General features: G+C 43.0%; 3 protein-coding genes, 1 long non-coding RNA gene and 3 other non-coding genes across 15 annotated transcripts in view; 1 reads left to right on the top strand and 6 right to left on the bottom strand.

Moving 5' to 3' along the window:
* slc4a7 (solute carrier family 4 member 7) overlaps positions 1 to 27,022 on the bottom strand; it is a 64,049-nt gene extending 37,027 nt beyond the window's left edge. For 4 of the 6 annotated variants that reach the window (XR_006034541.1, XM_042106479.1, XM_042106475.1 and 1 more), the window contains exons 1-3: positions 13,749 to 13,861; positions 6,691 to 6,772; positions 439 to 582 (exon numbers count right to left, since the gene is read on the bottom strand). Coding sequence is in view for 5 of the 6 variants with exons in the window: in XM_042106479.1 (XP_041962413.1) it covers positions 439 to 582; positions 6,691 to 6,772; positions 13,749 to 13,811 (289 nt within the window). In the remaining variant the exon portion in view is untranslated. Of the gene's footprint in view, positions 1 to 438; positions 583 to 6,690; positions 6,773 to 13,748; positions 13,862 to 19,667; positions 20,099 to 26,845 lie in introns of those variants that run through there. The other 2 variants (XM_042106476.1, XM_042106477.1) reach the window with 2 other exon arrangements.
* A 5,417-nt stretch (positions 27,023 to 32,439) lies between these two features.
* Positions 32,440 to 32,511, bottom strand: trnap-ugg. Its single transcript has one exon. It is a non-coding gene; the product is annotated as a tRNA-Pro (tRNA).
* A 358-nt stretch (positions 32,512 to 32,869) lies between these two features.
* trnap-agg lies at positions 32,870 to 32,941 on the bottom strand. The gene has a single exon. It is a non-coding gene; the product is annotated as a tRNA-Pro (tRNA).
* A 513-nt stretch (positions 32,942 to 33,454) lies between these two features.
* Positions 33,455 to 33,526, bottom strand: trnap-agg. Its single transcript has one exon. It is a non-coding gene; the product is annotated as a tRNA-Pro (tRNA).
* Positions 33,527 to 33,748: 222 nt separating this feature from the next.
* On the bottom strand, positions 33,749 to 44,638 carry nt5c3a (5'-nucleotidase, cytosolic IIIA). Of its 4 annotated transcripts, none has more exons than XM_042106709.1 (9): positions 44,494 to 44,638; positions 38,029 to 38,127; positions 37,621 to 37,690; positions 37,437 to 37,483; positions 37,192 to 37,277; positions 36,832 to 36,921; positions 36,006 to 36,168; positions 35,406 to 35,606; positions 33,749 to 34,919 (listed from the first exon to the last, which is right to left on the bottom strand). In XM_042106709.1, exons 2-9 carry the CDS (start codon positions 38,125 to 38,127, stop codon positions 34,818 to 34,820), a joined length of 858 nt encoding a protein of 285 aa, XP_041962643.1. In that variant the 5' UTR covers positions 44,494 to 44,638; the 3' UTR covers positions 33,749 to 34,817. The 4 variants fall into 4 exon arrangements, with proteins under 4 accessions (XP_041962643.1, XP_041962639.1, XP_041962641.1 ...); XM_042106705.1 differs by lacking the exon at positions 44,494 to 44,638 and adding an exon at positions 44,055 to 44,260; XM_042106707.1 differs by lacking the exon at positions 44,494 to 44,638 and adding an exon at positions 43,108 to 43,981.
* Positions 44,639 to 49,460: 4,822 nt separating this feature from the next.
* On the top strand, positions 49,461 to 108,696 carry bckdhb (branched chain keto acid dehydrogenase E1 subunit beta). Its single transcript, XM_042106704.1, has 11 exons — positions 49,461 to 49,678; positions 51,875 to 51,952; positions 53,233 to 53,301; positions 55,346 to 55,479; positions 57,002 to 57,157; positions 58,425 to 58,533; positions 65,132 to 65,229; positions 67,043 to 67,153; positions 99,162 to 99,248; positions 107,016 to 107,204; positions 108,238 to 108,696. Exons 1-10 carry the CDS (start codon positions 49,483 to 49,485, stop codon positions 107,154 to 107,156), a joined length of 1,179 nt encoding a protein of 392 aa, XP_041962638.1. The 5' UTR covers positions 49,461 to 49,482; the 3' UTR covers positions 107,157 to 107,204; positions 108,238 to 108,696.
* A 24,644-nt stretch (positions 108,697 to 133,340) lies between these two features.
* Positions 133,341 to 136,740, bottom strand: LOC121721524. The gene is made up of 4 exons (XR_006034860.1): positions 136,407 to 136,740; positions 134,614 to 134,815; positions 134,004 to 134,094; positions 133,341 to 133,825 (listed from the first exon to the last, which is right to left on the bottom strand). It is a non-coding gene; the product is annotated as an uncharacterized LOC121721524 (long non-coding RNA).
* Between the last annotated feature and the right edge of the window lie 7,439 nt (positions 136,741 to 144,179).

The raw sequence follows: 144,179 nt of genomic DNA, 5'->3' as shown, positions 1-144,179 counted from the left end.
GCTGTCTGGTGTTTGTGTGTTTGTGTGTGTGTGTGTGTGTGCGTGTGCGTCATCATGAAGATTTGATTTGAAGTGATTATCAACTCATATCCTCATCAATTAAATTAAAGTCACATCCTCTCAAAAATCTCACTCTCTTAAATCTCATCACCTTCCTCCCCATAAAACATACACTCACACACACACACACACACACACACACACACACACACTAGGAATAAGAATAGCCATTTGCAGGACATGGAATGCATGGACTTTCATGGTCCCTCCCTTGACAGTAACAAACCCAACAATGGCAGTGCTGTTGGGGGCTTGACATCCGGCCCCTGAAATGAGACAAGCCTTATAGCGGTGTTTAGGGGGTCGGGAGACCACGAGCTGGCACAAGTGAAGTGAAATATCACTCTCCACAGGATGCAGGAGCCATGGAAACCGTACCGTAAGTGGGCGATTCGCGTCCATCCTCCCGTTCGCTTTCCCGCTCCCTCCGTTTGCGGTGGTGTTTGTGGCCCCGATGACGATGCCGTCGCCGACTCTGTCTGCCCAGGGGGAAGTGAACGCCTACATACACCGCCCTGTGACCTGCAGGGGCAAGAGACACGCAGCAGAGTGAGTGGAAGAACTCATGACTGATGGTCACTGGATGGATGGATGCTGGAATGAATGGATAGATGACCAGATGGATAAATGGATGTGTGGTCAGATGGACAGAGACAGATTGACAGGTCAGCAGAGGTGGAAAGGTCAAAAAAAGGTGAAAGGCAAACAGACAGATATAGCCTAGACAACAGACAGATATAGGCTAAACAACCAACAGTGGAATTTGTAGGCAGATATTCTGACTGCGTGACAGACACAGATAACTGGATGGCAGGAGACCCACAGATCAATATAAACTCAATGAATGTATAGAGGAATGACTGAACAAACAGATGGACTGACACAGATCCTATAAACAGCCAACACGTCAGATCAACAACAGATATACAGTATGTTTATAATGAGGACAGACAGACAGACAGAACCCCCCCCCAAAAAAAAAAAAAAAAAAAAACTCTCCTGACACAGGATACAATTCAATAAAAAGGTGAACAGAATCATCAACACATGCTTCAGTGATGAAGGGAATGTGTCCACATAGGGAACAGCACTCGCTGAGTAACACTCTTCCCAGACAAATTCAGCATATCAGTCATTGTTCAGTTCAGTAGAGGACACTGAGCACAGACAATGAGGGTCTGCAACGCGTGTTAATTGTGCATGTGAGAGATAGAGAGAGGGGGGGGGCACATTCTCTCTCAGTCACACACACAAAGGTGAGTGTGTATTTGGTGGTTCAGATAGACATAAATAATTCAAATACTCTGACCTACATTTAGTAAAAAACTATTCTGACACACACACACAATCCTCATGTATTTATAATTAGATGAGCTGTATGATGATGTATGTGGCAGACACTATAGCTGCTTTCAGACACGTCCTCCGCAGTATATGCGGATCTTTGTCAAACGGAGGTCCGACCCTTCGGGTGATTCAGATATGATATGGACATGCGGACATTATGTGTGAACGACACCGACACAAATGAACAGAATCTCCGCGTGGCTGAACAGGTTAAACATGGTGGAACACGCACATGAACAGAAACAGCATGTTCTTTGCTTCATTCAGACAAGCTCATTTGTATAATGTCCGTCGGAAATACTATCTAATACTTATAGATCACTATAACTAGACTATGAGTCAACACACAGGGAATACATTGATGAAAGAATGGGAGTATGACCAGTTCAGACTTGCCCCTGTGATACCAAGAAAACAGACCTCCTGTGCCGAGAGATGTGGGGGTCATATCAGGCCAAGATAAAAAGTAAAGCCTTATCCTTTACCCCATTTACTCCTAACATGCCTGCTAAAAACGCCTATAGAATCCTATGGCATTCGAGACTAAACAACCTTATTTCCTGAGGGTTTTCTGAAAAAATACTAAGAATTGTCAACGTCTACCAAAACCTTAATTTCTAAGCCTCTGTACACCTACGCTACGCAGCAACCAGCGGGAGAGTCAATGCTGCGCTATGCAGCAACAGGCGGGAGATGGAATGTTGCGTCGTACAGCATCCAGCACGAATGGGTTAATCACGGAGAGTCTACCGCAAATGAGGAAAAGCCCAACACCAACCTGTGGAAACCGTGTCTGGACTCCTTGTTTGTGTATAAACACCAGTGTGTTTTAAGCACCTCTCTATATAAACCCACAGAAGAGGGGGCCCCTGTGTGTGTGGGGGGGGGTTGTGCTTGTTCAGTCAGTGAGGCTCTGGGTCGGAGAGGTCAACAGTACAGTGATTCTGCACAGGCCTCTCTCAAAGACAAGAGTGTGTGTGTGTGTGTGTGTGTGTGTGTGTGTGTGTGTGTGTGTGTGTGTGTTGGGGGGGTGGGGTGTGTGTTACACTGCTTACATGGCAGTCACACGGACACTTGTCTCTCCCTCTTTCCCTCCCTCTCTCAGTAGATTTGTAGCAAACAGTATAGTTATGTTTGGTGGAACAGCGATACGCTATAATTTACTACAAGCCTGCTGTCTAGGTGTGCGGTTTGCCTGAGGCGACTGATCTACTACCCTGGCATCCTGTTAGTCTTGTTGGAGTTCACGTGGCAGGAAAGCACTTTAGAGACTCTGGTAGTGGAACGTGGAGAAGTCCATACAAGCCTCCCCTTTCCCCGTCTGTTAATAACGTCAACACCGCATTTCACACAAACAGGAAACTGAATCACCATACCACCACTGAGTTGCTCTTCACAAGCACTGGACTGGTTTAGACATTTTCCAATTCACTAAACCACTTAATGGTTTTCTTACATGTGTAAGCCAAATTCCCCCGTGGTTGATTCCATGTGGACAGTATAATGTACAACGTATAGCAGCAGAACATAGGTGTGGTCCCAGAGGTTCCCTTCATCACTAAGTGCAGTCATCCGTAGACCCTGTCCATGAATCTCTCTTTTTCTCTCTCGGTGTGGGATCCACTCACTCACACACACTCATTCTTACACACTTTTTCCCTCTCTCTCTCTCTTTCTCTCTCTCTCTCTCTCACTACCTGTTTGGCCTCAGCTTGGCCCCAGGCTGATGTGAGCTGGTGGATTTGAGTGTGAAAAGACTGGGCTAATCCCCCTCAGAGGGGCGGCCAGTGCTGCACCGCCAGGCTCAGACTACCACAGATACCCCACATGACTGCGACACTCCCTGGCAACAAAGGGGGCAGGGGACGTCATGACACACACACACACACACACACACACACACACACACACACAGAGACAGAGACAGACACAGAGAGAGAGAGAGAGAGAGAGAGAGAGAGAGACTGATAAGAGTGAATGAAAAGGGTAAAGTGATGATACATGTGGAACTTTTTTTAGCAATGTTGCTGGGCAGTCACATTCCGATTTCAGACCGGTTCCTAGTACTCTGTTTGATTGACCGTGATATGCAGCCCATTGTTGACTGAAGACCAAAGTATATCGTCTGTGTGGATTAATGGATGAACTGGCAATTTCATGGTAGTAGGATCAGCCAATCCACATAATTTGTGACCATTCATAAAGTCGCACCTAATTGGCTTGTGTGTGGAAGTAAGCACATGTTGGACGCCATTAAAGATGTCAGCAGCCCACTGAGTATATTTGTGGCTGAATAAGCTAGCATGGCATTGGCCATTGAAGTGAATGGGTGCGCTACTCCCTCACATTCTCAAGTTCTATATGAAGAGTTTGGTTCCAAAATGCTAGTCCATTTTAATGAATTGAACTGTAATTGGGTATTGTTATTTGGCTATTGTTACACAACTGCAATTTCATTGATAAAACCTGAAATACACAATTAAATAATATAGACATTTGAATGTTTTTAAAAATGTAGATATAGCGTTTTGGAACCAAACTCTTCATATAATGCCTCAATGGATCCAACAATGTCAAGTCTTTTCAGATTTAGACTCAATGTTCCAATGATTCTTCAGTCGGTGCTCCATACAATGGCATTCTGGGTAACAGAGACAGAAACAGTGGATTGACAGAGCAAGCTTACTGGAGCACAAACTAACCCAGCAGGCTAGCTGTTGAATAACATAATAATATAATCAGCAAACCCCTGGAGTGTGTGAGGAACAACAAAAAGCTCAGAGCTCCGCAGTCTGTGGCTCTCTGCTCAATCAAACTAAAACCTCACCAGGACATGGCAAAAGCCATCCACCAGGGCACGGAGAATCGCTGATGGTGGTCTATAAAGCCACACACTCTAACTAAACTGCCTGCTGGCCCTCTTGAAGGCGGAGCATGTTCTTCTGAGCAGTGTGGTTGCCAGTATCTCACAGGAATACCACTCTTGTTTGTACTTGCCAGGGACTTCACAGGAACCAAGTGCACTCCCCCAGCCTCCCTCTTCATCAGAGGGCTCAACGTTACCCAACTCACAAGGCTGCTAACGTACAGATGCTATGAGTCATGTCCTCACCTTTACAGTTGGTGAAGACACACAAACACAAGAATCACTCATTCAAACAAACAGACACTTATGTACACACACACACACAGTCTCTTACTTACACAGACAGACAGTCAGACAGACACACACACAGACACACCTCTTGTATAGACACACATGGAGATGTGGGAGTGTATGCATAGACACTGAATCATCTCACGCTGCACGACTACATACATAGACTCCAGCAAGCCTCTGTAGAGGCCATGATTAACTTGTGAGGGTGAACAGGCAACATAAAGAACGGAGGAGGAAGAGAGAGAGAGAGAGAGAGAGAGAGAGAGAGAGAAAAAAAAAAACACAGAACAAAACATGGGAAACTAATTTGCATTGAAAGAGACGCATACACTCTAGGGTGAAGAGGAAGTCACGGAGAAAGGGAAAGAGAAAGAGAAAGAGAGAGGGAGTGTGAGAAAGAGAGAGGGAGTGAGAGAATGGATGACAGACAGATAGAAACAGAGAAGAGCGGGTTAGTGACGGCGTCAAAGCTAGAGAAGTCTGACACACTTGTGTGTGTGTGAGACTGTGAGACTGTGAGTGTGAGTGTGAGCGAGAGCGAGAGAGAAAGACACAAGTCTCAGGCTGGATGTAATGACTAACAGAGGGTGGGTTCCTAATCCAAACACTGTTACTGGGGGGAGTGGGGAAAAGGGGAGGGGCACACACTCAATCATATCCAGCCAGTACGCAGACATCTCACAATCCATCTTATCTGGAGCACAGGGAAGTATTGCGGGTTACTTGCTGTATGTAAAGTGTGTGTGTGTGTGTGTGTGTGTGTGTGTGTGTGTGTGTGTGTGTGTGTGTGTGTGTGTGTGTGTGTGTGTGTGTGTGCGCGTATGCAAATGCAAAAACAAAAGTACTACGAGCTGTGTGTAAGTTATGAGTGTGTGATGGATTGGCAATGTATACTGGAGCAGGTGCACTGCGTGGCCTCTCCTCGACTCCACCACATGGAACCAATGTGAAGTTCCAACATCAGGAATGATTCCATTCCCAAACAGAAGCCAATGCAGGAATGTAGGTCAGGCGTTTTCAGGACATTCCCCAACACTGTGTGTGTGTGTGTGTGTGTGTGTGTGTGTGTGTGTGTGTGTGTGTGTGTGTGTGTGTGTGTGTGTGTGTTCGTCCGTGTGTGTGTGTGTATCTTTCTAAGCATTTTAACGTGTTTACATGCGTGTGGCACAGGACATCCCTTTCCTCACAACACAGCTGAGCCTGAAAAACTCCATTCACGCCATGATCTTATGTTCGTGCACAAGTGTGTTGGTGGGCGTGTGTAGGAGTGTGTGCGTGTGTAGGGGTGTATGAGTGTGTGAGTGTGTGTGTTGTGTGTGTGTGTGTGTGCACGCACTAGAGGCTTTGCTAGCCTATAAAATGCAGATGGGCAGTGCTGTGACTTGGTGAAAGCTGGCCATGTGCTGGAATCACCTAGGAGGGGCCGTGAGTCATTCACCAAAAGCAGTTCCCTCCAGGGTTGTGGGGAAGTCTGAGAGAGGTGTGTGTGTGTGTGTCTGTCTGTCTGTCTGTGTGTGTGTGTGTGTGTGACAGCATGTCTAAGTGAGTGTGGTGTTTGCAAGTGTAGTCTGCATTCTTGTGTGTCTGTGTGTGTGTGTGTCTGTATGCATGTGTGTGACAGCATGTCTAAGTGAGTGAGTGGTGTTTGCAAGTGTAGTCTGCATTCTTGTGTGTCTGTGTGTGTGTGTGTGTGTGTGTGTGTGTGTGTGTGTGTGTGTGTGTGTGTGTGTAACGGGCAGTATTTCCAGGGCTGTGGGGAAGTCTGAGGTGTGGGTGGGTGTGCATATGCATGGGTGTAAGTGGAAGGGGTAGCATTTGTAGGGCTATTTGGGTGTTGAAGATTGTCTGGAGGTATTTCTGTGCATGAATGCACGTTGGGAAGTCCACTGGTATGTGCAGCAGTGTGTGAGCAATAGAGAAAAGGGAATGGCTTTAATTAGTGTGTCCTCTCAGAATGCAGTCGGAAACAAAACAAGACCAGATGGTAGAAGAAGGTGAGAGGGAGAGAGGGGGTGGGAAAAAGAGGAAGAGAGAAACGGTAGAGTGAGAGAAAAGAAACGATGAAAGTGAAGAGGTGGATAAGAAGTGTGATGCGCTTGGAGGAGGCAGAAAGACAGACTCACTCTCCAGCTCCTCTTTCTCAAAGTTTGTGTGGATGGTGGAGTTGGTTTTCCCCTGGTCAACCACAGCCTCATCATCGTTCCCCTGCAAAAAGAGAACACACACTTAGGACACGGACTTCACAGGAGAAACTTGGGCTAACACTGTCAAACGCAATCAAAATCAGATCCTCCTGATGGGCTGTTCACATTAAATATGACAAGTCGTCCGATCCCATCAGTGTCGCAATTCTCACTTCTGCTCTTTGGTTGCAAAAGAAACCAAACTAGCGTATAGCGTGGCATATACGTGACTTTTACATTACCTCAAATTCACAGACGAAAGGGAAAAAAAACAACACTTGGAATCTCATCAAAAGGCCAAACACAGACTAACTTGCTAGAATATGACTTGAGTAGTACAATAAACAAGCTATGGTTTGGAACTGATTTGTGACTGACAGCCTCAGAGACTGACTTCACAGACCACAGACACAGCTCCTCAAAATGGTACAACAGGTAAAGGTGAGATTAATCCAGGCCTCTGACCGGGTATCATACATAAATGAGCCAAATGAATATGGAACAGCCAGGAGACATCTGTCTGAAGTGAGGTGGGTGAGTGTTCGCGTTGGAGCAGAGCCAGCTGCGAAGGCAAAGAAGTGGTGATGCAACCTTGATGTGAACGAGGAGCTCCCTCATGCGCTGCCTTACTTTCTGCTCCACACACCCTTCCAGTCTGCCTGCAGAGCTGGCCGCAGTGTCTGCTGCAGATGGAACCACACGCGCGGTCCTACAAATTGGCATGGAGACTGTGAGTGAGTGTATTTGCGTATGCGTGTGAGAGAGTGTGAGTGTGTGTGTGTGTGTGTGTGAGAGAGTGTGAGTGTGTGTCAGAGAAAGAGAGTAAACCTTGGCATGGTATCCAGGTGGAGATGTACAGCCAAAAGATGCCACTAAGCATGGGTTGGTTTACACTCATCACATGAATCCCCCGCCCACCACCAAGGGGCTGGACAGTGACCGTCTGCCGAGATACTCTCTACTAGGTGACAGCTAGGAATGCCTTCCTGTCAAAGTGTGGACATGCGCAACAGGATTCCTCTCAAGGCAAAACGCTAAGGTCTCTGGCTTTCTGCTGTCATGGGCAGAACTGTATGCTGTAAGTCTATCTCTGGCTTAACCTCGTTGCCAATGTCACGTCTTTAAGGTGACCCCTGAGAAACCTCGCGGCTGACTCGTGATGAAATGTCTGAATGAGCTGCATGGCGATCCATTGTGAAGCATAATACTACAAGACTACCCATTATGTGTCTGAATGCATATATTTCAACAATTCCAAAATTCAGTCCTTATCGTGAGTTTGTTATTTTAACCTTCAGTCAAACAGGCATATTAAGGGGTTAACACCAAAACAGGATGTCCTCTTCTGAACTATAAATATTTTCCAAATCAAATAAAGCAAAGTCAGATAATAAAATTGGTCTTTTACAACCCTTAGGCTTGTGTGATGTTTTATGGCAATGACACCAATACTGTAGGATGGTAAATTTTATCATCGTTTTCCCATTGGCTTCCAGTGGGCCAATGGTCCAACAGGTTTTTACATTCCTACCATGCAAACATGCAGTCATAAGAAATAAACATACAAGTTCCAGAAACACCATGACCTTGCTAACCCGCAATTAGCACTGCTAACAGGCTAACAGTTGATCGACATGAGCCTTCTGCGTTCATGGCAACAGCCATTCTTCAAGTTTGAAGGGAGGGCTTGGATCACAGAAGGAGTCACGCACTGCAGTCACAGGGTCTGTGTATGCCTCCCGGAGTACCAGTCCTCTAAGGACCTACGTTCCTTCCCTTCCGTTAAGCTGCTTGTTTGCATAAAACCCCCAGACAATACTCCAATTCCCATAATCCCTCACATAGCAAGGAGTGAGAAAGCCTGACCCACGTATGTGAACAATCCTAAGGGAGCACTTGCAAGTGAAAAATTCCCATGGTCAGGTTTTATCCCTCAGTGTCCATTGTTTCACACATTTCAGGCTTATAACAGCAGGGTTTCCCGCAGCACTTTGCAGTCAAGGCGGCCGCCTTGGCAAAACAAGCCTGCCGCCTTAACTACGTCGTCAAAAAAAAAAAATGTATTACTTTGTCCTGTTTTCTCCAACGCCAATCTCCCTTCTCCGCAGAACGCATTAAAAAATAAGAAGAAACGTGTCACGAATCGAAAAATAATCAGATTTTATCATCTTTACATGTGTGATATGCCTCCGAATCAGAGCTAGTGAGCGGAGCTGAGCGGTGCAAATATATCGCTCCTTGGTTCTCAAGAATCAGTCAAATCGCGAACAGCCACAACTCCGTTTAATTGTCAGGTGTGATGAAATGCGTTCATATTCCACTTTTTATGTCATAAACGTTGCAGGCCTATGGAAAGGTTTAGTGGTAGGGTTGTCCACTGATCAAGTTGTTGCTTCAATTTGTGTTTTAATTTATGCGACGCACCGATGCTTGGTTCATCCGTTTGGCGCAAGTTTAAAATATTTAGCCGACTGCGTGATTTGTCATTTTCGTTCTTTTGGCAATTAATCCCGACTGATCCCTTTAGTTAACGTTGCCAAGCTTGTTTGTTGTTGCACCAGTGTTGCATCAGTGTTGCATTCTTTTAAAATACATGTTCTGAGTGAAATATATTGCCGTTGCTATTAGTTCTTTGGGACAGGGGAGCTAAATTGACCTGACGCGAATTTAACCTGAGAAGCAACCGAGTAAACAGACACCTGCTCTCAGCACAGTGTTGACTTACGCACAAGACTGACAATAGACGGGCCTAGGCCCATCCGTGCCTACGCGTATGCCTTCTAAATTATTTAGCTAACTCCATCCCCATCAACGAACTTAGGCTATATGGCCAATATCTTTGAAATGTAACGGTCTTGGTTTTATTAGTGGGCATGCCTCAGACTCGTGGTGTGAGCGGTATGGGAGCGGAACAGAGCGGCCACTCCGGCCTCTAAATTAAAAAGCGCTCCGCGCTCAAATTCCATCCCAATTACACAAAACTATAAAATGATCTAAACTTCATTCACTCTCGGTGTATAGATCAGGACAGACTTGCGGAACAGGCTGCAGGTCAACAGTCTGACAGCCTGCAAGAAGATAAGCATTAATGGTCCAATAGTAAAACAGTGCAATTACCAAAGGGCCCTTGAAATGATCTTTTTAAAGCCAAGGAGGATGGCTTGTAACAATGCTAGTTGTCAGCTCTGCCATAAGTAGTGACTGATCACATTTGCACATTTTGTTGTTTTGCACTTTCTTTTGCACTTGTTCTATAGTTTGTAATAGTCTTTGTTAAAATTGCACAAATATTTTGAAATATTTGTATACTGTTGCATAGTTTGTTTGGTGTTGTTACTTTGTTCTTTGTTAACTGTTATTTTGAGAAGCTGGTTATTTATCAATAACCCCATCATCTACTTCCTGAATTTTTGGTCAACGATACCCGGGACACCGAAACACCGGTGCACATGAAATTTGGTGGGTATGTAGCCCCACTAGATTTTTACGGAAAATTTTTGTTTCGTCCCCGGGGGCCACTCCCCCCCGTGCTGGGCCCCCCGAACCGCAAAAAAAGCAGTTTTTCCTAAATAACTACCTGAACCGTGGCACTGAGGATGAAGAATCTTTTATGGTAGGTTGGTCTCAAGGGCCCACATCAACCTGGCCCATAATCACTCATTTGTGATTGGCACCCCCCCGGTAAAAAATGAAAATGCATTATCATTCTGCTTTAATCGCCCCTATCTTCAGTTAAGATGTTCAGAACTGCACCAAATTGTATGTGTATGATTGACCTGGCATTCTCTGGGGGTATGGCAAGTTTCGTAGAATTTCATTCATGGGGGGGGGGGGGGGTCTAAAACAATGGACGCTTCCTACAAGGACTGTAGTTTACCGCAGAGAACGTCTAATAAGGATAGGACGATGTTCACATGTTCTTCTTGAAGCCGAAATAAATCTGAGAATGTTTATCGGACATGCTTGGTTTTTACTGCAGGTACGTTAATCTTATAATATCAATAAGGACCTAGGTACAATAATGTTACACCGGTCTGATACAGTTTTGCCTATACATGCATGAGACTGAGACACCTGTTTATTTGTTTTAAGTGCGTGCAGGGTGTGAGAGGGGAATCGATGTGCTTTGATTCCAGCTTGGTAGTTGTAGTCTGTGAGATTAAAAAGCACGTGTTTGTGAAGTATCCAAACAATGACACCTTCATTTCATTATGGCTGCTTTAGCAACACACCTTAAGCTACTGTGTAGTGGGTCCCATTTAGAAGTGGCTACTTCATTCACGCTTTCCTTGACTCATGGAGCTGCGTGAATTTTATTACAACTTTTCACCACGATATGGCAGTTTAAGTCCGCTTGATACTGTAAGGCGTAAGCCACTGGTTTCCAAAGGAGATTTTATTTGTGTCGCCAGCATAGCCTATTGACAATTTATGTTGTATATAGGCCTACCTTATAGGCCTACCTGTAGCTTAGGAAAGTTAACAGCTTTCTATTAGGATCTAGTTTGTTAGTTACAGTTTTGTCATAAGTCCCTGATGCATTTTTGCATTTAGAATAGCCAGAGCGTGGATATCTCAATCGGAAAATTAAACAATATCGGCCGCCTATGGACTAGGCTGGGTGAACCCAGCCTGATCTGCCCGCTATTTATTTTTTGATTTCTTGGCTTGGTCTGGTGAAAGCCAGACAAGCCATGGACCTCAGTTACACAATGCAAGGGAACATGAATCAGCCTATATTTGCACGAACAATAACGGACAACAGCTCTTCAACTTTGGCCCGTTAAAATGTGTATGAACAGTCTAGCGACGCATTTCATCAAGGCCCATTTGGACATGTCAGTTATTTGCACCACTGGTTAGATGTAAAACAGCATTTCGTTTCAGACTACTGTTACTTAATTTGTGCATTGACAATAAAGTATCACATGAACTAAAGATGACTAAAATCTTATGTAGAAGAAGAAACATTCACAAAAAATCCATCCATCCAAAAATTACCTTTGTTTTTGATAGCTGTTGAAAACAGCATGGAACTGACAGAGATGTTTTTGTTTATTAATAAATAAATAAATAAAAATATAAAATTATGCTGATACCTTTTGCTTTTCCCAAATACAATGTAGCCTACAGGTGTAAGTGACCTTTCACCAATCCAGTTGCAATGGATGAACTGTGATGAACTGCCCTACTTGTGATTGTTTAGAGATTTTAAAGGTTTTATAACAATGCAACTTCTTTGGCTATTCTACAATCTATTCACCTTTTCAGCGCCAGTAGGCTACTTTCTGTGCAGCCGCACACACACACACACACACACACAGGCATGCCAAACAAGCATACACAAAAGTTTCAAGAGTGGGGGATGGAGTAAAAGATGGAGACAAATTGATTAGTGTGATTTATTTCCACGGAACGGATGTACAGGACTGAGCGGCGGTCATATTTTGTACCGCTATGCGGTACATCTAGTTTATAATGTAGTGTTTAATAAATAATTGTTAAATATACAGAGTCTGTAGTGTATCGCACAAACAAGACGCCAACACTCACACCCCCTCACCGACGGCAACCGATACAAGAACACCCCCCCCCCCACCCCGCTCGGATGGCACCCGATACCAGACAAGAATGGGTTGCCCTACCTAAATGGCCTATTTAGAGTTTCCCAGAAGTAGAAAAACTGTGAGACAGTTTGGCTAACTGACTAAAGTCATGTGGTGTCAAATAAACAGTGACATCATTCGTGTAAGTCTGGACTTGAGCTGATCACAGGGGTGGGCAGGTCTTAAATTTAGACATTTTTCCAACAGCATCCCAAAGAATGACTACTCCTCAGTTCAAAGCTGTTTACATGTGGCTGATCTTTGCCACGTTGACATGGTTATACAGCAGAGGATAACCATCTATCTTGCTGTTTTCATTGACCTCTTTGGCATAACAGTAAGATTTAGTGGGACTCCAGATCATCAGCCACAAATCTGAGATTATTTGTGAGGTCAACAGTCTCAGACGTCTAAAAATAAACTTCTTGCTTTTTTCCTGAAGAGTAGTGGTGGGTTGTTGGCTCTAGGGTTATTACAGAGCAGCAATGTAATCTAAGTCCAAGAACTTACATTTTTGTCATGGTTTTATAAAAATATCCTGCTTACGTAACTCATTACAAAATCAGCCCCCCCCCTCCCCTATTTTCAACCAAATCAAACAACATTCTTTAACTATCCAGAGTTTGCTGCTCACTTCACCCTGGTGAATGGCTGAAGGGCCTCAAACACAAATGTCAACATTTAGTGAAAGGCCTACATTAAGCCAAGGACTTCAAAAGAATTCAGTAATTATACTCAAGTGAGAACCTTTTTTGTGAGGCACTATATAAAACAGAGGCTACTTAAGAGAGAGAGAGAGAGAGAGAGAGAGAGAGAGAGAGAGAGAGAGAGAGAGAGAGAGAGAGAGAGAGAGAGAGAGAGAGAAAAGAGAGCGAGAAAAAAAAAAAGAGAGCACATGAGGGCAGGAACACCAGCTTTCCTGCTGGCCATGTTCCCAAAATTCCTGAGCATCGTGGGATTCATCCCAGAAGGAGGCACACTATCTAAAGCATTTTCCCCAGCAGCTATTGGAATTGAAAGGCGAATAATGTGAATGGCGATCAGTGGCTGAGGTCTACCACTCTGGTGCCACACCCCCAGCATAGGAGGCGCACTCTGGAGGCCCCCAAGCACGACCATCTAAATCCTGAGCTAAATCAATCTTCTTGGGTCACAGAGTACGGACATCAAAAGGCCAAGATGTCTACAACTGAGTAACTGAGTCGGTTAGAGAGTTTTGAAACGAGATACTTGAAGTGAGGGCAGGCCAAGATGTACACGAAGATGCTGAACGCTAGAATCGATATCAAAATGTCAACTATAAGCATGCGACGTCATAAACACTGTCATGCAGAGAGCAAACCTGCAAAAACACAGGCGCAAACACACACAAACACAAACATACACACATACTGCTGCATATTGGGCTGCCCGGACGTTGCGCTGATTAACTATATCCCTCCAGAAGTCCTGCATTGCTCCACAAGCCTGTTGAGGAAATGTCCTTTGGCAGTCCCTTACAAGGAGCTCACCCAAAGCAGGCGGTCCAAAAAGAACTCCCAAATCCACAACACGAACAGAGTTCAGCAAAGTTCAACCAACATTTTTTTTTTTTTTTTTTTTTAAATGGACAAACAGTGTGTAAGAGTAGTGTGGGGGAAGTCTCGGGGGGGAACCCTTAATGTTGCTGAGGACTAAATCCAGAGCCTCAGGGCAAAAATTGCGATATCACTCCTCCAGTGAAAAAGAACGACAACGACAATTCCAGGGCAGACCCAGAGGCTGCCCCCGCCTCTGAGGAGCACAAGGCTCCCACTCTCTCGCTGCAGAGGGGCGAGGGTCACGGTCCGAACGCTGGCAGGATCAACGGATCGCTGGTTGTGTGGTCAGTCAAGCAGTGGAATGGTCAGAAACAAAGTCCAGTCTGTAAGGTGCACAGAGAGAGTTGCTGAGAGAGTTTGTCTGCGTGTTTCCCGCCCTCACAGCGATCTTGCACTAACAGGAGAGAGACAGGACACCGGAATATGAGGTCTTATTTATAGCTCTCTATCAGACTAGCGTGTACGTGTGTGCGTGTTTGAAGAGGGTGAAGTGGGGAGGGGGATGAAACGCCAACATAAAAGGAACATCACGTGGGGTAAACACTCGCAGGCACGGCTCAACGTGCCACATGCTTGTGGCATTACATCTGTCAGAGCCATCAGGACCTGCTGGACAGTGAGTTTCTGTTGTTTTATGACACCATGAATGACACACATTAAAACTGTCCAGTTGAGATTTGTGAAAACATCCTGGCTAATTACAAAAAAATGAAATGTTTGTTTGGGTTGGGTAAGAAGGGTTACTACGCCGTTCCCCCACCTCAGAAAGTCCAAAGCAAAAGCCTTGCAGTGTTATTATGGGACAATTTCCTGAGCGACAGTACCTGTTACCCATGGCAACAGGACAACCATCTGTTATACGAGAGAAGCAAGGTCTGCCGGCTCACGAGCGAATAGGTAACCCACAGGTGTAAAGCACAGATGTGCAAAACTAAGTCAACCTAAGCTCTGAAGCGCACTGTTCCAAGCAAGCCAAGATCTTCTCTTAGAACCGCAGGTTCCGTTGGAACTGATCTGCCGAGGAGCTACCAAGTACCCCCACCTCTTTGCATTAATGAAATTAAGTTGTCCAAGTTTGTGAACCTCACACTAGATGATCCCAAATTGATATAATGTTTACTGCAGTATCTAGTGCGCCGACATTTTTTTCCCCATTTGTCCAACTGTGAAATGACTCGTTTCATGACGGCAGAGAAGACTACGCAGAATCGGGCCGTGAGGAAGAGGAGCTGTTCAGATTTCACAGAATGTGGTCTTGGCCAAGCCTCCCAGGTTGTGGCTGTAATGGGAGCCGGGTCTTCAACAGGCCTGCCTTAATGAAATGGCCCCCGTGTGAAGCACACACACACAACAAAAGACCAGCCAGCAACCCGGTCACTTTGACGTAACCATGACCACAGGGGCTGAGTCAGGGGTTAAACCTACAGACAGACAACACAGTGGTGATGTGAATAAATAATAAAAAAAATGGTAGGCGGATGCTGCCTATGGACTCTCCTTCAACTGGAAGCAAAGCTAAACAGACTAGCGGAGACTGAAGTCTAAAAAAGAATGAATTGGGGGGTAAAAATCATAGTTGACCCCAAGTGACCCATTTGATTACTGTATGCCCTCAATGATCAGGGCAAGAAAACATAGTAAATAATGGACACCAGCAGTAAAGACTCAGATCTGAAACATAACCCTAGAGTAAATAAGGGCATACATAGCAGGGTTTCCCGCAGCACTTTGCAGTCAAGCCTGCCGCCTTAACTACGTCGTCAAAAAAAAAAAAAACGTGTTACTTTGTCCTGTTTTCTCCCTTTCATTCCAAACCGTGACCAACGCCAATCTCCCTCCGCAGAACGCATTAAAAAATAAGAAGAAACGTGTCATGAATCGAAAAATAATCAGATTTTATAATCTTTACATATGTGATATGCCTCCGAATCAGAGCTAGTGAGCGGAGCTGGGCGGTGCAAATATATCGCTCCTCGTTCTCAAGAATCAGTCAAAACGCGAACAGCCACAACTCCGTTTAATTGTTAGGTGTGATGAAATGCGTTCATATTCCACTTTTTATGTCATAAACGTTGCAGGCCTATGGAAAGGTTTAGTGGTAGGGTTGTCCAATGATCAAGTTGTTGCTTCAATTTGTGTTTCAATTTATGCGAGGCACCGATGCTGGGTTCATCCGTTTGGCGCAAGTTTAAAATATTTAGCCGACTGCGTGATTTGTCATTTTCGTTCTTTTGGCAATTAATCCCGACTGATCCCTTTAGTTAACGTTGCCAAGCTTGTTTGTTGTTGCACTATCAGTGTTGCATTCTTTTAAAATAAATGTTCTGAGTGAAATATATTGCCGTTGCTCTTAGTTCTTTGGGACCGGGGAGCTAAATTGACCTGACGCGAATTTGACCTGAGAAGCGGCCGAGTAAACAGACACTTGCTCTCAGCACAGTGTTGACTTGCGCGTCAAATCGGACGCGCAAGACTGACAATAGACGGGCCTAGGCCCGTCCAGGCCCATCCGTGCCTACGCGTATGCTTTCTAAATTATTTAGCTAACTCCATCCCCATCAACGAACTTAGGCTATATGGCCAATATCTTTGAAATTTAACGGTCTTGGTTTTATTAGTGGGCATGCCTGAGACTCGTGGTGTGAGCGGTATGGGAGCGGAACGGAGCGGAACAGAGCGGCCACTCCGGCCTCTAAATTAAAAAGCGCTCCGCGCTCAAATTCCATCCATATTACACAAAACTATAAAATGATCTAAACTTCATTCACTCTCGGTGTATAGATCAGGACAGACTTGCGGAACAGGCTGCAGGTCAACAGTCTGACAGCCTGCATCAAGATAAGCATTAAAGATCCAATAGTAAAACAGTGCAATTACCAAAGGGCCCTTGAAATGATCTTTTTAAGGAGGATGGCTTGTAACCATGCTAGTTGTCAGCTCTGCCATAAGTAGTGACTGATCACATTTGCACATTTTGTTGTTTTGCACTTTCTTTTGCACTTGTTCTATAGTTTGTAATAGTCTTTGTTAAAATTGCACAAATTTGCAAAAATATTTTGAAATATTTGTATACTGTTGTATAGTTTGTTTGGTGTTGTTACTTTGTTCTTTGTTAACTGTTATTTTGAGAAGCTGGTTATTTATTTGTAATGTAGTGTTTAATAAATAATTGTTAAATATACAGAGTCTGTAGTGTATCGCACAAACAAGACGCCAACACCCACACCCCCCCACCGACGGCAACCGATACAAGAACACCCCCCCCACTCGGATGGCAACCGATACCAGAGCCCCCCCGGGACCAACGACCTACCACCTTGACTAACACATTTCCTGCGGGAAACCCTGCATAGAGACCAGAGGGAAAGCCAGCTGTACTCAAGCAAAATTAGGCGGACACAATAAAAAAAAAAGCAAGCAAGTACCTAATAACTAAGTAACAAGACATCTTCTTTAACTTCGAAGCGATGGAGGATGAGATGAGATGGTCGAGATACACTACTCACAAAAAGTCAGGGATATTCGGCTTTTGGATGAAATTTCAGGATGAACCTAAAATCCACTATAACCTTTACAGGAGAACTTAAGGTGACCGTCGCTAAAATTTTTAATGTGTATGTTCAACAGTTCAATGTTTCAGTACTTTCTGTACTAAAACATTACATTTCACCTGAAAGCCAGATAGCCAACTTTTTGTGAGTAGTGTAACATAAGAAATGGGTGATGGGTAGACAATAAAATGGCAAAATTGTTTAATTGCCCAACGACAAAATCAAGCAATCATACACAGAACCCAGGGATGGTAATCTTAAGGACAAACACTTTCAACATGAACCCTGACCTAGGTGTGACCTCGCTGATTTAATAAGCTCAAACTGTGTCTTTTATTGTAGGAAAATAACAGGAGGTCTGAGGGAAATATGTCTGATGGGCACTTTGGGTTGAATTAGCTTCCCTTTCTTTAATCTTGTTGTAATCCCCAAAGCCGGGAGAAGCACTCCATTTGGAGAGAGTAGTGGAAATAGAACCAATGGGAGGAAGCAGCTCATTCTCTATGGGCATAATGATTGGAAACGTGACAAGTCTGATACACACAAACTCATTAAAAATCACCACAATAGTCCTCCATGCCAATATTGACTCATTCTCTCATTCCTCTTCACACACACACCCCCTCTTACACCTACACACACACACACACATACACACCTACGAAGGCAAGAGAGGAGAATTACCCCACCCAAAGACTCAGCCTTTTCTATCTGAGCCATACTTAAAAGAATTACAGAGGATAAGAACCTGAGACTGCAACCCAGTACTCAAAAAGAAACACAGAGCAAGGTGGACAGCATCACCACACCATCTCTGGTCGTGGCTGTGGTCAAGGTACCTGTGGAATGAATGTTTTGCTTGCATAGATGCTGTGTCAAATAGTTCAGATAAGACTACTCCTAGGCCTTGGAGCAAGATGGCCTGTCCTTTTGTCAACAAGTTTAAACGAGCAAAGAGGTTGTGTTCATTTGCTTACTAGAGTGGACCACTCCAAATAGCTTGCATGGGTTTGAGGGTGCATGTTTCTCTCTTATGTGACCAGTCTATGATTCATGTAATCTGACACACAGAAGAGGTGGACACACACCCAATCACATACACACAGACTTCCTGAGACTAAGACAGTCTTTGTTTCTGGGTGACCATTCGGCCTTCTGTCACCACCCTTATATCCTGCTCCGTTCCCTTCAGTTGGCAAGATAATAACGCTGCTGTTAGAGGATCTCCAGAGGTGACCTCCTCATTACATCAGACCTATTTATCACAACAAGGTTACAGGCCCTGTCCATCAAATCAGTCTTAAAGAATGGACAATGGACAAACAGTGAGTAGCTTTTATCTTTAATTAAGCTTTAATCAATCAACAGCTTGACTGAAATGCTCACATCTTTATGGTAAAATTGCCAGCATTGCAGGTCATAATTAAAATACAAAATGGTCATAACGCAATATGGAATACCAATTATGAACTAGTATAGACAAGCTAGCGGAGCGGTCAAAAGGCCTATTCCTCCTGTGCATGACAAGAAACGGACTACGCTACTGAACTCTGTGAACCCTTAACCCCACTCTCACGAACACACACACACACACACACACACGCACACACACACCATCCCTGATTATAGCTACTTTGATCGGTGTAGAAACAAAGATTCCAATCTGCCCCATAAGACATGCATGCACGCCCGTCGCACGCACACGTTTGCTGTGCTAATCTCCCTCATCAACCCCTTCCAGAGAGACACTCGGTGATCTCTCCAATTGGCGAGATGGGATCAGAGTAAAAGAACAGGACCGTGCCCAGTGCCCAATGCCCAGGCCTGCACACTACACTCGCCTCACCAGCACGCACATCCTGCTGCCATGTGGGGGGTCGTGCTTGGCTCCATTTCCCAACTCTTCACTTTACTTCCTGCTATCCCCCTTCATGCCATGCCAGTTATTTCCCATAATGGGCATCCAGACAAACAGTGACATCAAAAGCAAAAAAAAAAAGACAGCAAAGGGAAAAAAACAAGGGAGAAATGCAAAAGTAGCAGAAACAGAATATTTCGATTTGTCCAGTTGATGACAAGTATGAGGACCGTCAACCAATCCTTTCTCTTTCTCCACCATCCTTACGTTCTCTCTCTCTCTCTTCCTTTCTTTCAATATGAGAAGAGCACAGAGAACCTACCGTCTGCAGTACGCGGCCACAGTCACTCCTCTCCATAGTGGTGTCTGAGGGAGAGTGAAATGCCCAGATCTTTCTGCGGATTCCTTCGGACTCCTTCTGCTGATACTCTTGGCAGACTCACCGCCGTCTTCTTCCAGAAAGTGCTAGAGTGTGTGTGTATGAGCATGTGTGTGCGTTTTCTAGAGAACACTGCGTTCATGCTGCCTGCCCTGCGCGGCGTGTTGTGATTAGTCGTACCACTCCACGAGATTAACTCCTCCTCAGAAAAAAACATAGGCAACCCATCGGAGAGAGAGAGAGGGAGAGAAAAAAAGACAGAGAAAGAGAGGGGTTGAGCAAGGAAGAGAAAAAGGGAGAAAGAGACTGCAAGAAACGATAAAAAGAGCGCTTTTAAAAACAGCTGAGCAGAGCTTGTTGCTTTTTCATTTCGAAAAGGGAAGAAGGAACTTCTCCAATAACAGAACTGACTCCCATCAGCCAATCAAGCACAAAAAAAAATATTTCAACCTAACCAATCAGATCCTGTTACTCCAACACCACCACCACCACCCTCTCTCTCTCTCTCTATCTCTATGTGAAGAGTGTACATGCATTCCTTGTGACAGTGAGTGAGTGAGAGAGTAAGAGAGAGTGAGTGTGTGAGTGTTGTTTAACATCTCCAGTGACCAAGACAACAACCCATAATCCAACCATTCCATTGACCAATGTCCAATGCTAGCATATTATGTGTGCAGGATTTTAGAACATTGTACTCCTCAGGCAGAAGAAGAGGAGTAAACAAAAATGTCTCTGATATTTGTTGTGACAGAACACATGAATGAGCCTGGGCAAACCCAGACGAACCTGCTAGCGGATTTGAATTTGCTCTGCAGGTTGGTCTGGAAAGGAGCCCATTGCCCATTTCCGAATGGTGTCAATGGGCAAATGGGCTCCTGTCCAGACTAATAGCACCGTTTTAATTACAATTTGTATCACTGAGTTCCTAGCTAAATTCCGTGAACTTCACAGCCTGAGCAAGGCCAGGCATGGGCCAACATTTGATTTAACATGACATGATTTAAAAAAATAGTCAGGAAGTCAGTGACACATTTCATGTCATGACAGCTTGGAATTGTATGGTAACGCCTCTCTCTGCACCTCAGAAGGTTTGTTTTGCGCTGCTCCATAGGCTACTCCATGTTCTTTCCAGTGTTCGATGGCCAATTCATCTCGCTTCATGTTCTCCTCAGCATGTCTGTGATACAGGTTATTCAATCAGTTAATCAGACCGATTGTTTAGCTTGGAACACTAGGTAAGGGACCAAAGTCCCTCGTATCGGTCTCTTTGCATAGCGACATTTATACTGTTTTGGCATGGCTGCTGTGTGAATTTGAGCTAACAGAAACCAACTCCTTAGTAGCCAAACTAATGAATAGGGTTATTCTGCGTCAAATCACATTGAATTCAGGAAAATGGTTGCTGCACCATCACAGATCTTGCTCAAAGTTTGTCTACATAATGGTTAGGTCCCCAAACAAAGACAGGTAAAATATGTTCTGATATTTTCTTTGCCCTTGGATGTTTACACTCCATAAATCCTCCATGCACACTAAATTTACATATGGTCTTAGATTGGGAACAAATTGTAAAAAAGCATTATTAACTAATTTTTGTACCTACATGGCATCAATCAGTACTTTGTCTGCAAATGCAACACTTCATCACCAATGCCAATATTTAAAGTATCCACACACAGTATAAGGACATAGAGAAAGTAAGGATAAGACTAGGATTAGGTGTAAATGCATTTTTTTGGTAATTTTCATATAGGGAAAAATGGCATGAGTGGTAGCTACTGGAACCTGAAAATCTATGGGAATAGTTCAATGTTTAATTTAAGATAATGATTGTTAGACCACTGCCTCTTCATTCTTGCGTCTGAGGAACTCTACCTAATTATCTGTGGTACAACATTGACACTTTGTACACTAAATGTCAACACATGCAGGTATTTCCACACAGATTAATCTCAAGTTCCTACTAACTACCCCACAAACCATTTTAATCGTGAAAAAACACAACCTTCCCTTGTTTTATCCTTAATACTGTATCTCATACCCATTACATGTAGAGAACACAAATATTGGCACAACATGAATAAAATATTGTATTCAAATAAACAATATGATTGATACCAAATGCGTACAAAAATGTGTTTTTATTTATTATATAATGGCCTTAATGCCACTCTTTTTGCACTTTTTTTTTTCAAATATAGGGCCTTGTATAAAATAAATGAGCCTTCATATCCATCTGCTTCCACACATTTCTTGGACATCATACAATCAAGACCAGAGGGAGGTGTCTTCACTTTGGCAACATTCTGCTAAGAAAGCAGTCTTGGTTAATGTGTGTTACTAATGGATCTTGGGGCAGCCGTGGCCTACTGGTTAGCACTTCAGACCTGTAACCGGAGGGTTGCCGGTTCAAACCCCGACCAGTAGGCACGGCTGAAGTGCCCTTGAGCAAGACACCTAACCCCTCACTGCTCCCCGAGCGCCGCTGTTGATGCAGGCAGCTCACTGCGCCGGGATTAGTGTGTGTACACTGTGTGCTGTGTGTGTTTCACTAATTCACGGATTGGGATAAATGCAGAGACCAAATTTCCCTCACGGGATCAAAAGAGTATATATACTTATCTTAGACTGACCATGCATTAAGTTATCAGTTAGTGATCTCATTTACATGCTTGCATCATGTTGTTTTAAGTTATCGGTTAATGACCTCACTTACACAGCTTTAACCTAATTTAAATGGGGCGTATGCACTTTTAGAAACAGCTTTTAGAAAGAAAAAGGTTTGCAGATGTCATAATCAGCTGGTCTGACAGACAGTAAGCATAAATCACAAACCTTTTATGTAAACTCCCTTAGATGTTTGTTGTGTTTCTGAGCAAAACACAGGTAATCAGGTAGTCAGCCTGACTCTGTGAGCATGTAAAGTACAGGAACTGATGGAGGTGCAGAGCAAGTTGAGTGCAGAGGAACCTCTGTGAGTTAACAGCTTTACATCCACTATATTTCCACTGGCCTAATACACTAGGCTAATTACATAGTGATAACAAAACCCTAGTCCACGATCAATCGTGTGATGTGTTAACTAATCATGTATAACAGCGTGCACCCTGAACCAGCTATGCATGAGGGGTGATTTTTGAATATGTTATACATGAGCAGCCATGGTGTACCACCCATGCACCACCGCAATGAGGGCTGTTAAGTGCTTGCGCGTACCTATGTACTGTGGCACACACAGGCCTGCATCACATGCAACTTTGACCCAGATTCCAGCAAATAATAACACCACCACAAACTTTTGTTTTCCATTCATATCTGTTGTTAACCATAACCTCGATTTGCCATTTCCTTTCTCATTTGCCTGATCAGTCACTACAACAAGAATCACAATTGAGCAAAGCCTTGTTAGATTTGAAAACCTAGAGCCACCATCCATCAACACAGACACACACACACACACACGACAAAGATGGTCACTCGTCTCTTCTTGCATGTGACGTGGGTCTGAGGCAGCAGCACACAAACAAACACACACACACAAACACACACACACCTCAAAGATGGTCACTCATCTCTTCCTGCATATGACGTGGGTCTGAGGCAGCAGCAAGACAAGCGTATCACTAATGAGGCTGTACACATTACAATTCATTCCACTCTCCCTGCCCTTTACAGCAGACTGGGGAAATCGGGTGTGTGGTCTGCTGCTACTGTAGTATTTACTGCCGGGTTTCATTTATCTGCAATAGAATACGTAGGGCTGATGTGAACCTGAGATTTTGTCATCACCGTCATCAGCAGCAAAATGTTGCAGGAGGTTGATTTCATGGTTATTAAAAAGGGGGTCACTCCTCATCAAAGCTCCATGCCATGAAGCCTTTATCTAACCTCGCTACTGAGGCTGGGGGATGAAATAACAGGTGGGATCAACCAGATCAACATCTATATCGTTCTTTAAAACTGTCTTGCCAATATCATGATGAGCTTTGTCAGACTATTGGCAATAGTATAGATCCTACATCCTCTCCAAACCATAGGCACTATGTCATTGGCGGTAATGTGTGTGTGTGTGTGGGGGGGGGGGGTTATCGGATCAGACTACTGAGGACCTGCTGAGCTCACGGTCGCGGCTGCGCTGCCGCTGGCTAGTGGACATTGTCTGCGCTGCTGCGACCACGCCAGAGACCTGCTGAGTCTCCCAACGGAGAACAATGACACACTTCCTGGTATCTAATGTTCCATCCCAACAGCAGGGGGGCACGGGGACCCAGTCAGCACGTAAAAGTGCACTCTCACTGGCCCACTAAATCTGTAGGCTATTCACCGTCACACCAGCAGGGAGTTAGTCATATGCAGACAGTATGCGGTGGGAGCTGTGCGCTGATTCAGAGCCATTTCTAAAACACGTGCTGTGCTCAGATCTCTTGTTGTAAAGCTTCTGATGCTGCTAAGCATATTTTGGAAACCCAGCATGTCATGTGATGAGGCTGGTGAGAAGAGGCCTAGCCTATGTGATTGAGCCACAATCACAATTTTGACCACAGACAGCAGACACACTTTACACTCGTCATGTGCTCCTTTTTCAGAGATTGTGACCACACTGAACATGGTCAGGAATAAAGAGAGGGCATTTGGGGGGGGGGGGGGGGGGGGGGGCACATCTGTTGCTCCAAAACTGTGGGGGTGCAGAGGTCACAACAATCAAGCTGCCTTTTGAAATGATTTAGCACCTAATAATTAGATCAATTATGTTAAATAAGTCATGTATGACTGCGATGCAACAGACCCTGAAACGAGCGTCCAATTGCGGCTTGACGGTTACTGAAAACTGTGTGACTGATTCAAATCAGACATACACACACGCACACACAAAGAAGGCAGAGCAAGGTCTACTTGAGAGGAGAGAAAAGAGAAGAGAAAAGAGAGGAGAAAGAGGTGAGAGAAGAGAGGAAGAAAGAGATGACTGAAAGATGAAAGGGCCATACTCGCGAGTCCTCCCAGCAAATCTTAAGGACCAGGGTGACATTTCCTTTCCAGGAACCACTGTGGGACATCTCCATCTTCCCACAGGAGCCCATAAAGACCTATTGATAAGCGCATTCAGAATATATGCAGCCGCTGCCTGTCACAGCTGCTGTTTGTTTACAGAGTGTATGCATTATGTAGGCTAAAGAAGAAAAATCTATTGTGCTTAGGCTAATACTTGAAGTAGTCACGTAAGTACGCACTTGAAATTGATCTACAGTAGTTGTATGTGTGCTTCGAATAAACACATTTATCTGTTTTCAGATAAAGGAAGAGAGGGGGGGGGGGGGGGGGGCAAGAGAGTCTACCTACAGCATGTGGACAGTGTAACATTAACAACCACCTCGCTCATTACTGCCTATTACACTGCCTGGAAACACAAACGTTAACCAAACCATGTTGCTACTCGGATAAATGTTAAACTCCTGCTGCAATGGGGCTGCAATGATTAGCCTACTGAAGGGAGTTCAACGTCCCAGTGATACACGCATCACTCCAGATAAACAGAGGTGAAAGTAAACAAGGGGCAGGAGGACAGGAGTTTTTTTTTTTTATCTTTCTACAGAAAGAAAGAAAAGAAAAGAATGAAAGAAAGAAAAAGGGTTTTGTCACTCAGAATACTGGAAACAGCACAGATCATCATAACATCAGCAGAGACGTAGTAGCCTACTGAGGTAAATGGGACAAATGGCACAGAGTTGCACATCCGTCGGCCTGTACGGGGGGTCATCATCACTCCCCATAATCACCGATGGGGTTCACAGATTTACAGACACCACCCCGGTCTCCAGCTGGTGTCTCTGGGTTGCTATGGTTACCACAGGGGAGTAGGAGGCTGTGCCTAGCAAACATGATGAATGTGACCCTACGCCACAGAGAAAATCAGATTGAGTGAGGGGAGGTGATGTCTGATTGAGCTTTGGCCTGTGAAAACTACTATGCTGTACCTTTTCTGTCAAACTGTAAAGAGATTGCAGACATCATTGTAGCCTATACATCACTGCAGTGCATTATTTCATAATGCATGACAATAACTCTGTTTCATTTTACACAAAATGTAGGTTACTCAGCAAATTGTCCTACAAACTAGTTGCTTTAGTTAGTTAAGCTTCTAAAATCCTGCCTTCAGTAGGCCTATTGACTGAGATCACGCTTAGCCAATAGCTATGGTGATTTCGTGAATATGACGGGTAAAAAAACTTAGCAAGCCTGACCTTAACTTCTTCGAGGAATGTAGGTCTATGGATTATTAGAGAACAATAGCAGGCGGTGCTGATGCAAAAACCAACGGCTTCATAGGCTATCTGATGATTGACTTTGTTTCCGTATGTCTACAACTATTTACGTAAGTGACCAAATTAGCCTACTTTAATATTTTTTGTTGTTTACAAGCGTAAACTGACAACATGGACAAAAACAATCGCGTTCGAATCGCGTTGTCACATTAATATTATTTAGGCTAGCCCACGATGACAGCATTGACCCTAGTATCATCGGGCTTTAAAACCGACTTGATAATGGATCAGACACACTGGGCTGTGTTACTTCCGAGTGTAGCCAGTTTAAAGTGATGAAACCAGGGAGATGCAAAACAACCGCGCTTGGTGAACACTTTAAACGAAAGCAATATATTCACGACCAAAACAAAACAGATACCATCACCGCGGTTCTACAACATCCACAATGTTAATTATTGATTAACTAACAACTTATTTCAACAGGCACTTTTCACCGTTAGAGTGACGTAGTCGCTAGCACCCTCGTAGGCTACGATACTTCCTGGGGCACACATGGTCCCCAACAACAATGAAAGACACGATGATGATGAAGCCTACTTGATTTTTATTTAGTTCCGAGTTACACTGTACAGCATCGGAAAACTACTACTACTGAAATTACTACTTATTGTTCAAATAACATGTCGAAAGAAGAAAAAAATGGGAACAAAACATCATTATCCTATATCCCCCACCCCATATCACATCTTCCTCCTTCCTCATCTCAAAGAGAGCCCTGAAAAATATTGTGATTGAAAACAGTTTGCGTGTCTAAGTTCAGAATTAGAGTAAAAAATCATCTGCGTCTAAGTTACTCACTGTTGTCAAGAGTGGTCTCATCTGTTCGCCACTTTCTTCTTCCATTTGTCCCGATCGTAGCGAGTTGTTCCGTTCCCTCTCCTCCGGCAAATTTGAATATACTATCGAATTGCCACTTTTACGTGTCACAGCCGCTAACACGACAGACCGGCAATTTTACTTACGCTAACACGCATTAATCCCACCCATTTCAGATAGACAGGTCGCATACGCCACAAAATTTACAACGAACCGTATTTGGTAACCAATAGTCTCACGGGAAATTACAAGGGGCGGGTATGTCACGCCCACACAGGAGTGGCTTGTTCTTCTTGACAAAGAGCCAGGCATCGTTGATGGTGTGTATCTAGGCATAGCCTATCCATGGAATCGGCATGCGATTTCTTATAGCCTATTAGTTATAGTTAGCTGTAAGCCTACACAGCACAATTTTATCAAAATCCTACAGCATAGCTATTGGCTACATTAGCTAGGCCTATATGGACCGCTCCAAAGAAAATACGCACACTTCCAAATGATCACCATCCTTGGTTAGTCAGTGATTGTTTAACAATGCAATGCAACAAAATAATGCCGTTTAAAGTGCTTCAAATACAATGGAAAATAAAAGTATGTGGAATTATTAATGGATGTGGCATGTAGGCTATAATCTGCTAAACATTATTTTTTCAATGTGTGCCTTTGTGTGTGTGTGTGTGTGTGTGTGTGTGTGTGTGCTTGTGTGTATCTCTCTCTCTCTCCCTCCCTCCCTCCCTCCCTCTCTCTCTCTCTCTCTCACACAGTGTGTGTGTGTGTGTACAAACGTGTGTGCACTGATTCACTAAGCCAAGTCTGCACATCACTTTGGTGACATGCCATGCATGCATACATGCAAGTGCTGCCATTATGCAGCGTTATTTATTTTGGTGATACTTCTGCCATTATGCAGAGGTCACTATGGACCACTATTCTGTATGTTTATATTTTAGTGTGTATTCTATGTTACAGTGTGTATCGCGTGTGTGTGTGTGTGTGTGTGTGTGTGTGTGTGTGTGTGTGAATGTTAAAAAAGCCACACAGATCAAGGCATAACTTAATCCTTAGAGTCTTAGAGCTAAACAAAAATATAAGTGAGACAGATGGAAGCATTGGTTACAGATATTGCCACAGGCCCGGTGCCGCAGGTTATCACAGCCATGGCGGTAGCTATATCTACCAACGCCACAATCACAAGTGCCATATTATACAACAATTCCACCAACTGATGGAATTTAAAGACATCAAATTGCGTTTTCAATCCTTTTTTTTATTATTATTTTTGTTCGTCCTCTGCCCCCAAAAATAATTTCAACCTTAATCTCAGTGTCTCCCATTTCTAAGCAACACATCACTTGAGAGTCAAGTTCAGTAAAAGAGGCTATGTGCTTGTGCACATAATTTGTAATTGTATTTGCTTGCTTGTCTACGTCATATGCTAAATTGAAATTTCACTCTACTCCATTTGCTCCATGTTTTCACTATACTGTCAAATGTGGCATTAAGAAATCTCTGACCTATCACTATTAATGAATGGAATGTACATGTCTAATAATTCAATGCAAAATACAGAGGGATCACTATAATATTCAGAGTGGGGATGTCCTGAGAAATAAATAGTCTCCAATCAGAAATTAATAATAGTTTGATTGGACCTAACTATTGTATAAAATGCACACATGCACACATTCAGAAGCTGTTGATGATTCCGAGGGTCATTATTATTGGAGGGGCAGGGGGAGGTATTATATCATATTCTTTTAGGCCCCAAAAATTCTAGTTGATCCCCTGCTGGAGATATCATGCTGAGAGGTATAACCTAGTAGGTCAAGCAAACCGGCAAGGTTGCAAATTTGTAAAGTAGAATGTGAAACATCAGAATCTCCTGACAGTTGAAAATGCATACAAAATACCTTGGTATATTTCTTGATAAAAATTTCCCAAGCCTCCCAAAATATATTGAATAGTTTAATGCTGATTGGAGAAAACATGAACGTCTGTAAGTTTTGATGAACATTTTGTGTTTTCATATGACACACATGAGAGTGAATGTTGATTTAAGGAAGGCTGACTTTATATATACAAAATGACCTTTTAAGACTGACAAGCACTCTTATTAAATTTCTCAGACTGGCAGTGATGCATGCTGCCTAATAATGTTAGTCTTTTTTGAGTGGTGAGCTGTCAAAGTAGCACCTTTGTGCTCCTAAGGAGCTTTATTAATTAGCTTACTTGTGGCATACGACTTTTGGCAATGGTATTTGTGTTCGCTCTCTTTGATCTTAAGGGACTTTCTCAAAACGTCATGCACCCCTTTGTTTCCAAATAACTGGGAGCATGAGTCCACCTACTAGAAGTTTAAAATGAAGTTGTATGACAACCTCAAGGAATAGTAAAAGTTTTTTAATATATTTCAAAATGATTATGTCTCCATTCTCCATGGCCCAATCCATGCTGTAGAATTCAATGACAGAGAGACATTTTAACACAATTTTGGCAATTAGTCATTTCACCCTGACCATGTCAATTATTGAATCTTAAACTGAACTGAATCTGAAAAGTAAACTTTTCTTTTAAGATGACATTGCAGAGAGTGATAAAATAGTAACCTACAAACCAATATGGTGGAGTCTGAGTTTAATTTAAATGATTAGCAACACTTTCTGTTGACCTCAGGTTTTTTAATAATACCAACTGCATTGGTTTAGGCTGGCATGGTAGCATTTTTAACTTTATCTCAGGCAAACTTTTCCTCTGTTCTGTTTTGATAGTTGATTTTGCAGGTCACACATTGAGAGAGAGAGAGAGAGAGATGAATATACTCATTAGCTGACAGATAATAGCCTACTCCATCTACATAATTAGCTGACATTATCTTGTGTCTTATAGGCTACAGTTAAATAGTTCATAACTCCTGTAAGTGGCCAGGGCTGTACATGGGCTACTGTGTCTACTCTAGACTGTAGGCCTATAGGCCTACTTATACTTCTCCCTATAGTGCTGAAAATTGTACCTGTGAGTAATGACAAACTTTACAGGGAAATTGGTTTTATAAAGGTGAAGTTGGTGTTCATTTCTATATCAATTTTGAGCTGTTCAGAATGTTGTGAACTGCCAGTATAGCCTATATTTTGTAGGTACAAATGTAAACAAGCCTAAATACAAATTCACTGATTTACAGCATCTTGTGAGTATTGTCATTAATCTAAAATACATAGGCATATTTAGTGTGTATCATTTTTTTATGTGTAGTATTGGCAAAGCAGGGCTCGCCCGGAATTTGAACCCATGACCTTTCACCCTTAACATAGCCTACCCCTAGACCAACAATCTCTACAATAGTCTATGTCTAAACATTTGGGGAGGTTAGGCTACTCTTCTTCTGAATTTATAGCCATCATTTCAAAACTTGGTTAAGCACTTTTGGAGAATGAAACATTAAAGGCCATGGCAATCTAGTGGACCACTGTACAGAATTATAAAACTCTGCGCTGCAAAGCATCCTAAACATCTAGGTAAGATAACTAACCAATGGTTCGTTACCTTGATAACTAATCAAGGAAATGTAATTACACTTTTTTATTATTTGTATAGCAAGACATGACATTTTTGCACTTGGTGTTTTTGACCTTGTTATAAGTGAAAATATTTTTGTTCTTTTGGCAAATCTTGCAAGTGAAATTGAATAGAAATTGAATTGAAACAAAAATGGAAATTAGGCCTACTAAATAAGCGAAACTGTCTTGCAAAATTAAATAGAACAAGAACATGTTCACTTTTAAAAGAGTAAACAATCATAGGCCATATAAATTCCTAGCCTATTTCCTTGATTTAAGGTTATTGATGTTAGGTCTACATTTTGAATTGTAGGAGTTTTTGCAGTGGTAGGCTTAATGGCATGGAAGGTAGGCTAAACGATGCCACGTCAAACCTTTACCTCATTTAGGCTTTTTTCATAGTGCTATCTTCTTAAGGACTTGACTGCCTTCTAGTGGTAATTCTACAGCGGTGCCGTTGTCAATCATACGTATAAGTATAAGTATATATACTTTTTTGATCCCGTGAGGGAAATTTGGTCTCTGCATTTAACCCAATCCGTGAATTAGTGAAACACACACAGCACACAGTGAACAGTGAGGTGAAGCACACAGTAATCCCGGCACTGTGAGCTGCCTAAAAAATATACTTTAACCTGATTAAATCCACTTAGGATATCTCACTGCGATCTTCAGTGATTTCCAATTCTTCTTTATAGTATTTAAAATAATAAACCCAAATCAGAAAAAGTTGGGACGTTGTAAAATGCAAATAAAAACAGAATGTGATAATATACAAATCTCGTAACCCCATATTTAGCAGCAAAAATGACATAGACAACAAATGTTGAAAATTAAAATTTGGACTATTTCATGGAAAATATATGTTCATTTTGAATTTGATGCCAGCAACACCTTTCAAAAAAAGTTGGGACAGGGAATGTTTACCACTGTGCTGCTTCACCCCTTCATTTAACATTCTGTAAATGTTTAGGAACTGAGGAGACCAGTTGCTAGAGTTTTGAGAATTCCTGGCCGATATAGGATTGCAGTTGCTCAACTGTATGGGGTATTCTTAATCATGCTGTTTTTTATTCCATGATAATTTGACAGGTCTGGACTGCAGACAGGCCATTTTAGCACCTGGACTCTTCCTCTATGGAGAAATAGGCCTACTGTTTAAATATGTGCAGAATTAATTTTGCCATTGTTTTCCTGAAATATGCAAGATCGTCCCTGGAAAAGACATTGCCTGGATGTCCGTATATGTTGCTCAAAACCTGTACATCATTCAGAATTGATTGTGCCTTGCCAGATGTGCAAGATGCCCATGCTAATGCACATCCACATCGTCAAAGATGTTGGGTTTCAAACTGGGCACTAAAAGTTGGATAGGTTGGATACTTGACGAGTCCATGATTTCCATGAATTGCACATTTTGATTGTTCTAACCACAGGACCATTTTCTACTGATAAGACAGTGGTATTTTCTGTATGTCTAAATACAATTCAGACTGTTGCATGGTAAAGTTTACACTAGCATTTCTTAATCGAGTATCAAACTGTGCACATGGACAATTGTTATCAGAGGCTTTAGAGGCTACGGACTGAACCATATTAGAAAAATAAAAGCAAATCACTTTAGGTTTCTTTGTAGAGATACAGAATCGGCTACATTCCGCTTAGGCCATAAGCCTTTCATAGACTTTGGGAACACTCGCACACTGCGCAAGTAGCGCGACATACAGTAGTCGATCTCACTTGAACAGTTTACGACGCATGACGCAATCTGTGCGCGGTCGGTGAACTCCGAAATGGTCAAGATAGACTAGACTTTTTATTACTTTGCCAATGCCAACCTGTCAGGTCTCAGTTTATCGAAACACTGCCTGTAGTGTATAGGCTTTTCCGTCATGTCAGATTCCATTGCTTTAAGATACGACTGACTCAGGGAATTTGACGTGTACTGTGGAGCAGTGTTATTGTCAAAGTAGGCGTACTTCCTAGTGTCATATTTCATTTCACCTCATACGGTTAAAACTCGGGCTCGTCCGGGATTTGAACCCGGGACCTCTCGCACCCAAAGCGAGAATCATACCCCTAGACCAACGAGCCGATATGGGGTGTATAACCAAATGTGAATTAGGCACTTATAGGCTACTGTAGTTTTTTTCGAATAGGCCTACAGCGCAGTTAATACCAGAGTGTTGAAAGCGGCTTGGTTACAGCCTACAGCAGTTGTTCTCAAGGGATGAACTAACTTGACAGAGACTTTTTGGTATCCCAGACCCCACACTTTCCAAAGATCGATAGTTCACAATGAATGCGGACCTATTAATAAGTCCTCAATAAGTTTTACAGGCCTACATTGTCAAAAAATTCCATTTATAAACACCCCCATTATAACTGAAATGGTAAGAACTCTTGATTTATCCTGTAAGGTCTGTGTCATGCATAACAATGCGTAAAAGACGGGCTCGTCCGGGATTTGAACCCGGGACCTCTCGCACCCTAAGCGAGAATCATACCCCTAGACCAACGAGCCTATAGATAGAGCTAAAAATCATACATATGCAGTAACTCAAACGTATCAAATCTGATTCAGTCTTTCATGAGGACATACAATACAATTATGGAAATTGGTACAAAAAGCCTGGAGCTAAATAATTTCTAATGGGGGTTAAACACGCCTAGTATTTTATAAAATGGGATAGGAATAGCCTAGTTAATGGAACAAGTTGTATGCCTATGTGGTTTTAATATCAGTGCCACTGTGCCATTTTCGTTTTAGCTGAGCTCTACTATCCGGTGTACATTTCAGCGGCGGCGACCTGTCTATGCGTAAACACGACACTCCCATTGTGTAGGCTAGATCTATTCTAGATGAACCAATAATTATTGCTGAAGGAACTTGCAATACTACATTTGACATACCGGTACACAAATAATTGCATAGTTCATTCATTGCTTGTAGGTCATTCATACACATACCCCACACTTGCTGGGTGTTTAGTTTCGCAGACGCACGATAAACACAAATCTAAATAGTTTAAAATTAGGGCTCGTCCGGGATTTGAACCCGGGACCTCTCGCACCCTAAGCGAGAATCATACCCCTAGACCAACGAGCCAATATGATACCACATATTGGTATCATATTTCCAATATATGTGCCACGTCAAAACTTTTGGGACTCCTGCTTTTCCGAGTTCCTTCTTCCTTTCCTTCCAAGGACTTCGCTGCCATCTACAGGTGATTCAAGGTACTTACGATCTCTCCGTCAGCTACATGGCAATTCTGTGATGAGCAACACAATTTCAAAGGTTTTCCAAATACAGCACTGACAGTCAGTGTCTCCTATATATTTTTTTTATTGACAATTGAAACTTCTCACATGATATGCATTTAAGAAAGGCAACATGCAATTGGTAGCAGCATACACTAATGCTTAATTCAAAAAGGGACTTTACAATGAGTGCAAATCAAAAACAAAGTTACACTGTTCCACCCCAAAGGTGAACATCTTGGAGGTAGTGTGCATTCTAAGTATCAGACATACACCGATAAAATGCATCAGGTGAAAGAAAGAAAGCCAAAAAAAAGAGAGAATGAATCTCTTGAGCATGAATTGAAAATGAACAATGCCAACATTTTGCCTGTTTGTCAAACATTCAAGGGAATCTGTAACATACATTCTCTGATACTATCCTGGAGTGCATATTGTCCATCACAGGACACGTCAACATCCATGAGAACATAGATCAGAAAGCATGTGGCGGTGCACCTGACCATTTCTTATTCAATGACATGTTGTTTAAATGCACATCTTCTCCTCTCCTGCATTATTAGAAGATTCTAGTGGTAAAACACATGCAGGATCTGTCTGTGATATTTCCCTACACCTTAAACAACCCTTAATATACTGCATATCTACTCCCATAATAACATTACAATATAAAAATAAAACCAATGATAATAGCAATAGTAATAATAATGTGCAAATTGAACAAAGTTGATTGACAGACATGTTTTGGTTTTTGTTTGGCTGCTGTGTTGTGTTGTGTTGATCAACTATTGTGTACTCAGTCCAGTAATGACAACAAGAGAGACACAAACAGACCAGCAACTTATGGATGTTGAGCACTTTAAGAAAACAGTTCATGTAGTTGTCTTTAAAAAGAAAGCAAAGGAGAAAGGTGGGAGAAAGAGTGGACATAACAGAGGTCTTGACAAGATGGAGGATGGTGAGCCGGGGTGTGGTCAGATGGGGTTGCCGGGGGTAGAGGACTTCATCAAGGTGTTAGCTGATGTCCCAGAGCAATGGAAACATGCCAAAGAGTTCAGAAGATCGGACTGATAAGGGTTCATTTAAAAAAAAAAAAAAAAAAAAAAACTTGACCACCCGGATGCATGGCTGACCGTTCACAGAATCCTCTGGAGGATGGAATTGGGCACTTCTAGAGACTCATCCTTCACCAGGACAATATCATAAGAGTCCATGTACTTCTCCAAACGCTCCTCCACCTGCAACGGCAACAAAAGGTTTATGTGAGCAAACACAGACAGACAGACAGACAGACAGACAGACACACAGACAGACAGACACACAGACAGACAGACACTGTGCTCCCGGTCAATGAAAATACAATGTAGAGTTAGTTTGAGATTGGCGCCTAGGACTTATGCGCTTGTTAAGGTTTGTGCATGCCCGGTGTTTTGCCTGGGGTGAAGAATCCGGAAACAGGCCAAGTAGGTAGGTGGAAAAAGGAAACCGCACTCAAAAGCTGATGCTTAAATAGTGTTGTATTAAAATAAGACAAAACAGTGTACAAGGCCTTAGATGGACAGAACTAAGGTACAGATGTTTGGGCTTCGCCCATCTTCAATGTGCCAAGTTAGAAAATACAGTACAATTCAACTAATACAGCCACAAGCTCTCAATAGGTGGGTTTACATGCGTACATTGTGGTCAAGCTATTATGATAGATTAGTTATTAGTTGTGAGGTTACCTTGTCATTGAGGAAGCCAATCTTGAGGATGTTCTCCACACTGGGCACACCATCGGCCATGTTCAGGTCACCAAGGGAGTCGCCCATCAAAATGATATTGCAGTTGTCCTTCAGCTGCTTGAAGTACTCAGTGTTCCGGAGTGCCCCGTCATGTTTGTTGTACACATGGATGAGCTCGCCTTTGAAGCCTTTGATGACTCCCTGTCACACACACACACACACACACACACACAAAGCGTTTTACTACAGGACACATGCATAACTGAACAAGCCGAGACACAATCGGCTACAACCAATTATGTGAAAAATTAAGCTTGGTGAAATGGCCGCTGTTAAACACAGCGGTAGACAGGTAAGCATGGGTGTGTTTAGTCAATGCTAACACCCCGGGTCGATCAATCAAAGTCATCACAGTGTTGACTCATTGGCTATAAATGAGTAAACCCTAGTCTGTGGTTTTTGAATGGTTGTATGCTTAGTGATAGAATTGTCAATGTACCTAGTAGATTTTAATTTGCTCTTATTATTACCCCTACATTCTTACTATGGAAAAGCCCTTATTTATACAGTCTATGGTGTCTAGAATGTTAATGTCCTTACATTCTCATCAAAATCCATGAAGTTGGAGACCACTTTGACGTTGGCGTGGTAGACCCCAGCCTGGCGAATGATCTCCTCCAGCACATCGCCCAGGCCAGCCGAGAAGATGAACACGGGCACGTTGTGCTGCAGCAGCCGATCAAAGAACTGCTCATAGCCCTCCCTGCATGGAGGAACAGGACACTTAACCTAGCGCCAATCAAAGAACTGCTCATAGCCCTCACTGCATGGAGGAACAGGACACTTAACCAAGCGCCAATCAAAGAACTGCTCATAGCCCTCACTGCATGGAGGAACAGGACACTTAACCTAGCGCCAATCAAAGAACTGCTCATAGCCCTCACTGCATGGAGGAACAGGACACTTAACCAAGCACTCTGTGATTCGGTTCACAGTTGAGCTCAATTGACAATAAAAGTGCACTCTCCCTTCCATGCTCCAGAATCAACGTTTTGATTGGCTGGAATAGAGTGTAGGGCTTTGTTGATTGGCTGGAATACAATGTAGGGTTTTGTACGAGGCACATTGTTTCTTTCCCGTTTACTGAGCAAGTCACTGAATTTCACAAAAAGTGTCCTAGGTGAGAGTCCCCAACTGCACTTTTAAACGTGCCTGTCCACCTACCAATAAACATCACTTTGATATTCAAAATGACACAGTACAAGAAAATACACAACAATCTGCATGTGTTCGGACTCAGCAATAAAAGTTCAGGCCTCTTCTATCTATATCAAGCTAGGTCATAATATCTGATATATGTACCATGAGCACTGTTGTACATTTGCTTTGTAGGATTAAATCTCTCAGACACTGAGTACGATCTTACCTGAGAGATGCATCGGACTCTCTCACCACCTCTGGGAGTTTGTCCTTCTGAAGCCTCTGCTCCACTAATAACGTGTGGGATTTAAAATACCTGCAAGCACAGCAACAGCAGGCATAGTTGACAAGCGCTTATGTTCAGGTGTTTGTATATAGAAAGGGGGCAAAAGAGTTGAAATGTCTGTTTGTTTATGAGTACATCTACATCTACAACAGACAAAAATAGTGTGTGTGTGTGTGTGCGTGTGTGTGTGTGTGAGAGTGTGACTACCAATATACGAATTGCCTATGTGGAGGTCCTAACTTAGGGTAAGTTTGAGTGTATGCAAGCAGTACACTGTGCATATTTTTTGTGCAACCTCACCATTCGACCATGAATGGAAACTTCTCCTCAATAGTGAGGTGGGGGTCTATCTCAATGGGATAGTAGGTTTCTTTCAGCTGCAGCAACTACAAACAAAAGAAACAAATACCATATGTCAAAATTATTGTATAGCTAAGAGTTTTAAGTCCTTTTTGTTGAGTGAATGCTTAACAACATGCAACAACATTATATCTTTAGTTCAAAGTTCAGTTCAGGAAAAGCAAAAAATCGGAATGAAATCAAACCTTTTTGCGGCAATCCTCTGTGACAAGTTTGCAGTTATCGATAATATCTATGACAAAAAAAAACTATTTTATGACAAATGTATCATTGTTTCACAGATCATATTTGAAATCATCAGGGGAAAAATGCTGTTATGCTATAACATTCAAATACTGTAAAATTAAACTTTGGGCTAGGTTAACTTACTATGACAAGTTGGGCAGCGTTTTCCATTGACTGCGAATTTACTTAACGTCATATCAAAATCTGTGATAATCTGAAAAAGATAGAAAATATTGATTTTTGTTTTGTAAAACAGCAAAAAGATACTACCATACCCAGGGTATCAGGGTAAACCAAAATATTGCAGTCCTACATATATACGCTATATATATATATGCCCATATACAGCCAAAAACAAACCAGCAGATGCCAGTGATTCATGCTACAATACAACACACTACATTTACATAGCACTACATTATCAGGATTGGAACAAAACAATGGCAATGAGCCTATGAGTTAATGCTCCAGTGAGAGCACAGCATATATCCATAGGCAAGCAAATGTGCGTGAGATTTGGCTGTATTAGGACGTGTTAACTACCATCCATACCTGCAGCTTAGGGGCTCCACCCTTGATCAAGTCGCAGATCACCTGCTCAACCCGCTCCGGGTCCTTTATGTGGACGGTGCTCTTCTCAAACTCCGGCATCTGAGAGAGAGAGAGAGAGAGAGAGAGAGAGAGAGAGAGAGAGAGAGAGAGAGAGAGAGAGAGAGAGAGAGAGAGAGAGAGAGAGAGAGAGAGAGAGAGGGAGAGAGAGAGAGAGAGAGAGAGATTTAGAGACATCCCCTCCACAACCCAAAACACTGTCAACAAGTGATATAAAAATGACTCATAGATCACAAGGATTTGACTTGGATGCCATGTTTGGCTTCATCTGAAATTCAAGTCACATTTTTAATGCTACACCAACATTCTATGGCAACCCCATTTTGCAACGTTGTTCCCCTGGTGTGGCCCACCTATTTCAATCCATTTTTTTGAGCCCTTGTTGATGCTTTTACCACTTAAGTTATTTTATAACTTCTTCCTTATTTCAATACAGCAAAAAGAAACACTGAATTGTGACAGGAGATGTGTTGCAGACAGGCAGGCAAAACCCAAACCAGATGACCGAGACAACTTGCCAGCTGAGTCCCTTACGCACACAAACAACTTATTTTTGAAGCTGAAGAGGGGCAACAGCTGTGTGTACATGTCTAGCTGCCTTCTTATATAACAGTGACCCAAACAAGCTCCCCACCACGTCTCACCCACCAGCAGCCATAGGCTACAGAGAGACTTGAAGTGGAAAAGTGGCCGTGCAGTATCACTGTCAAAGTCTGCTCTTTACCCTGAAGACAGGAGTCCGACGCTTCTGCACATCAAAAGAGCAGCAACGTGACTGCAGCCCAGTAAAGGTAGAGTACTGTTCTCATTCTAGAATTAAGCTATAGGACACAAGAGATAGTGGGGATTGTAATGGAGGTCCCTATGGTTGTGATTCCACCTTTGACACAACACAATTGGAAACATGTTATCTTTTTAACTTACTGTGATTGATTAATCAATGACTTGAGCATTTCTTTGAGCTTTAAGAGTGTAGGTCTTTGATGTGGCAATGCTTGATCAAGGCTAACTTACACAATCCTTTGTATACAGTATACAAAGATGTGGAATGTTGACCCGTCAAAAAACTTTCAGTTTTACATTACAGGTGGTTGCTATGGACTCTACTTTTTAAGAGGCGACGTGAAAGAGCAAGCTTGGCCTCATTTTGCCAACCGTGGCAGAAGTTGTGGCAGAATCGCAACGACTGATAAGAAAGGACATCCCTGCTGAGTGACCACAGAGACCTGACTTAAAAATACCAAACCTACCCAGTACGGTCCCCAACATACCACCCCGTAAGAAGATCAGGCATATTTTTAAGGCTGCTAATGCAAGCACAACCAGTGTGTGTGTTTCTTTTGGGTGGTGACGGGTGGCGGTGGTATTTAAACCCCTGATAAACAGACAATTCATGGCAGAAATCCACAGCGTCATGGTTTCTGGTTCCCACAGCGAAAACCTGTCTAGTTGAAATTTATAACCATAAGGCACTAATGTTGGGCTGCTCCAACATAAAAAAAATGGCCAGAAAACATCATAAAATAGTCAATGCAATCCCTGAGCAAGGTCAGATCTGGTGCTGAGATGGGTGGAATGAGACCTGGGGAGGGGGTGGGGGGGGGGGGGGGGTGTCTCCCTGGCTTGATCCACTTTCCCACCCCCTTTTTTATGTAACACATCTTTAAGTTGCATAACTGGTTTTGATCTACACATGAAAATAAAAAATTAAAAAAAACACACACACACACACACATTTTTGATCCCAACACGAATCCATATCCACACACATACACACACACACACACACACACACAATAAGAAACTGACACATTGAAACACCCTGACTAATACTCAGCCCATTATGTCTACAACTACTAATCTACAACTAAGAAATAATATGACCGATCTTTGAGGCATTATCAGCTGTGTGATAACACTGAATGGATCCTAAAGTCATCCCATACTGCATATATTTAGCCTTTAGCCTATAACAGACAAACCAAGAGAAAACACATATAAGCATGAACAAGTTCACACATGGTAATGTAATGTCTCACTCCCTATGTCTGCAGCACAAAGATATGGCCTTACCTCTAGTTTGAGTCTTCGGGACGTTGCACAAAAAAGCGAAGAGGGAAGAAAATTGTGTCGGTCATGCTCAGGCTTATATAGCGCTGGCTCATAGGGGGCGTCGCCCAAAATAGATTAGCCTCATGGCCCCCACTCCTTCTAAGGGGCCTCAGACAAACACAAACACAAACGTACACACTCACTCACACACACACACACACACACACACGCTTGATGTGTTACAGGCACATATCAGACAAGCATACTTGCAGTCAAGGAAACTGCTATGAATGCATGGGTCATAAATCTTCTCTCTCCCCCTCTCTCACTTCCATTAAGGACATGCTCATTTTTCTTTTGAGAAAGTTGTAGAACAAGGTCAGTGAGGCAGAGGTGATTGCTACAGCCTGTGGAGATACTGCACCATTCACAAATCTAACCTTTCCCCTTTAACCCCAAGAGAGGTCACTAATAGATCCTATCCGTATTGATATACACACACACCCACCCACGCACACACACACACATGCTGACCACACAGATTACAAAACACACTGACCCCCACCACACACTGCTGTGTAGGCAGAGAGTATAGACATGACTATGGAATGTCAGAGGTCAAAAGGTGACCATATGCTCTGTGTACATTCTTCCAACCAGTCCCTTTGATTGCTTTTTTACTGAACTATAAGGGCTTTGGGGTCAGTGGCATTCTAAACATAATTCAAAGAACACATAGACAGGCCTTTACTTTAACATGTCTGTGCTCTGTAAATGACTCAACATGTCCATAGGAATGCGTCCCTCTAGTCAGCTGCTGACCATCTCAGTTTCTGTTCAGTGTTCTTAAAGTATTGGGTGACTATGATTTGCATTATCTGTGAGGACAAGATCTGTTCTTTGTAATCTTAATAGCAATGATTAGAGTGGCATTTTGCCCTATGGTCTAGTCTGTGTGACTAGGCGCACCCTTTCCCTTAGACATCAGATTTCTCAGGTCTAGTGAGAGACGAGAGACCGTGGTGAATCGGTTTGTGAAGCCATACTCTCTCCATCTGAAGATGCAACAATACAGTTTGAGGGAGAAAATGACCATCACCCCAGAATAGGGGTGTAATGGTACACGTTTTCCTACCAAACTGTTTAGGTTCAATACAGATGTGTACCGAATGTACCAAACACAGTCTTTAACAGTAACAATCGGTAGGATTTTTTTGCTTGAGGACCATGTTTCAAATTCGAGTGCCCACACAAAGGCAGAGCATATGTCAGTTTAGTCAATTAACATCAAAACATTTGTTGACACCTCTTCCTATACTATTCCCATTGTGCATCAGCAATATTGTCTATACATTATTAGGTTAGCAGTACCTACAGGCTTACTGTACCGAAAATGAACCGAACCATGACTTCAAAACTGGGGTAGGCTAGACACCGAACTGTGATTTTTGTGTACCGTTACAGTCCTACCCCAGACGGGAAATGAAGTCCAGAATCAGCAAAACTTCAATGAGACAAGACAGTTACAATACATTTACAATCTATAAACTCTTGTAACAAAAGACCAGATGACGTATAAACACACAAAAAAGTCAGAAACACGTGCACAGACATGTGCACAGACGGGTGGGAGGTCAGAGGGTTTGTGACACTAAGCCCAACGCTTGCTGCACTGCAGCTGCAATACTTTCAACACTCACAGAACAGAACGCCAGGTGCAATCCTTTGCACCTGCCCTGAGTGATCGCTTTGAGCGTTTAGTTGCCACTGACTACTGACACTGGGCCAATCTCATTAAATAATGCAGTTCATGTTGTGCCAATGCCTGCCAACGGACGCATGTTAGCAACTACAAAGGAGATACTGTGGCACAGGCCCATTGCCCGAGTTTACAGAAAACAGACTGGTCTCTGAAGTCACAACTTTCAACAGACGCCTTCCCCTCTAATCCGGAGGTGTTGGGCAAACGGCTTGAGTTGCCACCCCTGCACAGGAAGTAGAAATGTCCTCACTACCCCAGCTACTCAAACAAGGTCAAGTTGCACTGTTCAACCCAACCAACCAGCTGCTATGGCAAATGTATCGGTGCACCTGAGTAGCTACAAAGACATACACATCCAACTGTCAACTGTCAGCATGTGACACTGGGGAGTTTAGTTGTCTTTTGTGTCTCTGGTTGCATTTAGTACGGAGACCAATTAATAATAACATTGCAATGAGCCTTTCCATGGTCTGCTTGGTAGCGTTAGCTCAGGCTAATTTATGCCCAAGATCTGCTAAGTAGTATTACACCCCCCCCCCCCCAATAGATTACATGTGTGACGCAAACACCAGTTATCAAACCCCCCCCCCCCCCCCCCCCCCAATAGATTACATGTGTGACGCAAACACCAGTTATCCCAAACCAGTGTGAACCAGACAGCAAAGGAGGCAAGCAAATGTAAGGTAAGGTAATCTGTAACATTTGCGGTCAGAACAATATTTATATTGTGTCGAAGCATAGAGTAATCCACAATGATGCCATTCATTTAGAAGTCATTAATTATAAGGTTCAACTCAAAGGATTAACCAACTTCCAAATATTAAACATGTCTATGGCTTGCATGAACCTGGTGGGTGCAAACAAACAGAAATTAAAAAAATAACACGACTACTATAAATAATGCGGTTACTATTAATAAACTTATGAATAAATTAATGAACTTTTGGATAGAAGATGCTTATTATACTATGTAATAATATACATATTATATGGGTCTGGGACTGCCATCTAGCGGTTAATGTTAAGCAGTTGTATTGGTAACTGGTGCATGTTCTTATTGCCATTAATATTCACTTTAAAGCAGCACAAGAACAGCACGTTATAGCACAATATTTTCCTTCTATATTTGAAACATTAGGCTACCACTTGAGAATACAATAATTAACAATATTGGAGGACTGCTAAAAGTTGTTATTGGGATGAATTACCTTTGGGATATGTCGCATGGTAATGTCAACAAAATCATATGTTCCAAATTACGCCCTTCTCTACTCTACCCAACAATGCCTGCTTGGTCATGGGTTAGTTATGACGATGGGTGACGCAAGAAGTGGTGACTGGGGACCTTAGCAGCCACTTACAGCATGGGGTTTCATGCTGCGCTCCGCATATCTGTCTGGACGTAATGAATGCATTATTTTACTGTCTCCACAATGCATGTTTACTTTGTGCAAATGTCCAGATTGCATCACAATCAGCCAGATCTACGCAGCGGTGTGCGAAGTCGCATGAGGCTAACGATAGAGCAGGAAGCACTGTTGACAGTTCACCTGGTATAAAGTTGAGAAATCAGTGTGATCACTGTGACAACTTTCATTGGTTCTCTTTAAACATGGTTAGTTTTATTGACATAATTAGCTGTTGGGCTCGTATCATGCCGTAAACAAGCTCAGAACAACCTTCTTCACTGTCTAACGTTGAAGAAACAATTCCCAACAGCCAACTTTCTGGTAGTTCCCTTGCCTTTAGATGACAATTCCGACAATAACATGGTTATGGCTGAATCCATGTCTGGAGGTAATCAGTGATTTGGGCGAAAACATCTCCAGTAAAACTTGTTAGGTTAGATGGATGAGGTCCACCAGCATTAAGGAGGGTCGCATATCTTGCATAACTGAGGACTGCCTGCCTGGAGGTAGTTAGCTAGCTCATGTTACTAAATGTACCAGTAGAAACAAAACCGTCATTCTTTACAGACGAGACTAAGCATAAGCATTCTTAAACAGCAACACAATTTTGTTGTAGTTTTACATTGAAAAATGACCACCGCACATGAATCTTCCTGATAGCGTGTGACCTCTAAACGCTGCTATTTTTACGAAAGGCCGCGGCTGCGCACTAGTCACGTCACAAAAATGAGTAGGGGCGAACCCACCATTTCGATTATCTTCGTTTTCTTCCCAGCTCTGTTCTTCCTGGTAAAAATATATTGCGCCAAAACCACACCACCAAACAGAGCGCACATGCTGGCGCTGGCCACGGCCCCAACTTTGACCATGGCGTTTTTATCCATGATGTGACTTGCTTCCCAAAACCCAACGACAGCCGGCTCCGTTCATGTCAACATGGTCCCTCCTACCTCAGGCTTGTTCAGTGGCTAAATGAACCGCACGCGCGCCCACGTTCTCGTCTGGCGGTACCAATTGATTCTCACAAAAGGGGTGCATTTCATTAAAGGTGTCAGCAGATACGTGTGCCTAGCTTGGATGTCTGTGTGTAATCATTTATGTACGATTTTAACAATTATCATTTTGTCGCAAATTGTTCATAATAAAAATATTGTTAGCTGTTTAGAATCTCCCAGTTTTGATTACCTGCGAATGGTATGAACTCCAATGACAGCTACCATGGAAACGTATACAAACAAAACGGCAGTCTCTGTCACTCTGGTCTCTGGTATGGACTCTGGTATGCTTTTATCCAAATTTACATGATTTTATCTAAATTTACACAAAGAAGACATTTATTTCTGTATTTCTACATCAGCTGTTGTGGGCAGAAAACCTAGAGTAGCACTCCTATCCTCTAGTAATATTGACAGATGCAGTAGGGTCTCCTCTGCACTGTAGCCAGGGAGATTTGAGGCGGAGCTTTGCTGTAGCCCTTGGTGTAAATTTGGATAAAAGCAAGTGCTAAATCAATAAATGTAGCCTAAATGTAGATTGACCATAGACCATAGACAGTGCCATATAATAGACAGAGTGACTGCCGTTTTGTTTGTATACGTTTCCATGGTAGCTGTCATTGGCAGGTAATCAAAACCAAAGATTCTAGAACAGAGCCGCTCTAGAATCTTTGATAAAAACTGGGAGATTCAAAACAGCTTGTAATGATTATTGATGTCACACACTGACACACACACACACACACACACACATAGTCGTCACTACTAGTCTACTTGAACTTGAACTAGAAGAGATACGACTAAGTCGCTATATAGGCCGTATATAGCTGTAACTAAAGTCAAGTCAAGTCAAGTCAGTTTTTTTTACAGCTCAGCTTTAAGCAACTCAAATAGCCTAAATGCATGCTTAGCATTTTGTGATCATTAAGGCTCCTTTCACAAACTCTTAGTCAGCTGCATATTCCTTGAATTTCCCCTTAAGGGATCAATAAAGTCTATCTATCTATATCTATCTATATCCTCTGGTTTTAATATTTACCGATATCTAGGCAATATTTGTACATTTATTTTGTATTTGGCTTGTTATGAAATCATGTAGAACAATTACACACGTTTTGAAACCTAAAGACCAAAGTTGGAGACATGAATGCAAATTTAAAACCGGAATACTCTGGAATGGCTGACTGCACAGGGGACTGCTTTACACCTTTGTGTAGGTGCTGCTGTTTATTCTGATATATGGTTTGTCATGTGTTGAACGATGGGTTCATGAAGTATTCCACCGAGATGAATGGGTAGGGAGATGGGCGCAGAACCTTACATAGAAGTTATGATTAAATTTAATCATATTATTTACTTTTCTCGTGAACCGTTCACCACAGCAATTAGCGGCTAACATGTTTAAAAGCTGAGAAAAAGCTCTTTCATATGTGATACATGTGTGATGAGTAGGCTACTTCGCGATCGCAAGCATTTCAACTGAGAAGAATAGGTGAATTTGGACGCACTTTCTTTCTTCCCATGCGCTGTCATTTTCGCCACTGCGTAAAACTGAATTAATTTGCGCTGTGAATGCTAAGATTATTTTGACAGGCCATAGGCTAGGCTAAATAAAAATCGCTATTAGACGGACACAAAGCAGAATATTGAAAGAAGGGGGCACCAAGGCCACAGTGGCCTGTAAACCTTTGATTTTCAAAGGGGCATCACGGCCAATGCAAGGGGCAACGACGGCCGCCGTTAAATTCCTAACCTGCTCTTGACCATGTGACCTTTTAGTGTTGATGGAAGGCCGGACCAGGAGGGACGAATGAAACAACACTCACATTCTTCTACGAATGAAACAACACGCACAGACTTCTGCTTAAAGAACTCATTTAAAGTCCCGGTTCTCCCCCTATGTAATAGATCAGGCCTCAATGTTTTTCCTGTATTGCCACACTTTCTAAATAATATGACAATTTACCTGTTGTCTTTTTTGGCCTTTGTAGCTTTTCTGCTTATTTTACACATTTCCTTCCACATTTCAGTTATTCTTTAACCAAAAGAAACTGAATCTTGATTTTATGTTTTATTTTGTAGCCTATATTTTTTCTTTTGATCAGCTTCATGAATTTGTAAGTCAATTTGAATAAAAGCCCTGCTAAATTTTTTTAGCCCTGCTACTCTTATTGAACCTCACTTGTGGCAGTTTGGATAGACAGATTTTTTCTTTCAAATGAATAAATGTACAAATATGACACTATGATAAATAAAGATGTAAAGGTTGTGCGAATTTCATTGGATGAAGTGTTTTATGTGGCAACAGGTGAAATGAGGGGAAAGGACTAAATATTCAAGGATTCAAGGATTTAAGAAAGCTTTATTTTCATTCCTACATTTTTATGTAGAGGCGAAACACACCCACACACACCAATAAATAGAAAAAAAAAATAGAAATTAAATTATGGGTCAAACAAATGTATAAGTACAGTATAAGTATATATACTCTTTTGATCCCGTGAGGGAAATTTGGTCTCTGCATTTATCCCAATCCTTGAATTAGTGAAACAGACACAGCACACACACAGTGAGGTGAAGCACACACTAATCCCGGCGCAGTGAGCTGCCTGCATCAACAGCGGCGCTCGGGGAGCAGCGAGGGGTTAGGTGCCTTGCTCAAGGGCACTTCAGCCGTGCCTACCAGTGTTGCGCGGTCTGCCCGAAATTAAGCGGTCACCCGCGGTTATGAGTCATAAACAAAATATTTTAATGATATTCGGGTCATTTGCGGGCGGGTCAGTTAAAAATAATTAAATATTTTCTACAAATAGGCCTACTTAAAATATCACGAGAAGGCTAGCATCAATACAGTAAAGTCAACAGTAAAGAAGCTGAAGACGCGAGTTAAAATAATAAAGACACCCCTTCAGGAAAAGCGATATAGGCTATGGGAAATATTGGGAAAAGTTCTTAAAGAAGATGACAGTAGTACAAGTTATGGTCTATGTAGGCCTACTTCTTGCGAAGCCATTTAAAAGTATGACAGCAAAAACAGGCAGCCTGCAGGAATAAATGTTATGGCACAGACTACACAGCCATATCTACCGGTATGTATAGGTTCGCGCATGCATAAAAGTTACCTTAGTTTGTTGTGTTTGTGACTTTAAACAGTGGATGTGCTTTAGTAAAGCTTTGTGCTTCATTCAGCATTATAAACCAGTTCTTACGCTAACGTTTTGACCAGCAATGTATCTCTCGTGCCTACCTTGCCTCACCATTTCTGTTTTCGAAAGAAAGATGTATGTCCATGGCCAAATCTTCAAATGAATCTTCAAATCGTATCCTAGTGTTCTAATCCTTGGTGGTTGCGTGCGTGCTTGCGCTCTTATTCTCGTTCTCTCTCCTGCGCAAACATTATGTCCTGCATGCCTACTTCGTGTAGTTCTACTGCATGAAGTTTCACTAATAAATTAGTTTGTTTTACAGAAATGGCCTACTGTCACACTGCATGCAAGCTATAACCAAAAGCACACATTTTGTAAATAAGCGGGTCGGATCGCGGGTCGGGTATAATTTTGTCCCAATTAATATTTGCGGTCCGAGTTGCTGTCAGGTTGATTAAAATATCGGGCGACCGCGGGCCGCTTGTGACCAAACCCGCGCAACACTGGTGACTACTGGTCGTGGTTCGAACCGGCAACCCTCTGGTTACAGGTCCGAAGTGCTAACCAGTAGGCCACGGCTGCACCGTGTATCATCCTATCTAAAAAATCTATATCGTTGAATGTCATCAGTGTTCAGAGTAAAGTCAATAAGTTCATGACTAAAGTGCAGTATGTCAGGAGCTGTCTGGTCTGATCAGAGCAGAGGTGATGAGGTAATGAATGTATCAGTCTAACAGAAGATGGGAAGAAACTGTTTCTCAGTCTGGTTGTCTTTGCCTCGATGCTGCGTATCCTCTTGCCTGATGGGAGGGGGGCAAACAGTTTGTGTGCAGGATGAGTGTCATCCTTCATGATGATGGAGGTTCTGTTTTTGCACCATCTGGAGTATCTCCTCAGTGGTGGGTAGGCTGCAGCTGATGGTCCGCTGAGCCAGCTTAACCACTTCCTGTCTGCAGCGGAGCACCACATAGACATAATATACATAGACGCCGCATCGACCGCTGCTCCCTACTAGCGCTGACGAGATTTGGAGCCGCCATCTTGGACCGGTCATCCACTCCACTCAGTGTAATCTGTTTGGCCGGTGCAATGAGCTGTCAGCACACTTAATTAATCATATCTCACTGAATACCGAACAGATTTTCACGCGTTTTTTTTTGCTGCAAAGGTCATACATGTAGCTATGATACAGGCCACATTGTTCGAAAATACAAAATACAACCAATAGTACGGTAATGTTAAATCTTACTTGTGAAAAGTAAATCCCCCGAGTATGGTCCGCCGATTTGAGCAGGAACATGCTGCACAGTGCTGTCATCTTGTGTTTTCTGCTGCAACGCAATGAGGAGTATGACCGGTCCAAGATGGCGGCCGCATTTCTTGTTTCCAGCAGCCAATGCTGCGTCTATGTATATTATGTCTATGGAGCACCATACCACACCGTAATGCAGGAGGAGAGGATGCTCTCCACTCTGCACCTGTAAAAGGAGTGAGTATGGCAGGACACAGACCAGCATGCTTGAACGTTCTTTGTGTACAGAGGCCACATCATCGAAGAGAAAAGATTGCGGTGGTGTTATAGAGCGACATGAAATAGACTTCGAAGTATACAGTTCATCTTACAATGGAAACATCTATGCATCATCACCATAAACATGGGGGAAATGGGTGTGTATGGTTCTGGATTATGTCTGTGAAGAAAGTACAAGCACCAGTCACATTTCCATTGTAAATATAGCACAATTTCTATGAGGCAAAGCAGGCTGATCAGGTAAGTATCCTGAAACAATGTGCACTTGTTACTGCTAAAATAGGATGTCCTTATACATTCCGCGATGTTTGACCTATCAGTGGGCCCTTATTAGACATTCTCTGGGGGCCCAGAGAATGTCTGGTAGGGCCACCATAGACACTGTATCTCCGATTGTAACCTCTGACCCTCCAACACCACCTACCTTTTTAACCAATCACAACACCGTTCATGTTTGGATAATATAACGTCATTTTCCATTTCCTGGTCAGATGTTGTAGCAATGGCGGCGGCTGCACGGTTTCTGTCGAGGAGTGCAAGCATTAAGAGTGCTATTTCTAACGTGAATGGAGGGGTGCACAGTTGTTTGGGTATTACCCTTGTGAGACTATCCCCAAACGGCACATGCAGTTCAAGAACACAGAGGAGGCATGTTTCCCATTTCACCTTTCAGCCTGACCCGGTGCCCACTCAATATGGTAATGTTAACTTAAACGTCCTTTGTTTTTTTTTGTCAGTTAACATATTTGTTTCTTTTTTATTATGCTTATGCTCCCGATAAAAACAGGAAAGTGGCAAGAATGCCACACCACCACAGCATCACTGCATTAGAAAGTAATACCACAAGTCAAAGGCAATAACACTGAAGTGCGCTAGTTAGCAAGCTAACTGTAGCAATTTGCTGCAAGTTTACTTTTGGGAAAGAGGAGGTTCAGAATTGTCCGCACGTAGTGGATTTTTTTTTAACAAATGCATCGTCTCCGTGAGTATATCTTCTTTCAGCTCTGTATGAGAAAATAGACGCTTCCATCTCTGCCGAATGGACTCGAGAATGTTGTTATGTGTTAGAGAATGTTGTAACCCATAGCATTCAAAGGTGGTTGTCCTTGTGCCATGGACTTCCACTAGGGGAGCTATTACCGCCACGTTTTGAATGACAAGTGACAACATTGTAGTCAGAGATATGTGAAGTATAACTTATGTAGTGGTCTTTGATGTTTCAAAGAGCTCCGGGTTTTATTAAAGAAAGTATGTCTGTAACAAGATCATTTGAATGAGGGCTGTGCATTGCTGAGGGATGTCTCCTGATCATTATCCTGAGTTAGTTTAATCAACTCCAAATTGTTTTGACTATATCAGGTTCCAAGGATGTGTTTTAATGACAAACCTGGGTAAGTGGTAAACCTCCTACAATAAGAGCCCTATGGCATTGTTTTGTTAGGACAATAAAGCCATACAGCTCTTCTGGAGGTTTACCACTTATTCTGTGTTAACTTACCCAGGTTTGTCACCAAACCACGTATTTGGAATACCCCCCAGAGCAGCAAACCTTCAACAACTGTAGGCCTAGTAGATGGAGATTAAATGTTAAATGTCACTATTGTATTGTTATTTGTATTTCGCTTTGGACAAAAGCACCTGGCAAATCCCATAACCATAACTTATAGGGCATCTATGTCGGGCAAAACTGAGTGTGCACTAATGTCGCTCCAGCTGCGAGATCACAACACATGATTTACACAATGTATTCACAACATACCACATGATTGGCACGATTTATTCACATGTCAACTTGTGCCGCGGATGGGGCGGAATATGTGTAGACGACTGCCATGTTTGCGTTACCAACTAACTCCATACATTTCTCAAGCAGATTGGTTACTTTCCCAGGACATCAGCCTGAGTGAACCCAGACTGATTCTCAATTGAGATTTGGACTGCAAATCATTGGTTTACCTAATGAGTTTTTTTTTTTTACCTTAAAGGAACCATATGTAAGATTGTGGCCAAAACTGGTACTGCAATCACTTTCAAAATACTGAAGAGCGGTGTATCCCCTCCCCCTCCCCCCTGACTCGAGGGTGCACACGCGGATGGCGAAACACTACTGACTTCGTGATTAGTAGATAGATGGAGGGTGGCGCATCAGTTCAAAACACAACATGACATGACAAAACACAACATCAACAACAGTTGTGGGCTGCAACTTCCCTTTTTAAATGACAATATCCTGGCTGGACTACTGTTGTCAGTGATATAAGTATTTGAAATGAACATGATTTCTTAATGTCTAGTGACATATCAGGGGCATTTTATGATTAATTGAAATATTTTTCTTACATACGGTTCCTTTAAAATGACGTCTCCAAAATCATTTTGATGGCACATAAACTCTTAATAGGGCAAACAACACTTCTGCTGCACTCTGAGCAGGTCTTATTGCTTGTAAAATTGTGCTTTAAACTTAAGTTGGTACATTAAACTCTACTGAATTATTTACAAAGTATAGCAGCAAACACAATTGTAAACAATGGTTTTACATACAGTTGTTTACTCAGTTTCAAAGGAAATACATGTCCCTGACATTTAAAACTGATGCCATCAGTGCAGCCATTGGCAGTGCCAACCGTCTGTCATTGTACAAAGCCTGTCCCATACTGGATATGCGGTTGGGATTGGTTCCTTGGTCTTTGGTGATTTGGAAGTCTGCTCCATTGGGAGAATTGCCAGACTGACTTTATTCAAATTCAAATGTGCTAGCCACCCAGGCAAGGCCATTGCTACACAATGCAGTCGTTTGTATTCACTATGTTGTACTTGTAATCTCAGTCTGTGTCATTTTTCTTGGAAGTGTTTACCCATTTAGGCTAATTCCAGCTTGTATGTACTTGCAGGGCCCACTCAGAAGATGAACTTATTCCAGTCAGTAACTAGTGCCTTGGATAACACACTTGCTACAGATCCCACAGCAGGTGAGCCATGTGGTTTGATTTGGTTCTCTCCTACATGTCCCCTTGATCCCTTTTAAGTGTGCAAGAAAATGTATTTGGATTTGCAATGACAAAGAAGATATGACAACCAATCAGTGTTATACACCTGTTATCTGTTTCAGCCCAAACACCCCAAAGAAAGTAAAAATATGCACAGGAGAAACAGGAAAAAAATTTGGCTATTAGCTTTCAGATACACTCAAAAATTACAAGTTTAAATGTATTTCTTTTTTTACAACAAATCTACTGATGGTTTGTCGTAACACACACCTAGAGAGTTTGTACAATTCTAAAACTAGTCTTAACATACATAGGTCTAAATAAGGAAACTTTCTTGATCATGCAAGAGATGCCATGTTCACCATTACACCAGCCGGGCAGCAGGATGTTTAATTGTCTTGTGTCAAAAGTCAAAACCAGTTCTTCCATGTCTCTACACCAGGCATTCATTGGTACAGAGACTTGAGTCACAAGACCGGACTCTGATCCACATAGCATCATAGATCGTCATTATAAAAACATCATTGTAATATTTTTGGTCCATACTTCCTCCAACAAATGTCCTTGTTCCGTACAAGAAAAGAATGAGGAAGTCTTGAGAACCTGGAGGTTTGAAATCCCTCATGAAGAACCCAAAGAGCATATGACACTGGAAGGAATCTGGCTCTGGCTCTGATGTTCCGTGTCAGAAGCAGACTTCGGTTCAAGGATTGATCAGTTGAGGGAGTGTAAAGAGAACACACACCTCCCACACAAAGGTGCTGGAGAAAGGTCAAGTCCAGACTGACAAAGGAATCACACAAACTCTTGTGACTCCTCTTACAGAAGTAAACTGCTTTACAGAAGTTTAATATACAACATTTCAGCCAATATTGTCTCAGAACACACCTGAAGAAGGCTGCTGACTAACTGAATGTTGGGTATTAAACTTTTTTTTTAGAGCAAATAACAGTGTGGTGATTCTTAACCCAGTTGACCAGTTTAGAAACCATAAAATTGAAAGGAGTAGAAATGACGTAAGTGATGTTCTTCCATGTACACAACTTCTTACTTTTCAGATGACCTTGACGGCTCTAACAAATGAAAGAAAATGTCTTATGCTTGTCATTTTTAATTAGTTATGGAATTACTGATCTTGGGGGGGGGGTACATTATACATTATATGTACATTATACTGTTTTTAATTCAGTTTGAGACGCCAAAGGGAAGTTGTCATGGGAAATTGTAATTTCAAAGTCGTTATATGATCTTCTGCTCTCCAGTCATCTTTGGGGAAGACGTTGCTTTTGGTGGAGTGTTCCGCTGCACAGTTGGCCTTCGAGATAAGTATGGTGAGTACTCTCCAGTACTGTCTGACTTTTTAGTATTTTGGCACTTCATGACGGGACTTCAGAGCTAGATCTATAGTTTTATCCCCTGTCTGCAATATTAATTTAATCCAAATGACGTATCAAATCAAGTCTAGGTTGTATGTAATGTAATCATTCTTATCCACATTAAGGCTGTGGTCACCATGATTGTCTTCAAAAAGATGTTAACAGATACATATATGACTACCTCTGTTTTTCCTAACTTTTCAATGTATACTTCTGATTGAAGGCAGAGATGGAGTGTTCCCACAGAATTGTGAATTCCCCTCATGTTATGATCATTTATTTTGTTCTCCACTAGATGGCAATAAAGGTTTACTTTTGAAACTCTCTTTCCTGTATTCAAAGTATCATGAAAAATACATTTTAAAAAGTAACTATGATGCGTCAGTTAGTCAGTTAATCTTCATTTATTATTCTACCATATGTACTCCTACATGTTGCTGTGTAGGTTTCAATGAGTAATAGTGATGAAGAGGTAAACTGACCAAAATGGCAATAGTTGTTCTTAAAATACAATTTTCTTTTGAATCAAGGTGTTTTTTTTTCTTACACTGTGATGAATATGTGTTTTCCATGCAGCTTTTAGTGAATTTTCTTTGGATTTTGTGAAAGCCTCTGAAATGATGTGTCATTTGATGCATCTCCACTGCAGCTGCCCTCTGACACCAGCTCTCCGAGCCGCCTGTGGCTGCTGCACTACCCTATTCCCCTCGCGTGGCACACAATCAGCGCACACCCTCCACTCCGCCTGCGCCACTGCTAACCACTTTCCTGTAGCTTCAGTTCTGGTGATGTGGCATAGTGTGTGCATCACTCTCTCTCACACACACACATATTCATGCACACACACTTCCTCCTCACAGGTATTAGCTTTCATTGACGTCAGGGTGTTGACCTTTTGGGATTGTTATTTTCCATGTCATCTAGTTGGAAGGTGGGGTACGAGCTTATTCTTGCAGACCTATTCTCTGACAATGAAAGGAACGGTAACTGCTCAGTGGAGTGCACTCGAGAGAAGAGTGTTATTACCAATCACAGAAGTAAGCTGTAGAGTGTGGACACACACACACACACACACACACACACACACGTACAACAATAGCAACATACACTGACATGCAAAAAATTTGATCAAATTACACAGTGTTCCACACAGTCCAATGGATGCGTACATTCTCTTCGCACAACTAAATGCATCCGTACGGAACACACTGAAATGAAATGCTGTGAAGCATCAGCAGGGACGTTTTGCATGATCATTTTTATGTCATCTCACAGAGATGTTCAAGGCTAGATCTGTAAATTCCATGTGGTGATACTGAAAGCCCATGTTAGATTTTTATTCAAAGTGGAAAATGGTGGCTAATATCTGAAATTGCCAGTACATTCCATCCCCGAGTGTTTCCCATCTAGCTATTACCAAAAAGCTGATGGAATAAGCAATAAAAACATTAATCTCAATTATTTGGCACTTTTTTCAATTATAGGCTAGGCTAAATTGCTCCCCCTCATCTTTCAGGAGTATCATTTTGAAAGTTTTTTTATTTGCTTGATTTTTGCTAGCTCAAATGGAAGATTCCAAGGCTGATTCCCATTATAGACCGAAACTTAATTTTTGAGTGAATATCACATAGCATGGATGCCACTGTGACACTGATCGGTGTTCCTAGGTCCTGGCTGACGAGCTCATCCAAAAGCTTTCCGTTTGTATCTGCAGTATCTGTAGATTGGTGAAGATGCGTGCCACTTTCCCACTAACTCAAGGCCATATCACAGAGATTCATCCTGTCTGGGCTTTGAAGCCTGACTTTTATCTGTTTTATCTGACTGAAATGGTAGTTAATCAAAGGGCTATGTAGTTAGAGTGCATAGATGTATTACATGTTTGATTTGGACAAATAAGGGACTAGTGATTATAAAGTGATCATTTGTACACTTAGTCATTTAGCTGACATTTGGCATACGTTTTCTCAGTGTGTGTCTGTGTATGTTTCTCATCTAGGTAAAGACCGTGTGTTCAACACTCCCCTTTGTGAGCAAGGAATTGTGGGATTTGGAATTGGTGTTGCCGTGGCAGGAGCTACAGCCATCGCCGAGATCCAGTTCGCTGATTACATCTACCCAGCATTCGACCAGGTGAGCTGGGTTGGTCTCCATGGACTCTTAAGGGCCTGTCCACACGGAGACGCTTTTTAGGTTAAACGCAGAGGTTTTGCTTCGTCTTGGCCGAGCGTCCAAACGAATCCTGTAAACGCACTTTTTTGAAACCTGGTCCCAGAGTGGAAAAATCTGAAACTGTAGCCCGTTTGAATTCGTAAGTCTCTCTCACAAGATCTTGGCAGTTGCCCCCCCCCCCCTGCATGCTCTCTCTCATGTAGATGAGTTTCTCCATAGAAACCCTGTCAGTGTTTATAGAGGGATGATTTACCTTACAGGGTTTTTTTTTTTGCTGGAAAAAAGCCCCCTGAATATTACCAGCTTCTGTCATTGTGGTCTTTCGTAAGCTCAAAAAATAAATGAACGGGTAGTGGACTGTCCCTTCAAGGAAGCTTGCCATGTTATTCCTTCCTGCTGAAGGATTGCCATGTCCTTTGCTCTTGAAAATGAATGCACCCCCCCCCCAGCAAAACAAAATAAGTAACAGGTGGGAGTGAGAAGCTTCCAGGCTGCTCTCTCTTGATGTCTGAATAAACACAAGAGCACAGAGTTCCCTCTGAGTCTTTTGTACAAGAGCAAGGCACAGGATGTGGATGGGGGATTAGGAGGAGGGTTCTGGGTTCTGTCTTTATTTATTCATCATAAGTATTCATATAAGTGTCATAAGTATCCATCAATCAATCGATTATTTGTCAATTTTTATATATATATATATACACACACACACACACACACACACACACACACACACACACACACACACACACACACACATATACTCCTGTATGACTGTAAAGTGAATGTTTTGGGGGTGTGGGCAAAAGGAGATGTGTTCTTGGATTAGGGCTTTATTCATTGACAGACACAGAGAATGATCAAATGAGTGTTGCCAATTTCCAGTTACACGGTACAGGTGACTGGTGTCAAGCTGCAGCATCTGGGGCTAATGTTGGATTTTGTTTTTTATCTTGCTTAAATATCAAAAGCAACTCCAAATGCAGGAGAGAGAGATATATATATACACCTAGTAAGTTTATATTTCCAATCTTACTGTATCTTACAGTAATCCTGTAATCCAGAGCAGTCATCATCCATCAAAACTGATTTCCAGAGATCAGTATAAAGGGTTCCCACGGATTCTTGAAATCCTTGAAAGTTTGAATTAAAGGAAAATAAATTCTTTGAACGTTTTGTCATGCAAATAAACCTAGGCATCAATATACATGAGCCATTCATTGAAAGTGCTTGGATTTCTCTCCTTGATCCATGGCTCAAACGGTGCGGTGTTGGATTCTTGGATTTGGGGAAACTGGGCCTGAAAAGTCTTAAAAAGCTAATTTTATGAGGTGAGGGAAGTGGGAACCCTGGCTAGGCTGAACAATCTAACCACTCGATCATGCACATCTGAGTAAATCATTTCAGGAATACCAGGTTTGAAATTATGCTCATCTTATCACAAGGGACATTTTGTTCATTTCCAACTTTGTTCTTGTCTGTCTAGATTGTAAACGAGGCTGCCAAGTACAGGTATCGCTCAGGAAATCTGTTTGACTGTGGGAACCTGACCATCCGAGCCCCATGGGGTTGTGTGGGCCACGGCTCACTCTACCACTCACAGAGCCCTGAGGCCTTCTTCGCCCACTGCCCTGGCATCAAGGTACATGTCACCTGTCTCTCCTCACACTCCTGTGTGTGCGCGTGCGTGCGTGCGTGCGTGCGTGCTTTCTATCTCGTCTCTCAGATGTCCTTTCACAGCATATACGTTCATTCTCTTAATCTTTCAATCATGTAAAATACTCTCACATATTCTCCACATTTCAGGGCTTGATTTATTCACTTAGTTCCAATTCTATAGCCTATTTGGCTCAGATGGCAAGTTGCTAAAGCAACATTTGCTGCCTGATGTATGAAAGGTAGAACATAAATTGTAACAAAAATATTTAAGTAGATATTGAGCTGATGGTTATAGTTATAGGTTATGGCTATGTTATAGGTTATTGTCTTATTTATTTGTCTCTTTATTTCAGTCTCTTTTTCTTTCACACCCGCTCTCTCATTTTCTTCCCACCTTTCTCCATCCCTCCTTCCTGCCTCAGGTGCAGTTAATGCTCCATGAACTCCATGAATGCCCCCCCCCCCCCCCCCCCCCCCATGACAACTGATGCGGATGGCTGATCAGTGCACCGGTGTTATTAAGTTGACATTTAGTAGACTTGTTCCACGCAGCCAGGCAAAGTTAATCCCAGCGCCCATTGGAAAGGCACAGAGACACGAGGGAGGGCTATTGCTGGGCTCCAGGCACAGCCAGACCCTACTTAACAGGCCACAACTGCAGCTTGCTGTCCACAGTCAACACAACAAGCTGCCATGGCCGAGGGTTGTGTCAGGCGGGGTCTACCAACAACCCTGCCAATTATGGGAATGAAATCCACGGCTCAGGTTCAAGACAACAAAGCCCAGAAGCCCCAGTAATCAGCAGTAATTTGAATTTCATAGCAGCATCGTTAACCAGGCTCTTGGTTTTCATTATGTTTTTTTTTTTATTTAGGCCAACTCAATTATGTGCTGGAAGCACTGGAGAAGCAAGCTGTGTGGTGACTTCTTTGGTCATTGGCGTCAGTACTAGATAACTAGAACAAAGAGTCTGTCTTAAGGGATTTCTGTCAGTAACTATACAGTAGATGGTGAGCTATGCTGTGTGATAGTGCCGTCTTATCTCTGATCATTGATGCCAGTTATATGGCACATGTGGATGTCTTCCTCTCTGTCTGTCTCAATATTAGTGTCAGTATTGGTCATAGCTCTTGGAGCTCCTGGTGATCGGTTGGGTCAGCAGTCTAGATGGTGATCACCTAAAGATGCCAGAGATCCTTTAGAGCAGTTGATGAAAGTCTCTGATGATGGCTGTCTGTTTTTCTCTTCAGATCGTGGTCCCCAGGAGTCCTGTTCAAGCCAAGGGCCTTCTCCTCTCCTGCATCGCTGACCAGAACCCCTGCATTTTCTTCGAGCCCAAGATCTTGTACAGAGCAGCAGGTGAGCCATCGTGTACTCACCCCGTCTCTCTGTCTGAGACTCTGAGTCTCTGAGTGGGTTTGGGAAATGAACTGCGAGGGTAATTTATGACTTCTGATAATCCACGCTGAATGTCCAAGAGCCCTCACTGCTTGGAGCAGGATCCGTTGAGTGGTATGAAGCAAAAAATCACCAGGAAGTTAACCACACTGTAAAATGGTTGACAGGATTTGCCTATGAAGAGGCCCTGACCGTCTGGCGCCACTACAAGGCTGATGTTTGTGTGGAGAGAGTACACCGTTTATTGCATTGTGTTGACTTGAGAAAGGGTTTGCGGTTTCTGAGCTCGCCATAGCCACAAGTATGGCGATCCTGGAGCGCATTTTGACAGGTTGGCAAAAAGGGCATTAAAATAAAAGAGAAATCTAAAAAAGGCCATTAAAATAAAAGAGAAATCTGGTTCATAGGGAGTGAGGGAACGAGGGAGAGTGTGTGCATGACTAAGGAAATGAGATGAAATGAAAGAAGTCAAGCTTTTGTTTTTTGCTGGTGGTGGTGTGTTTTTTTGCGTTGTGTTCCATTTTTGTCCTTTGAGTTGAAGGGGATGTCGGCCTCCAGATGTCAAGTGAGTGTTCGTGTTTTGTGTAAAGTTAAGAACAGGCGTGTTTGAATGAACTCTCCATGTCGTTACACAGTCATTAACATCACAGGAACTAGCACCATGTGGTTGTATGTGATACTAAGCATGCTCCTCTTGATATATTACGGGTTCCCTGGCGCCAAACAGGACAGAACTTCACTGTGGCTTGAGTTCAGTTGAAACTGGATGGTGAATTATGCCTTCTAACTGCCTGAAATCAAAATCCCCATTTACATTGATTACTATTTATATGGGCCCAAGGTGAAATTTCCATCCTGCTAGATTGATTTGTTTTCCATGTTTGTTAATATGATCCCAGAACACTATTAGACTTGCCAGATGGTCTGTTCTGAGTTGTGATTTAAATGTATCTGTGACATGTCATTAAGGTCATATACACTTTGTGTGTAGTACATGTGTTTGTGTATTATGTGTGTGTGTTTGTGTATGTGTTTTCTTGCCGAGAGCAGTCTTTCCAAACAGATGGGCAAGCATTTTGGAGATGTGTGTGTTTTTTTTTTATGCGTTTTTTTAATTTTTTTTATATCTTTCCTTCTCAATAATATGCCAGTGTCCTCGGGAGTTCCCACTGTTCATCCAAATTCTCCAAAACTGGCCCACTCTTAGAAGACCCCCATCCAGCCAGCGGCCAGCTGGCTCCTCTGTCTTCTCTGAGGGGTCTCTTTGCATGACTTGTGGGTCGCAGGTTTGGGATGAGATCTGCCTCGTGTCACGCTTCGATTTATGGCATGCTGCAAATCAACTAATTCAATCCAAATGGTTTTAGGTGACTGGAGGCCTGTTTTTGTGCCTTTTTGTCCCGTAATGTAGCAGAACGATGAGTTTAATAATGGCTTTTTAATGTCACGAGGAGTGGAGGAGGAAATGTTGGTTCTTCCATTTGGAATCTTATTCGCATAGTCCATTTTTGACTCACTCCTTTGCCTGGGCCTCAGAATAGTTTAGAGAACCAGGGAATTTTCAGGTTCCAAAATGCCTGCGTGCTGCTGTTCCATGATGCAGTCTCAAGACCGAACAGACACAGAGCAGTTGTTCACTCTAAGCGCTCCGTCCATTTTGCCACAAGTGATATGACGTGTGCATTATGTGGCTTTTGTTTTTAGCCTTCCTGTCACACTGATCACATCAGCCCCTCTCTGTCCAGGCCCTGCAAAAGGACCTGGTCCTGGTTAGTGTGGTATGTGCATGCCACCAGAGAACTACAAATGTCTCTCTACCCTCAGGTTGGGCATCAGCATTTAGTTAACATTTCACAAGCATTAGCTCATTGTGCAAAAGCCGCAACAGCAGTGGTCAGGATGGTCTAATTCTCCATGCACAAGCAAGGCTTCCATGTTAGATGTGACTGGCAGCCGTCGGTTAGAAGCTGGAGGTAAGATGAGGGGGGTGATGGTGCAGAAGTAGAAGGATTTTACATTGAAACTTTCAGAATAAAAACCAACTGTTTAAATTAAAACGTTCAGCTGGTAGTGTAACTTTGTGTGTGTGTGTGTTCTCTCTCACTCTGTTTTCTCTCCATGCATTTTTGACCATATCATTGTTGTGGTAGATTAGTGGATAATGTCCCTCATGTGTTTCCGGCTTTTTGAACTAGCTTTATATTAGGAATTGCTTCGGAAATAGCTATGATGCACAAAAGTGGGTGTATTTCATTCATTAGTTTGAATGGTTTTAGCATATTTTGGTATTTGGTAATTGTCTTCATGCTTGTTAGACAGGCCACACATTTCCCTTTCTTTCTTTCTTTTTTCTTTCTCTCTCTCTCCCTCTCTCTCTCCCTCTCCCTCTCCCTCTCCCTCTCCCTCTCCCTCTCCTTACATGATACATACATAATCTTATGTGATCATGTGAACAATATTCAAACCATAAGTACTGCACTAGGCTAAGCTTACCCCCTCTCTCTTTAGGTAGGGGGTATCATCCTGCCCCCCTTAGCCACCTTAGATTGTTCTGAATGCATTAGTTTACGTGATCACACAGAACCATGGTAATAAAAAGCACACCAAGTTTTTGAATATTTGCTACTTTGACCACAATATCTGGACTTATTTCTCTATACCAATACACAGATTTATGTTCATATGATTATAGTTATACTTGTTATTTGTTCAACCCTCAATGGCATAAGATAACTGGTGGCTCCGCGTGCCATTCTTTCATAATCACAGCTGTGATGATCTCTTAGGGTTTCTGTACCGCATCCTCACTCACTTAACCAGGCCGCCCACTTAAATGATCTACTCCAATGGAGCCCACTGGATTGGCAGACAAGGAAGAACTATTGTCTGAGTGTTGTCCTTCGTGGGGCCGTGTGTGTGTGTGTCTGTGTCTGTGTGTCTCTTGTATGAATTCATTTAATCCCCTTGAGTCATATGGCAATCAAATTCAGGTTAATCAAGATGTCAGTATGTCCTCATCAAACCACAATTGAAGGTTGAAGTGAAATTGATATGTTTCATGAATAAGATGGCGTGATGTTAATTATTGTGATTCATCTCTTATTTGAGCATGAGTTCATCTCTTCTTTCATTTGTGTGTCAAGACATATGAAATTATTCTGCATCCATTTAAAAAAAAAAAACAACAACAAACAACTTGATTCACTTGATTTATTTTCCGTAATTTGGAGCAATATCATTTTCAGCTTAGCGCAACCAAAGAAAGATATCCAGAAGTTTGAGAGAGAGAGAGATTCCAAGTTGAATGCCTCAGTGCAGTCATTGTGCTGAAATGCGCACAGCGCTGTGCTTGTGGTGTCTCATAGTATTGTGGGCTAGGTCATCCTTTCTCAAACTTTTTTGACCTGAGGCCTGGTCATGGCAGACTTTGGGGTCATAGGGCCTATGAACCCCCCCCCCCCCCCCCCAATCAAATTATCATTATGATTATGATTATCATTGTCACAGTTATTATTGCTATGCACTTCAAAGTAGTCAATGTTTAAAGTGCTAACATTGTTCACAAAAAGTTTGTGAAAACATGCACATCAGAGGACTACTTTACTAATGTAAAATATAATTACAATAGTAATGATGCTTACATGAGAAATAGTTCTCAAATCAACAGCAGTTATATGGGTGGCGTTGTTTTGGGATGTTTCCCTCATGCGAGCATCATACACTGGTAGGCAAATGGAAAACATTTTGACATGCTTTTAAATGAAATTTCATTCGAAGGCCTGAGTGTAAGGATTCAGGAAACACAATACCAGCTTTTGTGTATGGTAAATGGCGGACCAGATAGGCGTAAATCACTGATCTGCTCATCTGGAGGTCTTTAACAGGAAGGCCAATTATGCTACAATCTTTTGGCCATGTATAGTCAAATTTGAATATAACAACACTCAATACTAGACAGAGTATTATATAGTCTACTCTATATTTATGGAAGTTTCAAGAATCCACGTCGTTCTATTAAATGCCATTACATAATTAAATAATCTTACAATACAAAATTAAAATTAAATAAATTGGTTGAAGCGGAGCTTTGCTACCAGTACCAGCGTCGAGTGGTTTCAGTTTCTCTCGCACAGACGTGCACACACATGCATTGAATGAACGCTCATACCACCACTTAATTGTATGCCTCTGTTTGATGACCCCAATTAACAAGTATTTCCTCCTGATTGCAGAAACGTTTGTTTTCTGTCGTTCCGCGGTTCCTTGATCAATTGCGTAACAAATTTCACTCTGGTTCCGCGGACCAGCAGTGTCCACGTTGCGGAACGGTGCCGGTCTGCAGCCCATAGTTTGAGAATCGCTGGGCTAGATGTCAGGCTTTGATGAGACACAAGTGCAGCTGACCTTTTGGACAACAACAAATGCAACTTCACCACACAGTTTACATACAGCCAAAAATTGGGAAATTTAATTGATTGTACAACTACTGAGCTTGATTTTTAGAAACACATTCTTAAGATGACCATAGATGCCCCCCCCCCCTTTTGGAGATGGTGAGACGTACTGTATGTTCGGCTGTGTTTTTCTTTTTGTAGACTTGAGAGGATGGAGAAGTGGAAAACAGTCTAAATGTCTGGAAGTAAGACGAGGCAAAGCCTCTCTCCCAAGTGTCTAGCTACTGTGGCCAATTACCAGTGCAGCCCAAGCGTGGCCGTGTGATTGCACAACTGCGCCATGGACCAAAGTTACACCCTCCCCCACGCACCCCAGCCGCAACATTCTTTAAACTTCACTGTTTTTCCTTCTCAGGACAGAAGCCATTATCAAATCCTACCAATGAAAATGTGTTTTTTGGTCCTCATAAATAGAATCATTGAAGAAAAATGAAAGAGCATGTGAAGTGATTACAAATGTCTGGTACAGACTGACCATGTGATGCATTGACCATGATAAGGTGCTATGGTAGAGGGTGTGCAATGGTGGTAGTGCAAAAGTGAACAGTGCAGATTCTGAATTACGGTAGATGCTATCAAAAATGTGCATGCGTGCGTATTTTGTCCTGTGTTGCTGTTGATTGTACTATGCTCATCTGTAGCCAAGTGCCGTATGGAGATGGAAGCAGTTTATTACATTCAAGTGAGCCCAGGTCAGTTCATGGTGGACAAGCTGAGTAATCCTGTTGGCTGAGAGTGTAGGGAGAAGGACATTTGTTTTTGTTTAAAACTGTGTGAGTTCAACAATCGAGCAAAATGTTGAAGAAAGAAGACACTTTACAAATGGCTAATAAGTGACCTGAGAAATACAAAATGTCTGGTCAAAATGCTGGCGAGAGAGAATTCAGATATCAAAACACATTACAGATTGAGGAGCCATTTAGACAAATATGGATGAAGTATATTCATGAATAAAGATGTGAATAGACCAGCAATGACAATATTGTTGGCTCCATGTGCTTTGACTCAGACTTGAGACTTTGCCCGTTGTTCAAATCAGGGCCTTTACGCTCTGAAGATGTTGATGACATGCACTAAGAGAATTACCGTGTTTGGATGACCCCCTGCCCAAGTGTAGACTCTGATTCAGTGCAGTTTGTTGAGCCAGTCAAACCTTTTCTATTCACCATTAAAGTATGCGTCTGGCGACAGCATATGGACGTTTTGGGACTAAATGGTGACACAAACCTGCCTGCTGCCAAGGAAAGGTTACACACATGCATGCATGCATGCAATGAAGACCAGTTTGAACAAGACCATTGCAGGACTTCCATTTATGAATCACAGCCTCTGTTTTGAGCTGCTGGGTTAGTTTAGAACTTTAAAACTAGATGATTTGGCTTGTCTATCCATGGTCTACAGGTATATCTTTGGCAACAAAGGTATGTATGTAATGAATAGCTAAGGAACAAGGGAATTGAACCAAAGGTCACTAACAAAGTTGTACTGTATTGTCTGTAGGTGTTAAACATAACCAAAGTGTTATCCGCAGATCGTGTAACATTTTAGCATTAGCTTCTCCTTGTTCCATGCAACCGAGTGGTCTCACGTGTCCATAATTAAAATGAATTCCACTGTGTGTCAGGATATGCTCAGTCAGGTGTGCAAGTTTGATTTTCCGTTCACTGTCCATTATAAATTGCAGGCGGTTAGGTCCCCTGTGAATCGAGGCTGTAGTTTTGTTTTAGAGATTAACTGATCCCTATTTATTATGTCGGGGGGCCGTAAAAACCTGCCAGGGCATTACGCTACACTAACGGGAACTGCAGTTTCTCCACATTTTCAAAGGACAGAGCTGGAATGTCAAACAGCCTGTGTCATCTAATCCATCATGAGGAGGTAGCAGTAGAACCCTTGGACGGTTAGAGGAGAGCGCACAATGAAGCCATTAAGGAATGTGTACTTGGACGAGCATGTTGTGGATGTCAAGTCATGGGTTTTCTTTTTGTCACTTAGTATTTTACTTATTTTATTAGTTTATTATTGATTTTTTGTATTGTAAAAAATATTTAAAAAATGTTTTCTGGTGACTAACCTGCCAGCTCTCTTGTTTTTTCCTTCTCCAGTGGAGCAAGTCCCCACAGAACCCTACACCATCCCCCTATCACAGGCCGAGGTTTTGCAAGAGGGAAGTGATGTCACGCTTGTTGCCTGGGGAACGCAGGTAAGTGCCTTTGAAGAAGAAGGGGGGTGGGGGCTTGTTGGAACGTTTTGTTGGAAGGTGGTAGACCATACGAGATGGGGTGGTGTGTTTGAGGGATGAGGGTGCGGAGGTGGTCTTGCATTGATAGGTTCATCGTGACTCCAAGTTTCAACCACACAAGGTTCAGCCATCTGGGTGGGAAGAGGTGGTGGGGGGTGAGACTCAGCTGTGGGTGAATCTGAGCTCAGTGATATTTAAGCTTCCTGGAGGACTCGTGGATTAATGTTCAGTCTGGCTAAAGATGAGGTCACTCTGCAGGCTATGGATTGGGGGGCTGGGGGGCTGGGGAGTGAGGGGGGTTCGGGCAGCATGGAGGGGGTGGTTGAAGTGAGGTAAGGTGAAGGGAGAGATCTATGCTCTACCACTGGACTTCACGTGGACTCCCATTCAGACCGGCACGGCTTTACCTTTCTGCTCCACACTGTGTGTGTGTGTGTGTTAGCAGAGACACGTGGACACCATTCCGCGTCCACTACCCTTTGCTCGTCCGGCCCTCGCATTCCATTCTCTGCTATTGGATTAGGGCCTCAATAGCTCGCCAGGAGTCCTCGCTCACAAAAAAGCCCTCTGCTCTCTCCTATTTAACAGGCTTATCCTAGCCAGTGGAAAAGACACCGTGATGGGTTACTCATCCTGAAGTGCTGGGGAGGAAGGCAGGGAGGAAAAGGTCTCCATTAGAGAAAAGAAAGATGGAGGGAGGTCCACAAAAGAAATGAAGATGGAGACAGCTGAAGTGTCTCATCAGTCTCCCCTAATTACTTCTCCCTCCATCACCTGTGGTGGAGCGAAATGAAAATGGTGCTGACAGACATCCAAAAGAGAGAGAGTGTGTGTGTGTGTGTGTGTGTGTGTGGGAAGCCTAGGATCTTCACTAAGGACCCTTAATGATTGAAACAGAGGGACATTTGTCACCACTTAAGTGTTCTGGCTGTTGAGCTAACCTTGGAAGAATGAGGCTCTAAACTAGTCCATTTTGTGCCGTTGTAGTCACTTCACTAATGGGTTGGTGTGTTTCTGTGTGTGTGTGTGTGTGTGTGTGTGTGTGTGTGTGTGTGTGTGTGTGTGTGTCTTTGTGTCTTTGCCTGTGTGGGTTGGCTCCTCTCTGTGTTCTCACACCTAAATTGTTTTGTGAGCAGGCCCATTTACCCCTTTAACTTGAGGCATGGGGAAAACCCTTTCCTTGGGTGAAAATACTGCAAAACGGCAATTGCACACTTGATGAATTTTGTGTTTGCGTATGTGTGTTTATGATTTAACACGATTCACATGGAGCCCTCCACAAGACGTCATCGCCCGAGTCTCGCAATGAATTGTGTTTATTATGAACTTGTCCACTGGCAACCCTCAGTATCTTATGTGCACACTTCCCTTCACTCTCCAGTCTCGTTCCACTCACACGTGCACACTTACGAGATCGCCGTGTCTGCACATACCGGCTCTACATGGAGAGTTGGGCCAGCAGACACGCAAAGTGCTTTTCTCTCTGGTTAAACATGTCTTCACGTTAATGAATACCACCCTTGATGTGGTATCTGCTTTTATTAACACAGGAAAAACGATCTCAGGTAGTTGTGGCGCTGACTGACCAGACGGAGATTTGAGGCCTGTTTCATGTGTGTTTATTGAAGGCTTATGAATTGTTATGTTCTCTGCCTGTTTGATTGCCCAATTTTCTACAAACACGTCATATGCAAGCTCCCAGATATTCACACATTACACATCTATGCTCTCCTCAGAAGGTGAACTGACCGCTGTGCTGGTGTTGTCCACTCAGGTCCACGTGATGAGGGAGGTGGCCACTATGGCTCAGGAGAAGCTGGGCGTTTCCTGTGAACTCATCGATCTGCAGACCATCCTGCCCTGGGACACGGAGACGGTCTGTAAGGTAAGAGGCGACCTCCCTGCACACACGCGTATACGCCAAACCCGCCCGCCCGCCATTTATCAACACGCAGCCTCCATGGCGCTCACTGTCTAAAGAGCTGGACAAGACGCAATTCACCGATGTCTCAGTGACTTACGGCTTTGCGTTCTCGTTAAACGTGTGGTAACGTTCCAAGGAGGAATAATTACGGATTGAGTTTCGTTCGGTCTCTAAACTTTTTCCCGTCTTTTCCCCATCTGGCTCCAACCTCACTCTGTGTACGAAAGCGGTGCAGATGGCAGGCGGTCTCCTTTTTCCTTCAATCAACAGTGCATCCAGAAAGCACTGGGATGTGCTGGGATTCCTAATGTTTTTTTTCCAACAGTCCAGAAGAGTTTATATTTATGTAAATGTTGGTTTGGTATGGCATGACACATCCTGTCTGGACCAGCAGCTCCCTGCTGGCTATCACCCTCTCCACACATGACTGAACCCTGACCCTCGCGGCAGGGGTGGTTTTTGAAGAAGGGGGACGGGGGGGGGGGGGCGCCTCTACACTGCCCCCATGTACTGTTTTCATTTTTGTTCATAATTTATTTATTTTTACAAATCTTTGTGGCTGTGGAGCCTGACTGGCCCAGAGGCGGTATGAATTTATTGTCGCTGTTTTATTATGTGATTTTAACAGCCCTTTGGGCCCTGCACACAACCATCAGAGCGGCCTGACGGGGCTGCCTTACCGCCAAACCAGTGTTCTAACTGACAGTTAGGATCCAGAAATGAAACGGCAGCGGCAAGGTAGTAATTTAATAGCGAAACCCATCTGGAAGCAATTGTTTTGGCGCAAGGACCTGAGAAGTTAGCGGTGCCCAGGCATTGGATTGTTTACACAGGAGAGTCAAATTTGTCTTTTCAAACAAATAGGGTGATATATACAACTGCCACCTCATAAAAGTAACACTGCGAAGTGTGTGTGTGTGTGTGTGTGGTGGGTAAGGGCTGGATCGGGGATTCGGTGGTCTTCAAGGGTCCTGGTGTGTACAGATCTGACCAGAACCCATTCTCCACTGATCGCTATGGTAACACTCTCAACCATTCTTACGAGTATTGTCGGTTTCCCACTGCCCAGTATCCTTTACCTTACTGGAGGTTTCCTCAAGCCTGCTGAAGACCACTGCAGTCTTGATCTAGCTGTACAGGAAGAGTTGAAGAGTTGAGTATTTGAAAAAAAAAAAAAAAATCGTGTTGTAGTTGCAGGCCCCTAGACACAGTGCGCAAATGTGTTTGTCAACAGATATATAGATCAGAATGTCAGAAATGTAGACAGAAGAGCAGCATGTGGTCACCAGTGGCGTTTCACTGCAGTGCAGCTGCAGATCTTCAGATGTCTTTTTGTTATTTTGCTCAGAGACATTCTGGGTTACATTTGTGCCGTTGCATGTGCTCGCTGAAAGTCACCGCCTCACACTGTCAGCAATCCTACGGAAACAAACAAATAAAAGAACGGCCATTAATAAAAGACGGGTTCAATTTAAGGATTCAGAAAATGGTTTGTTTGGACAAAAAAACGAAGGCTGTTCCTTAACAGATCCCAGGCCTGCACATGACTGAGCACTAACAAGACTTATGAGGAATGAGAAGAGACAGCTGAAGTGCAGACAGAAACCAACGGACACAACACTTTCTCTGGAGATGGCTGTTGTGCTTTGAAGGATCGACCATTCTGAATCTCAGTGAACATGAGCTGCCTGTGGCCCAAACCAGTGGCCGCTTGCTACTTGACTCACTTTTTCCAGCAGGCGTTGACTTCTGTACATGCCCTGGGTCATCCCAAACATCCAGTTTTCACAAAACAAAACAAAGTCCTTATGTTTCCTTAAATGGAATACAAATACATTTTTTTCCTGGACCCATTCTGTAACCATTAGTATGAGGGACTCATTTAACCGGACAGAGACTTTATTTATTTATTTATTTATGTATGTATGTATGTATGTATCCATTCATCTCCAGGTACGTGGTTGCCAACCTCTAATATTTATGAATAGATGTACAAATATATTTCATTCACTCAGAAAAGCTAAAAATAAAGGTATCTGTTTCAGAGATTCAATGTCAATTAGTTTGGGTGTGCCAATCAAGCGGCAGGAGTTGCTCTTGGAGAGACGGCTGTAATTCCCAGCCCAGCTTCACACTGGCGAACACTGCCAGCTGTGTTCGTGTGAGCGCAAGGTCAAGCTCAAAAACCTTTTCCGGCAAGACTCGATCCTTGGCTCCTGTGGTGATGAACTCGTGACCTTTTCTTCCATGTCAACTTGATGTCTACTCGTGTCTCTGGCTGTGTGTGCGTTGCTATGGCTACAGGTTAAAGCAGTGGCTAGTTTGGATAGGGAATGTCCTGTAGAATCAAAAGGAACAAAGTAAATCAGGTCACCTGATGTGACTACACTCACTGTGCGAGTGGGCAGTAGGGCCCTGCGATCCACAACAATTTGTTGTTAGATAAGAATTCATCACGCCTTGCTTTTCAATTTTTTTAAAACCCTTGTTTGGGTTATTGGCTTATTGAAAACTGGAAACAAATGTCAGTTTCTTTTCAAAGCTCATGGAAGACGTTTCACTTTTGTGAAACATAAGCTGTATAATTCAATCCGTTGTTTTTCACCCTCTGGCCAGCACCATGAAGCGGCCTGCCAAATCATGCCCAGGAAAGCACAGAGTGTAAAGGCAGCCTTCTTTTTAAATGGTTCCGCTCGGTGGAAAGTGAACCATTAAAGATTTCTTCCATTGAGGTTGAGAGCTGAGGGAAAGTGGTCAGATTTATAAAACACTAACTTGTGACCAGCCAGTCAGATACACTGCCCAGCTTCCAGCCATGGGTCTCCGAGTGTTTTCTTGGTTAATACATGGAAAGTCCTCACATTGCACATAGTGCAATATTATTGAATTTTAGACAGAACTGCCGTTTTGTGTGTGTGTGTGTGTGGAGGCAGTGTCTTGCAGAGTTGCTTTTTTCTGCTATCTGTATCTCTGTCTTATTTGCGGTGAGGACAATGAGTTTTTGAGCAGAGGGAAAAAAAAGCCTTGGAATTGGCTTATGAGGCTAAAACACATTATTCAAGCTAAAGACCAACTGTGTGTGTGTGTGTGAGCCAGCTTATGAGGCATGCTACAACACATTATTCAAGCTAAAGACCATCTGTGTATGTGTGTGTGTGTGTGTGTGAGCCAGCTTTGACCTTATGGCAGGTACAAATCACATCCACTGGAGGTCCCTGTTGCGACAGCGTCTGGCAGGGGTTGTTCTAACAGGGCAGATGTAAAAACAGGCGCTGGGATGCAGCTCTGATACGAGTGGTGAATGATGGGTAATAACTGTAAATCACCATGGAGATTCAAGTGGAGCTGAAGATGATCACAGGAGATGGTGGATCTGCGGGAGACCAATAAGACGGTCAAAACGTTTTCAGTTGGGAGGGCTTACAGGCTTGTAAATCCTGAAAGCCAGTAGTGCGTGTTTGCATTTGTTCGTTTTGCCAGGCTTTTCATCAAATCACACTTTTCTCTGCAAACTACCTCATCGGTCCCTCTTCCCCTTTTATTTCCCTCCTTTGATAAGTGGCCTCAGCATTGCCATTGAGAATGCATGATGACACTCTTCTGTACGGCTGGGTATTCAGAGTAGCATTTTGTGTTACTGAATCTGTCTGCCAAAGGAAAAAAAGATAGTCCTCTGTGCAGTTGATGTTCATTCATCATTGATACACATAATATAACTGTCTAATAATTCCATGTTTCTGTCAGAATTACTAGTCTTAGAAGCATTTCGTTAACACTGCTAATAAATTAACTATAACAGGGTGGGAATATATCTTATTCCCTGAATTCCCATGGTCCCTCTTTATCAATGCGGTCTCCCTTGGCAGGTTGCCATTTACATTGACATATATGTGTGTATGTGACGCATGTGTGTGCAAACGTGTGTGTTTACGTAAGTGCTAAAGCGATCTAGCTTTAGATAAGAAGAAAATGATGCAGCTTTAAGAACAGCTATGAGGAAGTCCACATTTGGACACTTCTGTTCACACATCCAGAGTGCCATTAACTGGTCCCTACACTTAGACTCTGAGTTTGTTTGTCAGCAACTCTCGTGTGTGTGTGTGTGTGTGTGGTAATCTGGACATCTGTACCTAGCTCTGCAATGCCCCATACCCAGACCAAATCGGCCTCAGAGTTACTTCATATGCAGGTAGATGGGGTCAGTCTAGGGGTCAGTCTAGAAGTCACTAATGTACTGCTGTAGTGGAACATAATGTTTTGTTGTTTCCCATTGTATTCCCTGGATCTTGAGCCAGGAGGTATGTAACAAAGGCTAGAGGTCTATATATACTCATGCCACTTGTTGACAAAAGGGAAATGGCTGAAATTGTAGTTTTTTTCTTCCCTATTCGCTCGTTTTTTCTTTCCCTCACTGTCTGGCTTGGCTTGCTAAGCGTAATAGACATACATTTAAGGGATAAACAGAATGGCCAGTTAGCCTTCGCCAGACCAGAAACTCAAATGATATAATATGGAAAGTTTCTCCCCGGCGAGTTTGAGCCATATTTGCAAATATCTAAAATGCCCGTTTTATCACAGCCGCTCAAGTTAGACCCAGAGAGTGCAGCTTCAGTCTACCCCAGTGTCTGAGTCTTTCTATAGCAGGACGTGCTGGTGACAGACCACTGTGGTGCTGTGTCTGGTCCCCTGGAGAGTCGGAGACAGTAAAAATGCGGTTTTGAGCGGGCTGACTAACTCGTGTCTCCAGATTGCTTTTTACGGAGCCATCACGGCTCATAGTGCGGACACAACGTTCAGTTTGACATCGTATCGGTTTTATTCCTGCGGTGTAGGTTTGAACCGAACTGAAGATGTTCTTGGCACAGGTAGTTTTGTCTAGTCTCCCACCATGAAGGGAATCGGAAATGCATGCTGAGATTTATTGGGATGCTAAAATGCTTCACCAGCATGAAGACTGTTTTAGTGTCGAGACTGTTTTAGTGTCCCTAAATGTCAACATGATTTAGACACTAAGCCATAAGTAAGAGTCTGACAGCAGATCTGCTTAGTAAGCACTCACCTCTTCTGTTTATTTGGTGGCTTTCAGGTTAGTCTGTCAGTTCGGTTCTGTACTCATCTCAATAATTAATATTATTATTATTATTCTATGTCAAGTTGGTCTGCCTGAAGCATGTATGTAGGTGTGTGGTGAGCTTGGTGGAACAGTTGATGTATGCAGGCCTGTGTGTTAAGACTGTTATTGTATGCTCATTTCAACCTGGACCAATTGCAGATGGCGCCTCCTAAAAGTCCATGTCGGCATCCATCACAGACTTGGACCCACGCACAACGGCCGTCTTATTTCCATTCCGTCCACTGCTACACTGACCGGGTTATTTTGACTCCCCATGTTCCCGTGTTCATTATAGCGAGCGGACTGGTCTGATCCAAGACAAACTCGCTGGGCCTTACGGGTTTAACGCGATCAAGATGTGCCATAGGCTCTGAGGTTACATGCACTCTCATTTGTCCTCAGTAAAATGCACGTAAAATGTCGGCAAGCCCAAGGTCCGGCATTTTTGTTCTGCTTTGATGAATACCTGTCGAAGCCCCCCCCCCCCCCCCGGCTGAAGTGTTTTTGTTGGTAAAGGGCTCAGTGGTGGTCTTGATTGCTTGCCTGGCTTCGCCTGCCTACTATTCAGAACTTGGTCTGTGCTGAAATTATTACATACCAGTCCACGGAGGAAGCTGATACATCAAGCATATATATATATATATATATATATATATATATATGAGATATATGAGTTACAACAATGTGTGTATATATATATATATATATATATATATATATATATATATATATATATATATATATATATATGAGTTACAACAATGGTGACCAACACCAGCAAACAGAAGAGTTCAGGCTTGAGCAAGCTTGATGTATCAGCTTCCTCCGTTTGTGACTGGGTAGGAAGAAAAGCAAACCTGTAGTAATCAGTGTTGATTGAGTCTTGCCCCATGGCTTCAGAATTAAGATGAAGTCTGCAGCCATTACGACCCAAGGGCTGGATACAGTCCCCAGGGGAACAAGCCTGAGCCTGTACATGAAGTGAACTTGGGTCTTGGGAACAGACTAGCTGATAGGTTGTCCTAAAAAGAACAGCAGGGTTCACTTACAGTTTTAGGAAGCAAGTTTATTTTTTAAGCCTTCTTTTTTTATTGCCAGTAAATTTCTTGGCTGCACCATTACAGCTACCATGGATGTAATCCATACACTATTAGTGACACTATAATAGTTTGCATAGAGGATGAGGTCTTGTGTCCTCAAATGATCCTTTAGCTGCTGTGTCTGCCAGAATATTTGTGTGTGTGTGTGTGTGCCCGTGTGCCCGCCCTCGACAGTGAAGGCTTACAGATGTGGAGAGAGATCAGATGATCTGATTGAAACCTTACGCAAAAGTAGTATTTTACCCCACCACACATACACTCTCAATCTCAGTGCATCTACAATATATAGACATTCTGCTACTGCTTTCCATGTCCTTCAACACGCACATACAGTATGTACATTAAATGATGTGATGCACACACACATACATCTGTGTTAAATGATGTGATGAATGTTATCCTATCATCAGGCATTAACCACACTTCATACATGAGCTTTTAGCACACACTGTCCACCTGCTGACAGATGGAAGACGGTAGTACAGCTGTCTAACTGGGTGCTGATGCATTTGTGGCACGTGTGTGTGTGTGTGTGTGCATATGCATACAGTATTATTTTTTTTTTAGTATGTGCATGTGGGTACATGTGAGTGTGTATGTATCCCCTGGATAGAGTATATATACTCTTTTGATCCTGTGAGGGAAATTTGGTCTAGCTGCATTTATCCCAGTCCGTGAATTAGTGAAACACAGTGAACACACAGTGAGGTGAAGCATACACTAATCTCAAAGCAGTGAGCTGGTTACAAGTCCGAAGCGCTAACCAGTAGGCCACGGCTACCCCCCAATGCTGTGTGTGGGTGTGTGCGCTGTACATGTGTATAATACAGGTGTGAGCGGACATCTTTAGACTAGTGTGTTTCTCAGCCTGGAAAAGTGGGACTCTTGATACCAATGGTTTTCATGATCTGAGATCAGATTAGACAAGAAATGTGTTGAGTGTGTTTTGTGGAGACCAATATTTTTATGACCTTTATTGATACCAATGGTTTTCATGATCTGAGATCAGATTAGACAAGAAATGTGTCGAGTGTGTTTTGTGGAGACCAATATTTTTATGGCCTCTTGAAACAAAATGCTCTTTTGTTAGAATTGTTTCCAATCTTGTCTTGTTTGTCTCTAAAGCAACACATTGCAACAATTTAATTATTAGGGAAATTAAAGGGAAAACGCAGAGCACAACATTACCATCTTTTAAGCAACAGTATTGGAAGAGGATGCCGTTTGGCAGCAGAGTTTCGAGTTCTCAGGAACTGTGCTGGAATCTAGGCGTGGGCCAGGCTGTTTACTATTTGAAAGAGATAATTATTAAACAGATAATTATTTGTTCCTTTATATTTCCTTTAAGCTCTGTAGCAGGCCTTAATCAGTACCAATGAGACTACTGGTGGTGTCGTGTCAAGTGTTTACATGTTTTGATTCCTACACCATCCATCATGCACCAGTGAATGGGTTGCAGTGCACCTCACAACCTATTGCAGTAGGACACACACACACACACACACACACACACTTGTCTCTGTGCTTGGCTGCTCATGCCAATGTGCATGTTCTTGTTTGAGGTTTGCCTGGGTGCACTCGCTCCTGTTGGCTGATTCCAGGAACAGCTGTACCCAGACCTGAGACGAGCCCGCTAAAAGCCTGTCCCTCACTGAAAGCACTTTTAGAGAGGATCCCGGAATAATGGCATCATGTTGGTTTAACTAAAGGCAGCCGAAGCGGCAGCCATCCGTATCAGACGTGCCCTAACATAGGAGAGAGGGACTTCATCACACATCCTTCATCACAAAGGAACAGTAAAAATGCTCATGACAACATGTTACAACATACATTTGGAATGGCTTGAAGTTTATGGAATGAATTTAATGGAATGGAATTGAATTGGCGAGATACGCTTAAAGGTGTTCAATGCAGTTTTGGGTATTTTGGTGACTCTAGAGCTCCCCCTAGAGGCGTGGAATATTTATATTTATATAAATATATACACATAAGTACATATATACATATAAGTACTTCTCAAAGCTTGAGACCTTCCCCACATACTGTACTGTATTACCAGGTAATGTTTCACGATTCTCGCGAGATGTCTGAGGCGCCACCACCCAAATTTGGCCTGCACGATTCTCCCCATTAGAAGTTGGTTTACCATCCAAATGACATTTGAAGCTGTTATATTAACTCATTGAGTGCCAAAAACGTAATATTAAGTTTTTAGCTTTTTTTAAAAAAAAAATTACGAAACTAGACACTCTAACACACCTTATGTGATTTTGGGAACTCTGTGATGAATGGAAATGAAATATATAATATAATATGACGATCGAAAACTCATGAAAACGCACAATCTGGACATTTTATCTGAACATTTTATCATAACTCGGTTGCCGCTTTGGGTCGAATCAGTGACTCTTGCACGTCAGCTCAAAACCAGGCCATTTTCGTGGGTCTATCACTAGGTGGCAGTCTCGCCAGGTCTCGCTGATCGCTTCCCGTAAAGTTTACAGGAAACACTTCATATTTCATGAAAGACGTTATATCTCCATTTCTAGAAAAAAAACGCGATTTTGATGAAAACTAGCCACTGTTTAGCTTGGGATTTATCAGGAACAGAGGCGTGTAGAAATACACGGTTTGCACCCACTGAGAGCTTAAAGTCTCGCCTTTTAAACGAGCCATTGTATCATAGCTATAACACAGAATATGCTGTGGCTGTACAAAAATCATCAACAATGGTCTAGATTGCTGGCACTCTAGGACAAAGCTTGGCATTTAATGAGTTAAGGTAAAAAAAAGCGTACACAGTGCTGCTTTAAGGGAAGGAAGGAAGTTGAGGATAAGATGGAAAAGGTGTCCGTCACTACTTTCTTAAGCCTAATAGGATGATTTGATGACCACTGATTAGAAGCACTCATCTCTGTTGTCAATAAGTGCTTTGAGAGGATAGTCAGAGATCATATTACATCTTCCCAGCCTACTGCATTCCACCCACTACAGTTTGCCTACAGGCCTAACAGGGCCACAAATGATGCAGTACCATAGCTCTGAACACTGTTCTCTCTTACCTGGATCAGAAAACCACCTACGGACGAATGCTGTTCATCGACTACAGCTCTGCTTTTAACACCATAGTGCCATCCAGGTTTGTCATGAAGCTCTGAGACTTAAACATCTCCAACACAATCATCATGTCTGAAGATGACGCCACCATTATGGACAATACATTTGAATTTGAACTTGAGTTTGATTGGGTAACCAAGGGGAGAACACGTAAGACTTGATGCTTGATGTATGGGAAATGTTTCTTATTTTCTTTGCGTAGCAGGTGGCAACACCATGCGGCGGTCATACCAGTTTGTTTATGTATTGTATGCAGGTGTGTGTTTGTATGCTGTTCTCTCAAATCTCCTCTGTTGTAAGGGCTTTGTTGACCTTTGCTTGGTGTGTATGTGTGTGTGTGTGCGCGTGTGTGTGTGTGCGCGCGTGTGTGTGTGCGCGTGTGTGTGTGCGCGTGTGTGTGTGTGTGTGTGTGTGTGTGTGTGTGCGTGCGTGCGCGCGCTCTGGTCAGTGTGTGTTCCTGGAGGGTTGGCCTGAGGGAGTTTTGAGCGAGTCCTACCAGCTCTCCCCTGCCCCTCCGTTGGCCCCTCAGGTGAAGCAGCGCTCTGTCACACAGTCAGCCTCATTTGCTAAGTGCTCCACAGCTCTAATGTGTGCTGTAAACTCAGAGACAGTAAACACACAGGAGGAGCCTTGGACACAGGTGCGTGTGCGTGTGTGCGTGTGTGCGTGTGTAGGTTTTAGCCTGTGTGTTTGTTTGCTGTGAATTGTAATGGAAGTGATTTTTAGAGACATGAAGCATGGCGGGTTGGCTTTTACTAATATTTATCCTCCGCTATTACAGCACTCCATTATTACTCTCCCCTAGAGGAAGAAAAAGGGGAAAGAAATGGAAAGTTTTCATAAGCTTTTAAAAAAAAATCCATTTTTTGTGTTCTTGGACTTGCTGCTTCACTGGTGGTTTTTTTTTTTTTTTTTTTTTTTTTTTTTGTTTGTTTTGTTTTTTTATTCCAGATTGTCAGTCTGACTCACTGATTTTTGCCAGTTAGATTTAAGCTGCTTAATACTGTTGGATAACCAAGTTGCGGCAATTCTTATTAATGCATTGTTTATGATTGTGTCCCCTTGTTAAATTCTGTGTGTAGAAACCATGCCTTTCTTGTTCTGTTGCTGGCATTTAGACAAAGAGTCTTTACATCAAAGCCATCATGTCTAAGCCAGCTTCTGTGTTAGATCATGTGGTTGTGGTGTTACTGAACCAATGAGCGTGGAAATGGTGAAATAAACTTAGCTCATCTGCGACTGACTAGCTTTAATCTCACTCAGTTGCAGATGACTTCATTACTATGGTGTGTGTGTGTTTTAGGGATTTTTAGGGGGGTTATTTTTAACAAATGTCATAGTCAACTGGTACCATAGTGGTACTTTCTAGAGCGATCTTGGTGTGCATATCAGCATTGCATTCACTACCTTTATTTTCACTGGCTTGATGAAAGTGGTTGTCAGGCTCCTTTTTGATTTCTTGTTTATTTGAAAGGCACAAGTGACTTCTGCGGCACAGTGGCATGACTTTGACTCAGGAGCTGCTTTTTGGTTTTCTCATGCTAGAGCCAATGGCATGTTAGGGCAGCCGTGGCCCACTGGTTAGCACTCTGGACTTGTAACCGGAGGGTTGCCGGTTCGAGCCCCGACCATTGGGCTGCAGCTGAAGTGCCCTTGAGCAAGGCACCTAACCCCTCACTGCTCCCCGAGCGCCGCCGTTGAAGCAGGCAGCTCACTGCGCCGTGATTAGTGTGTGCTTCACCTCACTGTGTGTTCACTGTGTGCTGTTTGTGTTTCACTAATTCATCGATTGGGTTAAATGCAGAGACCAAATTTCCCTCACGGGATCAAAAAAGTATATATACTTATGCTTATGTGTTCCTTTTTTATTTGAACACGTTTGGCTGTTCTTTTTTTAGGGTTTCCTTTTGGAAACCTGTTGAGAGAGAAAGAGAAAGAGAGAGAGTGTGAGAGAGAGATGGTAAAGCCCTCCTGGATTTTGAAGTCAAGAGGGTTCTTCATCCATCAAGCTCTTGGAGCCCTTTGCTGATTACTCTACCTAGCGGTGCATTTGTTTTCACTTGAAGCGGGCAAATAACCAGACCCCAGGCGTTGGTAAAGATAGACGTTTCTTGGAAAGCCAGCATGAACAAAGTTCACGTGTTCCCCCAATAAATATTGCGCCATTATAAATTACCTGAAGCGTCAATTAATCACGAATGTCAAACCGAGAAACAAAGCGTTTCCTCTTTTCCTTGCATGTATCAACTTTACAGTCTTGGCTTATGCTCTAAATCATGCGAACCAGTATGCAGTGGTCCAGCCCAGCAGATTGGCATCTGTGCATGTGTCAGTGATCACAGCCTCGGGCACCCAACTGGTGTGTTGGTCGACTACACTTCTAAAAATATCCTCTTAGCTGTAGTGAGTTATTTAGCACAGAAGACAAACAAAATTAGCCACCCTCACAATGTTGTGACAGCAGCCACGGATTAGACTGGACTTACGGCTCATTGACTTCATTCAGTGTGTGTGTGTGTGTGTGTGTGTGTGTGTGTGATTAAGTTAGGGGGTTAAAAAAAACCCTGCCAAGCCGCGAGGCTGGCGGTAACCGGGCGCTGTGTTATCTTTGGATCCTCACCCCTCTTAAGGATAATTGGGAACTAAGGGGAGAAAGCTGGCCATGGAACAAAGGGACGTGACAAGGTTTTTGTCCTGCATATTTGCTGTGCAAGATGAAGTGTGTTATTATGAGATTAGTTCAGAGCACTCGCGCTCAGGCCAGGCGGGGTTTGGAAAGACTGTGAGGTGGGCTGTGGTGCAATTCGTGTGTGTGTGTGTGTTAGGGGGGTTATGTGAAGTGGTGGTCACACACTCGCATGTCATACTGTGGCCATGTTTTGGTGGTTATATCATTGGAAAAATACCTCATCGTTTATGGTTGTTATGCGGTAGCTGATCCATTCTCCTCTCTTCCTCCTCTTCTCCTTCTCCTTCCATCGTTCCATCCACAGAAGTGTGCCCTAAGTCCTGCCAAACCGCTGAACTTCGATCCTTAAACTTCTAGCATTTATTGAGCAGTTTGTTTACTCCCTGAACTAGTGAACCAGTGAAACGGAACGGTGGAACAGATTTTTTTCCCAGTTGTTGTTGTTTGTCTTTGTTGTTGTTGTTTGTCTTTGTCTTTGTGCGCCTCTGGGTTTCCCTGGGACTTGAGGAGCGAAAGAGAGAAATGGAGAGGGAGAGAGAGAAAGCTGTGATTTCAGATGTATGTGCAGAGCCCAGAGTGTTCCATCAGAGCTGGGCATACATCGTAGGCAGGCATGGGGAGTCTCCATCTGAGCAGCCTTAATGGAGTTATTTATTCTTTTGCAGGACTGGGCTCTCTGGTCCTCTCAGCTTTTCTGAGTCCAACTCTTTTCCTGTGGCTGACAGACACACACGCGCACACACACTTCCCCCTCTCTTACCAGCTTTCCGGTCTCAGGCCTATATGTAAACTCCCCATCTCCTCTGTTCTCGTAATGCACCTATCAGTCTCCATCATTCACCAGTAGCTCTTTTAGCATTCTCCTATCAGTCCTCTACTTCACTTTCGTCTCAATCTCTGTCTGTCTCTCTCTCTCCCCCACCCCCCCGGTCTGCTTTTGCGTTCGGTCAGGATGCTGCCAGTGCAGGCATTCCTCTCCTCTCCTCCACGTCGTACTCGTGAGATGTCTGGCGTTCCTGGCTGCGCGGGTCTCTGTGTCACCAGCTGGTGAGCCACTCTCCTCTGCGTCCTGTCCACCCACGCTCGTGAAAAACACCCCAGAATGGGAACAGCTTCTTCTATGGGGGAGTACTTCTCCTCCCATAAAATGATTTCTCTTTCACAAGCACCTGCACTCACACAGATGAGTGATCTCAGACTGGAGACTCTTTATGACCCGTGCCACAGTGTGCAATTCAGGCCCACAGAGATCTTAAAAGTAAAATGTAATAATTCTGTAAAATCTTGACAGTTACAGTATTAACTACTTAAATGACCTGTTGTCTCTTATGCTTGTAGTATTTTGATGCTTTATCGATACAGATAGATATTGGTACTGGAGCACATCCTGGCAAGAGACTCGAATGAGAATCAAAGACACATTCGCAAGTTCCAAAGTATCCTTTGAAAGATAATGCCTCATATTGAATAATTTTATTGAGACAGTATATTAAGATGAGACACATTAGGTTATTTACCATTGCTTGCTACATGGACTAATCGACCTTGTGTGCCTGATCGGTCCAGTGTCATAACCTAACAGTCCTGGGATACTAGCATGATTCCTGTGTTGAATTAAGTGGATTGGCCTCTTCACTGTTTTCCAGTCAAAACCAAGATTTCTTTTTTTTTTTGAGTCTGTTGTTGGATAAGGGACTGGGCAGATTGAGATCATTGAGGTCAGTGTGCAAACAGATAGCACCAGGGGGCTGACTGTTTGAGATTAGAGGAGCGGTAGTGGCCTGTTATTAGGCACGGACACACACACACACACACACACACACAACCAAAAGGCAACACACCAGCACAAGGCCAGGGCCGGGTGAGCACCCTGGGAGGCCTTGGATGTGTTCTATCCGTAGTGCTGGTGGCTAGAAGCCTGAGGATGGTAGAGTGCCTGGCAGGGCCAGACCAGGGGTTTAGACTCCCAGCTCGCTGGAATCTTGCGGTGTGGTGTGCGGAAACGGAGCGCTGTCCAGGTCACGTATCGTGTAAGTCCAGAGTTATAATTCTCTCCTTCTCTCTATAATTGACACTCACACACTCTCTCTCACACACACACACACACACACACACACACACACACACACACACACACACACACACACACACACACACACACACACACACACATATGGGCCTACACATGCATCGGTCCCAGCTGTGTTCTCAGCGTGAATTCAGTGAGGAGGTGCAGGGCTCAGCTCCTCTCTGTCCACTGTTGATCTACACCATGACAAGTGGTAACTGGACGGCATGTTGGTCTACTGGCTGCTCCATTGGTTTTTCCCTTTATTTTGCCAGAACGTCCACACACATTCACAACATAGTGTCCTGTAAGGCCTAGTGAATAACCATTAGTGCACTACTAAAGAACAGCCAGTGGTTCCTCACTATACAGTGTCCTACAGTATGTAGTAAATAACCATTAGTGCACTTTTTGGTATTTTTGGCGCTTTCTTATTCCACTGCTTGGTTGAATTTCCCATTGTCCTGCATAATTTAGAATGTGCATTAACATATGTTATTTGAACTATGAAGTAGTTTAGTTTTGGCCGTATCACACATGTATAGTAATTCGCCAAACTCGTTGTGAAGTTTAAATGAACTGTCACGTTGCATCCAAGCCTTAAAATACAGACATATAGAACATAGCAACATTTAGAATATGGCAGAGGTGGCTTTTAGCTATTGGATGGCAGTAGGCTAGGTAAAATAGCGATGTTTTAAAGATAAGGTTAATCAGAATCCTGGGATATGCCCACTTGACAACGGGAGAGCTGGAACTAACGACTGGCCTTTGGCCATAGCAATCATCCATTTAGAACTAGTAACGGCAGTTTGTCCTGCAAGTTGAGAAATTAGTTGATAGGTGTCGGAAAAAAGTAGTTCTACAAACAAGAGTTTTAGCGATCAAAACGTTTAAATTATAACAGGAAATGAACACAACGCAAGTGGCAACAGTGGAATAAGCAGGATAATGGACTCCACGGTGGGCTGTTAACAGAAAATCCACTGCACGTCGGGCCGCATTACAACCTCGACCGTGCATTATTTTCTGTAACAGACCACCGTGTCGTCCAATTATCCCTTACTTAGTGAACAGCCACTGGTTCCTCACTATACAGTGTCCTATGCAGTGCATGGGTGGATGTTCAGAATGCAGGCTTTCATTTATTCCTGTGTTTGTCCGTTTCCATGCTTTGGGAGGAGCTGTCGTGTGGTTCCATATGTATTTGCTTCCTGCTCCTTGTCAGAGCCGGGCTGACAAACCCCAGAACCACGGCCACACAGATGCTACACAGACCCACGTCAACAACTGTGCCTCAACACGAGCACTTCAATCCACTCCTCAGCGGTCCTAAGCTCCAAATGTAAACTGACAGTCATTCATAGGAAACCGACACTGACAGGTTGCAGCTGGGTACACACACACACACACACACACACACACACACACACACACACAGAGACACACACACATATGTGCGTCCACATGCCTCATAGACACAGACTGACTGCTTGTCAGCTGAGATGGGCCACGCTGAGGCTGTGAGGTCAGTAGCCCTGGAGAAAGGGTCTCAATCTTCCCCAGCTGCAGTCAGTCTGAAACCCTACAAATGCTTGTTTACATCCATTTATTTATTTATTCATTAATTTATGTCTCTTTCTCTGTTATTTAGTAGTTTGTTTGTTTATTGGGGAATCGCATGGCAAGTTAGTCTTCTTCTCTTAGTCATTTTTATGTTTAATTTATCTTGACATGATCACTCAATGAGTACTGAATGACACCAAAAGAGGAATTTGGAGTACGTGGTCATCCGCTTGAGTCATAGACTGTGTACTGTATATATAGAACTGGACAGTGTGCCGTCTGTTAAAGGAGAATTCCGGTGTGATATTGACCTGAAGTGTATTGAAACATGATACCGAGTGTGAACGTATGTCTCATAGCCCATCTCGGCTCGTCCCCTGCACTCCAAAATCTGGCACTAGTTAGCCGATGCTACCAACAGCTTTTTCAATGGTGGTGCTTCGGCATCGGGCTAGCCATGCAAATAAATCACTGTTTTACACCATTTACGAGGCTCAATGTATCTCCACACTTCATTGGTAGACTTCCGAGGGCCCTGACATTTAAAATGAGACATTGAGAACTTTGAAAAAGCACTGGTAGTTTACTTACAAGACGATTTATACAGACAGTACCTTCACGAAGTTTAGCGTTTGCAGCCATCTTTAATTTACTCACGATAAGTCGAGCGATGAGTAAGAATAAACAGGTATGATAAGGGATCAGATCCCAAAAATAATTCAGTGGAAATGCATGGATTCCAGTTTCTTCCAGTAGCAGATGGCTGCAAACGCTAAACTTTGTGAAGATACTGTCTGTATAAATCGTCTTGTAAGTAAACTACCAGTGCTTTTTCAAAGTTCTCAATGTCTCGTTTTAAATGTCAGGGCCCTCGGAAGTCGGTGTAAGTGACCTTTCATCAATCCAGTTGCAATGGATGAACTGTGATGAACTGCCCTACTTGTGATTGTTTAGAGATTTTAAAGGTTTTATAACAATGCTACATCTTCTTTGGCTATTCTACAATCTATTCACCTTTTCAGCACCAGTAGGCTACTTTCTGTGCAGCCGCACACACACACTCAGGCATACCATCACAGAAGTAGCTCTAACAGACGTGTCTGTCGTTAACGTTGGCAAACTGGCTAGTTGCAAAAAATGCAACGCTGGCAAACTGGCTAGTAGTTACATTAACATGACTGGACCTGGCATGGACCTGGTTGATGAGGTCCATGCTTCACATTACGTTAACGTTAACTTGCGTTGCTTTATCACATCATACCGTTGCTTTATCACATCATGTACTGTACTGACTGTCTAGTGTTATTAATCCCCATGTACAGTCAATGGTTACTCCATGTTGAGATGGCATACATTGAGATATATGAAAACAGCAACAACTAATAAAACCAAGTATATCATGCATCGACTGTTACGGGAGCTGTGTGCTAATCTTCACTTCAGCGACTAACTTAGCCTCCCGTTAATGTAGCTGCTAACGTTAGCATGTAATTCCCTGTCCGTATTTCTGTTGTTAGCTCATTAGTATTGACCATACTAAATTGTCACAGTCTATAATCAACATAATAAGCTCTCTTAGACGTATTTAAGAACACCAATAGACAAAAAAAAACGTTTCCGTTGATACGCAACACTTACCAGACAAGAACAAACCGATTGTTGTTTGTACTGTTTACTTAGTTAACTCACAGCCGCAAAATTCATCCAGCCAGCTAGCCTTCGGCACCGAGTCAACCTGCGTTGTGGAAAGGAGAAGGGGGCGGGTTTCACTTGACAAGGGGCGTGTTTAACTTGCTGAGTGGCAACTAAGTGGGCGTGCCTGACCGCGACTCCTCTTCACTGCGCATGCTTCAACTTTTTCTGCGCAGCCGCACTTCAAATTGGCTCCAAATTTTCCAAGACGGCGTCGCCTCGGCGGCTTCAATTCCATAGAACACTGCAGAATGCAGCCACACTGTCCAGTTCTATATATACAGTCTATGGCTTGAGTGATCACCCCCCCCCTTCCCCCATGTTCCTCCAACCCCTCTTTACGGAGCTCTTAAAGTGAAGTGTTTTAGCACGCCCCCAAGCCCCCTGCCAGCTCTAAACGTTTGTGTATATGTGCCAGCGGAGTGGGCGGCCTGGGTGGTTACAACAGGGGGTAGGAAGAGCCGGTCGGGCTTTAATTGAGCTGCATGGGGTTTAATGTGATGTTATTATGGGATGGGATGCTGCAGGGTTATTTCTGTCTGAGGTCTTCCCTGACGACAAGGCTACTCAGTGGGGAGGTCTGGTGGAAAACAGCTGTCTAAAAAAGTATTTAAAAAAAAAAGCTTTGCTTCTGTGTATGTGTGTTGTGTTTGTATGTATGTGTGTTTTGTTTTTATTTATTTGAATACCTGTACAGTGTCCTGAGTTCATATGTGTACAGATGAGTGTGTGTGTGCCTGTGTGTGGTGTGTGGTTTGTGTATGCGTGAGTGTGTAAGTTGTTGTCGGATGTGCAGGTCCTCAGCGCTCTGGCTCAGCCGGCCCGGCGTGGCCTTAAAGGCCGGAGTCATGCTGTGAGCGTCCAGTCGATTTGTCTCCAAGATCACATGGCGGAGCGTGAGTTACGACCCCGCAATGGCCGCCCGATTATAGGCCGCGCTAGCCAATCAAAGACGAACATGCCAAAACCACCACCCGGCCACGCCCACCTGGACTCCACACTTCCTGTGGCACACTCCACACGCACTGAGAGAAAGTGAGATTGAGACGGAGAAAGGGAGAGGGAGGGGGGGTGGTAAAAAAAGAAGAGGGATGGAAGATATGAAGAGATTTAAATGTACCTGTATTCACGCATGTAATCTTCTTTTGGATTCAAAGCTGCTAATAGCACGTGTAGGGATATGTTCCATATGGGCTTGCATAGTGGCTTCCCAACACTATGTACATTATGAGAGAGATGCAGCCTAGCTGATCTAACACAGAAACTAATGGGGCTTGGAGAGCATACCGTTGGCTGTAACTGCGCTGCACAGGTTCTGCCCCACTGTTTGCGTGCTATATTAGCACATTAGCACATATGCATAACCCCTCCCTCCATGCCACAGCCGAACTGTGGCCACACTTATACCTTTTCTTAAAATAGTTATATATATAGATATATAGACTTTATTCTTGCACTGTTCCACTGTTGGACTTACTCATTTGCACTATAACCATGACACTCACTCACACAGAGCACCTTACCTTACCTTACTATGCACAGAGAATCACAGGCTCAGTCCCTGCCTCAGTCATTGCAAGCGCCTCTTGATTGATTAATCACCATTATGTGGATACTGTTTTTAGAATTGATTTAGATTAAGTATTAGTTAGTATAATTTGTATTTTAGTATATTTAGTATATTCTTTATCTTCTACTGTCCTTATTGCTTAGTTGTGTTTTTATATTATATACTTTTAATTACTTTTTCTGCTGTTAGTGAATGTGTGTGTGTTGTCTGTATGCTACTGAGACCTTGAATTTCCCCTTGGGATCAATAAAGTATCTGTCTATCTGTCTATCTGTCTATCGTTTTAAGAGGAAAGGTAAATACAAACCAGGCTGCAAAGAGACATTTTAAAAATGCCAATCCCATCTAGCCTGTTCTATCATTTCAGTCAGCAGTAATTGTGACTTCTCTCCATGGGCTTCCCAGTGTTTCACTTGCACTTGTGTCTGTGTGTCTGAGAGAAGTCTGATTGAGTCATTGAGTGTAATTGACTCGCACTGCTCTGTGGGTTACCATGGGTCACCGGCATAATTGGACATGACTCATGGCACGACGTGCAAAAATCACTAGTGTCCAAAGTGCTTCAAGCATGTTCTTGTGAGTGAATTGAAGTGAATTATTCTGCCGCCCTTTTCAAACACGATTACATCATGCTAATGCAGAACCAACTCAACAACTCTGATCCTCTCTAAACATCTTTGAACAACTCTGGCCATCTCTAAACGTCTTTGAACAACTCTGGCCATCTCTAAACGTCTTTGAACAACTCTGGCCATCTCTAAACTTCTCTGAACATCCCTAAACATCTCTGACCATCTCTTTACAACTGTTCCACTCCCCTCAGGGCCTTAGTTGGCAGGGTTAATTAAATTCGATATGGCAACTGGTGTGGTTTACACCAGTGTCGTTTTGTGGTTTTCCCATTGAGTTTTCTTTTTGCCCTGTGGTCCAACTGGGCTGTCTAATCCTTGTTGTGTATACTGTGGATATCGTTACCATGCCGTGTGGCACACTGTTTGGACATGCTAGTTCAGAGCGTGAGCGACTCCTGCTTCAGGGGATGACCTCATTCATGGCGGGAGAGACGCGTGCTGCAACAGGAGGGGAAATGGAGGAGAAGGATGATTATCTTGGCAGAGGCCTCTTGGCAAAGCGTCTGGGCTAATGAAGGCAAAGGTGCAGTCAATCCTTACTCTTATTAGGTCATCCCTCAATAGGCTGTGTGTCTTCAGTACAGCGAGTTGACAAGGAGAGGCTGGGCTGCCACTGTTGGAAGTGTGTTTGGGTCAACAGGAAGTCAAAAGAGCATGGAAGGAAATAGTACATGAAGTGACACATGTACTCACATTTCTCTCTCTTAAACTCATTTGTTTTTGTGTGTGTGTGTGTGTGTGGTTTATGTGTATATGTGAGTGTGTGTATAGGGTCTTGTCAGATGTGCAGATCTTCAGTTTAGCTTTGCTGGCACATCGTTGTTGTTGTTGTTGTTGTGTGTGTGTGAGTGTACACACCGATGTTGTGTATAAACATGCGTGGGTGGCAGCAGGGCTCATTATGTAGGGTGTGTGTGGGAAAGACCGTAAACATGACATTCTCTTCTGCTGGCCGCCACGGCTGCCCACGGCCCTAATGACAGCCCTTGGTGAATCACAATGAGTAGTAAAGTCCAGCCGCAACACACGCACACAAACACACACACACACACACACATATATATAGCATAGTTCGAATTATAGGGGGTACTGGGGGGTATTATACCCCCCAATGAAGGCCCAGTACCCCCCAAAGAGACAGAAATATCAGTTTTGGGGGGGTCAGATAATTTTTCTGATATTGTGAAAAAATATCATTACAGTTACAATACAAGTCAGCTCCTATTTTCACTGTAGGAACATTTTAATGTAAAGCGATTTCAGAAACCCCTATTGTGGACCGTACCTTTTTTAACCACCGTGGCGCTATAAGCAACTGAGCAAGTGTAAACATTGAATGACAAAACGCTAGGTAAATTCCTCCAGTAGGCTAAATTCGGATTGCTGCTGACGTGCATGGGTAAATGTAAGTTGCTAACTGACGTCTAGCTTGTTGAAAATGTGTTATTATACAACCTTCATTTATAAACGTGTTTGTTCTTTCATAGCTCATGTCACCTCTTCATACATTGAATTACTGGCTACTTACCTGCTACTAACTTACCCACTGAGGCTAGTAAAGTGGACCTTGGTTAGTTACCTTGGTTAGGACCTTGGCAAGGTAATTCTCTATTTAAATAAACCTTTACATTGTGGTGTTGTCATTTCCAAGGAGATGAACTCCATAGCCTAGGTGTCCATTCTCATTATATCTTGAATAAATTATTGTGCCCTTTTGAAATTAGTTTGGCACAGATCCTGTGTTTTTATATTACCGGTATGCTCAGGAGGGTCTGATGTAGCTAAGCCTACATAATATCAGTGAAACCTGTGGAAACATAAAATACCCCAAGTAGCTTTGGCTAAATATGTGCTAGTATTTGAATTTGTTTTTAATTGGTTGGTATTGTTTTTACATTCTATTATTTCATGTTTTTAGTTTGATAAATGTAGTTTCATTTGAGAACCCTGATACTATCTTAATGAAACTATTTTATTTTATTTTATTTTATTTTATTTTATTTTATTCAAAGAGACACTATGAGGAAAAGGAAAGGGCACACAGACATCAGGCACTTTTTTGGTGCTAAAAGAGTCAGCAGGAAATATTAACACTAAGATCTACAAACAATTACATTAAAAGTGTAGGTGCAGTTAGGTTTTATACACTGTTCATACTGTATGTGTTAAGGAAAGGGGTACCCAGCAGACAGTAGAGGCACAGGATGAAAAACCGTGAGCAGGCCGCAGGGAGACGACACGGTGAGTGCAGAGTTGATCAAAACAGTTATTTTTTGGATATACAGTATAAGAACGATGAGATATGCTGTAGCCTACTGATTATCAGTTTGTGTGTTGCACAACACATGTTGCACTTGGCGATCACGGTGGGGATTGATATGGTAATGGACCATGATGGTCAGAAAAAGTGAAGGAGCAGTACCCCCCAATTATGGTGGGGTAATTCGCACTCTGATATATAGGTGCACATACACGTTCGCAAAAGGTTTATGGGGTGCATCTTTCATATTTCAGGTCAGAAAACCTCAGCAGGACTGAAATGTTCTACTGAAGAGCCATTCTTATTGAGTTGTGTTGCTCTTTTTACACACACACACACACACACACACACACACACACACACACACACACACACACACATACATACATACATACATACAGTACAAACACAAACACACACACCCTTAAGAGAGATCTGAAACCCAGTGACCCTCACTGGATCACTCTCATGTCTTCTCTCTGCCATTGAGTCCATGTGTGTGTGCCTGTGCTCTGTGTGAACATGAACTTGTGTGCGTGTGTGAGTGCCTGTGTGTGTTCTCAGTGTGTTTAGGCTGTGTGTGTGTGTATGTACGGCGAGCGGCTCGTCTCCGCAGTGTCCTCAGATGTAATGGGCGCCGTCCAGCCCGTCTCTGGGCTCGGTGCCGTGACCTCCGTGCTCCCAGGGGGCCCTGTCTGAGGCTGCTGCCCACTTGAGCGCCCGGGGCCCGGATGCCGGCCCTTGGAAGGGGGGGCAGATGAAAGTGCGGCGGGCAGCAAGAGCGCTGGGAACGGCCCCAGTTCACCGTGTGAGCGCCGCCCGAATGGCCCCAGCGGCGCGACCAGCAGTGGACCACAATTAGTACGTGTGAGCGCCCCGCAGTCAGCCTCTCACGGCCATCACACGCTGCCCGCAGCCCGGAGATTGAGGAGGGAGGCTTTAAACTGAGTGTGTGTGTCTTTGATATTTGTGTGTGTGTGTGTTTGTGTCTTTGATATTTGTGTATGTAGTGGCCCTTGTGGGCATATCTTGAACTGTCTGTTTATGTGTGTGGGTGTGTGCGGGATGTATGTTAAAGTTTGTGTGTCCATGTGAAAGCGTTTGAATGCGCTGGGGAAAGTGCATTTAGAGAAAGTGTATGAGCATGAATGCATCTGTTTTTGTATGCATGTGGAAGCTGTGTTTGTGTTTGTGGGCAAATGCTTGCGTATATGTGCCTGTTGGAGAGGGTATGTGTGTAAGTACTCTTTTGTGTGCTATGGAGAGTGTGAAGTTTTATCGTGCGTGTGGTGTGTGTGTGTGTGCGCGTGTGTGTGCGTTTTTGTGTGTGTGTGTGTGTGTGTGTGTGTGTTTATGTGTGTTTTTGTGTGTGCGTGTGCGTGTGTGTGTGCGTGCATGCGTGCGTCCGCATTCCCAAGAGACGGCAGCAGCTCTGTGTCTGTGGTTTAGACGGTTGTCTTGAAAATGTGCAACTCGGACACCAGCGGCTTGGTGATGCCAACCGTAAATGAGCTGCTGGCCGGCAGCGCTGACCGCTGGTGTCCAGTCAGAGACGGCCTGTCCAGTCACATGAACAGGAAGAGACAGGGACACCAGCCAGAGGAAAAACGTTCCCTGGCCACAAGCGGGAACGGTTTGCTACTCCCACTCTTCACTGTCTCTCTCTTTATGCTCTCTTCCCTTAGTTCATGCACTCTCTTCCAGATCTCTCTTTAGACGTTACGCTGCTGTGATGAGCATGCCGTGGCATAATGTCCTTTTCAAAGCAGTTTGTTCAGTCTGGATCTTAAGTTCAAAAATGAAAGGCTGTGTGGAATCTTCTTCACACTGTCCTTCCTCTTCATCAGTCTGTTCATCCCCATCTCTATGTCTGTGTCTCTTCAGTCTCCTCTTTCTCAGTCTGGGTCTGCCTCCATCTTTTTATTACCCATACCCCCCCTCACCCCCATACGCTGGGCTTGATTGACTCCTGTGTCAGTGCTGTCCACCACGGCAATAGAGCCGTCAGTCAGTGAGTGAGGGTGTTTGGGCAGTAAAGTCCCCGGGCGCTGGCTGCTTTGTGTCGGCGTGTTCCCTCCCCTGTGAACAAGTGTCTCTGTCACATAGATTTGTGCCCTGCTTTCTCAATGGAACTGTTTGCACTGGTGTTGAAATGTGGCGGGTCCTTATCACAGATCACACTAGGCCTGCACTAGTTTATACTTTCTCTTCTTCTTTTCTCTCTTCCTGTCTTTTTTCCTTTCTTCCTCTTTCTCTCTTCATCACTTGTTTTCAGCCTGGCTTCCCTCCGCTCCTGTTCTTCATAATTGTAGCTCTCAAACCATCATTGCAGGGTCATTGCAGGTGAAGTGGCTGTGAAGTGTGTGCATCCATGTGCGTGTCTGCGTGCGTGCGTTGGAGAGTGTATGATCTACAGTATGACTGTTGAAATAAAACCTTGTAACATAAAATTCAACAGAAAATGTCACTCTGAGCACATACTTTCTCTCTCTCTCTCTCTTTCTCTTTCTCTCTCACACTCAAACACAAACACACACACACTCATCATCACTCATTACCACTACTTTTGGGAAAGGCCACTTGCGAGCTGTCAGAGTGTGTTAATGTGTCGTGTGTAACACCAGGCTTTGACCAGGCGCCTCAGGCATCCGCTCTGGTCAACTCGGAACTGTTGCACTTTCATGCAGCAATGTGTCACTGCAATGGCTTTTTCCTGCCCCCTGTGTAAGTACAGATACCGAATTCCAGAGGAGTCCTCCAACGCCCTCATACAGAGGTGAAGACTGTTATGATGACGGTAATGATGATTATCGTAATTGTCGTTGTTATGGCTCTGTACTCCTCAGAGTTGGGAAAGCTTCAACTTTCTGTCACACTCTTTGTGAAGACGGTGGTGTTCTGCTGGCTGGCTGCAGGATGCATCTGGACTCGATGTATTCACACACTGCGGAATGTTCCCCCAGGTCGTGATGCCACTTGGAGATGCTGCCAGTGCCAGGGTGTGGCGGGAATCTCGCAAGCGCGTCTCATCGGGGGGTCATCAGAATCGGTCTCCAGTGGAACTGGAAGATTTGCCCCGTGACACAGTGATAGCCGCAAACGGCGGTTTTCAATTCAATTCAATTTATTGTGCTTATAGAGCGCCAAAACATTACACATGTATCATGGCGCTTTACAGAATGTAGGCAATCAGAGAAAAAGGAAAGAAAGGAAGAAAAGAAAGAGAGAGGCCCATGGGTAACAGCGGCGAGGAAACACTCCCTAGAGTTGGAGATACATATAGGAAGAAACCTCGAGCAGATCCACGACTCAAGGGCCTGACCCATCTGCCTAGGGTCAGATACAGGACAGTAAGGTCTGTATACATGACAAATGCATATGATAGTCAGGTGTAGAGAATAAGACATGGTGTTAAAAGCACTTGAGCTGAAAGTTACAAGAGGTGGGGTGATTACGTATCTGGTTTGATAATTCATTAATCCTGATTTAGTGACAAAGTGCAAATAGTCCAGCGTAGGATTTGTCCAGGGGAAGGGAGTTGTCAAGGGGCATGTGGTGGGTCGGCAGACGGGCCAGGAATCCGGGCAGAATTGTCATAGGCAGGAGATGGGTCGCTAGGCTGTACGGGCCAGGAATCCAGATAGGGGGACAGTATTCGAGTAGTCGAGGATGGGACTTCAGGTGAGATGGGTGAGAGGAAGGCCAACACATGGATGGTTGATGACTGGTGATGATCTACCTCACAAGTGAGGTATAGTAAGGGGAAAGAATGAGAGATGTAGAGTGGGTTAGTATTACTGAAAATCAAAATGGTTAATGTCAATAAGTAATCAGTGGTACTATATATTGTTACAGTATATCATAGTGAGAATAGGCAAGAGAGGGAGAGTTGAGAGAGAGAGAAGGGGAGAGAGGAGAGGAGGGGGTTGTATGGCGTGACACATGAAAAGTCCATGACAGCACTATGCTATAGCATATAGCTATGCTTCCACCGTTACATGTCGTTCTTGTCATCAACGGCATTATGATTGTTCCTCGGTTTCTAGTTTTAAATATAATATTAAAAGTTACTATTACTAGTTTAAACTGTCATACAATTATCCATATCTATTTAATCATGTTAACATTTACCTTTTCTGTATTCAAGTATAATTAGTTTGTCTTCATTCGTGATGTTACAGTTGGAAGTTCATTCTATTCTGTTGATATTCTGTTGTTCTTCTAAATCATGTGAATACAATTAATGATCATGTCTTTAAATCTTTACAATTGGTTAAATTATCATTATAGGTTGAATATTTACCTATTTTTCCAAGCGAGTGCTGAGTCTTTAATGCCTATCGAATGTTCAAGCCTGTGGAGTAGTATATTGTGGTCTATGGTGTCAGAGGCAGCACTGAGGTCCAGGAGGACCAATATTGATACATGTCCATTATCGGCAGCGATGAGGAGGTCATTAAAAACTTTAACTAAGGCTGATTCAGTACTGCGGTGAGCTCTGAAACCAGACTGATATAATTCTTAGATTTTATTCATATGCAAGAAGGTACCAATTTGTTTCGACACTATTTTTACAAGTATTTTTGACAAAAAAGGGAGATTAGATATAGGCCTAAAGTTGGCCAGGTTGTTAGGGTCAAGGGTAGGCTTTTTGAGGGATGGCTTAATAACAGAACTTAAACGACTGTGGTACATGGCCTGATAGCAGTGAGTTATTTATTTGGGTTTTGGGTCAGAACTATCTGAGGAATGAGCTGGTGTTGCTTAGAGCCCCCACAGCAGCTGTGCAGGCTCCTAAGGGGGTTAACAAATCAGCTGATGAAACACACACACATACTGTACACATGCACACACACTCATACATACACACACATACTGTACACATGCACACACACTCATACATACACACGCACACACACACACACATACTGTACACATGCACACACACTCATACATACACACACATACTGTACACATGCACACACACACACACACACACACATACTGTACACATGCACACACACTCATACATACACACACACATACTGTACACATGCACACACATGCATGCACACACACGCACACACACACATACAGTACACACACACACTGTGCACACGCACACATACAGCACAAAGTCTCTCTCGGCTTCTCTTCCTCTTTCTTTCTTAATCTGTCTTTGTCCCACTCTCTCTCTTCACTCACACCCTCATGCACTCTTTAAGATGGGCAGTCAAAGGGCATTTTATGTCAACATCCTTATGCAACGCAACACACACACACACACACACATGCATACACACAGCAACACCGTATTGTCATTCTCAGCCATCATAAAGCCATTTTCCACTCGCTAGTCCCGCAGGTGTGCCTGAAATTCCTGGAGGTGAAAGCGGAATCTTCTGCAGCCGCCACCACCTGCCAATCAAAGCAGCTGTGCATGGTTTCCCTCTGGCCCATTAATCACCCCGATGCGTTCACCTGCCACTAGCCCGAGACGCCGCAGAGCTGATCCCCCCGGCCAGCCGCTTCCCCCATAAATCCTCTCCTGTGTCTGCCTCTTGCCGCTGAAGCCCATAACCCGTAATTCCTCCAGTCAGCACTTGCCAGAACATGGTGTGGGTTCTAATAAGACATCCCAGCGAGCTGCCAGAGCCAATCAGAGCGGGCCCTGCCGGGAGAGCAGGAAATGTCATCAGAGACGTTGGGGGCCATTTCCTGCCATTGACTGGCGGGCGGACCGGAAGCGGTCTAGTGTCTCAGGTAGCCACTCACTTGGGAGAAGGGCCAGAGCTGGTCTAAGTGTAGCTCAGATCCGATTAGGAGACCGTGGAGGCCGACTAGTTGTGACCGAGCCAGCGAGTGTAACCTCAGTAGTGTAGAGTAAACATTCAGCCACAGCTTGAGGGATGGGTGGGGAGAAGGCTTCCAAACTCGTCACTGTAACCGCCGTCAGAAAGCTGCCTCAGCTATGTACGAGCTCAGTGTCCGTACACAGCTCTGCGCATTGACTGTGCATGTACGTTTATAAGCACAGGCTCAGGGTCAAGAGAAAACAAAATCTGTTTTTATTTATTCTGCTATTCATTCTTTTAGCAGATACATTTATGCAACTAAACTTATCGTTGTGTGCAGACCTACGGGGGGGGGGGGGGGGGGGGGCAGGGAGGCCCTCTCACACTGTGCCTCCATTTTCCACTTTGTGTTTGTTCCCTGGGGAGGGGTGGTTAGATGCAGGGGAGTTGTTTTCTTTTGGTCTCCTAATTTGCTCGTGGCCTCCGTACGCCTGCGGTGGTATTGGAGGGAGCCTGGGGTGTCGCTGGTGTTATTTTCCCATCTTCCCATGGGGCAGGGTTCGGTTTCTTGTGGTCACCTGATTAGGTCTCCACAGACCTGTGGTTTGGACAGCACACAAGGAGCCCTGTGCTCCATTGCTACCGAGCTCCAAAACACCATCTGGGTCGGCCATTATCTTGGTGTGGGCTTGTGTACAGTATGCGCATGTTGGGACAAAGTCACTGAAGACTTGCGATTGTATTGAAATGGGAAAATTGAGGCAATTGAAAAGCACTTGCACTATAGCTTAACTGACCGACAACTAGGTATAGCCCTTTTCTTTACTGTAGATGCAGCCTGTGCTGGACCAGTGTCTTTATAAAATTGCCCTCCATTATGATTGGGTGCCATTGTAAAACACTCTGCAAGCCTCCACGTTCTATATTATTGCACAACGAATTGATACAGAAGTTGCTCCATCTCTGTTGCTTGGAAACTATTCTGCCTTTGCAGCATGCCTAAAATTCCTCTCACTTGTTCTAAAGTCACTGGCCTCTTAGGGCTTATTACTTATATCAAATCTGGATGAAAAGAGGCTAAACAATGGATATTCATTCACCTATCAGCAAAAATGATTTGGAAGTCAACATGAGAATGGTGTTCATTTGTCTCAAAGGCAGGCAAGAGATTCCCAGAGACCGAGTCCGTCTCAGCAGCCTATCCAGTGATACAAGGAGGCTGTAGTCTCAAGGTTGGAGCCTGAGGGCATCGTGATGATTCCACACCACATACAGACAGGAAGCAATGACCATGGGAGACGCAGACAATTACACAACTGAGCAGAAGGAAGCGGTGATGCCACTCTTTGCTGTTCTGATCTGTGTTGCTCCGAGCCACACTGCTCTTTTCACAGCACGACTGGCCAGCGTGTGTGTAGCGCTGTGCTTAGCTGTGCTGTATCGTCCTGCCTGTGCCGCACCACTGTGCCTGTACAGCATAGTGAGTGTGCTGTATCACTGGGGCCTCGGTCTGCTGCATACTGTAGAGTGGGCGGTTGGCTGTACTGTACTATACTGTGTGGTGTGCTTCGGGCGGGGCCTCTTCCTGCCGTAATATGGGGTTCCAGTAAAGCCAGATGAGCCGACTAGGTTCTCTGATCATTGCTTAACCTTGTGGGTTGCCCAGCATGCTGCTACTGCTGCTCAACTTGCTGCTGCTGGTACCGCTTTAGACCAGAGAAACAATTGCTTTTAAAAAGTGTGTTTGTGTGTTACTGGTTTGAATAGTTGATCAGTGTATAGGAATGGTGTGAGCGTTGACGCTCTGCGTATTGCAAATTGCGGATGTATAGCTTTAATTTCCAAGGACATGCGCAGCCGACACAGCAAACAGATGTAGGATGGGAAACAGTCATCATATGCATGCAAACATGTTGTGAAAAGCAAAGTATATCTCTGGCCGACTCCTGGTAGTACTACTATTAGTGCTACTGCAGTTGGTACTGCTAAAACTAGCTGATCGTACTGGCACTTCTGTTACTAGGTATTGCTACTGTGGCTATGTGGTATTGCTACTGCTTGCTACATGTGCTGGTCCTGCTACATTTCCGGGTCCTGCTACTTACTTGCTGTAGCCGGTGGTGCTGCTGTGTATTGCTGGTAGTTGTGCCTCCCCAGGGGCCTCATCAGAGAGCCGAGTGGTGTGGTCTGGCTGGACACCACACAACCCCTGCCAGCTCCCTCAGACTGGCCACAAGGACATAACAGAGACGAGGCCTGAGCAAAGTCGTCGAGAAGCTGACCTAATGGCTGTCGTCAGCTTTCTTTACTGGGCTAGTGGTCTGTCGAGAGAGAAACTGTGTGTGTGTTGTTTGTGCTGTGTTTGTGCCTAGAAGATTTTTTTAATTGGTCAGTTAGTCAGTTAGGCTAATGGGTGAACGTATTGTGAATAAGTGTGTGTGTATGTGTGTGAAAAGGCGATGTATGTGTTGTTGCATATCACTGGCATGCAAATTGGTGCTTTCGAGAAACTCCTTGCTTAAGATTGTGTTTGGCCAGGTGGTAAAAATGTGACTTAGTCTTTTGTGGGACTTGTTATGTGTCCGTGTGTGTGTGTGTGTGTGTGTACTGTTGCTATTTGGACATTTTGGATACTTGCCTCAAAACAGTATGTACATCTGTACATCTGAGTACATCTGAGTATGTATACGCATATGTTACCGTGTGGTTGCCTGTACGTGCACATTTTTTGTCAGTGCTTTGTTAGATGTGCCAGCATTTTGCAGTAAATTACATTAGTATTGGATGCAAAACCAGAGGCTGTGGGTCCGAACAAGTCAACAATTTCACCCAGTTTAATTGCTCTGCTTGCAGCTGTCAAGCGACATGACATCCAAGGGCATACGGTCGGGTGCCAAGAGATGCAGGGTTGCGTCCTCCAGCGAGTTGAAACCAGCCTCTAGGGGCCTAAACACTAAACAAAGGGCCTGGCTGGCCTGGAGGACCAGTGCCAAGGCCTTCACAGTTTGCCAGCTCCAAGCCGCACTCTTACAGCCGAGTTTGTCAGGGATGTCGAGACCAGCTGTCGGTGGCGTAAGGTTTGCTAAAAAAAAGACACGTCTGACCTTTTTTATGCTTTTTTAATATGGTGTGAAAGTAGTGCGACGAGCTGGATTCCTCTTAGTTGTTGAAATATTTTCATTATTATTATTTATTATTATTATTTTATTATTGTGCTGTCTGAAAAACATGCTTAGGTTAGCCTGAACATTTGTGATAGAATGGCGTGAGTCGGAGTGGGTTTTGGCCCGGTCTCGGTCTAAGAGCACTTTTGTTTCAGCTTTGTGTTTGGCCCGTATTGTTTTTGTTGCCATTGGCATTTGATGTCCAGTCCAAACGCTGGAAAGGGCCGCAAGCAGGGCCATAAATCTTAACAAATCATAAACCATGGCCATGGATGTCCTCTGCAGCTAATCTTTCCCTCATAGCCAAAGAACATGAAATAGGTTAAGAAACGAAAGCAATGCTTATAAATTAAATATAGTTTTTATGTGTCTAGCAGTGACAGGGTCATGGAATCAAGTCCTGGGGAGCTCCAGAGCTGAGGGAATGTGTGCTTCTGTTGCACTGCACTGTGTGCTTCTGTTGCACTGCACTGTGTGCTTCTGTTGCACTGCACTGTGTGATTCTGTTGCACTGCACTGTGTGCTTCTGTTGCACTGTGTGATTCTGTTGCACTGCACTGTGTGCTTCTGTTGCACTGCACTGTGTGCTTCTGTTGCACTGCACTGTGTGCTTCTGTTGCACTGCACTGTGTGCTTCTGTTGCACTGCACTGTGTGCTTCTGTTGCACTGCACTGTGTGCTTCTGTTGCACTGTGTGATTCTGTTGCACTGCACTGTGTGCTTCTGTTGCACTGCACTGTGTGCTTCTGTTGCACTGTGTGATTCTGTTGCACTGCACTGTGTGCTTCTGTTGCACTGCACTGTGTGCTTCTGTTGCACTGCACTGTGTGCTTCTGTTGCACTGTGTGATTCTGTTGCACTGCACTGTGTGCTTCTGTCGCACTGTGTGATTCTGTTGCACTGCACTGTGTGCTTCTGTTGCACTGCATGTGTATTTTATATGGAAATGTGACATGCGTAAGCACATCTCCCAGAAATGCCCAAGTAGGCTATCTTTGACTTACTGACAGATACCCATCTTTCACTAGAAATTCTGTCAAAATAGAAAAAAAATAGAAATAGAATGTCTCTGAATATTTGTGATAACATTGCTCCAATTAGTCTAACGAAAGAAGTATGTAGCATTAAAGCAATTGCTAGCCTACAGTATATGTGCATGTCATGCTACCGTGTTAGTAATGTGTGTGTGTGTGTGTGTTTCAGTCGGTGGCAAAAACAGGAAGACTCCTGATCAGCCATGAGGCTCCAGTCACAGGAGGCTTTGCTGCAGAGATCAGCTCTACGGTGCAGGTAAGAGCCGTCCTGCCACACACTCACTCTCTCTCTCTCTCTCTCTCTCTCTCTCTCTCTCTCTCTCTCTCTCTCTCTCTCTCTCTTTCCGTTGTGTGTGTGTTGTCTTTGAGAGCAGTAAAATGCATGCTGACCCTGTGATAATCAACTCAGAGTAATGACCCTCACAGCCGTCTCTTTCTGAACAAGCTGCCATCATGCCTCACAGTGGCCTCTCATTCCTTCTCTCCACGAATTCACTTCAGCTGATGATAAACTCCCATGGCTATTTGGCAAGGGCACCTCCCCATCTGATCACACGTTTGTTAGTGGAGGAAACCTTCTGGAACCTTCTGGAACATCCCAAATTCTTGAGCTTCTCTCACTCTCTTGCACTACTCCAACAAGTTCAGGCCAGCACTTTCAGTGTCCATCAATTCACATCTGCTTTCCGTGTGTATGCGTGTGTGTGAGACTTAATCCTCGTTAAAGCATTGCTTAGGAAAGACCACCATGTGGGCTAAACATGTTACTTAACCATCTCCTAATTTTTTTTTTTTACGATAGACGTGAGAATACAGACGCATAGACGTGTACTCAAAGTTCTGGTTTTAAAAGGGAGGGGAGAGCCACACGATGACAGCTTTACAAGCGCACCGCTTCTAGTGGTCGAGGCGTTAGCCGTGAAACCTCTCCAGACACCAAAGTGCGCCAGGCGACCTCTGCTCCTCCATCAGCACGGCAATTAGCAAGAAATGGACTTCGCTCCTGGGAGCGCTGCCTGGTTTTAGCAAAGCCAAATAGCTCTCTGACCACTCGAGATTCAGTCCACCTGCATCAGTGTGGGTGGTTGCCAAGGCGAGGAAGGGGTGCGTTTTTTTTTTTTTTTTTTTTTTTTAATTTGTTTCCGTCATGGAAACGTGACCCTGGTGCCACCACCGGGAGATGACTCACAGGTAAATCACCGTCACAATGGGACACATCCGGCAGGAGCTCAAACAGCAGGGGTGAGGAGGTGCCCCGGCGGGTGGGGTAGGGGGGCGGATAGAGCGAGAGAGAGGAGAGCTCAGGATCAGGAGCGCTAATGAAAAAGCTCAGGAGTGCTCGACCACTGCTACTGTGAGAGCCCACTGAGCCCTCCACTCCACGCTGAGAAGCAGCTGGACAGCGTCTCCCTCTCTCTTCTCTCTCTCCTTTCCCTCTCTCTTTTTTTCTCTTTCTAACACTCTTTTTTTCTCTCTCTCATTTATTCAACCACTCTTTTTGTCTTCCTCTCTCTCTCTCCTTTCTTTAGCTCTACCAATCCATCCCTCCTCCTCCTCCTCCCCAGGTCCCTCTCTCTTTCCTCCTCCTCCTCCTCCCCAGGTCCCTCTCTCTTTCCTCCTCCTCCTCCTCCTCCCCAGGTCCCCTTCTCTCTTTCCTCCTCCTTCCCTAATGATCCTGCTCTGTCCTCCTTATGGGCATACATGGATCCAGTGCTTTTAACGCCTAATGCAGCCACTGTGCTGCCACATGAAAGGGAAGTTGTGCGTGTGCGTGTGCGTGTATGTGCAGCCTGGTAGTGTTGGCCTTGAGGAGAGGGGATTTTTCATGACATCCCTGCTCCACTCCCTCTGTGCAAAGCCAGGTGGATGTGTGTGCGTATATAACTCCATATGCAGGTCTAGGTGTGTGTGTGTGTTGGGATAATGAGGGGATGGGGAAAGGCACTGGTCCTGTTATTCCTGGACAGGCCACTGGAACAGAAGTAAGTCTTGGGGTCGATTTGTGCTGCTATTTCTCCCTCTGTCTCTCTCTTCCCCCCCCCCCCCCCCTCTCTCTCTACTATCCCTGATTTTCCCTCTTTTACTCTGGGCTAAATGGAAGTATTGGAACTGTCCTAGTCCAGTTATTCTTGGTGGGCTGAATGGAGCCGATGTGGTGTGAATGATTATCCTGGCCTTATGTCCTGTGCATATCTCTTGGGTTTGAGGTGTGTGTGTGTGTGTGAGAGGGGGAGAGAGAGAGAGAGAGAGAGAGAGAGAAAAGGGGAGGCTCTGGACTACTGGGATAACCAGTGTGAAATGGTGAACCATTCCTGCCCTGTCTAAATGTGCTGCTGGTCCTGTGTTAATTGGGATACCAGAGGCAGAGTCCCATCGGTTGGTTGAATGTGTCACTCGGTTTGAGTGATGTGAGATGAACGGGTCTGCTGATTGTAGATGTAGCCTGATCCTCTGTGGAACGGATAACACGCTATTTATCTTTCTTATTCTCTCTCTCTCTCTCTCTCTCTCTCTCTCTCTCTCTCTTTCTCTCTCTCTCTCTCTCTCTCTCGCGGCTGTAGAGTATGAGCGGTGGTATGCAGTGTCGTCACAGAACTGAGGAGATTTGCAACATGTGTGTTGCTGACCGATCTCCAGGTGTTGTATTATCTGTGTGTATGCAGCATGTAGTAGGTCACACACCAGAGGAAGAGCGGTATGGATCCTCGTAAAGCGGCATTTAGTCCTTTGTTGGTCATTAAACCTACAACTTTCTGAATGTTACAGCGCTCAACAGGCCGCTTTGAAATCTCCAAATGAGTTTCCCTTTAACCACAATAAACGGGTTGTTTTCAAAGTCGTCGTTCTCCACTGGTATATAGATCGCAAAAGACCCACCACCACTTCACATGTCTTTTATTTATTTATTTTTTTAATGGGCAAGTTGCCTTTAATTTGACTTGTTTCATGTTGTGATGCTTCCCCTTTTATTTCCCCAGTCATTAGCTCGTCATTTCCAAATAAAGAGGAATATGTAGCATGTAAGTGAAAGCAAACAGCTCCCCTCGTGCCGAGGCAGTGGTACGGGCAGCACTTCAAACAGACGGGTCCAGTTCAGGCCCAGCGGTTGCTGATAGTGGATGAAACCCAAAAGTTCTGTGTTCGTGAAATGCCGGGACAATCAGAACCAGATCAGTGGCGCACATCATGCTGGATCGCTTACGGAGTTGCCATCTACAAACCCGTTTTTGTTCCGTCCAACTCGCTTTTCTCTCTCCCCTGGAGTTTTCTTCTCTTTGCACACTCCATCCAGTATGGTCATCCCCCCTCCAGAGCTAATCTCTCTCCTGACTTGGTCTCTTCCCTCATTTTTACGGTAAAGGCATTCCACTCCATCCAAAATATACACAATTCACCATCTTGTGTGCTTCTCACTCCTTACTGAGGTTTAAGCTTGTCCTTTTCCCTCCTTCTTCTATTCCCAACCCATAACCTATGTTACTTCAGCGGATATGTTGCTCATCTAGGCCAAATTAGAAGCAGGCACTGGCAGAGTTATACGCCTCCCAGACCTGCCTTGTAGGCCTGTTATAAAGCTTGTCATCACCTCAGTGAAACAAGGGCAAATGGTACCCTTTCTTCACAGCTTGACTCCAGCGTTGCATAACAAGAATGGCCTTTGTTATGGGAAAATAATCACTTGTGGTTGCTGCAACATACTGTGTTTAACAGTTGTCTCATTCCATATCAACCATCTCAGATTTTGTGATGTTCCAAACTGCCGGCAATACTTCCATAAGAGGTTTATGTTCATAGTCAATGTGTCTTTGTTATAGTCTGGTGGTATATATATGGTCTCCTTAGCCAGATGCACCAGTGGAATAGGGCAGTTAAATTGGGCTTTAAAAACATTTTTAGAATTTCTTTTCTGAGTTTCACACATTGATAGAGCTGACTGTGGACCCAACCCTCGTTTTTAACAGGAATCAAGGTAAAGAGCTAAATTAGCTTTATCTTTAACCCTCTAGTATGAACTTATGAACTAAGATTAATCCCCCCCAAAATCTCTTTCCCCAAGTCTGTGAACATTTTTTGTTTTTTTCTCTGAATATTTTATAAATTAGATTATCCAAGTACTACTTTGGACGGTTTTTTCTGAGCAACTGTATTTGGTATCCTCTTTAAATTAATGTAGATGGTGTATGGTCAAGTGAAGAAGGAAAATGCATCATTCCCACTAGCTGACCATGGCTATAGTTGTGTGCTTTGGGCTGCCCCTAAAAAATGTGAGAGAGGTGTTCACAACATGTAATTGTCAATAATATTGTCAAAAGACTCAAAAAAAGCATGCAAAGTCTTTGACTGTCAACCAGACTGGTGATATTTGTAAGGGTTTTGCATGCCTTTTAGGTAGGTTGATTACTAATTTTAGACCAAAACTCTACAATATTGCAGCCCTGATATGACTCTTTCACAGTATTATCTATTGATTTAATATTTATCCTCTCCTCTCTCTCTCTTATTTAGATGTGCATTGAATAACATTAAGCTGTGCTTGCAAACAACATAACTGCATCGAAAAACATGTTTTTTAGATAGTTTAAAATATGGTCTGACAGCATGATTCATGGAAATGTGCCTTTGAAAGATTCCAGAGAACATTCACAGACTGTCCATTTGGATTTAAACAAATATGCTTTTGCCAGGCAGGCAGAATGTTCTAGAATGTGGCTATCCTCATATGACTTGTGGTGAGCCAAGAGTGCTACTGTCTCTTTTGGCTCCCATGGTCAGTAATATTGCCATTTCTCTGTCACTCTACACTTTCCATACTCTCCAATCTGTGGCTGCCGCAGACAAACCTCTCTCTCTCTCTTTGTTTCTCTCTTCCTCTCCCTCACTTCTGTCTCCGAAGGAATACAGACAAAATATATGACTGCAGATTTCAATTTTATTTTTAAAATGTGGATCCAGCCTTGTCTGCCATGTCATTTGAAATATTTTATACTGTTGCATAATAATGTGTGCAGTACCCGGCGAGAGACTCTGATTAGAATGAAACCGGAGCATTCCAGAAGTTGGAGGAGGAGACGCGGAGTGTCAAGACACAGCTCTTCAGAGTTCTTCCTGTAAAAGTATTTTATGTAAAAGTATGAGGGCTTTACAGAGCTTTTGCTTTAAAATTGACAAAAAAAAGCTTCTTCCCCAAGGGGGAGAAATACAGTTTGTCACTGGAGACTATCCGGTTGGCAGGTGTATTTTCTCGTAAGAGGCCAAAGAAAATTACACCTGCCAGGAATTATGAGGCGAAAAAGGGTTTTGATGTGTTCTTGTCACCATCATTTGCCGTTTTATGTCAAAGTGAAGAGGAGAAAGAATGTTATTGGGAAAGAGAGCTTGAGCCCATCTTCCATCTCCCACTCAAACACTGTGTCACACACACACACACACACACACACACAAGAGCAGTCAGCAATCATTCAACTTCTTTTTACATTTTTAAACATAAAAACTGCATAGGTTGACTACTATCACGCGATAAATGTCTTGATATGTGATAAATGGGGCGGTTGAAGTCTCCCTCAAAGTATATGATTACGGCCTTGCGGGTATCGTCATTTTCAAAGGCCAGATTACAGGTACAAATGAATGAAGCGTAGTAAACATCCAAATAAATCACAGCAAACATTGTAAGCAAACATAGTAGACACATTAAACCCACTGAAACAATAAAATGTAACAATAAAAGACTGAACACGTTTTATTTCCATGTAGCACAGACTCTCAGCCGTTTCTCAGTCGCTCTTGACAGCTGTTCAGTTTCACCTCCTTTTCCCCCAGAGGGATTGGGCCACCTGCACTCGAGAGGACACAAGGGGTTAGGGGCTGGACACAGCTCAAGCCTGTGCAGCTGACAGATGGAGGTGTTGGACACGGATGACTCATCACATAATACGGATAACACAGCCCGTCCTCTTCTGCATAATTGAATCAGGCTGAATGTATTAAAACACTCCAGACTCCCCAGACGACGTTATTAATGTCCTCTGAGCCCCGGCGTGGAGTGCGATTACAGCCTCTTACGGTTTAAATTAGATCTTCATTAAAGCTTAAGCGGTTTTTGCCTGCGAGGTGAAACGGCATTCCCAGAACCTTCACTGTTCCACCCACGCTGTTGTCAGAGGTACAACAAAAGGAGAAATCAGTGGTAAATCCACAGAATAGTGTCATAATTCATATTAAACAGTCCTCCAACAGTCCAAAAGAACAGTCCTCATATTTGTTCAGAGTTTACAAGGTTGGCGTTTGGCCTAACCCCTCTGTGTTGTATTTCTTAGTTGTGGCTGTCCCATATCAATCAGTTTGAGTTTTCCCATCTTTGTCATGCGTGTGGGGATAAATCACGGTCTCTTCCATCATTAGACAAAAAGAAAGATGAACCCAGAACTGAACTCCTTCAAGTTGATCTAGTCTGTCAGTCCTTTCTCTGTCTTTTACTGTATTCTCCTATTTTATTTTGAGCTTTTCTTTTCTTTTGGCCTCAGTCTTTTCCCCCTTTCTATTCCCCGGCCTCTTTTCTTGTCTTCTAATCAAATCTACAATGTCTGCTCTCCTCTTCCCAGTTGCTCAGTTAAGTTCCAGATGTAGTGTTGGAATTGGGTGGCGGGAGGTGCCCGGTGCAGAATGCATCCATAAACTATGCATCACCCTTTAAAAAGCTCATTATCGCTCATTAGCAGGGAAGAAAGCAGGGCGTTTGCCAATCAGACGGCACAGAGCAGCTGCCAGGCTGATGGGGCAAAGGCGTGCCAGGATGCCGGCATTGGCACAGACCCCAACAGGGCACTGCTCCTAGGCTTTCCACTGTTTCATAATGAACTGAACAGCTAGCAAAAGATTTCAACTTTCATCTAAACTCTTCTGGTTGTGTTCTAAGAATAGAGAAACATTCATAGAATGCCTTTGACTAGAATTTATTACAGGTTCTAAGTAGACCTTTAAAGCAACACAATGCAGTTTGTTTACCTTAAAATAATGGCTTCAAACTTATTTTGATGCTACACTGACTTGATATTGCACTAGGTAACATCATTGATAGGGCAGGATTGTTTAGTTGTTTTTTAACAAACTGGGTACCATCTGAGCACTAAATGGCATTGCATATTGACGCCAAGGGGTATACATTCTTCCGTCGTGTTGCTATAAAATGGTGCCTTTTCATTTATAGTTTAAAGCTGGTCTCCCTAAAGTTCCTGGATTGATATTCCAGAGTACTTTGGCTTGTGTGCTTGGAGTGAGGTCCTCATTTTCCCTGTGCTGTTTCAATAGGCTGAGATTCAAGGCTGTCACTCGCTACTTTAGTTCACACACTTCTAGCATTCGGGTTGAACTGAACCAGAAACACACACCTTGCAGGGATTTTAGGATTAGTTTCACAGTCTTTCAGCAGCAAGTCTTTAACACACACAGATATTCTCACTGTTCATACACACACACACACACACACACACCTAGTCACAAACACACACTCTCACTCACACACACACACCTAGTCACAAACATTCACTCACTCGCACACTCCACTCACATACTGTACATACGCTCACATACACACACATGCGCACACACACCTAGTTACAAACACACACTTTCTCTCAGACTCACACACACACACACACACACACACACACATCACTACCATCATCACAGAGGCTGCCTGGAGTGCAGGCCTCTCCTGTGGAGGTTCAGAGAGAAGTCCTTAGAAAGCTGATCATTTCCTCATGGCGCTCTTTCACCAGAGGCTATTAGATTTGCATTTACACTGGACTGAGAGTGTGTGTAATGGCCTGGACTGTGTGTGTGTGTGTGTGTGTGTGTAATGGCCTGGAGAAAGACTCACCACCAATAGCTAAGACAAACTGGTCTATTGTCTTCTGTACTGGGTTTGAGTGAACGGTGACACCAGTGGCGTCATCCTGGTGAGGTGTTGACTGGACACCTCGTGCTCACCCCTGCTGACCCCCCGATGCTCGTCTCTTTGCAGGAGGAGTGCTTCCTGAACCTGGAGGCCCCCATCGCCAGGGTGTGCGGCTACGACACACCCTTCCCCCACATCTTTGAGCCCTTTTACATCCCTGACAAGTGGAAGTGCTTCGACGCGGTCAAGAGGATGATCAACTACTGACCCCCCCGCTCCCCTTCCTCCCTTGTGTGCTTAGGAGCTGCTGAAAATGTATGTACGGTGGAGCTCCATGGCTCCCCAATGGATGCTTGCATGTGTGATTTAATAGGGTCTCTGTGCAGCGAAGCCCCAGGATACTGTTGCAAATCAACTCTTTTACATCATGTGTTCTTCATAAGTGTAGATGCTTGCAGTCCATTAATTTATTTGTATTTATCATGTCCTAATGTTGTTACCGGTAATATATTTATCACTTGTTCAAATTCTGCAGCCTGCGAAGCCTGTTTACCATATAACTCTTCAACCCCACTGCTTTATAATGTGTTGTGGCTCTAGCTCATCTTTATCGATGTTCCATGAAAGATTAAAAATCTTGTGCAGTAAAAAAGTTTAGTATGGTCAAACAGAGGGGATTGTTCCATTACAGGCGTGCCTGTTTTATGTGCAACTTTAATTCTCTTTCTCTCTCTCTCATGCTCCCTCCTCCCTCTTTTCTGTTCTTCCTCTTTTCTCTCTCTCTCTTGTTGTTTGTGCAGTCACGCTCCCTCTCTCTTTCTCCTGTCTTCTCTTATTCTTTTGTTTACTCACTCAGTCACTCTCTCTTTCTCTCTCTCTTTCTCTTTCTCTCACTCTCTCTCAAATATGCTGGTTTTATGTAAACATTTTATTTTCTCTTTCTCCCTCATCCGCTCTCCTCCCTCTTTTCTTCCTCTTCTCTCTCTCTCTCTCTCTCTCCTGTTGTTTGTGCAGTCATGCTCCCTCTCTCTTTCTCCTGTCTTCTCATTCTGTTATTTACACACTCAGTCACTCTCTCACTCTTTCTCTCATCCTTCTTTCCCTGACTGTCTCTCTCCTGCTCTCGTTCTCTTGTTTTCTCACTAAAACTGTTTTCCCTACCTCTATGTCTTTCATTTTTCTGTCAGAGTGTGTCTGTGCCTGTGTCTGTCTGTGTGTGTGTGTGTGTGTGTGTGTGTGTGTGTGTGTTTGTGTGTGAGAGAGATGGGGAGAGATGGTGTGAGCTGCTCTTTGTCTGCTGTGTGAAGACCGTTTTGACTAACATGCTCTACATCTCTTCCTCCGGCAGAACCATTAGGACCTACAACATGCCTCCTCTCCTCCCCTCTGCTCTGCCCTCCTCCCATCGGTCTCTGGCCAAGCCAGAGCGAGGTTACCCCAATGTCATCCAGCAAGATCGCTGAACAAGCACAGACTGTTACTATGGAGCCAACAAGACCCTGGGGAACCTTTTAAACACGTTTTGGGAAATGAACTTTGGAACTCAGCCCTTAGAGAGCAACGCGCGATTCACCAACACTAACATGTAGATATTCTATTGGTGTGATAGCTAGCTGAATGTCTCTCTTTTTCACTCTAGCATTCTGCTCTTTCAGCTAAATGTGTTGGTGCCTTCCTTCTGTCAGTTGCTCTGTTTTGTTGTGATCTCATGTCGTCTTGTCTCAGCCATGCCACTGGGAAAGTGTGTTTTCTTTTTTTTTTTTTTTTTAAGAAATAAAGTGTTTAATTTTGCAGTGTCACAACTTGATATGCTGGAGTTTGTGTGTCTGTGGTGTTTTATTGGTTTTGTTTTTATTTCAAATCCCAAATCAAATCCAAAATCAGTTTAGCATGAAGCACACTGGAGTGAATCATACAGGGATATACAAAATACCTCAGGATGAATGCAGAATAAGCAGGCAAGTAAAGGCAGTCTCAAAGGGCCAAAAGAAACTGCACATGATTACCGGTACACCTCATAAGTCTACTGTGTCCAACTGCTCATTCATTCATGACTACAAGCACACCGCATGCCTGAGTGGAATAATACCAGTCAATACAAGACAATTTATGAGAAGACAAACAATAGACATCTTTGTTTCATATTGAAGTACTTTTGAGTACTCGTGTGTGTGTGTGTCTCCCACTTTTTTTTCTTAGACTGACTGGCATTATGCCTGACCCACAATCATGCTTGTAACATCTAGTGTTGGATCTAATCTGCCATCTTGGCACCTTAAGTTTATTTTCTGCATGTAGCCTATACATGTTAAGACTGTAGTCTGTGGTTGCCACGTATCTCAGTCGGAACAGAGTACTCTGGAGCGCTGTAGAATGCAGCTGCCATTGATCTCATTAGAACATGCACAGTACATCCCTTAACCACAGATTTTAATACATGATAGGTTAAATTGAGGGTGTTTTAGTGATGATTCAGTAGTTTGATCAGTTTCCTTTTATCTGACAAACAAGATGAGACACGACAGCAAAGTTCTGTTCCCTTTTAAATTCCAGGTTTTAAAACCAGATCTAAAAGAAAATAAAAGCCCTGGATTTTGCCTCTCAATGAGAAGCAGAGCCTTTCCCTTTCATAATGAAAACTAGATATTAGAAGCTAGATACCGCAATGTCCGCCATATTGCTTGCAGGGTTGTGCACAATTCGAATTGCAATTCTGCTTCCTGTTTGCTACCTCAATTGAAATGCAAGTTAAATTTAAGAATTGAATTGGAATTTAAGAGCCAGTTTCAATTCAATTCTGGAATTTTGCACAAGCCTGATTGCTTGGGGCATACACCTTATACTATCTCTAGACCTCTGTTCGGCTACAAAAAAGTTGTCATCTTTGAGATGCGGTATTTTGCAATTTTTCCTATGGGAAAATAACAGGAATTTTGGATTATCGCGGGGGGACGAAGAAGTCTGAAATGCAGCCGTTTTGCTTAACACACTTTTCCCTCTGCCTTCGAGTGGCGCCTACTACAATCTTCAAAACACCTTGGAATCCATGTTTGTGTCTTTAATTGACTTGCATTATCAAATGTGTCTCTGTCCTTGGCCCTAACACAGCTCAGAGTTTATCACTCGGCAGATTCCTTCTGTGTATCTTTCACACTTCAGTCTTCCCTGGCAGCCTGACACAGAGCTAGGTGCTAACAACACACTAGATCATGACTTTGTCACCCACTGAGTAGGCCTTAAGATTTGTATGTGATTTAAAATGTGGTATAAGGCCTAGGCCTACTCTCTCCGTCCGTATGGATAGAAGTGCCTGCGGTAATGAGTAAATGCTGATATAATATATTAGGCTCATGTGTGCGTTAAACCGCCCGTGTTGGGCTACTGATGGACAGCCTGTTAATATAGCTTTAACAGCTACCATCTGCACAAGAAACCGCAGAAGAGCTTGAGGGAAGATGGAACATACATCTGTGCATTTATGGGTCTGTGTGTGTACATGCACGACGCCTGGCAATCGGTCGTAAATGAGTGCAACTCGCCAGCCAAAAACAACTGATGTGTCTCGTCTCTTTTTAGCCGTAGTGCTAAGCTGAATCCCTTACGGCTTTCACTCTGTGAAGTCCTTAAAATGTGACAGACAATATTAATATATCATTATCGTGGGGGGCTCTTTGGGGGCCCCCTGTCAGCGCTGGACGCTTAGAATCGTCCTAACCCCCCCGCCCCCCAGTGGCACCCCTGAGTGGAGGGAGGCTACACACTCTCTTAAACTCAATCAACTCCGTCCTAAACTCTCTTTAACTCATCTAACTCTCCTTATAAATAGTTTCTTTAACTCTTCAATTTCTGTACGTCTGTAGCTCTCTTTAGCTCTTTAGATGGCTGATGTGTTCCTGATTTTTTCGTGAGTCTTTATAATGAAGTTGCTGTGGTGACCCACTGTGGGCTTCTGTGGTTTTGGCCAGCAAACAAGGACACAAGAAAACACATGGCAGGGTTTGGGAGTGGGTGATGGGATACAGGGAGAGACAGGAAGAAAAGTAAGAAAGAAAAGAGGGGATAAACAATTGAGACAATGCCACTAATCACCTAGTATCTGTCAACCTCATGTTAGCTGCGAGGGACGATCCTCTGTGTTTGAAAAAGCACGCCGACCACAAACTGCAGACGGAATATAAAGATAAACTGGCGTCTTTCATTTTGGTCAGGGAGAAAGCTGGGCCCCAGGCGTTGTGGCCAGAGAAGACTCTCTGGGGTGGGGCAGCACAGATGACCTCGGCCTGGGATCTGTGTGTGTGTGTGTGTCTTTGCAAAGCTGCAGATTACTTCTGCCTGGTCTCTGTTTGTGTGTGTGTGTGTGTGAGGCTGCAGTAATGACCTCTGCCTGATTTTTGTGTGTATGTGAGAGAGAAACGGCAGATTTGACCTCTGCCTGTCTGTGTCGGACAGAACATGACCACTGTCTAAGCTATGTGTGACTGTGAACTCTGTCTAGGGTATATGTGTATGTAACCATGACCCTTGCTTTTAGTGTGTGTGTGTGTGTGTGTGTGTGTGTGTGTGTGTGTGTGTGCGAGACCATGACCCCTGCTTATGGTCTATGTGTGTGTAAGGGACCGGGGCCCCTGCCTTGGGCCTGTGTGTGTGTGTGTGTGAGTGACCAGGACCCCTTCTGGGGCCTATGTGTGTGTCTGATTATGAGCCCTGCTTGTGTGCGTGCAAATGTCTGTCCCTCCCCCCCCTTTTTGGCCTTTGGGTGTTGCTATGGTTTGTTTTCTTAATTGCCCACAGTTAATAATCCTGTCATTCCCAAAGCATTTGTTATATTCGGGTTTCAAGCTAGTCTTTGGTGAAGTATTATTTTATGGCGCTTCCAAACAGTATCTTCTTACACCAGGACATTTCAATTGAATTATTGATGTCTGGTATGTGATATTCACATCTCACTTGTTTGCGTTTTTCAATGTGAACCTTGAGCTCAAGAAACTGTCCTCACCTTGCAATGGTTGAAGATTTGAGTTGGAACCATGCTCATTACAGTGAGCCTGTCTTAATGTGTTATTGTGATGGATAGGTTTGTAAGGTGAATGATGAAGTTGAAACAGTTAAGGTAAAATAATCATAAAAACATAAGTGAGGGGCAATCATTTTTTAAATACAGATGGTTATGAGGCAGTGGAAAAAGATCAAACACTAAATCATTTTGACATTTTGTTGTCAGTCTTACACAACAGTATCATCCAAAATATTGACCAGCTCCAGTGCTGGTTTTCTGTGTTTCTGTTTATGAATGATGAATCTGCTCTGGTATGACAATGGTGTTAGTGGTGGAGAAAGGCCAGGTGGGGCAGTCCAATCTGCTGCTGAGTGATGATGATGCTGGCCATTCCAAATGCCTGGGGTAATATTTTCAGTCAGGTGTGCTATTTAAAGTTATCAAGATTCTGCCAGACATTCTCAACCAGCCCCTCCCTTTTCTTCCGGTCTCCACTTTCATTGGCTAAAATGATAGTGTTTAGGAGATGATTGGCCCCCATGTTTTAGGATATGTGAGGTTCTGTGGACTCTTGTGGCTGTGTGATGAAATGGGAATTTCCAAAGGCCTGCTCTGGCAACTGCCATGGTTTCAGTGGTGGTATAATGTATACCGTGCTTAGCCAATGACAAGCTGCCAAGCCACCGATCTGTAGGAGCAACCACATACATATATGTAAAAGCTGTAAGGTGACATATCGCTTACCCCTCAGCTTGCACATGGAATTTAGCCTTCATAACATGATTATTAGGCGAAAGGCATAGGGAATCATTACTGTAGCATAAGTGAGGTTTAGAGCCAGGGCTAAGCTGGATATTCAACTCATGGCCTTCACATCAAAATCATACCAGCGCTATGCTTATTCAGCTGCATTAATGCAAATTGCATAGATTACAGTGAATACACAAGCCCATCTCATTCACATTTTAATAAAAGTATTGTATTGCATCAGTGTTAGTCAGTTGAATTATAGTTAACTACAAGTAATACATCCTAAAACGACTTTAGAAATGTCAATAGATAACATAATGTCAGGATGGGGACATTTCCATTGTTTACTCTTAACCTGCTACTGATTACTGGACCGAAACTCTCAGATCGCTCCTTGGTGATGGAAACACAGAGATTATGGGATTATGCCAGAAGCAAACTACAAAAGTAACAGAGATAAAGGGGTCAACGGTGGAGCGCGCTCAACATGCTTACATCCACACAGCACTTACCTGGGATCCTGACAGAGAGGGAGATCGGATGATTTACTCGAGACATAAAGACTAGAGCTGCAGTTGAAAATAGGATTGTTCTTTTGATGGTTTTCTCAGAGATTGCAGAGCTATACTTTTCTTATATCAGAAAAAGAAACCCTTTTTGACATTGACAGAAATGTCCATACTTGGCTTGAAACTTTTTTACGCTGTGTTTGCATTTCGTGTCACCACTTGAAATACGCAAAAAAAAAAGAAACATTTTAATAAATTTGAAGCAGCTGCCTCTCCTGCTCAAATATGTATTCTGAATGCCCCAAAGGAGGTGGCTAGACACACACAGACACACTCACACACACACACACACACACACACACACACACACACACACACACACACACACATCTTGCTCTGTTAGACATTAATGTTAGCACCTCTAGCCCTTCTCACTCTAGACTGATTGGACACAGACCTGTATGTCCATAACCATAACCATTCACTTCACTTCGCATGGTATGCTGAATGAGTCTCCTTTGATGGGAATCAACTGTGAGGGCTCCCTGCTTTGATCTTTGGATGCATCCATGTAGTCTGTCTGATCTAAACACTTAGAGCAAAGTCTACATCACCACCACCAACTGCACCATCCACACACACACACTCCATCCCTCTCCATCTCTCTGTGTGATGGATGACAATACTAGAGGGCTGTTTCCGTGAGTCAACAGAAGTCTGTACAAAGCGCAAAGAAGACACACACACACACTCTCTCTCTTTCTCTCTCTCTATCTCTCTCACACACACACACACACACACACACACATACAGTATGTACATACACAAGCAGTGATTATGTATACATGTAAGAGGCCATGAAGCTAGTGTTAATTCTGTCGACTGGGAAACAGAAGGCAGGAAGGGAAGCTTAAGTTGAAGGCTGAGAGGTGTACCGGGCAGCGATGTCCATGGCGACAGAGGTCTCTTCCTTGCTCTGTTTGTGCGTTTGTCCTGGAATGGGTTCCTAAGGAGAGGCATAGAGGGAGAAAAAAACAGTGGTCAGCCGGGAGGTAATTTGCCTGCTGGTTGGGGCAAAAGTGATTGTTTATACACCAATGCCATCCTGCCGGAGACAGAGGACAGCTCTGTCTCGTGTTGACGTAAGTGGCACTAATTGCGCGTGGTCATGAAAATAATTTCCACTTCTTATTTCAGAGCCCCCTCCATGGGCCACACCTCTCTCCTCAGCCCTCGCCCCTTTGCCCCTCGCTCAACGCCCAGGCCAAACACACTGAGGTTCGCACTTGGTGCCGAGAGGACAGCCTGCGTGTCTCCGAGTGACTGTACAATGTGGTGCTCTCGTCACTAAACAAGTTTGTTTTTCCTCCGTTTGCTTGTCCCTACCTCTCCCAGCGCCACACACAAACGCCAGAAACGAGCGAGCACGCCACTGTAAACCAATACACTGCAAATGCCTTCCATCTGCATAAGAAATGGAAAAAAAGGTAACTGGGGGTTTAGGCAGATTTAGCCATCAACTCTGGCGTGCCAACCCTGGGCTGGACTAAAGGCTGATGGGTACGTGAACGTAATGGGAATTCTGGACTCTACTGGGGCTAAAATGACCTCATATCATCTGGTATTACTGTATGCTCTAATGCAAGCAAGCTGACGGCACTCCTGGCTTCAGCCCCCAGGCTTTGGCCTGTCCAAACGCAGCATGCTTGAGATTTATCAAAAATATGGAATGAACAACATGTTGCACAACTGCGGTGTGCACAGCTGGCATCATTTTCTTTTTTTTTTTTCTTTTTTTTTTAGTATTTGTTAATTTGTTTGTCTTGTCTTGTCAGTGATTATTGAGACTTGGGACAAAACATGTCCGCTAGATAAAACAAGGTTTTGGGGTAAAAATATGCACAATATAAAAAAAAACTACTCAAAATCTTAATCAGGAAAAGGGGGACACAACAAAGCATGAATTGTTATTCTAAATTATATAGAATGAAATCGATGCCTGGAAAACCCCATGTCCGGAAGCAGATCTCCTTTACCTTTCTAGCTCTGGTAAGTTTTTCATATTATGTATATTTAATATCCATCTATTAACACCGGGCATGTCACAACCCTAGTGTGGCTTACTGTAATTTAATACGTTTATGGAAGTCACAGGCAACAGATATGCTAAAAAAGATGATTCCTGTGTGTTATAATATATAGCATTTTGTCAACTCTGTCAGATGTCAACACCATCAGAATTTGTGTCAACACCATGAGAATTTTTGTCGACACCATCAGAATTTGTATAAATCTGCTTTCACTTTGATATTAAAGAGGGTTTTTTTTGTCAATTTTGTAAAAAAGGACAAATTGAATTGATCTATATTCTATTGATAAGAACAGTAAAAGGGGAAATATCCAAGAGGGGGGGGGGGGGGGGGGGTGAATACTTTTTGTGAGGGTTCAATAGTAATTTTGAATGTAAAATGTTCCTCCGTTGATACCTTGTCAACTCCGTCAGATGGACTTTACATTGTTTTTAAAAAAAAATATATATATATATATATAATAGATGATCTGTTCCCTCAAGGATAATTTGTCCATTAACCATACATTTGCAAAGTTCATGTGTAATTTGCTTTTAAATATCACTGTTCATTATGAATGTTAAAAACAAAACCTTAAAATCTATACAACCAAAACTGTATGCATTAAACACTGACTTCTGACTTTAAAACCACATTGTCTGCGGTGTCTCACCTGCAGGACGGTTACCCCCCTCCCCCACCCCCTAACATTCTAAATCATTATTATACATCAGATTGTTATGTAGCATAGTCATATTATACATCATTTGAAAGCTTGGGCTCTTGGGAATCAGGGAATCAATACATGACAATTGTTTTCATGTAAAATATGTGCAGTGCTTTACATTGTCAGATTAATTTAACTATGTCTCAATTAAATTAAATTTAAAAACATTTAATAAAAAATGCCCTCCTCCCCCTCATCTGCCTTTGGTGCTTCCCTACCTTCTAGCTGCAGTGTATATCCTTAGCAATATGCTAGATATAGCCTATTGGGTCTTGAAATATTCACAGGAATCCATAGAAATGGAATAATCCTATTATTTTATCCAATATTTGTTGTGCAGATGTGTAGTCCATCTTATACACACCAATTGAATTAAAATAGAAATTGCAAAGATTTATATTTTTGTGTAAGTATTCCATATTTAGTGTAGTCATTCCATATCAGAACCACTGAAGTACAATTAAAATGCAAGCATGAAACTTCAAAGTGTGACCTTTCATTTGAGCAAATAATGGACTAAAGTACTCATATTTTCATTCTATATCAATCTAATTTTGAACACAGCTTCACAAGACCTGGTGTTAGGGCTCAGTTGTGTTTCTATGTCATATCAAGTGACCTAGAGGGCTGAAATATGGTCAGTTCAGAGATGCTTGTTATCCAGCAGAAAGAAAAAACGATATTCTAGCCTCTGTAACTCTGTGTCAGTACATCACAGAGTTATTTTGATTGTTTTCCAAAACTACAGTGTTTCAGCTTTCCAAATAGGTCAAGCATTTGATTATAGGCCAAACTAGGTGGGAACTGTGGCCTCTGAAGCAGGTGCTGTGCAATTTCAGGCAAAAACTTGAAATTGGTATTGATAACGAAGCAGTTAAAAATGTCTTCAATTTCAAGGCCTGCGTGCATAATTAAGGGAACCAAGCTGATAAGTCCAACTATTTGTGGTAAGTTATTAAAAAAAATAATTTTTTAGACATTGTAGGAGTCATTATTAACCATTTATTTTATATAATAATGTATTATAATAACGTTTGCCTTATTGTTTTTTTGATGATTTGTGCCCTCTACAAGTGAAAAGGTCATTAAATAGGAAGGTGACCTGGAGGAGGTGTGGCTGACTGGGAGCACACAGCTTTTTGATCTTGCTACACAAACTGTTGCATGAACTGCTGCTTTTTAGCTTAAAAATATCCAGTCTGCCTTATAAGTTATTTACCAGATAAAGGATCTGTACTATTTATTTTGTTGTAATAAAAGACCATCTACAGTATTTTTTCAACTTTACTCTCTTGGATATGTTTTGGTTTATTGGAACAAACAAGCGTTAAAGATTCCCCCAGTCAACACCAATGTGACAAAGAACAAACTCCAGACAAAATAGTCACTACAGACATTTCTATGTTTCTGATGGTGTTGACAAAAATCGAGAGCGGGTCCAGCAAACCCGGCATCATGTTTTTGTTTGTTTGCCTATTATTTGTTCATTTGTTTTTCTAAATAAGATAGTTCCAGTTCTTAATTATGATTGGCTGAAACACATTCAATACCGTTCTAAAACCCAGCACAACCCCACAGGCCCCTTAACTGTTCTAAAATCACTGTAACCTACAGCCTCTCGGGGCTTATTGCTTAAATGTATGTCTTAGTGTCTGTGTATGAAATGCTTTGGGTTGCACTCTGTGCATAGAAAATGCGCTATATTAATAAAAGATTCACTTACTTACTAAATGTGTGTATGCAATAACACACCAATACTCAATCCAAAATCTAACACAAATCCATAGTTACTTTTAACACATACTTTATTTTCCCACACGATCATTATGAACCTTCCCATCATCATTATTGCCTTACTGTACAAAATCATATATACTACCTGCTGATAACCTTCATATTAGCCATAGCATATAAGTCAAGTCAAGTCAAGTCAGATTTATTTTTAAAGCGCATTTAACATGCACATAGTGCAACCCAAAGCGCTCCACAAACAAGACACATAACAACAAGACAAAAGATGCCGGATGGAGCGACGTAGTCGCCAGCAAAGATTCTAGAACTCCGCTCTCCGCTCTGAAATATTACTTAGAAAAGCTCCGCTCTAGAATCTTTGGTCGCCAGCGTGCCTATGCCATCAAGACATGACAAATAGGCTACATTTAAAAAATAACAAATACAAAAATATAAGATTGTGTGTCTGACTCATTGTAGAGGCCAAAGGTGATGAGGTCCATGTGGTGATAAGTGCTTATTTTGGCTTTAAATGTGGTTCCATGGTGATATCTATCACTAGTACACAAGGGAGATGCCTTTGATAATTGGCAAAAAGACATCTGTAAGCCTACAGTGCACTCTGAGCAGGAAATCTCACTTTCCATTGAGGCGTCCAAGAAAATAAAACATTAAACAAAGCGATTGATTCATAAGCTGGCAAACATTCAAAATCCCAGTCAAGGGGGAAAATCTATTACAGTTACAGGAAAACAAAATTCTAAGCTGATAAAGCTTAAGGTTGCAGGGTTGAAATATTACTTAGAATAGCTCAAATACTTCCAAAAGTAAATCTGGCTGTTCAGACGCTATTCTAGCATGTTTACATAGACCTCCTGGTGACCCACTCAGTGTGTCTTGCCTCTCTTTGTGACATTTATAGCTGCTTTTTGGCAGTGTGTGTCAGTGGGGGTATAATCAGTGCGTTCCACACTTCATTTAACATGAGTCACAGTCATTTGTCCAGCGCGGCTGTTAAAACAGAGCGAGGCACTGCGCGTTCCTACCCTAACAGGGCCACAATGGTGCTGCAGGATCCAAAGGCCTGAAGTTTCTCTGAGGAGCGATGATGACTCACCTGCCAGAGAGAGAGCAAGAGAGAGAGACAGAGAGAGTGTGTGAGAGAGTTACAGAGAGGGAGAAAGAGAGGAGGATCTTGAGAGAGAGGAGGATGTATAGTAGAGAGTGAAAGGGAGAATGACAGGGGAAAAAAAGAGAGGGGGGGAGGATGGGAGGTTCTGAGAGTGTGAACAGTGAAAACATTCCTGCTTCCTGAGATCTGCCACACACATATACTGTACACAGAGAGCAAAGCATTGGAGCTAATCCGATCTGGCCCACCAGTGGTACGGATCTGGCACAGGCCCGAGGCCACCAGAGCAGAGCAACGCACGGGTGGGAGACAGGAGGATTACACTCAGACTGCCTCACCAAATATCTGCTCTCCCAAGGAGAAGGCTGTTCGATAAAGTCTGTAACACAACTCTCACAAATCTTACTGATCTGAGGAACAGCATACTGTTGGGTACAACTGTTCCCTTTAGAGTTTAGAGTGTTTTAGCGCCTACTTTTGTTCAGTTGATTCTTACATTGCAATCTTACGCATCTTATACTCACTGAATGGGTTTGGTGATCATTCAAAGATCAAAACTAGTATGTTCTATGATAAACGTCACATCCCAGGTCTCAGATGTCTCAAAGTGTACAACACATAACTGTGTCTCAACGGTATAAGGGGTCTTTGCAAAGTTAATCAAAAACAGCCCCAATCCACTTTTCTACACTCAGGATTATTTATACTCCATGGTACAATAAATATAGGCTTATGCCTATATTCATAAAACAGATAAGGAAGTAGTTCATTTAACTATTTATTTCTTATCTTCTCAATGCCTGTAAAATCATATTTACAAAGGCAATATACAGGCATATAATAAGTATGAGTAATATGAACACAAGGCTTATTACTGCCAGAGCTCTCTCTGAAATATATATCAAGATTATAAACAGAGATCTTCTGGAAGCTCAGGGTCATATCAGCTAAGAGTGAAGTTTCAGGGAGCAATCGCACATTAAACACTAAAACATTGAAGTTGAATGAAATACTTTAGGTATTTCACTACAGGAGCTTGAGAGAGAGCTCTGGCAGTGTCCATATCTGTGAACAAACACATAGATGTCTTTCCTCTCTACTTCCCCCTCTTTCTATTTCTCTCTCTCTCTGTCTCATTCCCACACTCACACACCCAGAAATACACAAACTCATTTACAAAAAACATTTATTTTTTCTTCTGATTATTCACTTTCTGTGAATAGAACATTGTTTGCTTTCTCATAAAATCACATTTGCTAGAGAAACAGAGACGACACGTTACTGAGGGCACAGACCGTAGTCTGGGAAAATGAGGGAGAATGATCAAAAAGTGAGGGAGAGATGCAGAGTTAAATGTATTTCACTTAGCTCTAGCTGGAAGCCGTTTTTTGTCTTGGAAATGGGAGGGACTCAAACTTACATTTCTGAAGCTTGGATCTCTTCCAGTCTACCCTGGCAGACACCTTTTTTTAAACCCTTCTAAAACTAGAAGTGATAACTATGAATAACAGCTATGTTTGCTGTTGTTGGTTGTTGTTATTGATGTTTACGAAAAATGCCAAAAGGACACAGAGTACATCTGTTTCAAAACACAGAGTTAGTGTTTGATACTTCTATATCATCAGCTTTGCCCAAAAGTACATATTTCTGTTTTTACTTTGTTTGGGTTTGTTAAATGTCCTGTATGATTTTTTTTATATTTTGTTTGTTTAGTTTTCTTTTCTTATATTTAGCTCTTCCTGGGTCTAAGGCTCATGCCAGAGTCTGTGAGGTAGTCTCTAATTAGAGAAGGAGAAATACATATATAGGGTTCTGTGCGGCTTTTAGGAAACTCTTTATTTCAGTCCCAGGATCACAATGCTGGAAAAAGTGCCAGCTCCGTGCCATCCACACATCAGCACTTGGTCTTCCGGGGTTTGCACCTCCTCGCTGGGTCACAGGCAGACACTGAAGTTTGAGTAAGAGGTTCTCACGCAGATGGCCCTGCAGCAGTATTCTGAGTGGTGGTTTATCTTCTGCTTCACAGGGGATATTGCATGTCCTTTTAATATGCCTGGGAGAGAGTGCACAGAGAACTCAAATGCAGCCTTCTCATTTAGAACATCAGACGGCTAATTTACGGCTCTGTAATGAATGTTGTCTAATGGATTCTCTGGTTTCTTGTTACCGAGGCACTTGCGTGTAGTTGGCCTTTTCTTATTTGTGATTTGAGCTGCACTGCTGGTGCTGTTGCTGTGTGTTGTCTGTGGAGGCCAGCTGAGCACAGGAAGTGTGGCTTTGCCCAGTATTTCCGTTGGCTCACATGTGGACTCCTCTTAGAGCAGGCAGCATCTTGATACGTGTCTCTCCACAGACAGGCTGCGGTCGGTCGCATATCTAAATTAGAAAGCCGAGCGACTCCAGTGCGCTGTAATTGGCCAAATTAGGTCTATTGGTTGTAATCTGTTACATTTCTTGTGGAGAGCCACTCAGTGACCTTTTAAATAGGTGCCTCGGTTGAGACAAGTTCTTACATTTCCTCCTCTTGCACGGCTGTCAGATTTGCAATAAGTGATTAATCCCAGTGCACGTAGCAGATAGTTACAGTGATATGTGTTTTCTGAAAGACTCCCTAGTCCCACAGAACCCTTTTCTCCTCTGCATGCCCCGACTACATTTGGACGTGTGCCTGTGTGAGCTGACAGGCAGCGCTCACCATAAAGCCTTTGTGTAAACCATCACTCAGCACACAGCTCATCTGTACAGATGCCACACGGCGTCAACGAATTCACTAATTAGGGCACACACACACACACACACACACACACACACACACACACACACACACATTTCACACTCTTCTACATTGAGTAAATATTTATAAATATGGAATTGTTCCCCCCTTCTATCTACAGATGGGAGGGAGGGGGGGTAGTCGCCAGGAATGTCAAACTCCTGGCAGGCTTTGTTGAGAGAGCACACATCTGTGTGTGGTGCTCACCACCACCTCATCATCACAACAGTATTACCAGTCACACACACACACACACACACACACACACACATGCGCACACACACACACACACACACACACACACACACGCATGCACGCACGCACACACACACACACATGCACACACACACATACACACACACACACAAACCCCACATATGTGAGCTCTGTGTAGGGAGGAGGGGAGTGCGCTGATCTTCTGCGTCTGATTTTCGGTAAGGGAAGCAGCTGTTAGTCTGGTGATCAGGAGCGTGCAGTTTACTCGGCGAAAACACAAGATGAGAAGAAGCATGAGCCAACCAAGCCTATATCTGTCTCATCTATCACACCCTCTCTCTCTGTTCTCTCTCCATGGGGATCGTTCTTGTCCATAACATACAGTAATGTTTGTGAATAAATATTTATTCCCTCTTTTTCCATTTCCCATCCCCTTTTTTCCATCTCTCTCCCTCCCTCTCACTGGCTTTTGATGGTCTTTATGACAATTTCTGAGAAATGACCATACAGTTGGTCCTCAGTTCTTTTTCAAAAAGGACTCTCAGACCAAGTCAGATCTTCTGGTCTGATGAAACGAAGATTGAACTATTTGGCCACAATTCCCAACGGCATGTGTAGAAGAAACCAGGCACTGAGCTGCACTGATGGTTGTCATTCTGTAAGGGTTCTTCAATGTCCAGAAAGGAACTCTGGATCATTCACAGTGACCATTGGGTCTTGGGTTACCTGTCTGACCAAGGCTATCTGTCCCAGATTACTGGCTGAGCAGCCAGATCTAGGAAGACTATTGGTTGTTCCAAATGTATTCTATTTGTTTTTAAAAAAAGTATATCTATTTGTTCTTTGTTCTTGTATCCTTCCCCAGATTTGTATCTTGACACAATCCTGTCTCGCAGGTCTATGGACAATTCTCTTGGCCTCGTGACTTGGTTTTCACTCTGACATACACCATCAAATGTCTGTGAGACCTTATATTTACAAATGTGTGCCTCTCCTAATAATGTCCAATGGATTCATTTAGGTACAGGTGGACTCCAATCAAGTTGTAGAAGCATCTCAAGGACCATTGATAGAAGTAGGATGCACCAGACCAGAATTGCAAGCGTCATAGCAAAGGGTCTGAATACTTATGTAAATGGAATATTTCAGGTCATTAACTTTGTTGTTTTAAATGTTGTTTATTTGTCTGTCAATATTCCATGACCATGCTCTAAACCACACCAGCAGATAATAATATATTGCATATGTTTCCTTGGTTAATCTTTTGATTGTATTGTATCCAGACCAGAGAAACATCATTCAGTGTGTTATTTAACCACAAACAAACCATGGCATTTAATAATACTAATGGCTATTTTTTATGGTTACAACCGCACATTCTCAGCGTTACGACCCTCTCTGTCTCTGGCAGTCTGCTACCACGGAGCCTTGGCTGGCTGGAGACCAGAGTGCTTGATTGCCAATTAAGCCACACCGGTGCCGATGCGGGATTTAAAAGCCGGACCAAGTTGATCCCACATATTTTTGGTGACGACTAATAAATATAGCAGCTATTTGTTATAACTTCATTCAGTGTTGTTTCCCTTTCATGTTTTCGGTCCACTCGAGCCTGGGCCATGACATCGGTCATAATCAAGACAGTTCAGCTATTTCATCCTCTGACTTTGAACAGGACATTCTTATATCATTGGACATCCTTCAGCAAAGGTTTGCGCCATGCCCTTGATGAACCCAGTGTTTGTTGATGTGTTCTTTCATTAACCAGACTGCTCCACCCAGTGACTGTAAAGACAGCATTGTGTACACACACACACAGACAGATGTTCGCAAAGCACTGCTGGCCTCAATCTGGTTCATATCTGGCACAGCTCTGGGCCTGTTGTGGTGTCAGCTGCTCTGAATTTGCACCTCGGGCCGATGAGTCACCAGGCAGAGTCAGCCTGGCTGGCGTGTGTATCGAGGCACTGATACAGTCTCTGTATTGTATAAACATGAGATAGTGTGCTTAGAATCACCTGTCATTCGCTCATCTTTCAACAGCTAAGCTTCTCCAAGTTTCTCCAGGCTGCTTGGGGACCCTTTGATAAATGACTTGTAAACTAATAGACTTGTAAATATTTGTTCACCGTGATTTGGCTTGTGTTGCCATGGTCTAATCTCCTGTAATTTGCCTTTCAGGATTTCCTATGAACCTGAAACATCCAAGGCAGGTGAGTAACAGGCAAGTGTTCTGTGGTAATTGGGGGGCAGGGTTAAAAAAGAATAGGCTTATAGTTTAAGTGTGTGTGTTTGTTTGGGGGGGGGGGGGTTCCTAAGTGTATGAGTTTGTGTGTGTGTGTGTGTGTTAACTCTGGAAGGGTCCTATCTCTGATCTGTTCGGTTCTGGTCCCGCCCTGGCCCCTCCGCGTCGTACCGCAGGGTCGCTGTGCGAGGGTGGTCTGCAAGGCCTCGGAGTGCCCTCCAGCCTCCCATCACCTCAGTTTCACAGCCGGAAAAGTTATGGCTCTCTGTGAATGAGCACATGGCCGAGCACTTTGTCACACTCGCACAACAGACAGGACCGCACATGGAAGAGCCGAGCACTGATGGATGGTCACAGCACTGTGCGGAGAAATAGCTGAAATATTAATGATCGTATGTAACACTGACCTTGTGACAAGCCTGTCACGTTTGAGAAACTTGAGAAGCCGTGCAGAGTGTTTATTGCACGGAGAGCACAACAGAAAACTGGTTCCCACCAGACAGACCAGGGGCGAGTAATACATTTGGCTATGCCCTCTGTTAATGATGCAAATTGTTTATTTTCTGTCAAACGTATAAAAATTGCTTTGGGAATTGTAAGGCATACTGAAAATAATTATATATGGTTAGAAACCTGAACATTGAGCATGTTAAGAAAACCCTCAATGTTAAAAAATCTTTTTTTCAGCACTCTTTTTGTCTCCACTTTTCTCATCAGAGGCTTTTCCAGCGGTTACAATAAAAAAAGGTCACACATTGAAGTTGCACTTAAATGTTTCCTGGAAGGTTACCGTGATAAGTACACTTTGTACTGCTAGCCAGCATCGTCCTGCTCAACCTGAGCAACAAAAACAGCAGACCCTTTCCACTTCATCCAACACTCAAAACCTGAGGAACAAGACCAGAGGTCCTCATCAAAGACTGACACACACTGAGCATGTGTAGACAATCTGTAGCTGGGCAGCTTTGGGGGCCATGGTTCCAGGGGTGGAGGTGACACATGACCAACAGAACACAATATTAGCATCCCGCTCCTTAGGTTCTAATGTTTTGTTGTTGTTGGTTTGTTTATTTGTTTAGTCCAGTTTTCAAAATCTAAATCCATCAATCTTTGTGAAAATCTCCTCAATTGACCTGATATTTGCAGAGGTTTCCCTTTCGTAAGAACAGGGCCCTGGCTGCATGATACCTTTGCAGTGCAGCCACATCTCAGAGCCGACGCTGGGGATACTGTATTTCATACAGGATATTGCTCTGGCTCTAAGCACAAACTCGAACAGAGACCAGAACACGAGCTCAGACAAATCTGAGCTGGCTAGTTTTGATGAGGTGAGGCTCTTCAAATAGGATTCTCATAAAACGAATAGATGTGGAAAACTCAACACCTGCAACATTGTCAGAGACTTTTTCCTGAGCACCCATCTCTTCTTTGTTAAAGATTTTTATGGTCATGAAATAACACTGCATAACTTGGAGCAGTAAAAGCAGTGTGTGTTGACTTGGTTGCAAGTGTTGGCCTGTTGGATAATCCTCATGCACAGCTTTTGCCAGTATGTGGGTGGAGAGCAGTCAGCTTCAGTCAGTCGATAGAAGTGAGAGCAGCCCCATAAGGCACACATACCAGGATCCACCAGCAAATCGGTGGTAATGTTTGCCAATCCTGCGGTTGTCTCACACAAACTTACATGTTTAGTGGATATTAGCAAACCATCCATCAGAAAAGCTGTCACTGCTAGCAAAATACTAATATTGTTGTAGTCTCACACTGCCAGATAGGCCTATGCATGTTTAGTGGACATTTAGAAAAACGATCCATCGCAAATGCTGTCATTACAAGTGAATGCAAATATTTCAGCAGCCTCGCACAGACATGCATGTTCAGTCGACATTAACAAACCATCCATAACAAATGCTGTCATAGCAAGCAAATGCTAATATCGCCACAGGGCCTCTCATGGTAGTGTAAAGAAAATTGATAGGGTGGCAACCAGCAGAATTATAGGATGTGGAAGACCAATAAAGCTGGCTGTCAAAACTAGCCAGCAGTATGGACAGATCTATCACATCTATACAGGTCCCAATGGACAAGTTGGCAGCAAAAAGCAGCCCAGGAAATTTCTATCAAGAGGCCAACATTTCATGAGCCAAATTTGACACAATAGTCCATCAACTAATGCAGTGTTACTCATTGCGCGGCTCGTCAAGCTAATATTAGTGGCTCGCATGCAGCTTTGGCGAGATTTCGCCAAATTTGGTTTTACTCATTTTGAGTAGGCCTAAACTGTTCGCCAAAGGCCATCATCTCTGGCCCCAGCTTGATAAAAACAAAAGTAGGCTCTGATTTAGCCTAGTCTACTACTGTATGACTTCAACGAGGTGATCTTTAGTTTCGTTCTGCTTACAGTATCTCCAAAGATGGTTGATTACGAAGATACTTCATGAGAGGCCATTTCCTGTCCCTGGAAATTTATGCAAATAGGGTAGCAGTACACGCCCCCGCACATTTATGCAGTGATCGGGCTCTCTTTTTAACGTTGAGGTCTATGGCAGAATCCAAGAATTTCCCAGAATTTGTCAAAGCCTTATTTTTCTGAGCAATGGATACACATTTCGGACACGGTATCATGATCTCCAAACCCTCCTCCCTATTTCAGTAGAATGTCGTGATAGTATGACCCTCCAGTCGGGAGAAAATCAACATTAATGAAGGTGTACACCAAGTTTATTTTGTACTCCGGCTTGTCTGGCGTGGAACCGAGGCATTCAAACGTTACAAAGTCATACGTCAGTGACACGCCACTGTGCAGGCGGGAACTGAACCAGAGCCCGTCTCTGACTGAACTCCACTTTGCCCTCATAGACATGAACTAGGACGACCCATCTTGCTACGCATTCATTATCTTTGGTATCTCACTGCCACTTGCAACGCCTTTGAATGCAATCCGCTGCCCTGTTTACCGGTGTTATACGGTAACTGGCTTTCATGTTAACTGGCTGGACTGTTCACTTTGCCTCTGGAGTTAAAGGAACCGTATGTAAGAAATGTATTTCAATTAATCATAAAATGGCCCTGATATATCACTAGACATTAAGAAATCATGTTCATTTCAAATATTTATATCACTGACATAAGTAGTCCGGCCAGGATATTGTCATTTAAAAAGTGAAGTTGCAGCCCTCAACTGATGTTGATGTTGTGTTTTGTCATGTCATGTTGTGTTTTGGCCTGATGCGCCACCCTCCACCTATCTACTAATCACAAAGTCAGTAGTGTTTCGCCATCGGGGTTGGCAACCTCGAGTCAGGAGGGAGAGGGAGGGGGAGGGGGAGGGGATACACCGCTCTACAGTAATTTGAAAGTGATTGCAGTACCATTTTTGGCCACAATCTTACATATGGTTCCTTTAACGTAACCGCCCCTTTCTTTTGCAGATGCGTTCAGCTGATGATTTAGCCTCCGATACCTGGCCGCAGATTCGTCTGTTTAACTGAAGTTCAAATAGACATGTTTGTGATGCTCCACTTTGTTGTTTAATAAAGCTTTACAACACGATGTGTCGGCGTTGGAAGTGCCAGGTTGTCTGTAGTAGGCTAAGCTACATGCGCTGGACCATGAATATGCCACCAAATAAATAAAAATAAACTCCACGTGGGTCTCTGAACCACTACTAAATTAAACTGCTTGCATGATAATCTGACCTGCTTGCGCCACTAACCAGTTGACACTTCCCAGTGAAATTGGTGATATGTACTAGGCCTACTAGTAAATGAGGTCAACTAGTATGTTATTGTGTTTAGCAGGTTAACACAGCGGATAATGACTGGCTGCTACTGTGTTATCTTGCAATGTTGCCCAAAGTAGCCTATCAAGGTTCAGTTTACAAACGTTTCACTGATTGCTGCCAGGCTGTGGCCGTCTCTACGTGAAGTGTCTTATTACGAACGCCAGCAAATAAATAAAATAAATAAAAAAGATTCGAACTCGAATGACAAAACTAGAACTATCTGCATATTAACCTGATGCATATCACAACATTATACATTTGTTAAACAACATAAAATTAGCAGTATTTTTAAGCAATTCATATTTTAAAAGAAATACTTTTCATACTAAATTATAGGCTATAATTTCTTTTTTTTTTTATGTGTGTGTAGTGGGGGGGCTGTTGTGCGGCCCGCCGGCCAATTTTCAAAACCCAATGTGGCCCTTGAGCCAAAAAGTTTGCCTACCCCTGCCCTAGGTGGACGTACGACCTTACAACAAACATGGCTGAGCCCATAGTTGAGATGAGATGACATGTTTTTTTTTCATATGTAGCCTACTGTGTTGGTCATGTTAAAGTTGATGTAATGCTCTTACACACTAGATTACATTGCTGCTTCAATCCGGTCACCAATTCATGCATTGCACGGTTTTGAGGCTACATGTAGCATAAAACAATAACAATGACTAGCCTCCTGCTAATGCCCCTCGTGGCTCGAGAGAAAGGCGTTCCTAAAGCCACTCATTGGTACATGTTGTACGGGTGAGTGTACGATGATTTACGAGACATCTCGAAAGCAGCATTACTCCAGAGGCAAAGTGAACAGTCCAGCCAGTTAACATGAAAGCCAGTTACCATATAACACCGGCAATGCTACAGCGGACTTAAACTGCCACCTTGTGGCGATAAGTTGTAATACATTTCATGCAGCTGCGTGTATCTTTTACTGTCTATGCGTGCATCCCGGAAAGCGCGAATGTGCTATGTGGCCATTTCTAAATGGGACCCACTGTAGGCTATGTGGTAACACAGCCAATATATTTTTTCAAATGTGCTTCATAAACATACAATACTGCACTACAAAAACGCAAACATCTGAATTATACTTCTTCCTTCACCCAAATAATGAAGGTGAAAGGAAGTTTTTAAGCATTGGCTGTATATATGTTTTGGATGTGTTTTTTTTTTTTGTGGGATATTTATATGTAGAAATGCACATTTGCAAAGGTGAGTTAGTATGTTGTCTTAAAAGTGGCTCTCTTTTTGATTTTGCACTGCCAATGTGGCTCTTGTGAAAAAAATAGTGAGGATCACTGAACTACTGTAATGTAAACACTAAGTACCGGTCGTTAGTAACCTGTTATTAGTGTCATAATGTAGGCCAATGAACATTCTCTAGGGGTTTTCCTCCCTATGATAATAAAATGCCCAGGAAAAGTCATGAACTTTCCGAGTGCGTGCCTGAGCCCTAATCTAGGATAGCCTACTGGCCAGGGGAAACCCTAAAGGCATTTCTACTAGAAAGACTCAGGAGACAGGAATGAATGTGGCAATTTAATCCAAAAGGATTAATCAATACGAATTCAGCAAAGAAGTTTGTTAATGTACTGTGTAGTGTACACAGGTGTAAGCAAAGCACACTAACGATGGAGCCATGAATAATTGGTTTATATGAGTCTTCCCAGAAGAGCCCTGGGGCACACCAGGTGTGATGGGTGAGCGTACTGTAGCTGCTGTATGTTACCTGCTAATCCTGGGGCACACCAGGTGTGATGGGTGAGCGTACTGTAGCTGCTGTATGTTACCTGCTAATCCTAATTTCGGTGCCGTTAAAGCCAGTAACAGCTTGATTTTCAGCATGGAGCCAATTTTTCACGTGTGAGGCAAGCGGTAAGCATTACAGCAGCTCAAGCTCAAGGTGGAAAGATGTAGGGTTGGCAGTAACGGCACCGCAGCAGAAACGTTCCCAGTGTGAACACACACGCGCACACATACTCATATCTGGCTCGAATTACGTGGAAGCCAGAGGGAGCCGAGCTCCATAGAGTGAGGACTGGCTCCCATGAAAGCAACAAAGTCAAAAACCTGAGGGGGTCTCTCATATCTGAAGGTGTCTGGCATTGTAATTTAATCTTAAACAATAGCTCATTATCCATCCCTGTGCGATCTCTTACCATTAAAGACGTTAAATTAAAATATAGGCTACTACGGGACGTAGACCTACACTACGCTCTTGAACGCAGCATGACACTAGACCACTACACCACTAGACTATATGAGCAAACCGTATCGATTTGACAGCACTCGCAAATCGCAAGTCACCCTGCTTTGATGTGAGTGTTTTGTCTATTTGCATAGGCGTTCATTGGGCTAGCCTACGTGGTTTGATAGGTGCTGAAAAGTCTTGTTTTCTGTTGAACTTGCGCTTCACCTATTCTATGTTGATTGACAAAGCCATAAATTATGGCCCATAATGCAGCCTACAATGATTGTGTTGTCTGATGATCTAGCTATCCTCTACCATTCAGAGCTCCGGAAAGTTCCCAGCTATTTTGAAACACCTGTTAGCAATCTCTGATGTCGGAATATTCAATGGCTACCCGACAATATCTCAGTGCAAACTCCAAAATTGTTCGTCTATTAATTTTCCACGGTTCAACACATTAGCCTACTAGAACATAGTTTGGCTGGCTTTATTAATTTCTGTAGTGCTTTTTCCCCTGTGTATAAGTTACACTACATGCATTATTGTGTTTGACACTGAGGATAGCCTATCTGAGACGGTGGTCTGGTTTGTAGTTAGCCTACGTAGTGAAATTGAGAATGGCACAGACTAAATCGTTTAGTCTATTTCTTTGTATTGTGAAATTGAAATGAGATATGTCATGAGATATATGTGTCACGCCAGATGCGTGAAAGTTGGCAACCCTGCACTGTGTGCGTGTGTCAGGGTAAAGCTTAGGCCTACCGTGCACATATACTGTACTGCGCAAAAGCGCCATTGCGCCTAGGCTATTTCATTGTATCGCCTTGTTAGGCTATGCGCGGGGTGTGCCAACTTTTTATGAGATAGAGAGACCCCCTTAAAGACAAAAAGATAATTCGATCCCTGACACACACACACACACCAGGCTTGTGCAAAATTCCAGAATTGAATTGAAACTGGCTCTTAAATTCCAATTCAATTCATGAATTTCACTTGCATTTCAATTGAGGTAGAACACAGGAAGCAGAATTACAATTCGAATTGTGCACAACCCTGACACACACACACACACACAGAACCAAGCCACAGCAGTTCCAACACATGGCCATTACTGACACACCACACCCCTGGTGTGCCCCAGTGCTCCCTTCTCCTGGTGCAACTGACACACTGTGCCTGTGGCCATCAGAAGGACTGACTGATGCTTGCAGAAAGAAAGTCAACCAACTCAGCAGGCAATCCACCCTTTACCCTCAAATGGATGCACAGGGGATACATACACATACTGTAGACAGATAGACAAAACAGACAGGTAGGTACACAGATAATGAGACAGTTGGAAATACGGAAATACAGTAGGTAGGTACGTAATGCTTGTCTTACTTTAGGCTACAGTATACGGGTTACTCCCAAACGTGCCTGGTGCACATTTTAGCAAAACATGGGAGCTCTCCAGAAATGATGTGATGAAGATATTCTCTGTTTAACAGACATCATACAACCTCACCCCCTCATCAGTGAAGAATATACCCGCGAGGCACTATGTGGCCATAAGTACACCTCCATCAGGATGAGTCACACACTTTAACCATCAGTGTTGCCAACTTAGCGACTTTGTCGCCATATTTAGCGAGATTTCAGACCCCCCAAGCGACTTTTTTTGTGAAAAGCGACTAGCGACAAATCTAGCTACGTTTTCTGGCGTTCTTGGAGACTTTTTGAGACTCTGATGTGATGGCATGTAACGTCCCTTTTTACTCTTCTGAGTGAGCAGTGAGTTCGGCTGTGCTGTGTAAGGGTCTCAGCGCTATTTCGTTTGTGAATTAGGCCTACCCTACTGTACATCGAGTTCGCCCAAAGCGTTGCCCCATGATTACAAAAGTAATGACTGACCTATAGTATCAGCCCATGTTATCCACGGAAGTAGATGTTCTATAGATCTAACAGCTCAGACAACGTTATTGGAAGGTGCAGCAACTTCGGGTGAGATTACAACCAGAGTCAACGAGACGAGAGCAACGATGACAGGGAAACAGGGAGACGCTTTCCAGCACCGTTCAACAAAGGAAAGTAGGCTTCAGACTTCAAGCTGTGCAAAGCAAATGCAGCAGTTGGGAATAGGTTGGAAATTACTGATTTTCAGCCACTTAATGCTTATTCTGGTGTAGCCATACAAGGTGTACAGAAGTGTTAAGTGTATCAATTACCCTAATATATATTAAATTAAATATATTTAAATTAGGCTCTTAAAGTTGCCTATTTGAGTAGGCCTAGGAGAAAAGCAAACAGGTGTAAAGGGAAATTAAAGGGCCATCACCGTTTTTTTTTTTTTTTTTAGTGTGTGTGTGTGTGTGGGGGGGGGGGTCACGACCTGGTGACGTAATTGATATGCAAATTAGTGCGTGACGTCATCTAGCGACTTTTGGAGCTGGCTTTAGCTACTTTCCATTTCAAATAGTTGGCAACACTGCATGTAATAAAACAGCTTCACTTCACCACAAATCTCCATGCTGGAACCTACACTGAAAAAAATGACATGCAAGAATTACTTAATTTTATTTAGGTAACCATTTGCACTTAATTTAATTTAGCTACATCCAGTCATTTAGATTTAGTTGAATTTGCTTAATAGTTTCTTGTAAATAAAGAAACTAAATTGTTTAGTTTAGCACATGCAAATTCCAACAAGGAAAACACAATTCCGCATGAGAGACAGATGAACACAGAAGCGATATTCATGTATGAACATTGGTTGCTCACTGGTCTTGTGTGCCTAAAATATCAAGATTGATAAAAATATTAAACTATAATAACAATAATCCTGCTCTCAATCAAAACTGCAAAGAGGACAATGTATTTATAAATAAGGGAGCAACAGCAGTAGAGAATGAGAGAGAGAGGTAGAGTGTGATAGAGAGAAAGAGAATGAAAGAAAAAGGGAAAGAAAGAAATAAAAACAGAGCCCAAAAACACAAATACTTTGGCTTGAATTTAAATGTCACTTGGTTCTTAAGGTAGAAACACTTGGGTGAGAGCTTCTCACCATCCATCTGCATGACCACTTTTTGCACGAATTTGTGCCTGATACAAAGCCAAACACCATACAGCAAGATATTGTGTGTGTGTGTGTGTAAAAGTGTGCCGAGAGAGAGGACGAACGATAGAAAGACAGACAGAGAGAGAGAGAGAGAGAGAGAGAGAGAGAGAAGGGAAGAGAAAGAAGAGGCCCACTTGCCCATCTAATGATTTGGTTCTTAAGATTACGAACCTTGGGTAGGAGCTTATCACCATCCATCTGAATGACAACTTTTTGCATGAATTTGTAATAGTATTGAAGAGTTCAACATTGATTCAATGTGTATATGACCCCTAGCTTCACCAAAGTCCTTTTAGGCAAGTCCCTCCACTCGGCAGCCATAATGCAACGCTTTTTTGCCACTCATCGGGCATCCTATTTGGCAGAAATGCACGTGCGCAAGGCTTCACGACCCCAACCTTACTCCAGCGCCGAGTTCACAACACATGATTGGCACGATGTCTGCACAACACATCATATGATTGGCTCAATGTATTCACATGTCAACGTTTTGCCGAGGAAGGGGTGGGATATGTGTATACAACGGTGTTACAAACTAACCCCATGCATTTCTATGGAGGATTTTTTGAGTGCTGTGTCTCCTCATTAGAAAGTCTCTGGCTTCACTGCACAGCCTTGTGCAACAGACCAGGTTCCTCCAAAATGATGCCTCCATCCACAACGATGCCGATGTCCTCATGTTCCAAGGGGTGGTTTTCTCTTGACACCTCCTTGCCATGGATATCCTGTACAAAATTTAAAAAGCTGCTTTAGGTTGACGCTTGAGAAAAGGTACGAGCTGGGAGCTGGCTTAAAGGTTTTTGGCTTAAAAATGGGCATAAAAATAAATGGGACCATTGATGAGTTATTTTACCCTTTACCCTTTATTGCAATTTCATCATGCACTTTATTAGTGTTACTTACCATGTACATGTATGAGAGAATCATCATCTTCACCAAAATAAAGGCACAGGGTCTTGATGGCTGCCTCCCTCCTCAGATGTACAGTCTCTGTCTGTTCAGATACAGGGATATTAATTATTTTGTGAAAATACAATCAATACTCTAAATAATAATAACCTCTATTTCTAAAGCACTTTTAATACGGAAGATTCAGTTCAGAGTGCTTTACAACAGATAACAGGCATTTGGCAAGCATTTCTTTGGTTGAAACACACCCCATAATCACGTCCCAACTAAGCAGCGTCAGACTTAAATTCTGACAGGAATTGAGTATGACGACATCAGGCTAATAAGTGAGTGTACCAGTTGGGGAAGGAACAATGTGAGCAAAGGGAAAATGAGTGAGTGGGTGAATGTATGACGACTCATGTAGTCGTATCAATCCTGAGGAGTCCAGTTATAGTTAGACACAAAATTATAATGCCTCTATCTGTCACTATGTTGTAATAAGGCACATAAGAGCAGTGTGTGAGTAGGGTGACTAAGTAATGGCAGTAGCAGAAACAGATCCAATGTGATCATTGTATGTAATATGTAAGAGAAGTAAACAATAATAGTAATACAAACTTACACCTTGCAAAATCCTCAAATGTTTGGCCATTTTATGTCCTTTAAACCTTCTTCTGGAACTTATGACCTTCTTCTTCTGGAAAACGGCGGTCACTGGACATCCAAGGTTACGCATCTTTGACCTGTAGCTTGCCTGAATACCAAAGCATCACAGGCATTTCCTGATCCAGTCATCAAGCAAGGACATTTCTCAATACCTGTAACTAAAGAGGATAGAAAACACATTTATAATGTAAATTAGGGCTGTCAATGGATTAAAATCGATTAATCTAATTAATTACATACTCTGTGATTAATTAATCTAAATTAATCGGATATATAATTTTTGATGTGAAAGTATTTTAAATATTTCAATTCAAATGAATCATTGAATAATCAGCATTAGTGACATTAAAGTTCAAAGACTCTTTTATTATGCTTTTTATTGTGCTTCGGGAAGAAGTTTTTTCACATACAAGGCATTTCAGGCCACAGATATAACCTAGGGGACACAATGAAAATAAATTAACACTCCCCTCAATGTCACCACTTATTTCTTTGCATTGATGTGCAACTATAGAGTTGATGAACTCCAGTGATATGCTAATTCCTTGCTGCAGACATTGCAGAGGACTTTATTTTCAACACTTTATTTTTTTATCAACACCATCAGGCCATTTTTTAAAAGTAAATGTTCCAATCAATGATTCAGGCAGCACGTTTTCTTCTCTCTCCTTCATTTTACATTCTAATTTTTGCTGACTAGAACGGCTCGGGGTCAAAGGTCATACGGAATCGATTAATCTGCACTAATTTTTTTAATCAGTTATTTTTTCTGAAATTAATTAATCGAAATTAATCAGTTATTTTGACAGCCGTAATATAAATATAAAGTATACATTTATGAGATATACTTATTTAATACATACACAAATGGTACTAGTTAATCAAACGATTTTGACACTTAATTTAATTGCCATTTGATTATCTTACAATCTACCAACAATAGCTACACAGCCCTGCTTGATGGTCTGACTGTCCCCTTGGAGGGAACACATTTCGAATTTCAACACCATGGAACAAATAAAATGTTCAACCAAGACCTGCTTAACAGGTGCGTAGCATCAGCCTGTCCAGATCTTGCACTGCTGTTGAGTTCGAGAAATGCCACCACCACACATATTCAGCGCTGGCAATGACATTATTGAGAATAGTGGTACTCCATTACTGACAGAATAAATCAACACGTTTCTAAACCTAGCGTAAATGTGGCTTTTGCCCAACAATGTCCGAGTTATGACCTGACCTAATCACTCACGATACATGCGTCCAATTTCTTTCCTTTTTACATGTACCTTGGCCTATATTCTGAGTCTCCAAACAAACGTATTTGTCAGTTGACTCCACAGGGGTCGGTGAAAACGTGTTCGGTTAGCTAACTAGCTAACTTTAAGGTGAACCATATTTCAGGCAAGATCTATGTTCCAATTCAGTTAGCAGCTAATGTTAATTGTACAAACTTTAATGGGTCCACTGAGTTTCAACAACCTATTGTCTAACATTAAGGTCTATATTGATTTTGAAGTTATTCAATCAATTACGTCGAGGAGGTAATAAAAGTAAACTTTAAGATGAACTTGTTAGCCAAGTTAACCTTATATTGGAGTAGGTAAAGTTAACGTTAGCTAGCTTGCTAGACGATTTCTTAAATATTCAAGAAAACAGCTCTATCGTGTCAAATAAAGCAATTAAAGACACTTCAAATTTCTAATGGTAAACTGACTATCAAATGAGGTTTAATAATATACCACTTACCGTTAAAAGTCAAAACCGAAGGTTTCAAGTGCAGATCTCTTCAAGCCAACGGAACCGTTTGCAAAATGGAGGACAATCGTCTTTTGGCAGCCAAATAAACGCATGCGCAGCACCGCCTCTGAAGCAAAACCCCTTTTTTTCTTGCAGATATTACTTAACTGAAATTAGTTTTTTCTAAAACACAAACAAATCTGAAGCGAAACCCTTTTTTTCTTGCAAATATTACTTATCTGAAATGAGTTTTTGCAAAACACAAACAAATTGAGTATATAAATACAGTTTCATTTAGGGAAAAATTACTACATGTCAAAATCAGTGTATACTTGTCAGTGAGCCTCCATGTCTTTTTGTCTGTCTGTCCCCAAACACACACAGACACACACACACACTGTCCTCATCGTACACCATTATATACTCGTAGGACACTCGCTTCTAAAAAAAACTGTATAGGCCTACTTTATGTATACTTCTCTCTAACACATAGACAAACATGTACATAAACACGTAGGCTACTATCCAAACTCTATGGCTGTCTCTCTCTGTCACGCTACCTCTCTCTCTATGTGTCTATCCATGTCCCACTATCTCTGTTCATAAAACAGGATGTAGGACATTTACATCCTGAGATATTTTCATGAGTTTCTTTTGCACAGCTCTAGTGTCTCTCAAATGAGCTTTCAGCTAGTTCCTACGTTGTCTCTCAAATAAGCTCTCAGACTCAGCTAGTTCCTATGTTGCCTCTCAGAGCTATCAGCTAGTTCTATCGTTGTCTCTCAGATGAGCTATCAGCTAGTTCCTACGTTGCCTCCCAGATGAGCTATCAGCTAGTTCTTACACTGCTGCTACAAAGCTCCAAAGGGTCTGATGAGAGTCATGACGAGTGGCAAACATGGCTGTTTGACATTAGCCCTGAAACCACTCATCCATGAAGGGAAACAATGCTTTCGTGAACATGCCAAACGCACAGTCATCTTAGTCCATCAATTACACAGCTGTAGAGGAGGGGCTGTAGTAAACAAGAAACACTTTCAAGCAGGGCTTCAAACGGCCTCAGAGAGAGAACTCTGTCAGCCAAGGCAAGGCAGTCCAAGGCCCCTCAACTGAGAGCAACACACGGGCCTGGTTTGTCTTGTAGTGTGAACTTATTCAGGACAGCCTGGAGTCAGAGGCCTTTACACACACACACAAACATACACACACACACTCATAAGAAACACTTACTAAATCTTTGAATCTGTATCAAGCTTAGATCATCTCCGACATGTTCTTTCTTGTTTATTAGGGACAATGAACATTAATAAACACCAGCGTGAATTTGCATGAGTTTGCCCAAAGTCTGTTTTTCATCTGGTGTCCCTGAGTGAGTCCAGTCGTTGGACTCTCCAAAGTGGGTCTTCATCGCTGTGCGTTCAGGTTCCTCCTGTGATGTCCTGCGGGCCCAGCAGGACGAACAGGCCTTTCATCCTGCAGACGAGTTGGCGTCCCTCAGCCTTGACGTGACGATCTGCACTTTGTCTGCGCTTCAAGTGGACGGGTGGTGGGCATTCATCCAGACCCATCCTGACTCGCTCAACAATTTCATTCTAAGAGGTAGATTCCTTTTAAAACAGCCTTGCAACGTAGAGCTGGGAGAGAAACCTGCAGTCGGCCATGTTTTTGTACTGTACGTGCTACTATGTGGATGGTCTGAGTCTGGTCTGGTCTGTGGTCTGGTCTGAGCCTGCCATGGCCATGCCTGACGACCCTTTCACATGTTTTGACAAAGTCCACAAGTTGGAATTACATCTCTGCCAACCAACCCGCCACAAACACCACACAACGGGGAGAGCAAAATGTCCTCTCCTGTTTGATATTTTGTACTTTTCCACCAGTGGTGGACAGTGACATAATTGTGTTGCTGTTCTGACTAATGTAATGCTCTCATGCACACACACATGGACATTATTTCTGTGAGAAAAGGCTTTTTGTTATCTACCTCTAGTATCAAATGGCCTCTCCTGCGACTATTTCTTCATTTTGACAAAACCAGAGGAAGAAGAGATTTGCTGTAACAGCTTCAGAGGTCTGTGTCGGGTTGTAGATTATAGTGCCCTCACAGTGAGCACAGGCAGTAAGATCTCCAGCAGCATGACGAGGAAAACACCTTGTCTGCCATCTGGTTTGGCCCAGTCTGGTTCATAATTACCCACTCATCTCGTCAGCATGCAACGTGTTCCTCCACTGATAATTGTGCACACTGTTCCCGTTTGCCTAATGAAAAAGCGTCACATCACTGTACTCATAGACATCTCTCCTCACCTGCTCACGTGCCTCATAAACATGCATACTTTCCATACTTCCCATCTCACCAGGCTCCTGGATGCTTTCAGTGTCATATGGCATGCAGCATCTGTTTCAGCCAAGACTTTATAGTGGATACACATATGGGCTCCCTTACAGTCTGACTGCAGGGTGGGCCCAGGTGATCAACTAGTTATGCTTTCAGAGATGGTGAGAGGGTTCAAGAGCACCCCCTTTCTGTGGAATTTTCTAAATTTTCTCTCATTTGTGATGCTACTTCAGAAGCCATCCCAGGGCATTTCCCCCGCATTTCCCCGGCTTCAGGTATGCTTTGAGTGTTATTGAGTATTTTTCACCCTGAAGTGTCAACCTGGTAGGTCAAATACCTGGCAGATAAGGTTCAACTAAACTAAACCTATACATATCACACATCATGTGAACGAGCGGAATCTAAGCTTTCCAATGATATTAGCGCCAAGTTCCTGTGATGGTTCGCGAGAAATTTAACCGACATGCAATTTAGGCTAATCATATTTGCATTTTGCACACAGTGCACATGGGTGCACCCATTACTCTCGGTTAAATATCTCACTAACCCTTCACACAACATGTGGCAAGCCCAATATCACAATAAACAGCAAACCATACCGAATACGAGGATATAAAGCATGCCTCTGTGCAATAAGTGGTTCCTGAGTAATCCGGTTTTGAAGTTGCAGCACATTTCTACATAGCCTCATTGGGGCGAAGTTATAATGTATTCTAATGTAAACTATTTGTCAGTACATTTTTTGTAAATTGCTCAGCCATAGATTATCCCACTATCATGGTTCTTATATTGTCAGGTTCCAGCCAATCCCACACAGATAAATGAATATATTTCTATTGGCATGCTTCCTAGTGACATTAATGCAAAAATATGAAGAAAATCAAATAATGAGACACAAATATTGATATAAAGCCTGACATAAGCCATATGCAAACATTCACATCACGTTCCCAGATATGGGTACATCCTGAAAAAGGAACAACATGTAGGCTATAGGCTAGACGGCCATTACAATGACCAATATATCATCTTAAATGAACTAGCTGAATAACACAGGTGACCACTTCTGCATAATTTCATGGAGTGCTGAAATGTACACACATTTGAAATGTACACACGAACTGTGAAATGTAGCATATATGTTTTGTGGTTGTGAACTTATTGCAATATCACCATAACTATAACCACCTGTGTGTGCATGGTTATAATTCTGAAGTGCAAAATATCTTAGGCTACAGCACAAATATTTCCATAGAAATAAGCAAGTCTGACCAAACATTTCTTAAATTCTTACAAAACACCCTTAGGATGACATAGCATCAGATGAACGCAGGTTCAGGCCAAGGTCCTACAGTAGTAGTAGATCCCTTTGATACCAATGTTAATTAAACTCTGGGACCCTGGTCCCTACACCTGAGAACCACTGATGTACGTTTTGTTTTACGGTAATAATGCTGAATGAGCCAAACAAAAATTTCCGCAGCAAAATTTTGGTTGGCCCCACCAAATCTCACTCCAAGGTTTTTTTAAAAGTTGGCAGCCCTGGGGTAGCACTGGGTAACAGTGAAAATGTACACATGGTGAAAATGTGCTGTGTTTTGGTTTTGATTAAAGCTCTGTGAAAATGGAAATGAAGCTATGATGGGTACACATCCCGTGTACCCAGGGTGCGATTTGTAGGGGGGGATGGTGGGGATTTCCCCCCCCCCTCTGGTTTTCCTATCCCTACCTCTGCTAAATTATTTTTATCCCCGGTGGGGACAACATTTATCCCCCTCTGCCCCTCATATTGATTAATGCTACTTCATATAAGTAAAGCGCTGCAACGTGAGAACAGTCTAGTAGGCTAGCCTACATAATAATCTGACATCAGAAACGCACCGTCACCGTCAGCACTCATGCTGCTGACACAGTGGCTGCGTGATAACTTAATTTGGCCTTGATCGTGCAGGACATTTCAGAATGTCGAGTGTGTAATCCATCATAAATGGCTAGTTTCAATGGAAAACTTGGACAAATGAAAGAAAACGAGAAGGATTCAGTGAAGCATATCGTCATATTTTAGAACCTTCAAAATTAGAAAACTGATGCAACTGAGATGGAGGACAACTGCACGTAGAGTAGAACGAACGCCTATTGTCCGAAGGAACTTACATTAAATGAGGAGATATTTGCTGAATGTCACAAAAAGTGTTACAGAGATTGCTTGGCATCGCTTATTCAATGGCTCTCTACCGAAACACCTGTAGTTTGCGGAGGACGAACGAGAAAGCATTCGTTTGATAAATCAGCCAGTAGGCTAGGCCTAGTAGACAAATAACTTTCAGAAATAATCTGTACTGCAAAAACAAATGTTGGTGGGTATTTAAACTATCTAGCGGGTGTTTTAACAGCTGCAAGAAATAGAAGCTTCATGGTCTTTATGTTCTGGTTCGTAAATTATTTTCATAAAACTTCAAGTTGCCCTATAACTTTACTCTCCAAACTCTTCACTGCACTGTAGCCAATTAACTGACAGTATGATAGTAGGCTATTTATGTTCTGTAGGCTACAATAAACACATTTATTTTTTCAACTTTTGCTATATTACGCACTTGGCTACTGAACGCAAATCAGCAGGAGAGAGAATGCACGTAGCCTACGCATCGTGTAGCGCAATGTGTAGGCTATTTGGTTACCAACTAACACTGTTAGCCAATTCACTAACTTAAGACTTCAGTGCCATCATATACAACGTTTTTTACACAACAAATACAGAAAGGATGGAGGCAGCAAAAGTAGGGGAGTCATTTCAGATGGGGCAAGAACAAGGTGAATTTGTATGCTTGTCAAAACGTAGTCCTACCCTGCATTAGAGGAGCTGATCATCATACCAAGCACATTCGCTGTTTAAAGTCATACACCACGGTAAACTAAAACTAAAAAACTTTTTTTTTTGGGGGGGGGTTACAAACTTATTCAAATTCATCCCCCCCTCTGGTTTTTACACAAATCGCACCCTGCGTGTACCAATCACTATGGCAACAGTCACCGTGTACCAATCACTACAGTAACAGTCACCGTGTACCAATCACTACGGCTACAGTCACAGCGTACCAATCCCTATGGCTACAGTCACCGTGTACCAATCACTACAGTAACACTCACTGTGTACCAATCACTACGGCTACAGTCACCGTGTACCAATCACTATGGCTACAGTCACCGTGTACCAATCACTACTGCTACAGTCGCCTCTGTGCTTGTTTCCCAGAAGCCTCTGTGAACAACTGGAATGCTTGTTGGATAATTAGAGGAATCTCCTTCAATCAGAGAACCTAAGTTACAAAGTAACCAACCGTTCTCTATCATCTCCACTATCTCTCTAACCTGACTCTCGCCAAATGAATTTCGATCCACCTAGCTCCGCCTAGCTCCACTCACATCCATCTGGGATCGGTTCCATTGAGAGTGATTTCGGCACCCGATTGTATGGTAGAGCCAATCAGGACGCAGGGCGGGAGTTTCATAGATGTGACGTAGCGTACAAGCGACTGTGAGACTGTTCTCAGCGTCACGGGTTGGCTTTGATGTGAGTGGTTGAAGTAGCACGTCAATAGATGACGGACAAGTGGCTTATCCAATCATATGCAAGCATTTTTGATTAGGCCCAGCCTTCTGAAGCACCACTCCAATGGATTGATTCCAGATGGATGAGTGGAGCTAGGCGGAACGAAATTCATCTGGCGAGAGTCAGATTACTATCTCTCCACTCCATTACATATTCCATGTACAGGTGACTGGAGAGATAGTCTCTTTACTCAGAGAGCCTACAAAGTAATCAACCGTTACATCACTGTAGCCTATGGAAGTTCAACCACATAGGACACAAAGGAGTTAGGATTCTTTCTTTAAGTTTATTCACCAGTGTGTAGGTAGCAGCTAGTAACCAAAAATAGTCTCTGGCATTCAACCAAAATACGTTAGCATGAATTGGTAATGTTGAAGCTTTGTTCTCTCTAACTAAAATACGGCAGTGGGCTTACAGTACTTTCTAAAACCAAACAAACATACACACAGTCTTAGAAATGGATAACAACACTTAACATGTCTAATATCAAAATAAAAAGTAGTTTCAAGATCTCACTTACATCTTCAGCAGTTACAGCAAATTATAGTAGTTACAGCAAATGGGGACGAATAATCCTCAAACTTCATTAGCACCTATAGCACAAACATATCACGTTTCTAACAGCATATTAAACACTCACTTTAACTCACTCAACTACTGTGTGGAAAAGCTATTTACCAGGAAATGTTCTTAATATCGATACACAACAGCTTAACGTGCTTTCTCTCGTAGCCTCCTCGGGTAAAAAAGAGCGGGTTCCAACTCACGCAGGAAAGTACTAATGAAGTAGGCTAACTATATACAATTCGTCAGAAGAATTGGCAACTACCGCCCCCTACTGGGTATACATATTACTCTAGATATTGCATCCAACTACAAATAGTAGACAACCATTTTTTTAGGTTTAGTGTATGACAATGTGAACCTTTGATCTCAATAGAAAACAATAAAAGAAAACAAATGAAAAATCTCACAATATAAAAGATGAACCATAAATGTAGTAATTTAATCCCTTCTTTTTACCACCTGGTTACATCACCATAGACTTATGCTGCATAATTTGCAATTCATGTAAAAGATTGTCATGGTAAATATATTCAAATAATAGTGCAAAGATTGTAGATTGTACACTCTTAAAACAAATGTGTTGAAAACAACACAACTGCATTGTTTTAACACATCTTGCATTGTTTTAACACATAAGAGTGATTAAACAAAACCCTGTTGGAAAACTTTGGTCAGATAATTTGTTATCGTCCTTATTTCTACTTACTGATTTACAATTTTCTTGATTTATGCTTCCTTTGTTCCATGTGTGATGTTGGCCGGAGTGTGTCTGTTTCAGAGGTACCATTCACTGTGTTCTATCATAAATCACCAACCATCCACATGACTACAGAGACAGTGCCATAAAAACAGTTTTGCAATAAATGCCCGATGAAGGACATTTCTTTAGACTCTTATTTCTGATGTGTGTGTTTGTGTGTTTGTGTGTGCATGAGAACAGAAAATCTGATGTATGTGTTTAATTTCCACTGTTTACAAGGTGTAAGAAATACAAAATCAATGAATGCACATCTGAACTGTTCATGTATAAATACTCTGGAGAGTGTATGGAAAATGGACAAGTTAGTCATTTCTAGGGAATGAGTACTGTAAACTGGTGGTTGATGAACTCCCAATGGAAAATAACCTTGGTGAGTTGTCTATGTAAAATGTGCTTTAGATCAGCATCGGAATTACAGACCCAGATTGACAAATGAAAAAATAACACCGATGTGAACATAGCTTGTTGAAATAGATGGTCTTCATTACGAGACAGCACAGATGAGAG

This window comes from Alosa sapidissima, chromosome 10 (assembly GCF_018492685.1).
Source record: "Alosa sapidissima isolate fAloSap1 chromosome 10, fAloSap1.pri, whole genome shotgun sequence".
Lineage (NCBI taxonomy): Eukaryota > Metazoa > Chordata > Actinopteri > Clupeiformes > Clupeidae > Alosa > Alosa sapidissima.
The sequence above is the reverse complement of the archived record's forward strand: the minus strand, read 5'-3'. Positions and strand labels throughout refer to the sequence as shown.

Coding starts and splice junctions, on each gene's coding strand:
- nt5c3a (XM_042106705.1), bottom strand. CDS start 44,192: ATGGATAAAAACGCCATGGTCAAAGTTGGGGCCGTGGCCAGCGCCAGC. Junction 37,691..38,028: donor GTGGAGCCCCTAAGCTGCAG/GTATGGATGGTA, acceptor TATCTTTTTCAG/ATTATCACAGATTTTGATAT. Junction 34,920..35,405: donor TTGGCTTCCTCAATGACAAG/GTAACCTCACAA, acceptor TTGCCGTTGCAG/GTGGAGGAGCGTTTGGAGAA.
- bckdhb (XM_042106704.1), top strand. CDS start 49,483: ATGGCGGCGGCTGCACGGTTTCTGTCGAGGAGTGCAAGCATTAAGAGT. Junction 53,302..55,345: donor TGGCCTTCGAGATAAGTATG/GTGAGTACTCTC, acceptor TTTCTCATCTAG/GTAAAGACCGTGTGTTCAAC. Junction 58,534..65,131: donor GATCTTGTACAGAGCAGCAG/GTGAGCCATCGT, acceptor TTCCTTCTCCAG/TGGAGCAAGTCCCCACAGAA.